Consider the following 109,621-nt stretch of genomic DNA (forward strand, 5'->3'; position numbering starts at 1 on the left):
ATTTGTCGAGTAAAAAGTTTTTAAAGAGAGCGGCATTCAGCGCCATTTTTGTTTAAAGAGAAGTGAACATTTTACAACTTTTCTGTGTACGGGAACGCTTTTTCGAGTAAAATGTGTAAAAGTCGTAAAAATTGTAAAAACTTTTTAGTTCTGGAACACAGCTAAAGAGTTCTTTCTTTATGGATATTTGGTAGTTCAGAGTTTGTATAACTTTAGCGGAACGGAGACAAACCTCCTTTTTATACCGTCCACCATAGTATGGAGGGTATATTAAATTTGTTTCCCTTTTGTAAAGCAATGAATTGATCATTAGCAACCCTATTAAATATATTTTACAGGCAGGGCAAGCTCGTAGATGACCTACATCGGTCCTTCCTTTGAATTAGTCTCCATATAACGATACCTCCCGATTTTCGGCATTTTTAGCATTTTGCTACATTTGTTGACCGAACTATCTCTAATTTGACATTTGGGATTCCCAATAGTCGAAAGGCTTTTACACCAAAAGCAGTCAATACAGGTTCATGTTTTGCTATAGCCCCCATATAACGGTACCTCCTGATTTTATGTGTTTTGAGGATTTTAGCTACAATTTTTGACCAATGTTACTGTAACATTAGGTTCCCAGTGTTCGAAAAACTTCTACATCAATAGTTGTCAGCATAGGTCCGTACTGAACTAAATTGATATTTGATGTTCCCTGTGGTCACAAAACTCCTCCCCATATAACCGTACCGCTCGATTTTAGGTATTTTCAAGTTGTTAGCTGATCGAATTAGCAAAAATTAGGAATCGGAGGTACCCAGTGGTCAACAAATTGTTCTCCACATAAAATTGTGGGCATTGGTACTTTCGTAACGTAATGGAAATTAATTATTCCATATAAGTTCAGAATATTTGATGCTAGAGGTTATAAATAGTTCGTCCCGGCCGAAGTTGAGGTTTTTGTACCTGTTTGCTCTATATGAGGATGATGTTACTACAACATGGTAGAAGTTATGGGCTTCATTCTGCCTTCTAAAAATCTCGATTTTTTCCTGTGAAAAGTTGTTACGCCATTTCACTGCTAACTATGGGTCTGACACGACAAATGCAATAACGCGTTGTGGGATATAAAGGTCAGTTTTAAACTGCAATACCTAAGACCTTAACCTTAACTCTTTTGCAATAGAATTTCTGCCAAATAGTTTTCTTCACTTATATTGGACCCTCCTGCCCCTTCTCGTATAAAACAAAATATTTTCTTACCCAATTTGTTAAATATATTTATAATCCGCTTTATTTACTTTCTTTGTTTTTATTATTTTCTTTAAAAAATATGAATTATTTGTCTTTAGTCTCAGGTTGTAATGCTTAATAAGAATAGAATTCGGATGACCCCTTGAATTGAGGGCAATATCCTTTTCTTTGTTGTTTTTAGTTTTATATTTTTGCTTTACAGCCAACCGGATATCATGCGGCCAGTTACAGTCGACTTGCCACGATCACCACCGGCAGCAGCACTACTCTGACCCACTTTAATATTTGTCTTAGGTTTCTTATCATCGGGTTTCTTGTCGTCTGGTTTCTTATCGCCCGGCTTCTTATCATCCGGTTTTTTATCATCGGGTTTCTTGTCATCGGGTTTCTTGTCATCGGCTTTCTTTTCGTCAGGCTTTTTCTCGTCGGGTTTTTTGGCATCTGCCGGTTTATCGCCAGGTCCGCCAGCGGCTTTGGTGGCAGCCCCAGCGGCTGTTTTAGCGGCATCACCTGCTGGTGGCTTAGCATTGGCATCGGGTTTACCGGGTGCAGCAGGAGCGGCAGCTTTATTTGCGGCCGCTGTACCAGCTGCTGCTCCTGCTGGTGGTGGTTTTGCAGCAGCTTCATCTTTTTTGGCAGCAGCTGCTGGCGGTTTATTGGCTTCACCGGGTTTGGCTACAGCAGGCTTGGCGGCAGCAGCAGCATCAGGTTTGGCAGCTGGTGCTGGACCACCACCGGGGGGTTTGGGTGCACCTGGTTTGCCATCGGCTGGTTTTGCTGGTGGGGCGGCTCCACCTGGTGCTGGGGGTTTATCCTCCTTGCGGGTCTGAAGGGAAATATGAAAGAAAATGAAAGTTATGTAGTTATTTCGGTAATATTATAAATAAATAGATAAATAAACAAACAAATAAATAAGTAATAGGACATCTCTGTGAAAACAATGAGTACGGTTAATTTGTAATCCCCACCTGTACTCGTTTAATGGTCTTCCTTGTATCATTACCAGCGGCTGCAGCTGCTGGTTCAGGTTCAGGTGGTGCTGTCTGTTCATCTTGCTCCATCTTCTTCTTCATGAATTTAACATAGGCTACACGTGTTGCCCTTGTGACATCACCCAACTCTGGCTTATAGGCTAATGGAGGAGGAGAACAAAAATGAACAGTGGTTAGTCGATTTTAACCACTAGCGGGGAAACAATTTGACCTACCAAGCAATTGATTCTGATTCATTCTCAAGCCCTCATTGGCATCGTCAATAATTCTGCGTCTCAAACTGCGCTGCGAATGACGTTGCAGTGATGAACGTTTGCTGCCAATGGGATTTGAACTCATAGTATTTTTGCGAGCAATTGCATTCCAATCCTTATCACTATTAATCGAAAAGGGAGAGAGCGAAGAAAGCAAATAAGTGGCTTGTGGTTATTTGTAATCGAGGAAGATTTTATCTCTTTATTCTTACCCCTTTTGTGACTTCTTTTTGCCCATAGCCTTGGCCAGTGAGGAGAATATATCGCCACCACCTTCAGCTGACAATTCTTCTTTAAGATTTTCCACAAAACCGATTTGGAAGTCCTTGAGGATACGTCTCTCCATTACTTTGCCCTTTTTGGTGCCGGCTAAAAAAGAAGAAAGAGAATTTTTAAAATCCCATCCCCCTCCTTTTCTTAATTCCTCATTTTAAATTAGAACAAGGTCACTTGTATTTGTGTGTGCATTGTGTACGTATTATATTATGTGTGTGTGTGTGTGTATGTCCCTGCATGCCTAACTTACCTGCTGCTGCTGTTTTCTTTTCAATATCCGGTACTACATAGTTGTTGTTCTGGAAAATCTCCAATAATTCAAAACGCAACGAACTAATGTCCTGACGCACTTCAATGATGTCATCCTCGGTAATACCGAAATCATCACGGCGCCTTTGTTCAGCTGTGACATAACGTCGTATCAACAGTTTCATTACCTTTTCATGCAGAGCCATTGCTTTTTCCATTGATTTACGCTAGAAAAATGTATACGGGGGAGAGAGGATAGATGAAGTGAGGTGAGAGATTAAATAGTGAATTTTGAAAAAAATCAACATTTATCAAATAATCCCCAGATATCCTGACGCTCATTCCTTTGAAGAACGTCACAAATGCAAAGTTTACATTCCCATTGGTTTGTTATCCTTACAATGACGCTTCTTGTAAGACAGGACTGAGAACACTGTTGCTTTATTACAAATAATGTTCTCAATTTATTACCGATAATCCCTTCTAATATGATTTGCAAACATTTTGTGTCGCTTCCCAACATTCAATCACAGCAGTCCTGAAATGCCATCATTTGCTGTGTGCTGTTGATGGCTGATGCACAAAGTATACCCAGAATGAAGATGGTTGAAACCGAATTGTGTCAATAATCAAGAATAAGTATAAAAGTGTTAAGTTCGGCCGGCCGGAACTTTTTAGTGTGGAAGTTTTCTGACTGCTGGGAATCCTGACTACCAATTACAGCAAATGTAGGCCGAAAATGTAGATTAAAACTTAAAAATACTTGGGACCGAAATGCAGATTAAAACTAAAAAATACTTGCGGCCTATGCAAATGTGGCTAAAATTCTCACATGTCGAAAATCGGGAGGTATCGTTATATGGGGGCCATACCACAACATGGACCTATGTTGGCAATTTTTAGTGAAGAAACATTGTGATCTCTGTGAAAACATGGACGTGGACAAGTGTTCGGACTGCTAAAAACCTCAAATGTCAAATTATAGCTAGTTCGGTTGAAAAATGTTGCTAAAATTCTCAAAATACCGAAAATCGGGAGGTAGCGTGATATGGGGGCTATACAAAAACATGGACCTATGTTGATAATTTTTGGTGGAGAGTTTTCATGGCTGCAGGGAATTTCAAATGCCAATCAAATCTAATCAATTAATTCTGTCAAAAAATGTAGCTAAAATAAAAAATGCCTAAAATCCGGAGGTACTTTTATATGGGGGTGCTATACCAAAACACAGACCTATGTGGACACGTTGTATGGCGGCTATTCCAAAAAATCAATCCTTGTCTTATAGGAATTTACACCGCTGCATCATCTCGAGCGCAGTTAAGCCAAAACTGCTCTGGGTTGTCGTGTCAGCTAACGCTCCTCAGCTGCAATAGATGTGGGATGTACTCCGAGGACCGCATTCACACGATAGTTGTTTATGGCATCTACGACTGTATCTGTGTGAATGCTATTCAAACCTGCTTGATAAGCTTGCTGATCTAGAGGTTCTCTCTTATAACGTTGGAATCCTTTCTGTAGATCATGAAGATGCTTTCCTACATGCTTGGGTGGGCGGTCCCATCCATCATATGGTGATTAGAATGGTTCTCACCCGAGTAAGTACTGCAACGAAAGCATGCCATTGTAGTGCTGTACTGGAAGAATCTTTGTCTCCTTATGTAGATTGTCCACTGTTGACAGAGGAGGCACTCTGTTGCAGTTGTCAGGGCAGCATTCTCACAGGTTTGAATATGTTTCCATCGCTTTGCACCTATCGCTGAGCACTGGTGCCGCATAGCTTTCCACAGACCGACATATGACGTTATATCAACAAGGTTTCTAGAGTTGAGGACCTTGTCCCTACTTCTCAGTCTGTCACAGATAATAGCGGATGACGTAAACATGCTGTCGCAAGTGAAATCTGTGCCTTTCTCCACAGTCCATGTGTTGAACAGAGTGGCCGTAGATTTAATCGCAGATATTTACATATTCCACTCGTGGAAAAAGGTGCTACGATCAGCCAAATAGGAGTTCAGCCATTCACAAATGACATATGCATACGTAATTATCTCAACTCCGCCTAGAGGAGGCGGAATAGAGCAGAAGTAAAGGTTAAACAGTTCGGTAGGCCTTTTCTGTAACTTTTTAACAACTTTACTCATTGTTTATTTTACAACAATTTCATTTGTTTATTTTGTAGTTGTTACAAAAACAAAAGAAATTTTAACAACTTTTCAATCGATAAAAGTTACAGAATAGGCCTACAGGAGATATCACCCTACCTTAGGGAAAGCCATGTTTCACTTTACGGAGGTTGGTGTTCTTGTTCCTGAACACCGCGTTTAACTGGCATCTACACATATTACGATCAGCCAAATAGAAGCTCAGCCATTTACAAATGACATACGCATACGTAATTACCTCGACGCCGTCTGGAGGAGGCGGAATACAGCAGAGGTAGAGGTTAAACAGTTCAGGAGATATCACCCTACCTTAGGAAAAGCCGTGTTTCACTTTACAGAGGTTGGTGTTCTTGTTCCTGAACTCCACGTTTAACAGCCATCTACACATATAATTGATTAACCAACGTTTCAAACTTGACCTGAGGGTAGTTTGCACAATCTTCAAACAGCTATCAAAGGATTTTGATAGGTTGGGCGCCACCAACACTGGCCTATCGCACGGGTTGTTCTGGTTGAGTGATGACTTTTGATGTCGTGCAACGCTGTAGTCGTGATTTACTGACGATCGGCAATTGAATAGCAATTTCTGTCGCTGGGGAGAAGTAAAACCTCAACTTCACTTGTTGCGCTTCTACTCATCGACCAACCTGTTAACTTCCAGTTTCAGCTCCCTGACTCTGGGGTCACTAGGGTTGGCACGACGAAGCTCATCACTCTCATTAACCAATTCCGCCACCTCTTCTGGGAAAATTTGGTCTCACTTCGTGTATTCGATCATCAGGTTATAGCGAGCGGCTGCAGTAGTGATGCTGTCTGGGAACGTCATTTCCGCTACCCGAACATCAGAAGGATTGGGAAAATCTCTGAAGCGGTGATTAGTGAACTCTCTGAAACTATGCCAATCTCATGATTGATTAAATTGCGGCTATACCATAGGTGATGACATTAAACAATATACTGATAGAGACAATTATGGAGAGATCGTCTGACCAAAGAAAAATTACGTGTTGCCAGGTAAAGTCATTTTTTCATACCAATTGGCACGTGATTATATCTGGCGAACTACGACACTCTCCGCTGATTCTGGTAGGAGAGTCTTCATGGACCGTAAAGCTATCTATCTGCTCAGCCAGCACTATAAACCTTTGTTCATTGCCGACGACCTAGTGTCACAACTCATGATGAGCATTAAATTCCTATATGATCAGTCGGTTATGACCTTCCAAAAGTGGGCTAGTGTTAGGCCTAATATAACCTCGAGTACAGCTATTTATCGGCAGAATGTATAGGTTAAGCAATTGTACCTCGGCAGTTAAACAGCTGACAGCTATCCCCATACATTCCGGGTCATTAGAGACTGGTGCTATAGAAAAGCTAATCCCCCACCTCCACTTCTGGTGCAGTTGTTGTTGATCTTAGTTTCCTGGTAATAAAATCTCGTATTCTGAATACGACGACTTAGTGGGGGCTATATTTATGCAGCATGCAGCTACATTTTCTCTGTTGTAGTCCATCACATGGACGAGTCCAGAGCAACCCCTGTGATGGGTGCATCTATTGCATCTCACTGTTACCTGTTGCATGCAACGTTGACATGTTTACAACCTTTGATCGATAGATATATACATCACTACCTTATACATCACTGTGTCCAGTACAAACCTATTTCACTTAGGCTTCTTTCTAGTGACCCATACATGGAGTGAAAGCAGCAGTAAAGTGTGGGACTTCCGAGGTAGATTTGCTTCATATGCACATGCCGTCGATGAATAGTTGTGTCCTGCGTTGTATGCCTGATATTAGTTTGACACTTTCGAGGGCAATATCCGTTTGGTGGTAGGGATTGCAATAATCATCATGAGCTTTGCCATTCATATCTAGGCAATGACCACGGCTCGTCGAGCAAATTTAATGCTCCACATTTTGCACGGTGAACGAAGATGCTTCTACAAGGTGGTGCTTGTCAGACATCATCATTGTGGCACCTGGTCTGATAAATGATTTGTCCTGTCAACCTATCATTTCGCTTGGCTCAGACCACCTTCTCATCATCGTCTCCTTTAACAGGCCACCCGACCTCTGAACATCGTACGAACCATGGAAAGGATGATTTTCACGGGTTCAAAGAATTTACCAATCAACGCTTCAGAGAGTTGTCCATTTCCTCGGATCCTCGGATAGCTCAGTAAATTTTACGGGACATAATCACAACTGCAGTCGCTCGTTATATACCTGTTGGCCGAATACCCAAATGAGCGTACCTGAAGGCTCAACAGTTAGAGAACTTACTCTTGATGTTAACAGAGTAGTAGGCGTTCATAAGAGGAAAAATTAGCTAAACCACCTGAAGCAATGCAGCATTGGTACAGGATTGAGTAAATTGTTGGCATAGGTTTTAATCACTCTCGAATTCGGTAAAGAAGGATCATAAAACGGCTGTTACCTTTAACGCAGTCACAGGTGACCCCGGAAGGTGCTACCGAGATTATTAAAGGACAGACACAAGGCAGGCTGGAGATCAGCCATTAAACAGCGGTCTACCTGGATACCAGAGGAAAGGAAAAAGCGAATAGCAAGAAAAAGAATGTGCATTGCAAATTATCTAGGAAAGCTCAAGAGTCGCTATTTGGGCTTCGTGGGCCTGGAATAAAGTGATTTTTAACTAACTTTCTTAGTGGAGTTAAAGAGCTGAATCTAAGAATATTTGATATTATTAAAAAATTCCCCGTTCCGCCTACGACGGCTAGAACGCAAGGACAGACAATTGAGCGATATTTCGTTCAAGAGCTGTCATGGGCCAGAACACAAGAATAAAGTGTCAGATATCTTATTTAAGAACCATCGTGGCCCGGAACACAAGAATAAAGTGATCGAAATTCCGTTACAGAGCCCTCGTGGGTCAGAACGTAGTAAGGAAGTAACCTATAACTCGTTCAAGAGTCGTCGTGTCCCGAAAAAACACTAATAAAATGATGGATATTTGGTTCAAGAACCGGAGTGATCCAGATCACTGGAATACATTTGTCGATATCTCCATGAAAAGCCTTCGTGGTTTGGAACTCAAGAATAAACTGATCGATATTTTATTCCATAACCGTCACGGACCAGAGTGGCCGCGGACCAGAACGAAGAAAGAAAGTGATCGATAACTCGTTCAAGAGCCGTAGGGGCACGAAACTCAAGAATAAATAAACTGATCGACATTCCGTTTCAGAGCTGTCGTCGGCCTGATAAGAATAAGGTTATCGATATTCTGTTCCACAGCCGTCGTTGGTCAGAACACAAGAATAACGTGATCAGCATTCCGTTCCAGAGCAGTCGTGGACGTGAACTTAGAAAGAATATGACGGACAACGCATTCCAGACCCGTCCCGTCCTGAAAAAAGAAGAATAAAGTGATCGATATTTGGTTCAAGAACCGGAGTGATCAAGATTACTGGAATACATGTATCTACGTATATCTCCTTGAAAAGCCTTCGTGGTTTGGAGCAGAAGAATAATCTGATCGATATTTCATTCCAGAGCCGTCACGGGCCAGAATGAAGGAAGAAAGTGACCGATAACTCGTTTAAGAGCCGTAGGGGCATGGAACACAAGGATAAATAAACTGATCGATATTCTGATTCAAAGCCGTCGTGGCCCTGACAAAAATAAAGTGATCAATATTCTGTTCCAGAGCTGTGGTGGATCAGAACACAAGAATAAAATGGACATCTCGTTCCAGAGCCGAAGTTGCCCGGAACACCCGAAAAACGTGATCATTATTCCGTTCCAGAGACATTGTGGACCAGAACGTAGGAAGAATGTGACCGAAAACTCATTCTAGAGCCGAACATCGCTATCTAATAGAACGCTTGTAGCCAAGAGCCGTTGTTGTTGTTTTTATTTTATGTTAATTTTTTTGCTTAACCTGGCTCTGGGTCTATTTATCTACCATATGGTGATAAGGATGACTCTCACGGTAATACCCGGGTCATTGTATTGCTATACCGGAAGATTCTTTGTCTCCTCATGCAGATGATCCACTGAAGACATAAGGGGATTTCAGGGTGATATTCTGACTGCTTTAAATATGTTTCGCGGACAACAGTGGCGCCGTATAGCTTACCACAAAGCGTACTATCGTCTTGTATGTGGTCAACAAGGATTCTCTGTCTGCATCCTTAGTGCTGCCGGCTAGGGACTTAAGAACGTTGTTCCTACATTACGGCCTGTCGTAAATAGCTGTGACGTGCACGGACGACTTGAACATGCTGTCGAATGTGACCCCTGTAATCTTGGGTCAGCCCATTGCTCACCTCCATAGTCCATTTGGTGAACAGAGTGGCCCTAGATTTAGTGACGGATATTTGCATATTCTTTGCGCGGAAAAAGGTGCTAAGTTCAGACAAATAAAAGTTCAGCTTTTTACAAATGACATCAGGGGAGGTACCCAACGCCAAGATCGTTCAATAAACTGAATACGTTACGATCTCAATGCTGTCAGGATGGGGTGGAATACAGGAAATGTAAAAGTTAGACAGTTCAGGAGATATCAACCCACATTGGCCGAAAGGTTGTCTGTTCAATGTTCTTAAAAAGCGTGGAGTGATTGACAGCATCAAAGGCTTTTGATAAGTGGAGTCCCACCAACACTGTCGCACGGCTCGTTCTAGTTGAGTCCTCGACTAACATGTGGACATGGCGTGCAGCGCTGTTGTCGTGCTTACGGAACCCAATCTGATGATCGGCAACCAGAAAGCTATATCTGATGCTGGGGAGGAGTATAGGGTCTTGGTCTGTGCGACTCAACTTTGTTGACATTTTTGCCTCTCTTCAATAGCGTGTCCACCCTGCCCATTTTTCAGATTTCGGTTACGATGTGTGTGGCCAAGAGTCGTCGTAAGTCATGACAACAGCCAGTCTCTTGGTGACGACAGCCACAACACCGAAGCAGACTTCTTACAGAAGGAACCCGCGTTCCTGAACATAGCGCAACTATAATGAGTAGTAACTAAAACCCTTTCACTCTCAGTCACTTCAAAATAAATTTTCTGTGACGAACCCTACTTGCTCGAGTCTATCCCAGCAACCTCCATCTCATTAGGTACCATGTGTGAAACCTAAATTACCAACGAACCCAATGATTTGACAGGTAATATCTGCAGTTCCTCTGCAATAATTGTTATCCCAGTGATTCCAATGTATCATGTGTTATTCTATTAATCCGAACCTAGAAGAAATGTCCATATAAAATTTTGGCATATTACAGAAGATCTCTCGGGCACCACTCCAATAATGGGCATTAACAAATTACACAAAATTGCCGCAGCACTATCAAACGGAGGAAAAGCAACATCAAAGTTATCCAAGACCCTCATAACTAGGATATAGGTTAACTCCGGTACCGTATCTAAACTATTACAAAAACTTGTTTATTTGGTTTCCGGCAACTGTAGTAATCTCAATGTTCTCCCCTTTTTCCAAAAATCTTAATGAAAAAAAACTTACCATAAAACTCTTTGAACGTTTGCGTGACACCTTGCCGAATGCCTTTTTCATCAACTTAACCGAAGGCATCATATTGAATGGTGGTGGTACAGTGCCGCCATCTTCGAAATAACTCATCCATAGCTGGGCTCGGGCAAATTTCCATTCAACATCGGCGCGTTCCGAGATGATTTGATAGGAATTGGACATCATGGCAATCAACATGTTGAGCAGGACAATAATATTGATTACGGAATATGAACCGAACATCAGCAACGCCCAAAAGCGTGTGAAACTCTTGATGCCAGCCAAATCGAATGATACCAAATCTACTAAGCCAAAGGAGGCCCAAAACAGAGACTGTGAAGTTTCAAAGAGGCTGTAATGGGAAAATAGAAAATATAATTTAAGATACAAAATCAGAGCTGTGATACGTTCGTTCCTACTTTGAAAAACGTCTCCATATGGTACAAGCCTTCTCTTGATCATCGAAATCGGCCACATCGGGATGTAAATGATAACATTTGTGTTGTTCCAATTCAGCATAGTACCACAACAATTGATTGAGACCGCAACCGAAGGCAAACAGAACCAAAGTGTAGATGAAGAAGAACTTTATGATATCGATAATCATGCGGCCCAATGACACTTGCAACGGTCCCAAATGGGGATTTATGGAGAATATGTGTACCAGTTTCAAATAGGAAAATACCATGCCCGCAGCAAAGGCACCTTCGGACAACAGCATAGGATCAAATGGATGCCAATGTTCACGTGGAAAGAAGGGATCTATATTACGATACCAAAGATCACGCTGCAAAAGATGCCGAAGCAAATTAAATCCAAAATTCTTTTTGTTCCCAAACAATTATCATCAAATCACACTTACATGCACCACAATCCAGGCTGTGGCTCGACACAGTATCCAGGTCACATAAAACATATTCGATATAAAATCCACTATGTTCCACAGATCTTGTATATACTCCAAAAGGCCATCCGAATACAGAGATTTCAATTCGCCAAATATTAAACCTAAAAATTGTGTGTTTACATTTTTCGAATGATGGAGGTATGATGGAGGTACAATGTCCTACTTACTGCTAATATACATTATAATACCCAATTCAATGGGACCAGGTAAAGAGCCACGTTCATGTTTTCGCCAATCCTCCAACATAGCCAACATCCATGGAAAACCAATTAACTCAAACATTATCTGGACGATACGTAAGGAAGCGGCGCCCAAAAGCACTGTAATTTGTACATTTTGGGAAGTCATTTTTTGTGAATATGTTCTGAATTCCTTCGAGGACTTACTCAAAAACACCATATAAGAGCACGAATGGGAAATGAATTTGATGAAAGGTTTCTTCATAAATTTGCCAGCATCAGAATCCGGACACATTAGGTAGTTCATACTGTTAATGGGAAACATGCATCCTAATTTCATTACATCCATAATTTGTTGCGATGTCTGTTTACGACGAAAACCGGGTAGACCCTCATACCAAATGGCCGCAAGCAGCTGTTGAACATTAGGATGGGCAACAAACTGTAAAGAAAGAACAAGTAAAAAAATGTTAAGTTCCAGCGGGTCAAACATTTTGTATTGGAAATGTTTCGTCAAAAAATTTATCTAAAATCCTCAAAATGCCGAAAATCGGAAGGTATCGTTATATTGTGGAGAAGTTTTGTAGTGGTCACAACAACTTCAAATGCCCTTCAGCTCGTCTATACAGGCTCTCTTCAGCTCGTCTATACAGGCTCTCTTCAGCTCGTCCCTTCTGGTCGTCAGCCCATCTATTCAGACTCCGTTCAGCTCGTCTATACAGACTCCCTTCAGATCGTCTATACAGACTCCCTTCAGCTCGTCTATACAGACTCCCTTCAGCTCGTCTATACAGACTCCCTTAAGCTCGTCTATACAGACTCCCTTCAGCTCGTCTATACAGACTCCCTTCAGCTCGTGTATACAGACTCCCTTCAGCTCGTCTATACAGACTCCCTTCAGCTCGTCTATACAGACTCCCTTCAGCTCGTCTATACAGACTCCCTTCAGCTCGTATATACAGACTCCCTTCAGCTCGTCTATACAGACACCCTTCAGCTCGACTATACAGACTCCCTTCAGTTCGTCTATACAGACTCCCTTCAGCTTGTCTATACAGACTCCCTTCAGCTTGTCTATACAGACTCCCTTCAGCTTGTCTATACATACTCCCTTCAGCTCGTATATACAGACTCCCTTCAGCTCGTCTATAGAGGCTCCCTTCAGCTCGTCTATACAGACTCCCTTCAGCTCGTCTATACAGACTCCCTTCAGTTCGTCTATACAGACTCCCTTCAGTTCGTCTATACAGACTCCCTTCAGTTCGTCTATACAGACTCCCTTCAGTTCGTCTATACAGACTCCCTTCAGTTCGTCTATACAGACTCCCTTCAGCTCGTCTATACAGACTCCCTTCAGCTCGTCTATACAGACTCCCTTCAGTTCGTCTATACAGACTCCCTTCAGTTCGTCTATACAGACTCCCTTCAGCTCGTCTATACAGACTCCCTTCAGTTCGTCTATACAGACTCCCTTCAGTTCGTCTATACAGACTCCCTTCAGTTCGTCTATACAGACTCCCTTCAGTTCGTCTATACAGACTCCCTTCAGTTCGTCTATACAGACTCCCTTCAGTTCGTCTATACAGACTCCCTTCAGTTCGTCTATACAGACTCCCTTCAGCTCGTCTATACAGACTCCCTTCAGCTCGTCTATACAGACTCCCTTCAGCTCGTCTATACAGACTCCCTTCAGCTCGTCTATACAGACTCCCTTCAGCTCGTCTATACAGACTCCCTTCAGCTCGTCTATACAGACTCCCTTCAGCTCGTCTATACAGGCTCTCTTCAGCTCGTCCCTTCTGGTCGTCAGCCCATCTATTCAGACTCCGTTCAGCTCGCCTATTAATACTCCCTTCAGCTCGTCTATACAGACTCCCTTCAGATCGTCTATACAGACTCCCTTCAGCTCGTCTATCCAGACTCCCTTCAGCTCGTCTATACAGACTCCCTTAAGCTCGTCTATACAGACTCCCTTAAGCTCGTCTATACAGACTCCCTTCAGCTCGTCTATACAGACTCCCTTCAGCTCGTCTATAAAGACTCACTTCAGCTCGTCTATAAAGACTCACTTCAGCTCGTCTATAGAGACTCCCTTCAGCTCGTCTATAAAGACTCCCTTCAGCTCGTCTATAGAGACTCCCTTCAGCTCGTCTATAGAGACTCCCTTCAGCTCGTCTATAGAGACTCCCTTCAGCTCGTCTATAGAGACTCCCTTCAGCTCGTCTATAGAGACTCCCTTCAGCTCGTCTATAGAGACTCCCTTCAGCTCGTCTATAGAGACTCCCTTCAGCTCGTCTATAGAGACTCCCTTCAGCTCGTCTATAGAGACTCCCTTCAGCTCGTCTATAGAGACTCCCTTCAGCTCGTCTATAGAGACTCCCTTCAGCTCGTCTATAAACACTCCCTTCAGCTTGTCTGTAAAGACTCCCTTCTGGTCGTCTATAAAGACTTCCTTCAGCTCATCTATAAATACTCCTTTCAGACTCCCTTCTAATCGCCTATAAAGACTCACTTCAGCTCGTCTATAGAGACTCCCTTCAGCTCGTCTATAGAGACTCCCTTCAGCTCGTTTATAGAGACTCCCTTCAGCTCGTCTATAGAGACTCCCTTCAGCTCGTCTATAGGGACTCCCTTCAGCTCGTCTATAGAGACTCCCTTCAGCTCGTCTATAGAGACTCCCTTCAGCTCGTCTATAGAGACTCCCTTCACCTCATCTATAAATACTCCCTTCACCTTATCTATAAATACTCCCTTTAGCTCGTCTGTAAAGACTCCCTTCTAGTCGTCTATAACGACTTCCTTCAGCTCATCTATAAATACTCCCTTCAGCTTGTCTATAAAGACTCTATTCGCCTACAAAGACTTCCTTCAGCTCATCTATAAAAACTCCCTTCTGTTCGTCTACAAAGTCTCCTTTCTGCTCGTCTATAAAGACTTCCATCAGCTCGTCTATAAAGGCTTCCTTCAGCTCGTCTATAAAGACTCCATTCTAGTCGCCTATAAAGACTTCATTCAGCTCGTCTATAAAGACTCCCTTCAGCTCATCTATAAAGACTCCCTTCAGCTCGTCCGTTAAGTCTCCCTTCTGGTCGTCTATAAAGATTTCTTTCAGATCATCTATGAAGTCTCCCTTCTGGTCGTCTATAAAGACTTCCTTCACCTCATATATAAATACTCCCTTCAGCTCCTCCTAAAGGACTACCTTCAGCTCATCTATAAAGACTTCCTGCAGTTACCTTCAACTCGACTATACAGTCCACTTTGATGGCCCTCTTTGCTCTCTAATGGATATCAGTAAAGTTTCCCTTCGAACGCTTTAAAAACTTACCGTTTTTTGTTTGAAACGAATAGCCAACTTTAATCTTTCCAAGGTTTGTCTTTTTCCAGGGAACCAAATATCATTGGATGGCTCATGATTAAAATTTAACATAACTTCAAGCTCCGTGGAAGTTCGTACATGATCCAAAAGTGACGTTACAAACTCTTGAACACCAGCTCGCATCTCCTGCAAGGAAATCGAAAAATGTTGGGTTAAAAATGAAAGTAATAAAGAATCGGTTGCCCTAAATTAAAACCAACGCTTCGGAAGATTTGTTGAAATCTCCAAAATACAATAATTGAGACTGTAAGTCCAGTCTTGCTTTGGAGTCTCCTGAAAACTTGTAAATATATCCCACTTACCCCATATTCTGCACGAAATTCCGATTCCATAGTTTGTAGACGTTTCAATTCCCAAGCCAATTCGAATGCTGTCAGGACCGGATCACGTGAACTCAAAGCAATTAAAGAGCTAGCTGATAAAGCACGATAAGCATTAATACGTGATTGTGAATGCCGCAAAGAATCGGATTCCTGTGAAGTGACACACTCATCACAGCCACATCTAAAATGAAGTTAAAAAAAAAAAACATTTGTTTAATAATATTTAAGATCCTAAGAAACACTTTGAAGCTAATAAATAATGCAAAATGTCCAGCGAGCGTTGGCATGAAGTAAATTGTCTCTCGCTATTCTTGGTCTGTTAATAAATCCAATTTTCCTTCGTAAGGCCATTACACTTTGGAAAGATGTGATTTTTTATTTGGAAATGTTTTTACTTAGGATAATGGCCAGCCATTACGTGGTTTAATTTTTACCATCCCTCCCACCAAGTCTTTTAGGTAGTTTTTTATTCATAATTTTTCTAGGTTAGGTTTTTTCAAAGGAAGGAAAGAATTTATCTCACCATACGTTTCAATTATTGTTATGTAATATCTTGCAAAAAAAAAAAAAAAAAAACAACACAAGTGACAACATACATGTGTATGTATGGACGAGTATGTATGGGATTTTCACAGGACGTTTTTACTGTGCAACAGATAATCCAATTTTTTTACAAATATATAATTGGTACTTATAAAAAACTGACCTACATTTTTGTTTTTGTTGATGGATGTTGTAATACTATTTTTTGAGGGGTAAATAAGGAATGTAAATAGGATCGGTGAGTAGCTACCTATATATGTATGTACATATATGCAATATGTGGACTGACCCACACGGGTTGGGGGCAATTATTTAATAGCGTAGTCAGCACTGCGTACGATGGTGCATCCCCTTACGGCACACTCGTGGATAAAGTAGAAGTCGTAGAAACAAGTAAAAAAGTATCAGTCGTCTTTGGCGACAGAGATATACCCTCAGCCTATGTGAATTGAAACTTTCATCTACGGACTGATCGAATGTATTTAGAATTTTCACAATTTTGTGGCCCTTTTTGGACATTTGAATTTGCCGACAAAAATGTGGATTAAGATTGAAGGTCAAAAGTATTGCGGAGGAGGTATTTAAAGGAATGGACCGACATAGTCCATTATGTAAGTGGATCTTATTTTGAGAGTCATATCTTTTTGATAGATATGGCGCCCGCTAGTCATTTCTGTGGGTCATCGTATAACTTTTGGATCAGTATGCCAGGAAGCATGTACTTGTCCACGGAAAACATAATATGGCTGTAAATAGGACCACAACGAACAACATTTGCAAAGGATTTTCGACACAAATGCTGAACTTCTGTGGGGGAGGTACCCTAAGGAGAGGACCGATATGGGCCATTTTAGAAATTAAACTAAATTTGGACGAAACATTGGGAGATCCAAAGTTTGTACCAAATTGGTTACCCCGTTCAAGACATATCGTGCATACCATTTTAGTGACATTTTCTAAATATAGGGGGTTGTATCGGAAGTAGTGGACCGGTATTGCTTATCTTCGAACTGAAACTAAGTTTGGAGAAAATATGACGAAGGCCACATTTTGGACCAAATCGTTTGGTGAGTTCGAGTGTTATCGTGCTCTCCAGCCACTACATATGGTGCCATAGATTGTTTTTACACCTTTCGGGCTATTTTCTCAGGAAGCATGGACTTGCCCCTGTACCGTCGTATGTGTATGTAACAAGCTGTTACAACAAAAATCAAAGCGATTCGAGAGTAGGTCCCAAACTGAACATTTCCGACATTTTGTGTGGAAGGTATCCGAAGGAGTCTAAGTCTGGTAGAAGTTTTACGATGTGCAAAGTATGGACCAAATCAGTTACTCCCTTCAAGAGTTATCGTGAGCACAAATTTTCCGAACTTTTGTGGGGCAGGTACCTGAAGGAGTGGACCGATATAACCCATCTTCGAACATAAACAAAGTTTTGGACAAAATATTACTAATGCCAAATTTTTGACCGAATCGGTTGATCTGTTCAGGAGTTGTCGTGCGCTCCAGCCAGACAGACAGACGAACGGACATATCTTAATCAACTCCAAATTGTCTGAACCGGATTTCTTCCATCATACTTGGGATCTAAAACCATTATTCCGATGAGTCACATTTTGCCCGTATGAAAGTGTATATTAGGGCTATAACCAAAAAAATACCACCACATAGCCGTGTAGAGCATGGAAAACTATTGTGAAATACGGTGTCAATTTTTCTCTATCGCGAAAAAAGTTTCCGCACCAAATGCATGGAAGTTCAGAAATGCATTTTTTAATTTTATCTGTTATAACAACATATTTGCTTTTCATTAAAATTTTTATTTTTTTGTAATCTAATTTAAAATCATTATCAAAGCGTTCTGGACCAATTTGATCTCAAATCGCGCCATTTCGGAGCATATTAAGAATTTTTGACACTATTGCAATTTTTGGTTTTTCTTTATAAACTCGTGAATTTTATGTTTATATTTTTTGTACCTATCGGACAAGAGAATTTGGGGTCATTTGCAACGAATTCGCGAAAGTTACAGGCTGTTTTTGTTGACCTTGCCTGTGAGAATTGTATTTGTTTTCTACAAAAATACAACACCAGTACCATGTGGGGAATTTTGTCCTAATAATGAAAACGCGTTTCTAAGATCGATTCGATGAAAAAAGTTTCAGCACCGACCGCAATTACTAAAACCCTTTTGGTATTTTTTCTACTTATAATTTTAAATTTGCTTTGTGTGAATAAATATTTATAGACAAAAATACATTTCTCACAGGCAAAGTCATTAAAAACGGTCTGTAACTTTCGCGAATTTGTTGCAAATGACACCATATTCTCTTGTCCGATAGGTACAAAAATATAAACATAAAATTCACGAGTTTATAAAGAAAAACCAAAAATTGCAATAGTGTCAAAAATTCCTAATATGCTCCGAAATGGCGCGATTTGAGATCAAATTGGTCCAGAACGTTTGATAATGATTTTAAATTAAATTACAAAAAAATAAAAATGTTAATGAAAAGCAAACATGTTGTTATAACAGATAAAATTCAAAAATGCATTACTGAACTTCAATGCATTTGGTGCGGAAACTTTTTTCGCGATAGAGAAAAAATTACACCTTATTTCATAATAGTTTTTCATGCTCTACACGGCTATGTGGTGGTATTTTCGATATCTGCAAAAAAGTGCAAAAAGTTATATCCCTAGTGTATATACCCTCGTTGTCATAAATGCTGAGGGTAAAAAAATTATAAAAAAAACTATTATCTTTAAAAAAAATTAATTTTTTTTTCACAAATTGTAAAATTTTTTTAAAAATAAAAAACACTCCTCAGGTTTTTATTAAAATCACACATTTTTACCCATGTAATGTAAACTTTAAAAAAGTGTTAAACGGACGGAAAAGGGCTGTTACCAAAGGTTGGTCTGAAAGAGGTCACTCTCAGGCATCTTCTGCGAATACCAAACCTTGTTCCATATTCTTCCCTAAAAGTTCTACTCCACTAAAATTGGACTTTCATGAAAATTTAGTAGCTGAGGAAAAATAAATAGCTATCTACGTGTAAACGCCACGGTAATTTATTAAAATTATTCTAAAAGGCAACAATCCTACCTAACCAAAAAAAAAACAAGAGGGTTTATTTATCTGCACCCAGAGTGCTGTTGGTTTGCGACTTGAGGACCTTGTTCCTACATTTCAGCTTTTCACAGATGGCTGTAACATGCGCTGAAAGTGAACATGCCGTATAATGTAAACCTTAGAATCTTGGGGTAGTTGTTGGTCGGAATACTCTAGATTACTTGCGCAACTCTTCGGATCAGCAAGCACAACGTTGCCAAACGTGACTGAGGTCCTATCTTCCTTCTTTCCAGGGTTTCGGGGGAAACTTAACCGTTGCCCACAATTCACTTATTTCGCACCCAATGTTGCAATGTTCCATCACCGACCAACCTGTTAACTTCCAGAGCCAGCTCCCCCTGGTTCTGTGGTCAGTGGTATCGGTAGGAAAAGGCTCAATATGCTCATTTGCTAATCTCATCGCCTCTGCTTGGAAATTTGGTCTCACTTCGGGTATTTGACCAGCAGATATACGGCGAGCAAGTTCAGCAGCATCCTTTCTACTATCCAAACATCAGAAAGGTTGGGCAGATCTTTGAAGTGAAGAATAGCGAATCTTTTGAAACTACGTCAATTAGCTTTCCCATGATTGATGCAAGTGCGACGTTCAGAGGTGATGAAATCGAGCGGAGACAATTATGGGTAGATGGTCTGATCCAAGAGAAATGACGTGTTGCCATGTGACGTCATTTGTCAGACCAGGTGACACGATGGTTCTTCTGTTATCCTTCACTCCCTGTAGAGCGTAGGGCCTGAACCATCCTTTTATATCGAACTCAGTTGTGCGATGCTTGAATGACGTAATAGTTTGATGCTTGTAGTCCTGCGTCTATCGACCTTCTCCACGTTTTAGCACGCCGCACAGTGTTGCCGCGTGGACAAAAATCAAAAAATGTGATGTTAACTTTTACATATGTTTATATTTTTATACCCTCCACCATATGGAGGGTATAATTAAATTTGTCATTCCGTTTGTAACACATCGAAATATTCGTCGGAGACCCTATAAAGTATATATATTATTGATCACCATAAAATTCTATGTCGATTTGACCATGTCCGTCTGTCCGTCCGCCTGTCTGTCTGTTGAAATCAAGATACAGCTCGCAATTTTAAAGATAGAGTGTCAAAATTTGGTGCAGAAGTTTTTATTACTTGCAGGATGGTTGGTATTGCAAATGGGATATTTCGGTCCACGTTTTGATATAGCCCCCATAGAACTGTACCTCCCGATTTTCGGTATTTTTAAGGTTTCAGCTTCTTTATCCTACCAAAATGGCTGAAATTTGGTACGTAGTCTTCTTTAGGGGTATAAAACTTTCCCCTAGAATTTTGTCGGTATCGGTCCTCACCTTCATATAGCCCCCATATAACGGTACCTCCCGATTTTCGGTATTTTGAAGGTACCTCCCGATTTTCGGTATTTTTAAGGTTTTAGCTTCATTATCCTACTAAAATAGCTGAAATTTGGTACGTAGTCTTCTTTAGTGGTACAAAACTTTCCCCCAGAATTTTGTCGGTATCGGTCCACACCTTCATATAGCCCCATATAACGGTACCTCCCGATTTTCGGTATTTTGAAGGTTTTAGCTTTATTATCCTACCAAAATGGCTGAAATTTGGTACGTAGTCTTCTTTAGGGGTATACAACTTTCCCCCAGAATTTTGTCCGTATCGGTCCACACCTTCATATAGCCCCCATAGAACGGTACCTCCCGATTTTCGGTATTTTGAAGGTTTTTACTTCATTATCGCACCGAAATGGCTGAAATTTGGTACTTAGTCTACGTTGGTGGTATACAACTTTCCCCCAGAACTTTGTCGGTATCGGTCCATGCCTTCATTTAACCCCCTTAGAACGGTACCTTCCGGTTTTCGGTATTTTTAACGTTGTGGCCTCAATATTCCACCGAAATGGCTGAAATTTGGTATTTAGACTTCGTTGGGGGTATTCAAACTTCCCCTTTAAATTTGCCGGTATAGGTCCACGCCTTCATATAGCCCCCATGGAAAAGTACCTCCCGATTTTTCGTATTTTGAAGGTTGTGTCTTCAATATTCCACCAAAATGGCTGAAATTTGGTATTTAGTCTTCAATGTGATATAAAACTGTTCGCCAGATATATGTCTGTACAGGTCCACGCTTTCATATTGCCCCATTTCTGACTAAAATTCGTCGGTATAGGTTCACGTTTCGATATAGCCCCATGGAACGGTACCTCCGGATTTTCGTAATACTTAAGATTGTGACGTCAATATCCAACCGAAATGACGGAGTATTATCAGTATAGGTCCACGTCTTCCTATATCCCCATAGAAGCGTACTTCTTGATTTTCGGTATTTTTTTAGTTTTAGCCACATTCTCTTACCGAAATATAGGAAATTTGGTACTTAGTCTTCTTTGAGCCTAAAAACTTTCCGTCAGAAATTTGTCGGTATAGATCGACGTTTTGAAATAGCCCCTATAGAATTGTGCCTCACATTGTTTTACCGAAATTGCTGAAATTTAGTACATATTAAGTCTTCTTCATACACCAAAGGAAACTAATTATTCCATTTTACTTCAATACAACTTGTGGGGGAGGGTATAACAAGTTCGGCCCGGTCGAACTTAACGCCGTTCTTACTTGTTTTTTCTTACTAGGATTCTGAAAGAATTTTGTCGATATGTGCCTCCATTATGAAGTTATAGCTCTTTAAATATGAAAAATATTTCCCAGATAATCTAAGGCGATAATCATATGAAAATTAGACGACATTTTCTGAAAAATTTGTTGATAATACTAAAAGTTTTGGATGGGGATTTGATGAGTGGGCTATAAGTATAACATTTTAGTACAAAAAGTTGACATTAACTGCACATGGGCAATGTACCGTTATCAAGAAATCAAAATTTAAATTTGATAAAATAATTCAAAATTCTTAATATTTAGTAGAGCAGATCTTTTGATTGCCGCCTAGTGCCACCTTGGCTCCTGTTTTCCGTTACATGGACATATATTCCAAATCAAAATGTGTAAAAACATTCTGCCCATCCCTGCAACCTTCTGAGATATATCGGTTCAAATGTTAAGTAGCCTTTGCTTTATTTAATCGAACGTTGATGTCTTCTTCAGCTCCACCGTTTACCGTTATTTTGCTACCAAGATAATTAAATTTGTCCATCCATTCGATGTCAACATCGTCAATGCGGATGTGTGAATTACGACATGGACTTAGTTTTTGAGATGTTGATTTCGAGCCCGACTGAAAGCGACTAATTTTTAATGGAGTTAATATTTTCCTGCAGGTGATTAGTTACATGGCTCAGTAGACATACGTCATCAGCGTATTCCAAGTCTTCCAGGTGTTTAAACGACATGAAGGTTATGTCTGGCGAACTGTGACATTCTTCGCTAATTATGGTAGGGGCGTGCTCATTGACAGTGCAAAACGTAGAGCTATCAATCTGGGGGTTACTCTGTATTGCGATGCGTTTGCGTTTGGTATTTTGTTAGCGCAAGATATTTGCGTTAACGCACGATTTTGACATATGCTTTTGTATTACAGATTGCGGCGGTGCCAGAAAGGAAAAAGGAACAAAAATACTTGCGAAAGGAGATACGAAAACGTATTAGAGACGCATTTAATTTCCTTACGCATCGCATTTTTCTTGCGCATCGCAATAGAGAGTAACCCCCCTGCTCAGTTAAAACTATATCCATCAGGTTATTATCTAGGGCCGAATGCTACAACTCATGATAAGCATTAAAGTCCCCCAAGACCAGTCGGTTATGGCCTTCCAAAAGCGGGCTAATATTGGGTCTATAACCTGGAGTACAGCTATTTATTGGCGGGATGTATACTAGGGCTATAACCAAAAAAAAAATAATACCACGCAAGTATCATGTGTGGAATATTGCCATGATAACGAAAATGAGTATTTTAATTCGATTCGGTGAAAAAATTTCTACCGACTAAGATTTCTAAAGGTCTTTTGATAATTTTCTTTTTAAATTTTAATTTTTTTAACAAACATTTACGTATGTATATACATATGATTTATTTCAGTTTAAATAAACGCCTTAATATTGCGATTTAGCGAAAATTCTGTATTAAACTTATGTGGAATTGTCCGATATTGAAAATTATATTCAATTTCAATAAGATTTCTGGCGGAAAGTTTATAGACTCAAAGAAGACTAAATACCAAATTTCCGATACTTCGGTAAAACCTTCAAAATACTGAAAATGAAGAGGCACACTTCTATGGGGATATAGGAGCCCGCGGACTTATACTGATAATACTCTTCTGGAATATTTTATAACCCCACGGATGACTAAATAACATATTTCAGTCTTGCGGTGGGATTTTGACGTTACAACCTACAGAATTACGAAAATCGGGAGGTACTGTTCTACGGGGGCTTTATCGAAACGTTGACCTATACCGATGAATTTCATTCAGAAAGGCTTTTACTCCAGCAAAGACTAAATACCAAATTTCAGCCATTTCGGTCGGTTGATGTGGCCACAACCTTCAAAATACCGAAAATCGCGAGGTACCGTTTTATGGGGACAATATGAAGTCGTGGATCTATAAGGACAAATTTCTGGGAGAAAGTTTTTTACCCCCATCGAAGACAAAGTACCAAATTTCAGCCATTTCGGTCTGATAATGAGGCTAAAACCTTCAAAATAACAAACAAGTGAGCCAAGGCTATAGTCGGGTCGGGGCCGACTATGTGATACCCTACACCACTACCCCTGTTCATAAGCTTTTGACTAATAAAATTCAAAATATTAAAATTGGGATAGCTTAGCGCCTTTGCTCTGAATGTCTTCATTAACACAGGTCAATTTTTTTGAAACGCATTTAAGTGCATCGACAGTGCAACCCAAATAAAAAATGGAAAAGTGGGATGTATGCCAACCATCAATAGGCTTCTTTCTCTGTTAAGAGCAGTACACATTGTCAGTTTTGAATGTCGATATTTCGCAGTTATCGATAACTGTCCAACCGTCCAGCAACCACAAAACATTTTGTGGTTGCATGATGAATGACAAAAATCAACGGCCACACTAACAAGCACCAACAAAACTGCCATTCAAAACTATCAATGTGTACTCAGCTTTAGACCCCCATCAACCCCCAAAATTTCGTGAGGATTCGATCAAAATTTCGTAGTGTGATTGCACAAAAATGGAAAAAGGGATGCATTACCGACTATTGCGATATCTCTGTTGTTTGACCACCTATGACAACCTACTTCACATCGTTGTAAAGGTGATATTTTTTACTTTCCTTGCCAGGTTTTGCTTTCGATATACCTCCTACAGAAGGGAGATATTAAAATTGAAATAAAACGTTGATCTTTTTTCCAAATATTTTTTTGTCACACTCCGACCCCTGAATAATATCCGACCATTATCGAAAATCAAAAGGTTTTTTCCTCTGTGGGACCCCCAATAACACCCAAAATTTCGTGACGATCCAATTGTATACCCCGTATAGAAGCTGAGATATTCGCTTTGGAAAAAAAACATTGTCTTTTTATCCACATAAGTTTTTTGCCCATTCCGACCCCTGAATATTATCCGACCATCACCAAAATCAATAGCCTTCTTCCCCTCCGGGACCCCCATCAACATCCAAAATTTCGTGACGATCCGATCAAAATTGCGACCTGTAGCGTGATTACAAGGTTTAGATGGACAGACGGACAGACGGACAGACGGACGGACGGACGGACGGACTGACGGACGGACACGACTCAGCTCGTCGAGACATTTATTTTGGTATATATAAGTATGGGTCTACGACCATTATTTCGATGCGTTACAAACTTTTTGGCCAAAACCAACTTATAATACCCTCCCCACATAGTGGTGTAGGGTATAAAAACGGGTGGTACTGTTCTGTGGCGGATACATGAAGCATTGGACCTATACTGACAGTTTTCATATGGAACATTTTATACCCAAATGAAGACCAAATACCAAATTTCAGCCTTTTCGGTGGAATATTGAGCCACAACCTTCATAATACCGAAAATAGGGAGGTACCGCTATATGGGGGCTATACTAAGGCGTGGACTTTTATCGACAAATTTCATATATATCGTTCAATACCCCAAATGAAGACTAAATACCAAATTTCAGCAATTACTGTGGAATATTGAGGCCACAACCTTTAAAACACCCAAAATCGGGAGGTACGTTTTGTGGAGGCTATATGAAGACGTGGGCCTATACCGACAAATTTCTGGGGGAAAGTTTTATACCCCCAACGAAGACTAAGTACCAAATTTTAACCATTTCGGTTTGATAATGAGGCTTACTTACTTACTTACTTAGTTGGCCCATTACAGAACATTTGTTCCATAGACCGAACTAAGAAAAGATCTCAATTCCTCTCTGTTTTTCGCTTGACTTTTTGGAATACCGCGCCTTTCCATTTCTTCATCCACTTGTGTGCTCCATCGAAGCTTAGGCCTGCCGATTCTGCGTGCACCGCCATGTGGCATGTATTCATACGCCTTTTTAGCGGGTTCATCATCGCTCATTCTCATGATATGGCCTAGCCAACGCAATCGTTGCATCTCGATACGTTTAACTATATGCATGTCTTTGTATAGCTTATATAGCTCGTGGTTCATACGACGTCGATATTCACCGTCAACGCAAATCGGCCCGTAGATCTTTCGAAGAATTTTCCTCTCAAACACACCAAGCACTGCCTTATCTGCTTGCGCAAGTACCCATGCTTCGGAGCCATACATTAGCACGGGTAGTATCAGCGTTTTGTATAGTGTTATTTTTGTTTGACGAGATGTGGCTTTGTTTTTAAATTGCTTACTTAATCCATAGTAGCATCTGTTGGCCAATACAATTCTTCTTCTTATTTCACAACTAATGTTGTTTGTTGTGTTTATGGCAGTGCCGAGGTAGACGAAGTCTTTAACTACCTCAAAATTGTAGGTACCAACTTCTATGGTTGGTCCGAGCTCTATGGACGCTTTGCGCGTCGACACCATCAATGTGGTCTTTTCGCCGTTTACCGCCAGACCCACTTTCGCAGATTCTGCTTCGACCTTCCTAAAGGTATCAGTTACTTCCTTTACTGATCGTCCCATGATATCTATGTCATCAGCATAGGCAAGTAACATGTGGCTATTGGTGTAAATTGTGCCATTTCTTTTGACATTTGCATCTCGTATTACCTTTTCCAGCAAAATGTTGAATAGGTCACAAGAAAGGCTGTCTCCTTGTCTGAAACCTCTTTTGGTACAAAATTCTTCGGAGAGGTTCTTTCCAATTTTAACTGAGGACCTAGTATCAGTTAGAGTCATCTTACAAAGCCGGATGAGCTTTGCGGGAATACCAAATTCAGACATTGCATGGAATACCTTTAATCGGAGGGGACTGTCGAATTCAGCTTTATAATCGACAAAAAGATGAAATGTGTCGATCTGCATCTCTTGGGTCTTCTCTAGGATTTGCCGCAGGGTAAATATCTGGTCAATGGTGGACTTGCCAGGTCTAAAGCCACATTGGTATGGTCCAATTATCTCGTTGACCATAGGCTTTATTCGTTCGCACAGTATCCCTGACACTATCTTATAGGCAATAGGGAGTAGACTTATGCCCCTATAGTTGGAGCATACAGTCTTATCTCCTTTTTTGTGGACGGGACATAGGATGCTCAGGTTCCAATCGTCGGGTACGCGTTCTTCCTGCCAGATGGTGCTAACTAGCTGATGCATACACCTTATCAGCGCGTCGCCTCCGGTTTTAAACAGCTCGGCTGGTAAGCCATCGGCTCCTGCTGCTTTATTATTCTTCAGCCGGTTGATTGCTGTTTTTACCTCATCTTGTCCGGGTGGTATACATTCTATACCATCTTCTGGGATTGGATCTGCGGTATCATCGTCTTCGCCACTATTGGATACCAGCAGATTGGAGAAATGTTCCTTCCATATCCTGAGCACGCTATCTGTATCTGTTACCAGATTACCTTGCTGGTCTCTACAGGAGGATGTGCCTGTACCAAAGCCATCTGTTTGATGTTTCACTCTTTGGTAGAATTTTCGGACTTCATTCTGGCTCCTGTACATCTCGATTTTTTCACACTCCCGCTTTTCCATTTCTCTCTTTTTCTTGCGGAAAAGACGTTTCTCTTCTCTCCTTTTCTCCCGATATCTCTCTCGTGCGCTACGCGTTGCTACTGATTGTAAAGTAGCTCTATATGCCGCATTTTTATCTTCGGTAGCAGCACGGCACTCCTGGTCATACCATGAATTCCTTTGTGGAGGTCTCTGGAATCCAAGTATGGATTTTGCGGCTGTTTGCATGGAGTGGGCAATATTTTGCCATTGTGTTGTTATGTTATCGGGACAAGGAGTGCTCGCGTTAAGCAATTGGGCTAGTTGAGTGGAATATGCTGTGGCTATCTGTTGTGTTTGCAGCCTATCGATGTCCAACTTCCGCGTTGTGTCTGTTCGTGCTTTATTTGCAACGTTTAGACGGGTACGTACCTTTGCTGCAACAAGATAGTGGTCCGAATCAATGTTTGCGCCTCGGAACGATCGTACATCCAACACGCTGGATGAATGTCTTCCATCTATCACAACATGATCAATTTGATTACTTGTTCTTTGATCTGGAGACAGCCAGTTGCCCTTATGAATATCGAGATGATTAAATCTGGTACTGCTAACTACCATGTTTTTTGCAGCTGCAAAGTCTATCAGCCTCATACCATTGTCAGATGTTTCACTGTGGAGACTGAATTTCCCGACTGTTGGGCTAAAGATATTCTCCTTTCCAATTTTGGCATTAAAATCGCCTAGAATGATTTTAATGTCATGGGCAGGGCAACGGTCATATGTTTCTTCTAAGCGCTCGTAAAATATATCTTTGGTCTGTTCGTCCTTTTCTTCGGTGGGAGCATGAGCACAAATAAAGCTGATGTTGAAGAATTTAGCTTTTATTCGAATTGCAGCAAGTCTTTCATTCACTGGGGTGAAGCTGGATACCAGATGTTTTAGTCTCCGACTAACTACGAATCCACAACCAAACTCATGCTTTACGTCATGGCAGCTATAATACAGTGCGTCACCTTTAGGTGTTGTTGTGACGCCTTTCCCAATCCATCGTATTTCCTGTATGGCAGTAATATCGGTCTTGTACTTTTGAAGTACGTCTGCCAATGCGAAGACTGCACCTTCTCTATAAAGAGTGCGAACATTCCAGGTGCAGATTCGCAGATCATGGTCCTTAAAACGTTTGCGGGGTTCGTCAACTTTAGAGGGGTTTGTTTTTCTTTTCTTTCGTTTTTTCATAGTAGGCTGTTTTTTCTAGGGGAGGGTTACTAACCCGACGCCCAAACCCAAGTTTTTAACGTTCTTATGGGTGAACGCGCGGCACATGTTAGCTCACTACCTTTAACGGGTGTTAAAGGCAGTTCCCCAGGTGACACCACGGGGAGGTCAGTGTCCACTTGAGATGAAAGAGGGACCAAGATAAATCCTGGGCTTTGCCATGTTAAAACCGGTCAGGACCGTTGCTTGGTATCTTCCATCCCCTACGTCTACGATTCCAAAATATGAAGCCATTTAAAATTCAATTCTAATATTCAAATAACTTGTGTTTTAATTCAAGAAGTTGATATTTCTAAAAGGAATTCCGGCAGATTTGTAAATTTTGGATGGAACCGTTTTATGCTGGCGGAAAATTCAGTGAAGATGCGATGTTTAAGGATGTACAGGAACTCAAATACTAATTCGAGAGCCGAAGAAGAAGATAATCAGGAAGAAAACTAATAATCATAGTTATTATTTTTTGTATTATTTAAAACGCCAAAAATTATTTTTATTATTTATCTGAAGAAATTTTGTATGTGTTAATAAATGTTGGCTCACATGGCCTAACCCTTAGTGTCTTTCAATATAGTTTTTTAGATTAATTCCAAAATGGCCTAAGTCACTTTAATTTTATTTAAACAGTCTTTTCTAAATTAATTAAGACATTATAATTAACCTAAAACAATTTTATTACAACTAATATTTATTTACGATTAATAAAAAATTATAAAAATATTTTAAAAACATATTTTATTTTAACTTCGTTTTTCTCAAAACCATTTTTTGGCTTAGGTCGGTAATTAACTATATTATTCGGTAAGTTAAATAATAACAAGTAAAAAAGAATGTAAAGGTACCCTAAAGAGAAGATCGATATGGACCATTTTGGAAGTTAAACTACATTTGGATAAAATATTAGGAGATACTAGGATCCCCTTTGACCAAATCGGCATGCCCGTTTTAGAGATATAGTGCGTAGCATTTTAGTGACATTTTTTAAACTTTTGAGGGGGAGGTACCCGAGGGAGTGGACCGATATGGATCACCTTTGAACTTAAACCAAGTTTGGACAAAATATTACGAAGGCCAAACTTTGGACCGAATCGGGTGATCCGTTCGAAACTTACCGTCCGCTCCAGCTACTGATGTCGTAGGGGTATTACAGCTTTCGGGTCATTTTCCCAGGAACTATAGACTTGCCCCTGAAAAAACTTGTTCCGTCGTAATGGGGACAACGAATGTAAATTGCTACAACAGAAATCAAAGGGATGCGAGAGCAGCTCTTAAACTGCACTTTTCGGAAATTTTATGTGGGAGTCACCCGAAGGAGTTGACATATATAGTCCATATTCGAACCTAATATATTTCTCGTAGAAATATTACGATGTGTATGGACCAACTCGGTTACTACCTTCGAGAGTTACCGTGCACACCATTTTAGCGAAAACCTTAGAACTTTTGTGAGGGAGGTACAGAAGAAGTTGAACTGATTTTCTCAGGAAGTATGGACTTGCCCCTGATGAAACATGTACCGTCGTATAGGGAACAGTGAATACAAGTTGTTACAACAAAAATCAAAGCGATTCGAGAGTAGGCACTAAACTGAACTTTTCCGAAATTGTGTGGGTGGTACCTAAAGGAGTGGACCGATTGAGTCCATATTGGAACCTCATTTAAGTCTGGTAGAAGTTTCACGATGTGCAAAGTGTGGACAAAATCGGTTACTTATTTCAAGAGTTATCGTGCGCACAAATTTTCCGAACAATTTCGAACTTTTGTGGGGAGGTATCGGAAGGAGTGGTCTGATATAACCCATCTTCGAACTTAAACTAAGTTTGGGCAAAATATTGCGAAAGCCAAATTTTGGACCGAATCGGTTGATCCGTTCGAGAGTTATCGTGCGCTCCAGCCAGCCAGACAGACAGACAGACGGACGGACATGGCTCAATCAACTCCAAATTGTCTGAAACACATTTCGTCCAAAAATACTTGGTGTCTAAAACCCTTATTTCGATGAGGCACATTTTGTCCGTATGAAAGTGTATATGGCGAAAACCAAAAATGTTTTACAATCGATGAATCCGAGTTTCACCCATTCAGAATTCGCGAACTGTTAACATATTCTATATATTTCTTCTTTAAAATGAAGTGTTTTAGGAGGAATCCCCTAAGGTCGACCATTAAAATTAATGTACGTGGAAGCTGTGTTGGCATCAATGTAGAAAAATGGGTAAAAATGGGTTGAAGCCAACAATTGTTTTTTATGTTCCCTTCTAATTTCTGGCTTAATCTTACATTCTAGAGACCTATGCCCAAAGAAAGAATCACAGGATACTCCATGGGCAACATGATACTAGTGTATGATTTTTCGATATATTCACTAGGGTTATGACTTTTTGACTTTATTCCTCAAAAATGATTTCCTATAGCAGGGATGAATGAACTTGTGCCTATTAATCACTATGCTATCGTTTATTCCATTGAAATATAAAAAAAGTTCACGCACAAATCGATTTTAAAAAAATAATTTTTTGAAAACATATATGAAATGAAAAAAAAAATGTTTTTTAAAAAAAAAAAAAATTATTGCACGAATGAATAAATATAAGCCTACTAATAACTATAATAACGTTTATTTCATTCAAATATAAAAAAGTCGAGAAAAAAGTCACTTTGAAAAAAATTTAAATTTTTTGTTTTTTGTTAAAAAATTATATTTTTGAATAAAAGCGTTTACGACATTTTTACGATTCTCAGAATTGAAGAAAAATAGTGAGAAATAAATTTTATGTCATATTAACTATCTCATGTGGCTCTAAAGTTTATTTTCAATTATATATCTGTTTTCAGTGACTTCAAAAAATGTCCATAATTTTGATAAATTCAAATTTTAAAATCATTTTGTGCGTGAGGTTTTTTCACCGAATCACCTTATAATTAAGATTTTATGTAATCTTATGGCAAAACTCATCACGCTTTGATACAGGGATATGAGGTTGTAAAAAAGTCATAACTCTAATATTCACTGCATCCACCTAAAATTGATGCTGACATTTTGAAGCCGGAATTTCGGGGTTTTTTTATTTTTTTTAATAATCCGGACGCGCAACAGGATAATATTCCAATCTCGTAAGGGGATTATAGAACTAGTGATTTTACGTCGTTTAATGTATATCTCATGAGTGTGCTCCTTAGAGAATCCTAGTAATTGGAGTCTAAAGGCCAAAATTTGATGCGTGAATTTTCTTAAAAAACCTATTTTTTTGCGTGTAAAATTTACTATTGTCATTCAATTTACTTTGAATCCGGCGTGAATTTAGTTTTTTTACGCGACGTATCTAATGAGCCCTTCCGCGATCGAATTCATCCACTAAAACCGCGTATATAGAAACCTTGGAAATAGGAAAACCAGCAAAAATATATTTTGACAAATCCGCGTACTAAACAGCGATTTCCTTTAAAAATTTTACATAAATGGAATCCTTTATACGCGATTATAATATTTGCGATGACGCGTGTCATAAATTACAGAGATACGCGAGTAATAGAGGGTTTTTTTACGCAAAATAGAATATATTTGGTTCTTAACGAATATATTTGAAATAGGTGTATATTGACATATTTTTTATGGGCGTTAATGAAACCGAATCAAAATCGTATGCACATTGCGAGAATTTTACTCACTTTAAGGTTTTTGGCATTGTGGGATGCAACTGACGGCACACAATGCACAGTGGTGGCACTTACATGGGAAGGTGTGACAAAAATAATTCTAGATGATATGTCGAACTGAAAATTGTATCAATTGGTCCTCGGGCGCTAAAAACAAAAAAAAAAAAAAAAAAAAAAATATCGGTTCCCTGGGTCCAAAATTTCGGGTGGTTCCCATGTAGCGAGTCATTCAGAATTGAAGTATTTTACTGTTGCCAACATATTGTTTAAGCGAATTCACTGTGATCCGGTACTAGGAGTTGTTCTTGCATAGTGAACCTCCCAGCGAGAAACTGTCAATATTGGTCCATGACTTGATGCCCCCAGATATGATTTCTATCTCGATTTAATGTATTTTACAAATATTTAACAAACTATAAAAAGATTAGGCTTTAATAGTGAACACAGAGTTTAGAACAGGATGTGACATTGGTCGACTTTTGGCCACAGTCTCCATAGGGTTACCATATATTTTTCTGTACTTTATAAGATTTAAGATTTATTTTTCAATCGCGAGTTTTCAGTGCGGCTCTAAGTTACCATGTTAAAAGAAATCACTAATAGCACAAAAACATTATATTGAACGTAAACGTAAGTAAGGATAATAAAAATAATTTATAAATTAAAAAAAATATGAATTCAGCAACTACCCAGCAAAAATTCGGATCCAGTAGTCATTACGTAACCCATTACAAAGTAATGTAAACAAACTTCTTTTCCCATTACAAGTAATCTGAAAAGTAATGGGATACTTCTTAAAAAAATTACAAGGCAAACCTACTTACTTTGCTCCTCACTAAGTAATGAGGACGGTGGCACAGTGAGTGTGTGTCCGACTATAAATCCTAGGGTTGTGTGTTCAACGCTCACTGTCGGCACGCGAGTTTTTTTTTTTTAATTAAAAAATAACAGTTCGTGGTGCACATGTGCACTGTACATATAAGTTCTTAAGCAACCCTTAATGTTCGTGTGCGTGGCATAGTATGTAGTGTCTTTGGCTAGAAATCAGAGGGTTCGTGTGTTCAACTCGCACAGCAAGCGAAATAAAATAAAGTAAAATAAAAGTAAGAAGTGTGATGAAATTAAAAAAAAAATCTCTACATCAACTGTTCTAAAAATAGAATTTTTTCAACTTACTTTTCAACTTCTAGTGGCCACAGAATAACTAGTTATTCTAGTGGTCATAAAATAACTACAAACTGAGTGCGACATGCCCTTGTAAAAACAATGGGGAAGAGAGGGGGTTTGCGAGTAGTTACGGCTGCCAAAAATCCATTACAAAACCCATGATTTTGGGAGGACTTTTTTGCTGGGTAAAAAATGGAGTTAAACTTTTGGTCATAACTCTCAAAACCGCAAATTTCCGCAAAAAGTCTAAACAGTTTTTTAATCTACAGGCGCTAGGCTTCAATTTGGTACTAGTGGTAATTCTTGCGTATTTTTGGAAAGTAACTAAAACTTTAAGGAAATCCATTCATCTATATTAAATAATTTCTTTTTACCAATATTGTAACCAAAATATTTGGCAACCTTTGCAATTTAGAGGAATTTTCATAACTAGAAAAATTAAGCTTAGGCAATTTACTAAATGATTCAACTTATGTTAAGGCGTTAAAAACAGTCCTTTGTTTCATAAATTCGCTTAGAATATAACTATTTTTTCTAATTTTTAATACTTTTTTTTCAAAATCAGTCATGTTTGTGAAGCTTTTTCTCCTTAAGAACCGCGAAAAATTTAAAAAGTAAGTTGAGTTTCGAAAAATTTGGAATGTTTTGAATCGATTTGCATCTATAATTTTTTAAATGATTTTTTTTATTTTGGGCGCATCCACTGTGCAATGGCCGCTGAGTGAAACATCGATATATGTGTACATATTAAAAGAGATTGATTCGATGTATCCAACATCGGATGCGCATCAACCGACTTTAACTAATTCGCGAATAACAAGCTTTTTAATTTTCATATTTTTTGAATGATTGTAATTTCCATATTACTCTTAATTTCCTATCCTTGTAAATTATCACAGTAAGCAGTTAGGCTTTCGCGATAGTAAACCATATTTCTTGATGAAGTTTTAGCAGAGTACACTAATTATTGTATGGGATTTTAGCGAAATAGTTGGAGAACTCCCAAATATTTTTTTCTAATATTTCTAATCGAACCAAAATATACATACATATATTTGAAATAGTATTTCAACAATAAGTTTTTTCTCTTTTGTTGTTGCTATAACATGCAATTTATATACCCAATCTCTCGTCTCGTCTCATCGTCTAAATTCTGAAAGATATTTTTAATTTATTTTTTAGAGCTTTATACGGACTCTGATGTAGTATAATCTAGATTTGCTTCCCGATTTTTTTTTAATTTTTTGATTTTCCGCTAAAATAAAAACAAACTTTAGAAATTATGGTACATCTACGGATGGATATGGATATATGTTACTGATGTTTGCATACATTTTCTCAATACAACAAATAAGAAATTTTAAAATATTGTTTCTTTGTAAGAGAATAAAAACCGCTATAACTTTTGCATCGCCCAATTTTGTGAGAGCGAGCAGATTTGAAACCGGAATTTGTTTCCTTAACCTCTATACCAAATATCGAAGATATCCTCGCAAAAATATTTTTTTAATTTTTTTTAAATGGAATTGTTTGTAAAGGAAATTTGGAAAAATTAGAGCCGGTGAACGATCGAAGGTACAACACTACGTATAAGTACTGTCGAAATGTATACGCAACCTTAGACTCTTTTCTTTATCTATAATTCACTTTGTCAAAAGTCAAACTGTGAGTTTAAGAATAGAACAGAGACGAAGAAGCTATTTCTTCCCAGGAACTGGAAAAAATTTTCAGATGTTTTTTACTTTAACTATCAAAATTTCAATAAGTTATGTCTTCCACCTAAACAGTATTCCCATAGTATCCCTTTATTTACATATATGTACATACATACATAGAACTGTAAAACGGCAACCCTTCTACGTAAATGCACTCTGGCGAACTCTGTCCAAAAATACCAAACAAGAAAAAAAAAAGAATTTTACAAATGTACGAGCATATTTGGGATAATGAGATGCCACATTTTGACTTGTCCATGTTATGTTCTACAACACAACCAACAATAGATTTACCCCAACAAGCAACCTGACATTGGAAGACATCGTTGTTTTTTTTTTTGCTTAATTTTTGTCTTCTTATTCTTCTTGTTGAAAAGGTTACAATGTTCAATTAGGTATTTTTATTTTTTGCTGAATTAAAAGTTTGCCATGAAAAACCTAAAAACTTTGTTAAAACAATAACCATGACTTTGCGTTGCAATATTATTTTAAGCAGATGAGTATTGATTTAATTAAGCAATTGTTTTATTTGCCATCACGACCCCCCGGAAAACAATGCGCAAGCGTTTCGTAAAAATGTTGCTACTGTGTATGTGTGTCTGTATGTGAGCCGCTTAACAGCAACAGGTGCTGGCATGAATGAAATGTTTTGTTGCAAAGGTTTCTTGTAATTTAATGTGTGTGTGTGTGTTGGGAACATGTTGCTTCTTTTTTGTTGCCAAAGGGTAAGTTTTGTTGTTTTACTTTTGGCTAGAAGTAGCTTTGCGAATAACGTGTTACTTTTTAATAAAGCTGGGGATAGTTCATAGTTATTGGATACCGTTTGTGTGTGATTTTAAAAAGTTGAATAACAATTGTTTTATATTGAGAAATAACGATATATTGAATTGATAAATCTATTATTTTCATAAATATTTTATTGTACATTCGGGCGTATGCTGTATCACAATACCTATGAATGTGATACATCATACGACCCAATATTTCACTATGCAACACTGAAAATGCAAACAACTTATAATGGACATTTTCTGAAAGTACATATATGGACTACAAAAACCCTACTTGGATTTCGTGTTGTTAGATCGGTGTTGGATTATATAGCCTCATCTAAATCGGGCTAAAACGACCCTTTTTCCATTGATCGGGGCCTTATCTCAGAAAGTAATACGGATTTAGCTTTGTGGTCTTCAGCAATATACGCTCAGCAATTCTTCAGAATATTCTTAAACTCTAAAATACTTATTTCATATCATACTTTCTACAAAATATATTTCAAACAATGGTCACACACACTGCTAATTTTATATTTGGGATTTCAATGCATTGTTGATATACAGTCGAACTTCTCTATAACGAACTTCCCTACAACGAATGTTTTTCTATAACAAAGAAAAATTGAAAACACAGCTTTTTTAGCCTATTTTCACCTTTTTAACCTCTCTATAACGAACTTTCCTATAACGAATATTTCTCTACAGCGAAGTTTTTTTGAGGCATAAGTTGAATTTCTCACACTAAATAATCTCTCCATAACGATTTTTTTTATCAAACGCGTTTTTAATATGCGTTTACACAATAAAAAAACAAAGTCATTCATCGCGGTCTTTTTTATTGAAGTTCACTTTATTTTTGCATTCCGGACACAATGTGTGTGTTCACAAAAAGAAACAAAACAGTGGTTTATGAGGAAAAATATCAGTTACAAATATTTTTGTGGTGATAGAATTATAGAGGTCAGCATGTTTATTAATTGTTTTTATTTAGACTCGAAGATTGGTGAATTGCCTTTACATTTGCAGTTACAGAAATAGTTTAAAATGTTAGCGATTTTTTGGAGTCTTGAAACAAAGTTCCCGGTCATATTTTTTTCTCCCATTGCTCATTTTCGGTAAGGCAAAGTGGCAAAATCAAAAACAAATGAAAATTACTTGTTATTTCAATCCTAAATAAAAATTCAATACTTGTTTATTAGTATACACACGTTTGCTTTTTTTATTACTCATGTACGTAGGTCAAATTAACCATATTACTTTGGTTTCTCTATAACGAATTTTCTCTATAACGTAGTAATTCTTCGATCCCCAAGCGCTACGTAACAGAGAAGTTCGACTGTATTTATCCAATTGTCCTTGAAAAATATGCTAGAAACAGCGTGATAGAGTCATTTTACAAGAATGGAATGTTTTGAAGACTTGTGAATTACATTCCAGTGGTTAATTTTTCCAAAGATAAGTTAACGAATAATGTAACAGTTTTAGAGATATGGTGCGAAATATATAAAATAATTCACTTTTTTGATATATCATGCATTTTGAAGCAATAAATGTAGTTTTCGAGTTGATTATTTCTCTAAATATTTTCTTCATGCTCTTATATACAAATTTGCTTCAAAGGTTTAAACAAGATTGGAATTGGTTTCCGAGATATTGTCTCGATCTGCTATAAAATGTTAATATTTAGCCATGTTTAGATGAGACAATTCCGTGTGGAGTTGTTTTTTTTTTCTTCACGTTTTTTTTTCTCCCATCGGACGCCTCCCCAGGTGGATAGGGGAACGCTCATCAGTATGGTGGGTACCGCAAAAATAAAATATGGGGGGCGAACCAAAAAAAAAAAGTGTTACGGTAGTGTCTGATCCCATATTGGGCGGCTGCAAACAGTGAGGCGGCTGAAATCTAGAAGGAAAACTATATACCCATCAGAAGGCAACCGCTGATGTATTATCCCTGGAAAATTGTACAATATGAACAGATTAATCCAATTCTGTCAAGAAAACGGATTTACTATCGCCAATACATTATTCCAATTACATCATAGAAGGCTTTATACGTGGAAATCGCCGCAGGATAACATAAATAATATAGTGCGTAATCAAATAGATTATATTATGATTAATAAAAGATATAGGACCTTCGTGACTAAATGCTCAACATATCCAGGAGCAGATGTGCCATCGGATCACAACCTTCTGATGCTGAACATTCGTACAAAACTTGCAACAATTCAAAAAAAGAAGAAACGGCTCCGAATTAATTGTGAAAAACTTAATAATCCAATTATTAAAAACCAAGTGAAGGATAACTTAAATAAGGAACTTGAGAGAATCGACTTGAACGATGTGGAAACTCTTTGGCATAATGTGAAAGGTACAAAATAACAGAAAATTCGCTTGGAAACTGTACTAGAGAAAATAATGAAGAATGGATGACGGATGCAATTTTACAGCTTCGAGCAGAACGCAGTAAATTTAAAAATGTGGATTATGAGAAATACTGGGAAGTCAACAAAGACATTCGAGCAGCAACCCGTGCTGCCAAAAATACTTTATAAATAGAAAATGTCGTGAAATTGAACATCTACAAAGTTTGCATGATGATTTTAATCTTCATAAAAAATTGAAAGAAGCGGCCGGAATTTATAGAAAATCCACCACAACCACGCTTTTAGATAATAACAACCAGCCAATTTTTGAGATGGAACAAACAAAAAACCATTGGAAAGAATACATTAAAGAATTGTTTACTGATGAAAGCAGATCGTGCAATGACAACGTTAATATGGATATTGCTGGAAATCCAATAACGGAGTCTGAAGTAAAACAAGCAATTATAACACTAAAGGACAAGAAATCGACTGGACCTGATGAAATCCCGTCCGAAATGCTGAAACTAGTAGATGACACTGGTCAATACCCACAGGACTGGTTACTATCGACCTTTGTAGCAATACCAAAGAAGTCTAATGCAAGGAAATGCAGTGAGTACAGACTCATTAGCCTTATGTGCCACATTCTAAAAATATTTCTGAGAATAATACACACAAGAATATACCCTGCATGTGAAAAAGCTATGGGAGATTCACAGTTTGGGTTCAAAGAAGGCATGGGAACGAGAGAAGCTTTGATGTCCATGCTGATACTGGTGCAGAAATACAGAGATGTCCAAAAAGATGCTTTTCTCAGCTTCATAGATTACGAAAAGTACATTGGAGTTGGGGAAAAAGAAATAAGATGCATAAAAAACTTGTATTGGAATCAGAAAGCTCGGATGGAGATAAACAGTGAACCAACAGACGAAATTGAAATATCAAGAGGAATGAGACAGGGATGCATATTGTTCCCTTTGCTGTTCAACATTTATTCCCAGAAAATATTTAAGGAAGTCATTGAAAATGAACGAATAGGAGTAAAAGTACATGGTGTAATAATCAACAACATACGCTATGCAGATGACACTGCAATAATAGCTGCATATCTGGTCTACAAAAGCTCACAGACAAAGTAACTTGTGTGAGCGAAATGTATGGCCTAAAAATAAACATTAAAAAAACCAAATACATGGTTGTGAGTAGGAAGAACGATCAATATAACACCACACTAAACATTGAAAATAATAATATTGAACGAGTCACAAATTTTACATATCTTGGGGTATTATTAAACGAAAAATGGGATTCGTCAAACGAAATTAAACGACGTATAGTGATGGCCAGAGATGCCTTTTTCAAATATAAAAAGTATTAACAAACCACGACATAAGCCTCTCAACAAAAGCCAGATTTGTGAAATGCTATATCTGGTCTGTACTACTCTACGCAGTTGAGACGTGGACCATCAAAATTACCGATGAGAAAAAGCTTGAATCCTTCGAAATATGGGTCTACCGAAGGATTTTAAAGATACCCTGGACTGACCCTGTATCAAACCAGGACGTTCTAAGAAGAATGGGATTAGGAAGACAACTGCTGCAACATGTCAAATCTCGAAAAATTGCATACCTCGGACATCTCCTGAGAAATGACAAATATAAGTTTCTGCAAACCATTATAAAAGGTAAAATAGATGGAAAAAGAGGAAGAGGCTGAAAAATATCCAAGACTGGACAGGCTACCGAGATGAAGGAAATGTGATTTCGGCTGCAAGAAATAGAGAACTGTTTATTCCTGAATAATCATTATAATATAAATATGAAATTATATTAACACATTTATAATTCTATTGTATGATCGCTTATATCCGGATAACGGATTTGCAAATAAAGAAGAAGAAGACGAGACAATAAAATTTAAACCCGATCTAACAACACAAAACCTAAATATGATTTTTGTTGATTGGGTTTCTACTTTCATAAAATCCACAGTAGAAGTTGTTTGCACACAATTACCTTGGAAATGTTGCACAGTGTTTTATTGAGAGGTTGTATAAAAATGTTTAGATCTTGGCATACTATTAGTCCGGTCAAAATAGACATGCGTATAAGGGGGAAATAGCAAAAATTCCCACAAAGCTGAATTTTGGTGGAGAGCTAGGGTTGGCCATTAGAAGCAACGTCCTAAAAGTCCCCATCGATCCCATGTGTGCAAAACAAGTTATTCGGGGTCAAAGGTCATTTTTGGAGGCATTTTTCAGTTTTTTAATTTTTCTCAAAAACGGTAAGACTAAGAAAAAGCCGACTAAAATAAAAGTTGTAGATTTAATAATTGTCTACAAGAGCGGTCTTTACGATTTTTAAAAAGGACTTACCATTTTCGAGATATCGCGATCTAAAGGTCAAATAAAAAATTAGCCGCGTAAGTACATTATGAGGGGAACCGGTTAAAGTAATGACACTATGTGTTAGATACTTTCATAAGCTTTCAAACGATATCCACTTTGCAGTAATCGGTTCAGTAGAACCGGGTCTAACCCGGTTTTTAAATTTGGCCTTTCGGGTCGAATAACCGGCGAACCGGATCCGCAACCGTTGAAAATTATACATTTCCGTAATCAGCGCAACGAACCCTACCTTCTGACAAAACTTGAAAAAAATCGGAGAGTTTTCGTTGGGGTCGTTCCCTTTGGGCTTACAATTATACATGTGGGTTAAATGGGCTATTTTTGCATAAAATGACTCTAACATTGAATCACTCTACTAAACACGCTCCGATTTTGTTGGAATTTTTTTTTTAAAGGTAGCTATAATTTCTCTCTTCAAGAAAATATATTTTTTTTGGGGGGGGGGGGGGGGGCAGACCCGGTTACTTCGCTTATTTTAGCCGGTTCGTATGAATATGTGCATATTTCCCCTATAAGTGCATAAAAATCGTGTGTTTTTTAGAACAGCTATATCTCAAGAATGGTTCCTTCTAGGAAAAAAATTATAAAGATCATACTTGTAGATAATTTTTCTGTCTACAATATTTACTTTAATCACTTTTTGATTAGATCAACCGTTTTTTAAAAATAAATTTTCAAAAAAATAAAACCATTAAAATTTGACCTTTGACCCCGAATAACTTTTTTTTGCACACATGGGATCGATGGGGACTTTTAGGACGTTGCTTCTAACGGCAAACCCTAGCTCTCCACCAAAATTCAGCCGTGTGGGAATTTTTGCTATTTCAATGTCTATTTTGACCGGACTATATAGTCATTTTATGTTTTTCCTACATTAGAGATTGTAACTGGTCATTATGACGAATACTTCCATTTATAAAGAAACAGTATTGTGAATTGTCAATTTAAAACTACACATTTTTATAGATGGGATTCTACCCGGTATTTACCCAAAACTTGGGTAAATACCAGGTAAATACCAAATAAATATCTTTTTTGGGTGTTTATTTGGGTAAATAAAATTTCATTTTGAAATCAAAATTTTGTTTTTCTGTCAGACAGAAAATCAAAAAGAATACCAGCAAAGCGGTAAAACCAAGCGGACTAAACTTTTTATACGTCAAATCGGTCGTTGCTTGTGCGAAACAGTTAGCGAAGAATGTAAAAATTATAGCTTTGTCAAGGAGGACTTAAATCTCAAGATTATCACCTGAAATCGTGGGTTAATCCATCTGATATATCATAATGTTTGGATTTAGATCCAGCATTTATGATTTTCTGCAAGAAGAACTACAACAAACTGATCTAAAAGTTGTCAAATACAAAAAACATGATTCCACAATATATGAGAGATTTACCAAACTATGGACCAAAATTTATCATATTTTAACTTGCCATGTATCCAAAAACGGTAATTTTATTCATAGTCAGTTAAAATTTGTTAAAACACTGCGTTTTCGCATCTAATTTCATGATTTTAGTTTCTGTAGTTTATACCCACAAATTGGGTAAATACCTGGGTATTTACCCATTTGTACCCAATTTACCCATTTTAATGGGTATTTACCATTTGGGTATTTACCCATTTCCCATCTCTACACATTTTATGCTACAAACTTAAGCAAATGTCAAACAAATAATTTGCATTAAATCATGCATACAGAACGATTTCGCTTTTGTCGCCCCCTAAAACGAACCGACCATCATCATGTGTCCCGTAAGCGCTTCAGCACGACAACAGCGCTGCACGCCATCTCCACACATATTAGTCGAGGACCACATGGACGGCAGAGTTAAGTACTGAGTTGAATGTCATGATCGATGACAGCAAAATTTCTTTACAAATGGCTAAATCATCGTAAGAGTTCTACATTGGAGCGGAATAAGTAAACTGTGGGCAACGGGTAAGTCATTCTAGAACCCTGTGAAGAAAAAAGGTAGGACATAAGTCACGTTTGGCGATGTTACGCCGACTGATCCAAAGAGGTGCGCAAGTTATTTGTCGGTAGTGACAGGGCGAAAAGAAGAGCACTACGTACCATTATATGTCTTCCTGCCGAGTACGAACTACCACAATTTACAACTGATGATGTTGCGAATACCAGACTTGCTGATCGAGCATTCATACAGATGCCATAAACAACTATCGTGTGAGTGTGGTCCTCGCAGTACATCCCCCATCTATCGCAGCTGAGGAGCTTCAACTGCCACGACAAACCAGTGTAGTTTTGACTCAACTACTCTGGGGATGGTGCAGCGTTGTAAATTGTAAGTAACGATTGACGAAACCGTGCAAAACATCTGGTCAGAATGCGGCACAGGCCTGCACGGCACACTGCACCTTTTCAACTGCTCTGCCAAACCTACTCAAATAACTCAAGTAGCTTTGTGGTTACAACCCATTGAAGTAGGTACATTCATAGAACTGGAGATAGATTCACCCTATTACAACAACAATAATACTTTTGTAATTGGACAATTGGTAGGTGAGTTTATAAAGAGTTCTTTCTTTATGGATATTTGGTACTTCAGAGTTTGTATAACTATAGCGGAACGGAGACTAACCTCTTTTTTATACCGTCCACCATAGTATGGAGGGTATATTAAATTTGTTTTCCCCTATTGTAAAGCAATGAAATAATCATTAGCAACCCTATAAAGTATATTTTACAGGCAGGTCAAGCTCGTAGATGACCTACATCGCACAGTGGTCGATTTGAAATATTTATGCGGCCAAAAATATTTTTGGACGTTAATGGCTTCGAAAGACAGTATTTTTAAAAAATATGTATTTATTTAACAAAATAAATAAGAAAAACATATATTTTATAATAAAAACACATTTTATTTTCATAAATCATAAATAAATTAAAAATTATAAATAAATTAAATTGTCTTATTAAACGATGTTTCTATCTCGACTTCTTCGTGCTCAATGCATGATTGTGTGTGGAGTTCGGCAGGTTCTAATAGTTCTATAACTTCACTGGAAAACATCTTGTGTGAAGTTTTCTTTAACGATCTTTCACTACTTATGAGTGGATCTCACAAGGGTAATGCTTTGGGTTAGTTGCCCTTTTTATTTCATATTGTCGTCTTGTTAGATCAGCTTCTACGAACATTTTGAGTGCTTGGAACGGGGTCAAAGGAGCAATTGTTTCATTGGTATTGGAATAAGCTTTTCTATATTTACTAGCCTTTGTTGGTGATTTTCCTATTCCTTTGAGCAATTTTGAGGTAGTTCTTTTTCCATTCGTTTGCGTTACGACTCGGCATGTATAATCATTTCATCATCAACATTTGATCGAATTTCCTCAGTTTTTCTTCTCTTGCTTCGTTCACTCGAATCCGAAAATGATTTGCTCGGACGACCTGGTTGATTAAGCGAATGCACTGGTATTTCAAAAGTGCCTTCCAGCCACTTCTGGTTGTTTTTCATAAAAACGTCTTCAAATTTATGAGCTTTTAGTCATCTCCTTTTAAATTCGTGTTTGATGTAGGAAAATTTATGCTTAAGGTTCTTTTTTCTTTCCACAGAGTCTCCACAAAACAATAGAAAGTGGTTTTCTAAAAATCAAAGAGACATTTACGGGTCACTATTTTCACCCCCCGAAACATAAAATAAAAAAATGGTTTTTTAATTTTTTTTTTAACAAAATACTTTGAACTGCTTTATTTAAGAAATAGGCGGGATTCGGCGGCTAATGTTTTCTTTATAGAAAAGCTGAATGTGTAACGTATTTAATAAACAAAATATGACCCGGACGAATCCTGATCCATAACAAAATTGCTTTTGAAATTAAAAAAATTAAATTTTTTTCTGTGAAAAAGAGGGTATGTTCAACTACCCCATATATCGGTACCTCCTGATTTTAGGTATTTTGAGGGGTTTAGCTACATTTTTGCACCGAACTACCTGCAATTTAACATTGAAGTTCCCAGTGGTTTCAAAATATCTCCACCTAAAACTGTCACCATAGGTCTATGTTTTGGTATAGCCCCCATATAACGGTACCTCCCGATTTTTGGTATTTTGAGGATTTTAGCTAAATTTTTTCACCGAACTACCTGTAATTTGACAGTTGAGGTTGTTAGTGATCACAAAACATTTCTACTAAAAACTGTCCACATGGGTCCATGTTTTTGTATAGCCCCCATATGACCGTATCTCCCGATTTTCGGAATTTTGAGGGTTTTAGCTAAAAATGTTGACCGAAGTACCTGTAATTAGACAGTTAAGATTCCAAGTGATCACAAAATATTTCCACTAAAAAGTGTCAACATATGCCCATGTTTTGGTATAGACCCCATATAACGGTACCTCTCGATTTTCGGTATTTTGAGGATTTTAGCTACAATTTTTGACCGAAGTACCTGTAATTCGACAGTTAGGATTCCAAGTGATCACAAAACATCTCTACTTAAAACTGTCCACATAGGTCCATATTTTGGTATAGTCCTCATATAACGCTACCTACCGATATTCGGTATATAGAGGATTTTAGCTATATTTGTTGACCGAACTACCTGAAATTTGAGATTCCCAGTGGTCCTAAAACTTCTCCAATAAAAATTGCCACTATTGGTCAATGTTTTGGTATGGCCCCCATATAACGGTACTTTCCGATTTTAGGTATTTTGAGGAGTTAAGCTACATTTATAGACCAAGCTATATGTAATTTGACATTTGAATCTCAGTCGTGCAAAAACTTCTCCACTAAAAATTAGGAACTTAGGTCCAAGTTTTGGTATAGCCCCCGTATAACGCTACCTCCATTTGAGATTTGAGGTTCCCAGTGATCGAAAAACGTCTACAACAAAAATTGTCAACATGGGTCAATGCTTTGGTACATTCACCATATAATGGTACCTCCCGATGTTTGATATTTTCAAGATTTTAACTACAATTTTTAACAGAACTAAACGTAATTTGCCAGTTGAGGTCGTAGCGGTCACAGCACCTTTCCACTAAAAATTGTCAATACATATCCATGTTTTGGTATAGCCCCCATATAACATTACCTGGGAATTGGAGGTTCCCTGTGGTCAACAAATTGTTCTACACCTAAAATTGTGGGCATTGGTACTTTCGTAACGTAATGAAAATTAATTATTCCATATAAGTTCAGAATATTTGATTCTGGAGGTTATAAATAGTTCGACCCGGCCGAAGTTGAGGTGTTTTTACCTGTTAGTCTCTACAGGAGGATGATGTTACTACAACATGGTAGAAGTTATGGGCTTCATTCTGCCTTCTGAAAATCTCGATTTTTTCCTGTGAAAAGTTGTTACGCCATTTCACTGCTAACTATGGGTCTGTCACGGCAAATACAATAACGCTTAGTGGGATATAAAGATAAGTTTTCATATTAAACTGCAATACCTAAACCTTAACCTTTTGCAATAGCTTTTCTGCCAAATAGTTTTCTTCACTTATATTGGAACCTCCTGCCCCTTTTCGTATGAAACAAAATATTTTCTTACCCAATTTGTTAAATATATTTATAATCCGCTTTATTTACTTTCTTTGTTTTTATTATTTTCTTTAAAAAATATGAATTATTTGTCTTTAGTCTCAGGTTGTAATGCTTAATAAGAATAGAATTCGGATGACCCCTTGAATTGAGGGCAATATCCTTTTCTTTGTTGTTTTTAGTTTTCTATTTTTGCTTTACAGCCAACCGGATATCATGCGGCCAGTTACAGTCGACTTGCCACGATCACCACCGGCAGCAGCACTACTCTGACCCACTTTAATATTTGTCTTAGGTTTCTTATCATCGGGTTTCTTGTCGTCTGGTTTCTTATCGCCCGGCTTCTTATCATCCGGTTTTTTATCATCGGGTTTCTTGTCATCGGGTTTCTTATCATCGGCTTTCTTTTCGTCAGGCTTTTTCTCGTCGGGTTTTTTGGCATCTGCCGGTTTATCGCCAGGTCCGCCAGCGGCTTTGGTGGCAGCCCCAGCGGCTGTTTTAGCGGCATCACCTGCTGGTGGTTTAGCATTGGCATCAGGTTTACCGGGTGCAGCAGGAGCGGCAGCTTTATTTGCGGCCGCTGCACCAGCCGCTCCTGCTGGTGGTGGTTTTGCAGCAGCTTCATCTTTTTTGGCAGCGGCTGCTGGCGGTTTATTGGCTTCACCGGGTTTGGCTACAGCAGGCTTGGCGGCAGCAGCAGCATCAGGTTTGGCAGCTGGTGCTGGACCACCACCGGGGGGTTTGGGTGCACCTGGTTTGCCATCGGCTGGTTTTGCTGGTGGGGCGGCTCCACCTGGTGCTGGGGATTTATCCTCTTTGCGGGACTGAAGGGAAATATGAAAGAAAATGAAAGTTATGTAGTTATGTATGTTATGTACAAACAAATAAATAAGTAATAGGACATCTCAGTGAAAACAATGAGTACGGTTAATTTGTAATCCCCACCTGTACTCGTTTAATGGTCTTCCTTGTATCATTACCAGCGGCTGCAGCTGCTGGGTCAGGTTCAGGTGGTGCTGTCTGTTCATCTTGCTCCATCTTCTTTTTCATGAATTTAACATAGGCTACACGTGTTGCCCTTGTGACATCACCCAACTCTGGCTTATAGGCTAATGGAGGAGGAGAACAAAAATGAACAGTGGTTAGTCGATTTTAACCACTAGCGGGGAAACAATTTGACCTACCAAGCAATTGATTCTGATTCATTCTCAAGCCCTCATTGGCATCGTCAATAATTCTGCGTCTCAAACTGCGCTGCGAATGACGTTGCAGTGATGAACGTTTGCTGCCAATGGGATTTGAACTCATAGTATTTTTGCGAGCAATTGCATTCCAATCCTTATCGCTATTAATCGAAAAGGGAGAGAGCGAAGAAAGCAAATAAGTGGCTTGTGGTTATTTGTAATCGAGAAGGATTTTATCTGTTTTTTCTTACCCCTTCTGTGACTTCTTTTTGCCCATAGCCTTGGCCAGTGAGGAGAATATATCGCCACCACCTTCGGCTGACAATTCTTCTTTAAGATTTTCCACAAAACCGATTTGGAAGTCCTTAAGGATACGTCTCTCCATTACTTTGCCCTTTTTGGTGCCGGCTAAAAAAGAAGAAAGAGAATTTTTAAAATCCCATCCCCCACCGTTTCTTAATTCCTCATTTTAAATTAGACCAAGGTCACTTGTCTTTGTGTCTGTATTGTGTAGATTGTAATATGAGTGTGTATGTCTCTGCCTGCACAACTAACCTGCTGCTGCTGTTTTCTTTTCAATATCCGGTACTACATAGTTGTTGTTCTGGAAAATCTCCAATAATTCAAAACGCAACGAACTAATGTCCTGACGCACTTCAATGATGTCATCCTCGGTAATACCGAAATCATCACGGCGCCTTTGTTCAGCTGTGACATAACGTCGTATCAACAGTTTCATTACCTTTTCATGCAGAGCCATTGCTTTTTCCATTGATTTACGCTAGAAAAATGTATACGGGGCGAGAGAGAATAGATGAAGTGAGGTGAGAGGTTAAATAGTGAATTTTAAAAAAATCAACATTTATCAAATAATCCCCAGATATCCTGACGCTGATGCCTTTGGAGAACGTCACAAATGCTAAATTTACATTCCCATTGGTTTGTTATCCTTACAATGACGTCCATAGCTTCTTGTAAGACAGGACACAGAATACTGTTGTTTTATTACAAATAATGTTCTCAATTTATTACCGATAATCCCTTCTAATATGATTTGCAAACATTTTGTGTCGCTTCCCAACATTCAATCACAGCAGTCCTGAAATGCCATCATTTGCTGTGTGCTGTTGATGGCTGATGCACAAAGTATACCCAGAATGAAGATGGTTGAAACCGAATTGTGTCAATAATCAAGAATAAGTATAAAAGTGTTAAGTTCGGCCGGCAGGAACTTTTTAGTGTGGAAGTTTTGTGACTGCTGGGAATCCTGACTACCAATTACAGCAAATGTAGGCCGAAAATGTAGATTAAAACTTAAAAATACTTGGGACCGAAATGCATATTAAAACTAAAAAATACTTGCGGCCTATGCAAATGTGGCTAAAATTCTCACATGTCGAAAATCGGGAGGTATCGTTATATGGGGGCCATACCACAACATGGACCTATGTTGGCAATTTTTAGTGAAGAAATATTGTGACCTCTGTGGGACTGCTAAGAACCTCAAATGTCAAATTATAGCTAGTTCGGTTGAAAAATGTTGCTAAAATTCTCAAAATACCGAAAATCGGGAGGTAGTGTGATATGGGGGCTATACCAAAACATGGACCTATGTTGATAATTTTTGGTGGAGAGTTTTCGGGGCTGCAGGGAATTTCAAATGTCAATCAAATGTAATCAATTAATTCTGTCAAAAAATGTAGCTAAAATCGACAAAATACCTAAAATCGGGAGGAACTTTTATATGGGGGTGCTATACCACAACACAGACCTATGTGGACACGTTGTAGGGCGGCTAATCCAAAAAATCAATCCTTGTCTTATAGGAATTTACATCGCTGCACCATTTCGAGCTCAGTTAAGCCAAAACTACTCTGGATTGTCGTGTCAGCTGATGCTCCTCAGCTGCAATAAATGTGGGATGTACCCCGAGGACCGCATTCACACGATAGTTGTTTATGGCATCTACGACTGTATCTGTGTAAATGCTATTTAAACCTGCTTGATAAACATGCTGATCTAGGGGTTCCCTCTTATAACGTTGGAATTCTTTTTCTAGATCATGAAGGTGCTTGCTGACATGCTTGGGTGGGGGGTCCCATCCATCATATTGTGATTAGAATGGCTCTCACCCGAGCAAGTACTGCAACGAAAGCATGCCATTGTAGTGCTGCACTGTAAGAATCTTTGTCTCCTTATGTAGATTGTCCACTGTTGACAGTGGAGGCACTCTGTTGCAGTTGTCAGGGCAGCATTCTCACAGGTTTGAATATGTTTTCATCGCTTTGCACCTATAACGGCTGAGCACACTTCCGCCGCATAGCTTTCCACAGACCTATGGTGCTATATGTATTCAACAAGGTTTCGTTGCCTACATCCCAAGTGCTGCCGGCTAGAGACTTGAGGACCTTCTCCCTACATCTCAGCCTGTCACAGATAGTAGCTGTGGCATGAGCGGATGACGTAAACGTGCTGTCGAAAGTGAAATCTGTGCCTTTCTCTGCAGTCCATGTGATGAACAGAGTGACCGTAGATTTAGTCGCGGATATTTACATATTGCACTCGTGGAAAAAGGCGCTACGATCAGCCAAATAGGAGTTCAGCCATTCACAAATGACATACACATACATAGTTATCTCAACTCCGTCTAGAGGAGGAGGAATAGAGCAGAGGTAAAGGTTAAACAGTTCAGTATGCCTATTCTGTAACTTTTTAACAACTTTACTCATTGTTTATTTTACAACAATTTCATTTGTTTGTTTTGTAGTTGTTACAAAAACAAAAGAGATTTTAACAACTCTTCAATCGATAAAAGTTACAGAATAGGCCTACAGGAGATATCACCCTACCTTAGGGAAAGCCCTGTTTTACTTTACGGAGCTTGGTGTTATTGTTCCTGAACTCCGCGTTTAACTGGCATCATCACATGCTACGATCATCCAAATAGGAGCTCAGCCATTTACAAATGACATACGCATACGTAATTACCTGAACGCCGTCTGGAGGAGGCCTAATACAGCAGAGGTAGAGATTAAACAGTTCAGGAGATATCACCCTACCTTAGGGAAAGCCCTGTTTCACTTTACAGAGGTTGGTGTTCTTGTTCCTGAACTCCACGTTTAACAGCCATCTACACATATAATTGACTAACCAACGTTTCAAACTTGACCTGAGGGTAGTTTGCACAATGTCTTCAAACAGCGTGGTGTGCTTGTCAGTATCAAAGGATTTTGATAGGTTGGGCGCCACCAACACTGGCCTATCGCACGGCTTGTTCTGGTTGAGTGATGAGTTTTGATGTCGTGCAGCGCTGTAGTCGTGGTTTACTGACGATCGGCAATTGGATAGCAATTTCGTTCGCTAGGGAGAAGTAAAACCTCAACTTCACTTGTTCCGCTTCTACTCATCGACCAACCTGTTAACTTCCAGTGTCAGCTCCCTGACTCTGGTGTCACTATGGTTGGCACGACGAAGCTCATCACTCTCATTAACCAATTCCGCCACCTATTCTGGGAAATTGGGTCTCACTTCGTGTATTCGATCATCAGGTTATAGCAAGCGGCTGCAGTAGTGATGCTGTCTCGGAACGTCTTTTCCACTGCCCGAACGTCAGAAGGATTGGTGATTAGTGAACTCTCTGAAACTAGGTCAATCTCATGATTGATGAAAGTGCGGCTATACCAGAGGTGATGAAATTAAACAATCTACTTATGGAAACAATTATGGGGAGATGGTCTGACCCAAGGAAAATGACGTGTTGCCAGGTAAAGTCATTTTTCATACCAATAGGCACCTGATTATATTTGGCGAACTATGACACTATCCGCTGATTCTGGTAGGAGAGTCTTCATGGACCGTAAAGCTATCTATCTTCTCAGCCAGCATTATAAACCTTTGTTCATTGCCGATGATCGAATGTCACAACTCATGAGGAGCATTAAATTCTTCTATGATCAGTCGGTTATGACCTTCCAAAAGTGGGCTAGTATTAGGTCTACTATAACTTCGAGTACAGCTATTTATCGGCAGAATGTATAGGTTAAGCCATTCTACCTCGGCAGTTAAACACCTGACAGCTATCCCCATACATTCTGGGTCATTAGAGCCAGGCTCAAGCAAGACAAATATGTATTGAACAGACTGGTGCAATATGAAAGCTAATCCCCCACCTTCACTTCTGTTGCAGTTGTTGTGGAGCTTAGTTTCCCGGCAATAAAATCTCGTATTAGGGGCTATATTCACGCATCATGCAGCAACATTGTCTCTGTTGTAGTCCATCACATGGACGAGTCCAGAGCAACTCCTGTGATGGGTGCATCTATTGCATCTCACCATTACCTGTTGCATGCAACGTTGTCATGTTTACGACGTTTGATCGAAGGATAGTAGCGAAGTAGTAGGATTTGTCTTCCTTATACATCACTGTGCCCAGTACAAACCTATTTCACTTGGGCTTCTTTCTAGTGACCCATACATGGAGTGAAAGCAGCAGTAAAGTGTGGGACTTAGGAGGTAGATTTGCTTCATATGCACATGCCGTCGATGAATAGTTGTGTCCTGCGTTGTATGCCTGATATTAGTTTGACACTTTGGATTGCAATAATCATTATGAGCTTTGCCATTCATACCTAGGCAATGACCACGGCTCGTCGAGCAAATTTAAAGCTCCACATTTTGCACGGTGAACGAAGATGCTTCTACAAGGTGGTGCTCGTCAGACATCACCATTGTGGCACCTGGTTTGATAAATGATGTGTCCTGGCAACCTATCATTTCGCTTGGCTCAGACCACCTTCTTATCATCGTCTTCTTCAACAGGCCAACCGACCTCTAAACGTCATACGAACCATGGAAAGGATGATTTTCACGGGTTCAAAGAATTTACCAATCAACGCTTCAGAGAGTTGTCCATTTCCTCGGATCCTCGGATAGCTCAGTAAATTTTACGGGACATAATCACAACTGCAGTCGCTCGTTATATACCTGTTGGCCGAATACCCAAAATCTGAAGAAATTTCCCAACGAAGTTGGGACGGGACTCGCAAATGAGCGTGATAAGCTCCATCGTACCTGAAGGCTCAACAGTTAGAGTATTACTCTTGATGTTGACAGACTAGTAGGCGTTCATAAGAGGAAAAATTAGCCAAACCACCTGAAGCAATGCAGGATTGGTACAGGATTGGGTAAATTGTTGACAAGGGTTTTAATCACTCTCGAATTCGGTAAAGAAGGATCATAAAACGGCTGTTACCAATAACGACATGGCAGTCGCAGATGGGAAGGGTTCCCTGGAAGTTGCTACCGAGCGTATAAAAGGGCAGACACAAGCCAGGCTGGAGAATAGTCATTAAACAGCGGTCTACCTGGATACCAGATGAAAGGAAAAAGCGAATAGCCAGAAAAAGAGTGTGCTGTGCAAATTATGTAGGAATGCTCAAGAGTCGCTGTTTGGGCTTCGTGGGCCTGGAATAAAGTGATTTTAACTAACCTTCCTAGTGAAGTTAAAGAGCAGTCATGGGCCTGGACTTAAGAATAATGCTTTTAACTAAATAAATATAGTTCAAGAACTGAATCTAAGAATATTTGATATTGTTGAACATTTCCCCGTTTCGCCCACGACGGCTAGAACGCAAGGACAGACAATTGAGCAATATTTCGTTCAAGAGCTGTCATGGGCCAGAACACAAGAATAAAGTGTCAGGTATCTTATTTAAGAACCATCGTGGCCCGGAACACAAGAATAAAGTGATCGAAATTCCGTTACAGAGCCCTCGTGGGTCAGAACGTAGTAAGGAAGTGACCTATAACTCGTTCAAGAGCCGTCGTGTCCCGAAAAACACGAATAAAATGATGGATATTTGGTTCAAGAACCGCAGTGATCCAGATCACTGGAATAGATTTATCGATATCTCCATGAAAAGCCTTCGTGGTTTGGAACACAAGAATAAACTGATCGATATTTTATTCCATAACCGTCACGGACCAGAATGGTCGCGGACCAGAACGAAGAAAGAAAGTGATCGATAACTCGTTCAAGAGCCGTAGGGGCACGAAACTCAAGAATAAATAAACTGATCGACATTCCGTTTCAGAGCTGTCGTCGGCCTGATAAGAATAAGGTTATCGATATTCTGTTCCACAGCCGTCGTTGGTCAGAACACAAGAATAACGTGATCAGCATTCCGTTCCAGAGCAGTCGTGGACGTGAACTTAGAAAGAATATGACGGACAACGCATTCTAGAGCCGTCCCGTCCTGAAAAACAAGAATAAAGTGATCGATATTTGGAGTGATACAGATTACTGGAATACATGTATCTGTGTATATCTCCTTGAAAAGCCTTCGTGGTTTGGAACAGAAAGTTTATTCTATATTTCATTCCAGAGCCGTCACGGGCCAGAACGAAGGAAGAAAGTGACCGATAACTCTTTTAAGAGCCGTAGGGCCATGGAACACAAGAATAAATAAACTGATCGATATTCCGCTTCAAAGCCGTCGTGGGCCTGACAAAAATAAAGTGATTAACACAAGAATAAAATGACCGACATCTCGTTCCAGAGCCGAAGTTGGCCGGAACACTCGAAAAACGTGATCATTATTCCGTTCCAGAGCCATCGTGGACAAGAACGTAGAAAGAATGTGACCCAAAACTCATTCTAGAGCCGAACATCGCTATCTAATAGAACGCTTATAGCCAAGAGCCGTTGTTGTTGCTTGACGGACAATGCATTCCAGAGCCGTCCCGTCCTGAAAAACAAGAATAAAGTGATCGATATTTGGAGTGATACAGATTACTGGAATACATGTATCTGTGTATATCTCCTTGAAAAGCCTTCGTGGTTTGGAACAGAAAGTTTATTCTATATTTCATTCCAGAGCCGTCACGGGCCAGAACGAAGGAAGAAAGTGACCGATAACTCTTTTAAGAGCCGTAGGGCCATGGAACACAAGAATAAATAAACTGATCGATATTCCGCTTCAAAGCCGTCGTGGGCCTGACAAAAATAAAGTGATTAACACAAGAATAAAATGACCGACATCTCGTTCCAGAGCCGAAGTTGGCCGGAACACTCGAAAAACGTGATCATTATTCCGTTCCAGAGCCATCGTGGACAAGAACGTAGGAAGAATGTGACCCAAAACTCATTCTAGAGCCGAACATCGCTATCTAATAGAACGCTTATAGCCAAGAGCCGTTGTTGTTGCTGTTGTAACAGTGTTTTTATTTTATGTTCATTTTTTTTGCTTAATCTGGCTCTGGGTCTATTTATCTATCATATGGTGATAAGGATGACTCTCACGGTAATACCCGGGTCATTGTGTTGCTATACCGGAAGATTCTTTGTCTCCTCATGCAGATGATCCACTGAAGACATAAGGAGACACGCTATTGCTGATTTCATGGTGGTATTCTGACTGCTTAAAATATGTTTCGCGGACCACAATGGCGCCGCATAGCTTATGTAGTCAACAAGGATTCTCTGTCTGCATCCTAAGTGCTGCCGGCTAGGGACTTAAGAACGTTGTTCCTACATTTCGGCCTGTCGTAAATAGCTGTGGCATGCACAAACGTGAACATGCTGTCGAATGTGACCCCTGGAATCATGGGTTAGTTAGTGGTCGGAATTCTGCTACCAATCGATCGTGATACTCAGCCCATTGCTCACCTCCATAGTCCATTTGGTGAACAGAACGCCAAGATCGTACAATAAACTGAATACGTTACGATCTCAATGCTGTCAGGATGGGGTGGAATACAGGAAATGTAAAAGTTAGACAGTTCAGGAGATATCAACCTACCTTGGCCGAAAGGTTGTCTGTTCAATGTTCTTAAAAAGCGTGGAGTGATTGACAGCATCAAAGGCTTTTGATAAGTCGAGTCCCACCAACACTGTCGCACGGCTTGTTCTAGTTGAGTCCTCGACTAATATGTGGAGATGGCTTGCAGCGCTGTTGTCGTGCTTACGGAACCCAATCTGATGATCGGCAACTGGAAAGCTATATATGATGCTGGGGAGGAGTATAACCTCAAAGGGTCTTGGTCTGTGCGATTCGCCTTTGTTGACATTTTGCCTATCTTCAATAGCGGGAGGACCACCCTGACAATGTTTCAGATTTCGGTCACGATGTGTATGGCCAAGAGTCGTCGTAAGTCTTGAGAAAAGCTAGTCCCTTGATGACGACAGCCACAACACCGAAGTAGCCTACTTAAAGAAGGAACTTGTGGTTCCTGAACATAACGCAACTAGAATAAGTAGTAACTAAAACCCTATATTTCACTCGCAGTCAACAAAACAAAAAACATTGTTCCACAACATCCTATACGGGACAAGGGAGACTTCTCTCATATCAATGAGTGCACCCCGATTCATATTTAGCACAATGATATGGGACCTACTGTTTATCGCCGAGTCCGAACGGCGTGTCTTAAGACACCACTTGTGGAGAAGTTTTTCAAGGCTGAAATACTCAAGAAATGTCGCCAACATTACTGAGGGGTATTTTGCCACAGTTGAAAATTTTTTGATGTTGCCTGGCCGGGGAATCGAACCACCGACCTTCTGCGTGCAAGGCGGGCATGCATACCATTGCACCACGGTGGCACCCAACTTCACTCGCAGTCACTTCAATATAAATTTTCTGTGACGAACCCTACTTGCTCGAGTCTATCCCAGCAACCTCCATCTCATTAGGTACCATGTGTGAAACCTAAATTACCAACGAACCCAATGATTTGACAGGTAATATCTGCAGTTCCTCTGCAATAATTGTTATCCCAATGATTCCAATGTATCATGTGTTATTCTATTAATCCGAACCTAGAAGAAATGTCCATATAAAATTTTGGCATATTACAAAAGATCTCTCGGGCATCACTCCAATAATGGGCATTAACAAATTACACAAAATTGCCGCAGCACTATCAAACGGAGGAAAAGCAACATCAAAGTTATCCAAGACCCTCATAACTAGGATATAGTTAACTCCGGTACCGTATCTAAACTATTACAAAAACTTGTTTATTTGGTTCCCGGCAACTGTAGTAATCTCAATGTTCTCCCCTGTTTCCAAAAATCTTAATGAAAAAACTTACCATAAAACTCTTTGAACGTTTGCGTGACACCTTGCCGAATGCCTTTTTCATCAACTTAACCGAAGGCATCATATTGAATGGTGGTGGTACAGTGCCGCCATCTTCGAAATAACTCATCCATAGCTGGGCTCGGGCAAATTTCCATTCAACATCGGCACGTTCCGAGATGATTTGATAGGAATTGGACATCATGGCAATCAACATGTTGAGCAGGACAATAATATTGATTACGGAATATGAACCGAACATCAGCAACGCCCAAAAGCGTGTGAAACTCTTGATGCCAGCCAAATCGAATGATACCAAATCGACTAAGCCAAAGGAGGCCCAAAACAGAGACTGCGAAGTTTCAAAGAGGCTGTAATGGGAAAATAGAAAATATAATTTAAGATACAAAATCTGAGCTGTGATACGTTCGTTCCTACTTTGAAAAACGTCTCCATATGGTACAAGCCTTCTCTTGATCATCGAAATCGGCCACATCGGGATGTAAATGATAACACTTGTGTTGTTCCAATTCAGCATAGTACCACAACAATTGATTGAGACCGCAGCCGAAGGCAAACAGAACCAAAGTGTAGATGAAGAAGAACTTTATGATATCGATAATCATGCGGCCCAATGACACTTGCAACGGTCCCAAATGGGGATTTATGGAGAATATGTGTACCAGTTTCAAATAGGAAAATACCATGCCCGCAGCAAAGGCACCTTCGGACAACAGCATAGGATCAAATGGATGCCAATGTTCACGTGGAAAGAAGGGATCTATATTACGATACCAAAGATCACGCTGCAAAAGATGTCGAAGCAAATTAAATTCAAAATGCTTTATGTGGCCATACAATTATCCAAACACACTTACATGCACCACAATCCAGGCTGTGGCTCGACACAGTATCCAGGTCACATAAAACATATTTGATATAAAATCCACTATGTTCCACAGATCTTGTATATACTCCAATAGGCCATCCGAATACAGAGATTTCAATTCGCCAAATATTAAACCTAAAAATTGTGAGTTTACATTTTCCGAATGATGGAGGTACGATGGAGGTACAATGTCATACTTACTGCTAATATACATAATAATACCCAATTCAATGGGACCGGGTAAAGAGCCACGTTCATGTTTTCGCCAATCCTCCAACATAGCCAACATCCATGGAAAGCCAATTAACTCAAACATTATCTGGACGATACGTAAGGAAGCGGCGCCCAAAAGCACTGTAATTTGTACATTTTGGGAAGTCATTTTTTGTGAATATGTTCTGAATTCCTTCGGGGACTTACTCAAAAACACCATATAAGAGCAAGAATGGGAAATGAATTTGATGAAAGGTTTCTTCATAAATTTGCCAGCATCAGAATCCGGACACATTAGGTAGTTCATACTGTTAATGGGAAACATGCATCCTAATTTCATTACATCCATAATTTGTTGCGATGTCTGTTTACGACGAAAACCGGGTAGACCCTCATACCAAATGGCCGCAAGCAGCTGTTGAACATTAGGATGGGCAACAAACTGTAATAAAAAGAACATGTAATACAATTGTTAAGTTCCTCTACTATTTCTTTCCTGTCCACAATTTTAGGTACAGAAATTTTATGACCACGGCATACAGTGGGAAAAAATACCGATCTAGCGTGCAGAAAATCAAAAAATGGACGGTTCCCACGATATGGGTGGAAGTAGGAAAATTAATGCAGTGATGCGTCTTCAAACAAACTGTTAAATACAAGTTTTTATTACTTAAAATGACAGAACGGGTTGATTTTGAACTCTTATTATCCCCACCACCATAAATTATGTATATTCAAATCAGATTTCAGCCATTTCGGTTGGATATGTGGGTGAAATTTTAAAAATACCTAAAATCGGGCGGTACAGTTCTATGGGGGCTATATCAAAAAGTGGACCTGTACCGACAAATGTCTGTCGGAATATTTTATATTCCCAATGAAGACAAAATGCTAAATTTCAGCCATTTCAGTTGGATAATGCGGCTAAAATCTAAAAATTACCGAAATCGGGCGGTACCTTCTTCCTATGGGTGTTATATCAAAAAGTGTACCTGTAACGACAATGCTCTGTCGGAATATTTTATACTATTTACGAAGACTAAATGTGGAATTTCAGCCATTTCATTTGAATAATGCGGCTAAAATCACAAAATTACATAAATCGAGAGGTACTGCCCTATGGGAGTTATACAAAAAAAAAAAAAAAAAAATATATATATATATATATATATATATATATAAAGAAAACTAAATCGACCAAATATATCAATAAATGAAGTAAAATTGTCAATCTAAAGCTATTCTTATCATAATTATGGATAAACATACAATAAAACATCGACTTTTATTTTCTGCACGCTATATCTGCATTTTTTCCCACTGTGCGACACCGTTATATGGACCCATTATCAAAGTGTGGACCAATGTCGACAATTTTTGGTAGAGAAGTTGTGTGAACGTCAAATGTCATATTACGGATAATTCGGTCAACAAATGCAGCTAAACTCCTCAAAAAACCTAAAATCGGCAGGCACACTTATATGGGGGCTATACCAAAGCGTGGACCTATGTTAAGAATTTTTGGTGGTGAAGATTTGTGACCACTGGGAACTTTAAATATCAAATTACGGATAGTTCGGCTAAAAATTGTAGCCAGTATTATCAAAATTTCGAAAATCGGGAGCCTTTGTTGAAAATTATTTGTTGAGATGTTTTATTGGGAATCTCAAATGTTATATTACGGATAGTTCGGTCAACAAATGCAGCTAAACTCCTCAATAAATCTAAAATCGGCAGTCACCCTTATATAGGGGCTATACCAAAACGTGGACCTATGTTGATTTAATTTTTGGTGGACATGTTTAGTGACTGCTGGGAACCTCAAATGTCAAATTACTGACAGTTCGGTTAAAAATTGTACCTAATATCCTCAGAATACCGAAAATCGACACGTACCCAAACAACCCGTATACCAAAACATGGACCTAAGTTGAAAAATACCGAAAATCGGGAGATACCATTATATGGGCCCCATTCCAACTCATGGACCTAGTTAACAAATTTTGGTGCTGAAGTTTTGTGACCACTGGGAACCTTAAATATCAAATTGTAACCAATATTATCAAAATTTCGAAATTCGGAAGGTACCGTTATGTGGGACTAAACCAAAACATAAACCTTTGTTGAAAAGTTCTGTTGGGTCCACTGCGAACCTCAAATGTCTTATTACGGATAGTTCGGTCAACAAATGCAGCTAAACTCCCCTTATATGAGGGCTATACTAAAATATGGACCTATGTTGACATTTTTTGTGGAGAAGTTTCGTGACCACTAGGAATCCAAAATGTAAAATTTCGGTCAAAAAGTGTAGCTAAAATCCTGAAAATACAAAGAATCGGGAGGTACCGTTATATAAGGGCAATACCAAAACATGGACGTACGTTGAAAATTTTTAGTGGATAAGTATTGTGACAATTAGGAATCTAAAATTTCAAATTACAGGTAGTTAGTTCCGTCAAAAATTGTACCGTTATAAGGGGGCTATACCAACACATGGACCAATGTTGACTATTTTTGATGGAAATGTTTTGTGACCACTGGGGACCTCAAATGTTAAATTACAGGTAGCTTGGTCCAAAAATTAGCTAAAAATAACGAATATCAGGAGGTACCGTTATATGGGGGCTATACCAAAACATGGAGCAATGTTGTCTATTTTTGGTAGAGAAGTTTTGTGGCCACTGAGAACCTCTAATGGTCAACAAATGTACCAAAAATCCTCAAAAGACCGTAAATCGGGAGGTACCGTTATATTGGGGCAATACCGAAACACGGACCTATGTTGATTATATTTAGTGCAGATATTTTGTGACCTTTGTGAACCTCAAATTACAGGTAGTTTGGTTCAAAAACGTATCGAATCGAAATGTATGTAATCGGGAGTTACCGTTATGTGGGGGCTATACTAAAATGTGGATCTATGTTTACAATTTTTTATGGAGATGTTTTGTGACCAATGGGGTCCTCAAATGTTAAATTACTGGTAGTTCAGTCCAAAAGTGTAGCTTAAATCCGCAAAATACCGAAAATCGGGCTATAGCAAAACATGGACCGATATAGCCAATCTTCGAACTTGACTTGCCAGTGGAAAGAAGAAACGCTGGTGAAAAATAAAGAGTTCTCACAATCTAGTTGTTGTTATTGTTCTTGTAACAGTATTTGATCAGTTTGTATGTTCGTTTTCGCCTTAATCTGGCTCTAGGTCTATCTCCAGTTCTAGGAATGTGGGATAGGATGTAATCACAGATCTACTGGAGTTAGTTGAGTAGGTTTGGCAGGGCAGTTGTTAAGGTGCGAATTGTCGTGCGGGCAAGATGTTTTGCACGGTGTTATCGATCCTTGCCCTATAGGAATTCAGACCATCCCAAACGGAGTTGAGCCTAAACTTACTCTGGTTTGTCGTGGCAGCTGACGCTTCTCAGCTGCGATAGATGGGGGATGTTCTCCGAGGACCGCATTCACACGATGGTTGTTGCGACTGCATCCGTGTGAACGCTATTTAAACATGCTTGATAGGCCTGTTGATCTAAGGGTTCTCTTGTAACGTTGGACCTCTCTTTTTAGATCATGAAGCTCCCTAACTACATGCCTTGGTGGGGGGTTCTATCCGCCATATGATGATTAGAATGGCTCCCACGCTAACACCCGAGCAAGTACTGCAATGGAAGCATACCATTGTGTTGCTGTACTGGAAGAATCTTTGTCGAAAACATGGTTAATCCCACGGCAGCGGGTTCTTTCGTACAGGATTGACGCGAAACCACGGAGTTTCGGCTAGAGTGCGGCATTCTCACAGGTTTGAATATTTTTCCATTGCGTTCCACTTATATGCGCCGCATACCTTACCACAGACCGACCTATCGTCTGGAGGGTTGTCTTGTCCTCAATCAGCGTGGAATGCTTGACAGTATCAAAGGCTTTTGATAAGTCGAGCGTCTCCGGTTGAGTCCTTGACTAATATGTGTGGAGATGGCGTGTAGCGCTGTTGTGGTACTGGTGATCGCCAACTGCATAGCTATTTTTGACGCTGGGGAGGACTAAAGACGTAAGGGTCTTTGCTACGGACGACTAAATCGAAATCAGTCTCAAAGACATAAAGTAATAAAGACCTGACAAAATGCATGCAACAAAAAAATGTTTACGAAACTTTGTGTAGAAACATTACCCTTAACAGATTGCAGTTAATTCAAAATCGCAACCAAGGAGGAACATTTCATGTAATGGTATCAGAAACGAAATTTATGAATTCAAGGATCTATTCAAGAATAATTCTATGTCAACTGGATAGGTAAATTCGGTTAAATACGTAAAAATGTATAAAAGAAAAAAATGTTATATCACCATATCGTGATATAACATTATGTTAAATTCAAAAGCCATTCACTGAAGAATGATAGCAAACAAAATGTCTTATCTTGTTGTATTTATGTCTTTGTCAGTCTGTACTATTCACCTTTGCTGGTATCCTCGACTGGCTTTATAGTCACTGTGGGTGACTATCGACAGGTTGTCGGCTCATCCAGCTGTTCGAGCATTAACATGGAGATCCCATCAGCGCCTAACGCTTTAGGTGATTTAGTGTTCCTGATGATATTCGCAACAACATCCATTGTAAATTGTGGTGGTTCTTCCTCGGCAGGAAGAGATTTAATGCAATGTAGTGCTCTTCTCTTCGCCCTATCACTCCAGGGGTGTTCGACAAACTGTCGATTGAAATAACTTGCGCACCTCTTTGAATAAGTCGGCGGAACTTCGTCAAACGTGACCAAGCTCCTACCTTCCTTCTTTCTAGGGTTCGAGAGCAAATTAGCCGTTTGCATACAATTTACTTACTCCAATGTTGCAACTCTTCAGATGATATAATCACTTGTTTCGCTTATGCTTACCGACCAACCTGTTAACATCTAGTGTCAGCCCCACTTACTCTGGGGTCACTGGGGTTGGCACGACGAACCTCAACACTCACATTTGCTATTTCGATCGCCTCTTTTGGGAAGTTTGGTCTCACTTCGGATATTCGACCAGCAGGTATAAGACGCGCGGCAGCAGCAGTTATGATGTCTCGGAATGTCCTTTCTGCTACCCGGGCATCAGAAGGGTTGGACAGATCTCTGAAGCGGTTATTAGTGAACTCTCTGAAATTCAGCCAATTAGCTTTCCAAAGACTGATGAAAGTGCGGCGTTCAGAGGTGATGATATCGGGCAGTCTGTGGATGGAGACAATTTTGGGGAGATGGTATGATCTAATTGAAACGACGGGTGGTCAGGTGACACGATGGTTAAGTCTGGCGAACTGTGACACTTCCGATAATTCTGGCCACAACTCATGATGAGCATTAAATTGCCCCAAGACCAGACGGATACAATCTTCCAAAGCGATCTAATGGGTTGCGTCTATAACCTCGAGTAAAGCAATTTATCGGCCGGATGTATACGTTCTGTTACTCTACCTTGGCAGTTCCACGCCTGACTGCTACCCCCATACATCACATGCACGGGTTATTAGAGCCAGGCTCAAGGGAGATAGGTTTGTATTGAACAAACTGGTGCAATAGGAAGACTAATCTCTCACCCCTTCTTCTGGTGCGATACTTCCTTAGTGCGTTGTAACCTTCACAACGCTGTAAGCTACAGTAATTGTTGAGCTTGCACCGCCACAAAAACGCCAGCCCCAAAAGACTGCCTTAAACAATAAAGATTCCTTTCAGCTCGTCTATAATCACTCCCTTCTCGTCTCGTCTATATAAAGGCTATCTTCAGCTAGTCTATACAGATTTCCTTCAGCTAGTCTATACAGACTCCATTCAGCTCGTCTAAACAGACTCCATTCAGCTCGTCTACACAGACTCTCTTCAGCTCGTCTATACAGACTCCATTCAGCTCGTCTATACAGACTCCCCTCAGCTCGTCTATACAGACTCCCTTCAGCTCGTCTTTAAAGACTTCCTTCAGCTCGTCCATAAAGACTCCCTTCTGGTTATCTTAAAGACTTCTTTCAGCTCGTCTATAAAGACTCTTTTCCGCTCGTCTATGAAGACCCCTTGTGGTCGTCTATAAAGACTCCCTTCTGGTCGTCTATAAATACTACCTTAAGCTCATTTATAAACACTCCCTTCAGCTCGTCTATAAAGATTTCTATCAGCTCGTCTATAAAGACTCCCTTCAGCTCGTCTATAAAGACTCCATTCTGCTCGTCTATGAAGACTCCCTTCTGGTCGTCTATAAAGACTGCCTTCTGTGCGTCTATAAAGACTGCCTTCTGTGCGTCTATAAAGACTGCCTTCTGTGCGTCTATAAAGACTCCCTTCTGGTCGTCTAAATAGACTCCCTTCAGCTCGTCTATAAAGACTCCCTTCAGCTCGTCTGTAAAGACTCCCTTCTGCTCGTCTATAAATACTCCCTTCAGCTCGTCTATAAAGACTCTTTTCTGCTCGTCTATAAACACTCCCTTCAGCTCGTCTGTAAAGACTCCCTTCTGGTCGTCTACAACGACGTCTTTCAGCTTGTCTATAAATACTCCCTTCAGCTCGTATATAAAGACTACCTTCGAGTCGTCTATAAAGACTTCCTTCAGCACATCTATTAAGACTCCTTCTGCTCGTCTATAAAGTCTCCCTTCTGGTCGTCTATAAAGACTTCCTTCAGCTCATCTATAAATACTCCCTTTAGCTCGTCTATAAAGACTCCCTTCTAGTCGCCCATAAAGATTTCCTTCAGTTCATCTATAAAGACTCCCTTCTAGTCGCCCATAAAGATTTCCTTCAGTTCATCTATAAATACTCCCTTCAGCTCGTTTATAAAGACTCCATTCTAGTCGCCTATAAAGACTTCCTTCAGGACATCTATAAATGCTCTCTTCTGCTCGTTTATAAAGTGTCCCTTCTGCTCGTGTATAAAGACTTCCTTCAGCTCGTGTGTAAAGACTTCCTTCAGCTCGTCTATAAAGACTTCCTTCAGCTCGTCTATAAAGACTCCCTTCAACTCGTCTGTAAAGACTCCCTTCTGGTTGTCTATAAAGATTTCCTTCAGCTCATCTATAAATACTCCCTTCATCTCGTCAATAAAGACTCCCTTCTAGTCGCATATAAAGGCCTCCTTCACCTCATCTATAAATACTGCCTCCAGCTCCTCTTAAAGGACTCCCTTCAGCTCGTCTATAAAGACTTCCTGCAGTTCCCTTCAACTCGAGTATACAATTCACTTTGATGGCCTTTTCATACTCTCTTATGGTTATCAGTAAAGATTCCCTTCGAACGTTTTAAAGACTTACCGTTTTTTGTTTGAAACGAATAGCCAACTTCAATCTTTCCAAGGTTTGTCTTTTTCCAGGGAACCAAATATCATTGGATGGCTCATGATTAAAATTTAACATAACTTCAAGCTCCGTGGAAGTTCGTACATGATCCAAAAGTGACGTTACAAACTCTTGAACACCAGCTCGCATCTCCTGCAAGAAATTCGAAAAATGTTGGGTTAAAAATGAAAGTAATAAAGAATCGGTTGCCCTAAATTAAAACCAACGCTTCGGAAGATTTGTTAAAATCTTTAAAATACATCAGTAAGTCCTGTCTTGCTTTGGAGTCTCCTAAAAACTTATAAATATATCCCACTTACCCCATATTCTGCACGAAATTCCGATTCCATAGTTTGTAGACGTTTCAATTCCCAAGCCAATTCGAATGCTGTCAGGACCGGATCACGTGAACTCAAAGCAATTAAAGAGCTAGCCGATAAAGCACGATAAGCATTAATACGTGATTGTGAATGCCGCAAAGAATCGGATTCCTGTGAAGTGACACACTCATCACAGCCACATCTAAAATAAAGTAAAAAAATATTTGTTTAATAATGTTTAAGATCCCAAGAAACACTTTGAAGCTAATAAATAATGTAAAATGTCCAGCGAGCGTTGGCATGAAGCAAATTGTCTCTCGCTATTCTTGGTCTGTTAATAAATCCAATTTTCCTTCGTAAGGCCATTACACTTTGGAAAGATGTGAATTTTTTATTTGGAAATGTTTTTACTGAGGATAATGGCCAGCCATTACGTGGTTTCATTTTTACCATCGTGGGAGGGATAGTCTTTTAGGTAGTTTTTTATTCATAATTTTTCTAGCTTAGGTTTGTTCAAAGGAAGGAAAGAATTTATCTCACCATACGTTTCAATTATTGTTATGTAATATATTGTAAAAAACAACACAAGTGATAACATACATGTGTATGTATGGACGAGTATGTATGGGATTTTTACAGGACGTTTTTACTCTGCAACAGATAATCCAATTTTTTACAAACATATAATTGGTACGTATAAAAAAACTGACCTACATTTTTGTTTTGTTAATGGATGTTGTTGTAATACTACTTTTTGGGGGGTAAATAAGGAATGTAAATAGGACCAGTAAGTAGCTAGCTATATATGTATGTATATAACTCTGCCATAAGATAAAAGATCATTACCGAAAAAATTAAATAAATATTTTTCAAATAGCTAACCAGATATCAGTGCTAAATTTCTGTACATGATCAAGCATGATATGAAGTGTTTCAGCGCTTCATAAACTCAAAAAACTTTTTTATTGACTTATGACAAACTCGTAGTAAATGAGCTGTAACTCGTTGAGTTTTAGAGATAACAACGTGAAAATTTCACTCAAGATAAAGTAGAAGTCGTAGAAACAAGTAAAAAAGTATCAGTCGTCTTTGGCGACAGAGATATACCCTCAGCCTATGTGAATTGAAACTTTCATCTACGGACTGATCGAATGTATTTAGAATTTTCACAATTTTGTGTCCCTTTTTGGACATTTGAATTTGCCGACAAAAATGTGTATTAGGATTAAAGTTCAAAAGTATTACGGAGGAGATATTTAAAGGAATGGACCGACATTGTCCATTATGGAGGTGGATCTTATTTTGAGAGTCATATCTTTTTGATAGATATGGCGCCCACTAGTCATTTCAGTGGGTCATCGTATAACTTTTGGACAAGTATGCCAGGAAGCATGGGCTTGTCCACGGAAAACATAATATGGCTGTAAATAGCACCACAACGAACAGCATTTCCAAAGGATTTTCGACACAAATGTTGAACTTCTGTGGGGGAGGTACCCTAAGGAGAGGACCGATATGGGCCATTTTAGAAATTAAACTAAATTTGGACGAAACATTAGGAGATCCAAAGTTTGTACCAAATTGGTTACCCCGTTCAAGGGATATCGTGCATACCATTTTAGTGACATTTTCTAAATATAGGGGGTTGTACCGGAAGTTGTGGACCGGTATTGCTTATCTTCGAACTGAAACTAAGTTTGGAGAAAATATGACGAAGGCCACATTTTGGACTAAATCGTTTGATCAGTTCGAGGGTTATCGTGCTCTCCAGCCACTGCATATGTTGCCATAGGTAGTTTTAAACCTTTCGGGCTGTTTTCTCAAGAAGTATGAACTTGCCCTTATGAAACTTGTACCGGCGTATGTGTATGTAACAAGTTGTTATAACAAAGATCAAAGCGATTCGACAGCAGGTCTCAAACTGAACTTTTCCAAAATTTTGTATGGGAGGTATCCGAAGAAGTCTACCGATTGAGTCCATATCAGAACCTCATCACAGTCTGGTAGAAGTTTCACGATGTGCAAAGTATGGACCAAATCAGTTGCTCCCTTCAAGAGTTATCGTGCGCACAAATTTTCCGAACATTTTCGAATTTTTGTGGGGGAGGTACCTGAAGGAGTGGACCGATATAACCCATCGTCGAACTTAAACTAAGTTTGGACAAAACATTACTAATGCCAAATTTTTGGAGCGAATCGGTTGATCTGTTCAGGAGTTGTCGTGCGCTCCAGCCAGACAGACAAACGAACGGACATATCTAAATCAACTCCAAATTTCTGAACCGGATTTCTTCCATCATACCGATGAGTCACATTTTGCCCGTATGAAAGTGTATATACCTTAGTTATCATAAATGTTGACGGTATACAAATTATAAAAAAAACAATTTTTTTTTTAAAAATTTAAAATTTTTTTCAAAAAATATAAAATTTGTTTAAAAATGAAAAAAACACTCCTCAGGTTTTTTATAAAAAGCACACATTTTTACATATGTAATTTAAATTTTAAAAAAGTGTTAAACGGACGGAAAGGGACTGTTACCAAAGATTAGTCTGAAAGAGGACACTCGCAGGCATCTTTCTGCGAATACCAAACCTTGTTCCATATTGTTTCCTAAAAGTTCTACTCCACTAAAATTGGAATTTCACGAAAATTTAGGGCCTGTTTCACAATGTCGAAAGAAAATGATTGCGAATGAAAAACATGTAAACTTTGGTTTTCATGGCAATATTGACTTTGTGTTTGCTTTAAAACAAATACAAAATTTAAAAATCATACACGTAGTGAAACAGGCTGTTTGTACCTGAGGAAAAATAATATAGCTCACTGCGTGTAAACGCTACGGTAATTTATTAAAACGATTCTTAAAGGCAACAATCCTACCTACCTAAAAAAACAATGAACGCGATATCTGTTATAGTTTCCGAGAACTAGTTATTTATTTCTATTGCCGTATTTAGGAGCACGCCACGCCCACACCTTCCAATATATTGGCCTAATTTTTTGTCTCCTAAGTTTCATTATAATTACAATCGAATTAACAATCGGTGACGATTGGTCAGGAAACCTGATTTCTGAACCATTGTGCCCCGCATAACTTACCACAGACCGACCTATTGCGTTTTATATGGTTAACAGGGTTTCTTTATCTGCACCCAGAGTGCTGTCGGCTAGGGACTTTAGGACTTTGTTCCTACATTTCAGCTATTCACAGATGGCTGTGACATGTGCGGAACGTGAACATGCTGTCAAATGTACACCCTAGAATCTTGAGGTAGTTGTTGGTCGGAATTCCGGTTCCATAGACCACGACATTCAACTCAGTTCTCAACTCTGCAGCCCATGTGGTGAACCTAGTGAGCGTAAATTTAGTGGCGGATATTTGCATATTCCTCGCGTGGAAAAGGTGTTAAGATCTGTCAAATAGGAGTTCAGCCTTTCACAAATTACATCAGGGAAGGTACCCAAGATTGTACAATAATCCGTAAATCTTACGATCTCAATGCCGCCTGGAGGGGGTGGAATACAGGAAAGGTACAAGTCAAACAGTTCCGGAATAACCACCCCACCTTGGGAAACTCGCTGCTTCACTCTACTGGGCTTGAAATTCTTGTTCCTGAATTCCACGTACGACTGGAGTTCGCACAAATAATTGAGTATCCAACGTTTCAAACTTATACGGGAGGTAGACTGTTCGATGTCCTCAAACAGCGTGGATAGCTTGACAGTATCAAAGGTTTTTGATAAGTCGGACGCCACCAACACTGCCCTATCGCACGGCGCTGTTGTCATTCTGCGTGCGAAACCCAACGTTTCAAACTTATACGGGAGGTTGACTGTTCGATGTCCTCAAACAGCGTGGATAGCTTGACAGTATCAAAGGTTTTTGATAAGTCGGACGCCACCAACACTGCCCTATCGCACGGCGCTGTTGTCATTCTGCGTGCGAAACCCATGCTGATGATCGGCAACTGGATAGCTATTTCTGACGCTGGGGAGGACTAAAGCCTCAAGGGTCTTTGCTACGGGCGACAAAAGCGAAATCCATTTGTACGATTCGCCTTCGCTGACATGACGATGTGGGTGGCTAGCGACAGGTTGAGAACTTTAGTGAGATACTCGATTCCCGGCTCACCCAGGTGTTTCAGCACTACCATGGAGATTTCATCAGGGTCCAACGCTTTCGATTTTTTAGCGTTCCCGATGACATTCACAACAACATCTATTGTAAATTGTGGTGGTTCGATTTCTGAAGGAAGAGATATAATGCGACGTGGTATTCTTCTCGTCGCCTTGTCACTCCCGGGTTGCCCGACAAACTGTAGATTACTTGCGCAGCAATCGGATCAGTCAGCGCAACGTTGCCAAACGTGACTGAGGTCCTACCTTCCTGCTTTCCAGGGTTCGAGGGTGACTTAACCGTTGCCCACAATTCACTTATTCCGGCTCCTATTTGCAATGTTCCATCACCGACCAACCTGTTAACTTCCAGAGTCAGCTCCCCCTGGTTCTGTGGTCACTGGTATCGGTAGGAAGAAGCTTATTATGCTCATTTGCTAATCCAATCGCCTCTGCTGGGAAATTTGGTCTCACTTCGGGTATTCGACCAGCTGGTATATGGCGAGCAAGTGCAGCAGCATCCTTTCTACTACCTTTCCTTTCTAATATCGGAAAGGTTGAAGTGGAGAATAGCGAATCCTTTGAAACTACGTCAATTAGCTTTCCCATGATTGATGCAAGTGCGACGTTCAGAGGTGATCAAATAGAGCGGGGACAATTATGGGTAGATGGTCTGATCCATGGCACAATTACACAGGTAGTGGTTAATCGAATATGAACAGTCAAATCCCTTTATAAAAAAATATTTATACCCTCAGCATTTATGCTAACACTTTCATACGGGCAAAATGTGCCTCATCGAAATAATGGTTTTAGACCCCAAGTATGTTTGGACCAATTTGGAGTTGATTGAGCCATGTCCGTCCGTATGTTTATCTGTCTGGCTGGCTGGAGCGCACGATAACTCTCGAACAAATCTACCGATTCGGTCCAAAATTTGGCTTTCATAATATTTTGTCCAAATTTAGTTTAAGTTCGAAGATGGGTTATATTGGTCCACTCCTTCCGGTACCTCCCCCACAAAAGTTCGAAAATTTGTGCGCCCCATAACTCTTGAAGGGAGTAACCGATTTGGTCCATACTTTGTACATCGTAAAATGTCTACCAGACTTAGATGTGGCTCCAATATGGATTCAATCGGTCCACTCCTTCGAGTACCTCCTACAGAAAATTTCGGAAAAGTTCAGTTTAGGACCTGCCATCGAATCACTTTGTTTTTTGTTATTGCAACTTGTATTCACTGCCCCCCATTCGATTGTACAAGTTTCATCAGGGGCAATTCCATACTTCCTGAGAAAATAGCCTGAAAGGTGAAAACCCCTATGACACTGGGTGTAGTGGTTGGAGAGCAAGATAACTCTTGAACGGATCTGTCGATTCGATTCCAAAATGTGGCCTTCGTAATATTTTGTGTAAACTTAGTTTAAGTTCGAAGATAAGCCATATCGGTCCACCCCTTCATGTACCTCCTCCCAAAAAGTTCAAAAATGTTCGGAAAAAGTGTGTGCACGATAACTCTTGATGGGAGTGACCGATTTGGTCCATAATTTACACATTCTAATATATCTACCAGGTCAGGTTCGAATATGGACTATATTTGTCCACTATTGTACCTCCCACACAAAATTTTGGATAAATTTATTTTAAGACTTGCCCTCGATTCACTTTGATTTTTGTTGAAGCAACTTGCATTCGCTGCCTCAATTGCGATAGTAAAAGTTTTTTCAGGGGCAAGTCCATACTTCTTTAGCAAACAGTCCGAAAGTTGCAAAAAAACCCTATGGCACCAGCTGGAGAGCTCGAACCGATTCGAAGGTGGTGCTTATAGGTCCACCCCTTCCGGTACCTCCCCCACAAAAGTTCAAATATATTCGCTAAAATTGAACGCGGGTTATTAGAGCCAGGCTCATGTTTGCACATGTCTTCTAAAGGTTAAAGTCTTTACCGTTTGAAGGCATCCTGTGGACTAAATACCTAATATAAACTCTATAAACTACTTCTACGTTTCAAAAAGCAAATGACACTTACATATGCCTACATACATACGTATTTCCATTACAATTTTGAAATTTTTTTCTTTCGTTTTGATAATGCTATCCAGATCGTAGTTAGTTGACCTTTACTATGATTCAAACGTTAATGACACCTTATTATTGAAAAGTATGTCAGAGGTTATGCAGAACTGACCCACTTAGTAGTTTAACCACGAAACGCCGATTACTGATTAATGTGTCAAGTGTTCTGCCAAAAATGACAATTTATCCAACAAAAATGACAACTCTCATTACTTTTCTATTTTCAGCTTGTATCGAAAACGAAACAATTTGGGTAAATAGAAAATTTGTTGCAATCACCCAACCCAATCACCTACCGTAGTCAATGAAAATCACGTTTTTCTACTGCTAACACAGATAACACATCATCATGGACGTGTCATTTTTCTATTGGACTAGCTAAATTACCAGCTTCAGTGTACACAAAAGTGCACACACAAAATAACACATTATGCTTGCTACATGCTTCAAGCTTACTTGACATCATGAGGCATCGGTAAAGTGGCACCACGATCCAGGAGAATTTTTAGAATTTCATAATTGTTACGGTGGGCAGCCAATATAAGGGGTGTAATGTCCGGTGTAAATGTTGATTTAGCACGATCCACAGCCTCCCAACTCTGTTGGAAAAACGAGAAACAGAAAAAATAAATATATTCCTTGTTGTGTTGGTGCTTCAACTTACATATGGTGTACCCTCCTTATGATGTTGTTCCTCCCACATCAGCAACTCTTCAACAGCTTCCACATATTCTTCCGAGATAGCATGCAACAATGCATCGCCCACTTCGATACCCTCTTCAAGCAATAATATAATTAAATCATAATTTTCATTTTCAATCGCCGATATCAGAGCCGAACGATTCATGGGATCCTTACAGTTGAGATTGAATTCTTTGGGATTGTTCTTGTTATCATGTATTATACTGTAAATAAGAGAGATAAGAGATAAGAGAATGGAAAAGAAATTGTAATAGTGATAAATAAATAAAAAAGATATACATATGTATGTAATTCCAATGTGTAATGCATACTTTTATATCCCGTTTGCACTTAACAGGATTTAATAAGCCAACTGGGTTTCAATTGTCAATTCCATAGCGCAAACATCAAATAAATCCTCTTAAAGAAGGTTAACCCGGCAAAAAGCTCTAATGCAAACGCCTTTTTAAGGAGATGTAAAAAAAGTGGATGTAACTACATATGGTTCGTTTTAGTACGAGGGGCACTAAAAAACCTTTTGGCCTAGGCAACACGCAGTGTCGCCAGGCGTCATTTGACATTTTTTGGAAGTTTGACAGTTTTTAGCCTAAACGTAATCAGTAGTGGGATTCTCTAACTCATTTTTTGAGTACCGACAAAATTCGGTAACATTAAAACGCAAAATTATGAATGGAAAGTTTAACAAAAGTTGACAACACTGTTACTATCGGTAGAACTTTACGACTATTTTTTATTTGTCGCTAACTTACCGAAAAAATCGTTAATTACCGAATTTATAAACATTTTAATTTTACCCATTTTTGTCGGTAACTCAGAAAAAATAAGCCGTGTGTGAACGGATAATTCAAGAACGCAGTGCTATATACCATGAGATAGAGTCATTCTTTTGCATTTATTCCACCAACTAACATTTTATATTGCATGAACACCTGGCCGCAAAAAATGGGTTTTCTCGTTAGATCCACAAATAGACTCTTGCGCAAAGAAATTGTGAACAAAAACAATCACGGTGCTCTAAACGACATTTATAAGATCGTCACAGACGACGAATCTTGGATCTATGCTTAGGAGCTGGAAACAAGACAGGAATTGACCGTTTGGGTCTTCGAAAGCGAGCTAAATCCAACGAAAGTAGTTCATGGAAGAAAACCTTCGAAGCAAATAGTCGCCTGTTTCTTCGCCAAACTGACCGTGTGGCGACTATACGGCTTGAAAAATATAGGAAGGTTTATTCTGAGTGTAACACTACAATTTGTTTGCCTGAAGTCTACTGAGGAATTCGAAAAGCGAACAAGAAACGACGAATCGTTCTGCATCATGACAATGCGAGCTCTCCCACATCGATTCAAACCAGCGCATGTTTGATCGGACAAAACGTGGAATTGATGGGTCAAGCGCCGTACAGCGCTGACTGAGGATCCAATGACTTCATTTGATTGCAGCACATCAAGAAAAAAAGGCGTGGTCAACGATTTTCGTAGCCAGAAGATGCTGTAAAAGCGTTCAAAAACCATGTTTTGGAATTGTCTCAATCAAGCCCATGAAAACAACCCAACAAAACAACCCAAACTTTCCAAAAATGCACACTGCGAGTTGCCTAGGCCAGAAGTATTTCTAGTGCCCCTCGTATGAACATAATCATTGGTATTTTCACAAATCAGCAGTATTGAGACATCAATGCATTGTGGACCTAACCTGCGACAAAAATCGAAAAATTGATATCAGCAATTGTTGCTGGACAATTCAGCAAATTGTCTGTAAACATATCATATTTTAATATTCCAGCGATGTTTTTTGTAATTTATAGCGGTATTTAAGAAAGCAAAAGAGAAGAAGTTGACATTTACGAATGCTTTCTTTAAGACTTTAAAAACGTCAGTAAGCTTGTGACTTGTTATAAGGCAAATAAATAAAAATTTAAAACACAATTTTTTTCGAAATGGAAATTTAGCTTAAGGTATTTCAATTACTTTTACATACAAATTTGTACGAAGTAGTCGCATTAAATGTGCTCGAAATTAAATTTTTTATACCCTCAGCATTTATGCTAACGAGGGTGTATGGTAACATGGGGCGTCTTCGCCGCGTTTTTGTTCAAACTGTTCTCATATCGACACCGTTAAAGTTTTGTCAAATACTATTTTTGGTAAAAATATGTATAAGCATATCTTGGCTATAAGTTTTAATATATAAAATATATAATATACATTATGCGAAAAAGGAACATGTTTTCTATTGAATAATCAAAAAAAAAAAAATAATAATAATAATCTAAAATTCACAAAAACTACCAGATTCTAGTACTAAATTGAAATAGGTACCTTGAATTTAGGTACACAAATCATAATATTATTAAAACAAGATACCTTTAGGATAATATTTGATTTCAACTTCACATTATAGTGTGCTATATCTATGGCATAAAGAATTTAAGTTAAACATGCCAAATTTCTAACATTAACCCACCACACCCCTATCATGGCGTAGGCGCCCCACAGTGTCACGACCGTGGCCAAAAATGGTAAAAACTAAATACTTCGTTGAACAAATTTATTGATGGGGAGTGATAGAAAACATATTAATTAAGAAGAATCTGAATTTTGGTACTGATACGTGAAGTAGTTTTTGCTATATGAGGATTTAAATCCGACAATTTTAGTTAATACGTATTTTTGTGTGTTTTTTCTAAAATTAATAAATTATATTATGCGTTAATATTTAAAATTTAAAAGTAACGGTCTCTACAAAAATGGTTCCTAATTTCTCTTGGGATGTAATAAACTTGGATACACTTTTGTTTGCATGTAAATATTAATCATATGGTGTTTACATTTACCCAAACATGTATTACTAAGTTTATTACTTTTCTGAAGCAAATGTTAAATTGAGTGGAGTGGGAAAAAAATTTTATAAAAGTGTATATCGATATTTTTTGCTGTATGAGTATTAAAGTGAGTACTTCAAATATATCAAGGTCCCAGGTGCAGAGGTTTGCAGACGAATGGGTCATTTCTCTTTTTCAGCGACCACCTCATTGAGAGGATACCCCCTTTTTTAACAAATCGTTTTGCGGTGTTGGCTATAGCGCGAAAACGAATGAACCAATCATCATATATTTTTTGGGCTTATTAAGTACCTAATAACCTTGCTTTAAAACGAGAGAAATTTCAAAAATTTCAATTTTAAAAAAAATTGTGAACAGCAAAAATCAAAATTCGATTTTTTACAAAAAATTGACCACTTCTTGACCACTAATCGGTCAAAAAAAAATTTTAAAGGAAGACAAGACAAGAGTTTGATATATCCAATATGCTCGCAAACAATATGAAGATTAACCACCAAATTTCAGTCATATCGGGTGGATATTGAGGCCACAACACTCAAAATACCGAAAATGAGGAGGCACGGTTCTATGGGGGCTATAGGAAGACGAGGACCTATACCGACATATTTCTGGTGGAAGGTTATAAGTCTCCCAACGGAGACTTAATACCAATTTTCAGCCATTTCGGTGTGATAATCAGGCTAAAACCTCCAAAATGCCGAAAATCGGGAGATACCGTCCTATGGGGGCTATATGAAGGCGTGGACCTATGCAGACAAATTTCAAGGTGAAGGTATAATGCCCCCTACGAAGACTAAATACCAAATTTCAGCAACTTCGGTGTAATAATGAGGCTAAAATCTTCAAAATACCGATAATCGGGAGGTACCGTTGTATGGGGGCTATATCAAAACGTGGACCTAAGCCCACAATTCTCTGTTGGAATGTTTGATACCTCTGCCGAAGACTAACTACAAAATTTGAATACTTTCGGTTGGTCATTGTGTCTAAAACATTCAAAATACCGAAAATCGGGAGGTACGGTTCTATGGGGGCTATATCAAAACGTGGACCGAGCAACCCAATTTTTTTGTCCTGAAGATTGTAAGTCAATAATAGGTACTTGTACCAAAATTGATGCACCTACGACAACTCCTTTTATTTTTGGCCACAGTTAGTATGAACTCGCGACATTGTGCGCCCCGCCCCTTACATATTCCATAATATTAACATATTGACATTTGTAATTACTTTTTTTCATGCGAATTATTGGGATTTATATTCTTCAGTAGTTATGTTCTAACGGTACAAAATAAGTTTTTGATATCACAAAAGGTAAAGAAGATATCGCAAAACATACCTACCATAATTATTTTGTCCAATACCCTGAAAACACAAAACAGCGTGCGTCCGCTATCATACCTATGACTCAACTGCCAACTTTTGGGAGATGATATATCTTCATTAAGCTCACAATTTTGCCTTTACCGGATTTTTTCTAGCACTTGTAGTTTGCGGGAAAATCGGCACTGATGTAGTCGCCCCAGTGGCGAAAGCGCCCCATGTTACCATATACACTTTAACGGCAAAATGTGCCTCATCGAAATAATGGTTTTAGACCCCAAGTATGTTTGGACGAAATCTGTTTCAGACAATTTGGTGTTGAATTAGCAACGTCCGTCCGTCTGTCTGTCTGTCTGGCTGATGCGCACGACAACTCTCGAAAGGATGAACTGATTTGGCCCAAAATTTGGCTTTCTTAATATTTTGTCCAAACTTAGTTTAAATTCGAAGATGGGTTATATCGGTCCACTTCTCCCGTTACCTATCCAACAAAAGTTCGAAAATGTTCGGAAAATTTGTGCGCACGATAACATTTGAAGGGAGTGACCGATTTGGTCCATTCTTTGCACATCGTAAAATTTTTACCAGACTTAGATGATGTTCCAATATGGACTCAATCGGTCCGCTCCTTCGCGTACCTCCCACACAAAATAGTTCAGTTTAGGACCTGCTCTCGAATCACTTAGATTTTTGTTATAATAACTTGTATTCACTGCCCGCATATAATAGTATAAGTTTTATCAAGCGCAAGTCTATACTTCCTGAGAAAATAGCCTGAAATGTGCATAGAACCCCTATGACACCGTGTGTAGTGGTTGGAGCGCAAGATAACTCTCGGGGTTCACAACTACCGGTACTTCACACCCCCCCCACCCTCTTATTTTTAAAAAATGTTACTAAAATGGTATAGACGACAACTCTTGAAAGGGGTAACCAATTTGGTCCAAACTTTGGATCTCCTAATATTTTGTCTACATTTAGTTTAACGTCTAAAATGGCCTAACCTCCCACACAAAAGTTTAACATTTGTGTTCAAGTGCAGTTTAGGTTCAATGAGAATACCAAATACCAAATTGCAGCCAATACTGGCCGAAAATCAGATAAAAGCTTAAAAATACCTGAAATTGGGAGGTACCGTTATATGGTGGCTATACCAAAACCTCGACTTATGTCCACAATTTTAATGTTTCTGACTACTGGGAACTCCAAATAATAAATTACAGCCAATTCGAGTCAAAAATGTAAATAAAGGCTTCAAAACACCTTTTATTAAACAAATATGTAAAAGTAATTATAATACCTATAACTAAAACCTCCATTTCGAAAAAATTAGTTTATCTTTTAAATTTTAAGTTATTTGCCTTATAAGAATTCACAAACTTTCTGACGTTTTTTTTAAAGTCTTTGAGAGAGCATTCGTAAAGGTCAACATCTTCTGTTTTGCTTTCTTAAGTACCGTTAAAAATTACAAAAACATTGCTGGAATATTCAAATATGATATGTTTAGAGATAATTTGCTGAATTTATTTATTTATTTACTAGCAGACCCCGGTCCGCGTTACTGGCCCATCGTAATGAGTTTTAATGAAAACTTTTTATGGACTTTATGCTTGACAATTCAGAAATAAGTATTTTCTATCTCACTTCGGTCCATTGTCAACCCGGGGAGGATTTAAAATTTATCAACAGATTTTGTCTGTAACCTTTCATTTCACTTACGGACTTTGTCGGATTTTTTCGCCCATTGATGTTCTTTAGTATTTATTATAGTCCATGTCTTTATCATAAAGCGATCTAATTTTAAATATTTAAAAATGGTCGAATTCTGCCTCTTATTGAGATTTATATGTTTTAGTTTTTCATGACTGATGGACCGTTGAGTCTCACCACTTAAGGAAATATGTAAGTATATCGTTTTTCTTGATCGGGGCACAAGCACCGTTGTCTCGAAAGTTAATTTGCAAGCCGATGCACTCATAAGTTTATCAAATATAGCGATTATAAAACAATAGGCCTCCGAAATTTGTCTACAAATATATAGCATTTTGGACCTGAACATTTTCTGAAAATTGCATGAAATTAGGTTCAGTAGTTTTGAAAAAATAATGTATTGAAAAGAGTGGGCGTGTTCATCAGTTTTTATGATATAACATATTTAAAAAAGTAGGCGTGTCCGGTATTTTGGCTCCAAATATGTACCTAGGGCACACACAACCCCATTGCCTCCGCAAATTTATGCTGAAACCGGTATAATCATAAGTTTGGCTTATGCATACAGCGTTTGAAAAAAAACCGTAGGGAAGGTACCCCACCTCCTCCGAAATTCATAAAATATACATAACAACGGCAAACATTGAGCTTTTGCTGCAAATTTGGTGGAAATCGGTACAGTAGTATTGGAGATATCTATATATATAAAAAAGGATGATGTTAGTTACTACGCTTATAACTCAAGAACGGCTGAACAGATTTTGACAATTCGTACCAATTCGGAATCGACTCATGGCAGAAAAAGATAAAACCTAAAAAACCGCGAAAATCTGCGAAAAATGTGCAAAAATATTTTTTGAAAAAAGTCAAATTTTCTACACTTTTTTATCGAGCTTTTGCGTTTGGAGTATACCGTGACACATTTTTGGACAGATTTTGGCGAAAATTTTACATGCACCAACAGCGAATGACATTTTTGTGTTTCTATTATGTCAATTTTTGAAAGTTCTGGATATACTTTTATTTACAATCTTTTTGAATAAATTAATTAAAAAACAATTTGCTTTCTGCTGTATCCAAACTATTCTTTATGCAAGTTAACAGCGAAAATTAAAGGTGACTTTAGTCCAAAAAGGATATTAGTTGTTTCAGCGGTGTAAACATTATCTAATCGATTTCAAAAAGCAAAGAGATTTCACTCCTTATTGTTTTGCCGTGAAATAGTTTTTAACCGTACGCAATGAAAATTAGGCAGGATCTCATGTGTTTGTAAAATTAATGTCTTGGCAGAACGCAGAGCGGGAAAGCCAGTACTCCATTGGAATGATTAAGTTATCAACGATATCGAAAAGCGTAATATTTAAAATTGGAATGAATGAAATCAAGAAACAGAAGGGGTTGGAATTCTATTCTTAGTGCAGCTTATGCGAAAAGTTTTTGTACCACAAATAAGTAACCACGAAGATTTTTATTCACATAAATATTTAACTATAATTTACTTATGTCGTTAACTTTCCTGTCGCAATCACAATGCCGGGAGTCAGAACTTCAACGTTCAAATCTACACCAAAGCTCTAGAAGAAATGCTCCAAATGGTGGTTTGAATGGAGATTTATTACGTTTGCATAACTGACTACTTACTGCTCACACTATTCTGTTTGAATTCTGCCAGTTTATTGGGACAACTACTGGATTATACAGCTTCAGTGGACAATTTAATTATGACATTTGCCTATACCAATAAAAAATAAGAGTCATAACATTCCCTATCATAGACATCAGTAGTGCGATTCTCTAACACATTTTTTGAGCTACCGACAAAAATCGTCAAAATTAAAATGCTTATAAATTCGGTAATTAACGATATTTTTCGGTAAGTTAGCGACCAAGAGAAAGTAGTGGTAAAGTTCTACCGATAGCAACAGTGTTGTCAACTTTTATTTTAACTTTTCATTCATAATTTTGCGTTTTAATTTTACCGACATTTGTCGTTAACTCAAAAAATGAGTTAGAGAATCGCACTACAGGCATAAGTTTGACTTTAAATTCTCATGTTCCATTATACAAAATCTTTGATTCTAAACGGCACTTGGGTGACATACGTCCAAAATAGAAATGACCGTAGAAGTTGCTTCATCTAAAATAGCGACCACCCATCTTGAATATTACCAATTCACTCACGCGTTATTAAAATTAAAACAAATGTGCGATATAAAATTAAATCATACAAAATCTCAGCAAATGGATTCATTAAGTTTCCGAAAAATATTCATAATTTAATCTTAACGAAAAGGGACCCATCCTTTTATTAAAAATCCCGGACCCAATAGCTACCCATATTAGCAACAACTGCTTGAGTTTGCTTTAAGCGGATAAATTAACTCTATCGAACGGGAATATTAATTTGCATCAACTGTGCAACTAATTTTAACAAATTTAAATCGTACATGCAAATAAATAGCAAGACTGTCCGTATAAATATGAGTTTCCGAATGTAGAAAATTGTCTAACCACATCTATGATGCGATAAACCTAACCAGTTACCAAAACGATCGTCTCTTAGAGACTGATGTGTGATACACATCTCTTAGCTAGATACCATTTTTTTAATAAAAACTATTTAGTTCATATGGCTCAATTAAGTACATTAATTAAAATCTGATGAATAATAACTTCGCATAATTGGGCAAAAATTAAATACAAGTCCAACGTCAAAGATTCTAAATCGTCTTTCAAACCAGCGTGATAGTAATCTTAATAATGTTTGATTTTATATCACCAATTGCATGTAGAATTCGGCAGATCGCATATAACAGGGAATTTGTACACCACAAAGTCCGGAAGAAATTTAGACGAATAATAAATGTGGTCACCACAAAACGATCGGACTTATCTCTTCAAATTGGACTTACTTTTCTGAAAAAGTTCCAAACTGAGCACTTGAATCACGGCATTACCTGCATTTAATAATCGCTCATATTCAATAATCGCTCATACCGCGTTGAAATTCAGTTAATTATTATATTATAGCATTGAAAACGCTAAAAGTTGTCACAATTTTATCTCAACGAAAAAGGATCCCATCTTCCGAACCTTTCTGAAAACCATCGATTGTGAAACGAACATGCCCGTGATGATATAACTTTGCTTCAACATTTTTAATTTATACCTGGAAATGCATTATTTACTCAAAAAATGCATCTTAACCTTAATTTACATCAGGCACCTTCCCTAGAGGTAATTGTAAGTTTACAAGAGAGAGTCGAGGAAAACGGAAACACTTTACCTCTTAATACCCTTTCCCTCCGACAGACTGACAATTCACACAAGTAAAATTGCTCAGTGTAAAGATTCTAAATCAACCTAAATTGTTCAAAACAAAAAATTATTTGCACTTGGTCTCGGATACCCTGCAACGTGATAACTGTATTATATGTCTGAACAAAAGTCATCAAGTTCAATACCTAACAGACTGCGAGACGAAGTTCGCCGGGTTCTCTAGTATATAATATAATAATAATTGTTCCACAAACATCCCAGATGGGACAAGGGAGACTTCTCTCATATCAATGAGTTCGGGGTGCACTCATTCGTATTAGCTCAATGATACTGTTACTACTGTTTATTGCCGAGTCCGAACGGCGTGTCCTAAGACACCACTTGTAGAGAAGATTTTACATGGCTGAAATACTCAGGAAATGTCGCCAACATCACTGAGGGGTATTTTGCCACCGTTGAAAATTTGATGTTGACTGGCCTGGGAATCGAACCCACGACCTTTAGCGCGCAAGGCATGTGTGCATACCATTGCACCACGGTGGCACCACGGTAGATTGTAGATTAACCCGTTAATTTTTAAACCGATACATGTGTAGTTTTTGCAAATATGGCGTTTTTTAAAAATATCGCATAGGGGAGGAACCCCGCCCCCTCTGGAATTCAATAAAATATGTAGCCTTTTTCGGGGGGCCATCCCTGTACATTCCCTGACAATTTCAGGAAAAGCGGTTCAGTAGTTTTTGCAGAAAAAAATTAAATTGAAAATAGAAAAAAGTGGCGTGGTAAAATTTTAGTTCCATAAAACCTAAGTTGGGTTATGACAGCATTTGAGTTTTATTCAGAAATATATAGCTGTTTTTTTTTTAAATATGGCAAAGGGAAGTACCCCACTTCCTTCGAAATTCAAGAAAATATTCATCCTATTATTACCCGGGACTATCTGTGGACATTCCCTGACAATTTCAGGAAAATCAGTCCAGTAGTTTTTTTAGAAAAGATTAAAATTGAAAATTTAAAAAAAACGGGCGTAAAAGTGGTCGTGGCCAAATTTTCATTTTATAAAAACCTAAGTTGGATTATGACGAACATTTCAAAAAAAGAATTATCAAAATAGGTCCAGCCGTTCTCAACCGATGTCATTGCCAACGAACGACAATTGATTTTTATTTATAAAGATATAGCATTTTTAAAGAAATAGGGTATAGGGGATGTACCCCGCCCCATCCGAAATTCAACAAAATGTGTAGCCCATTTTAACAGGGGGCCATCCTTGTACATTCCCTGACAATTGCAGAAAAATCGGTTCAGTAGTTTTTGTAGAAAGGATAAAAAGTGGATGTAAAAGTGGGCGTGGTCAAATTTTCTTTTCATTTGAGTTTTATTCATAAAGATATAGCTTTTTTTAAACATGACAAAGGGATGTACCCCACTCCCTTCAAAATTCAAAAAAATATGCATCCTATTTTCACCCGGGGCTATCTCTGTACATTCCACCGACATTACGTTTGTGGCATATAACAATCAATACTTTGGCTTATGAACAACATTTTGAAAAACAATTCTTTTTTTTTTGGTTTTTGAGATTTTTGATAAGACCAATTCAAATTTTTGGAAAATTGCTGAAGATAAAATGATTACTTAACTTACATAGCACCTATAGTTTTTTGCGAGAAAACTTAAAATTATAAAAGAAAATTACCTTTTTAAGACTTTCTAAAAAATTTTTAACAAAAATAAAACGGAATCGCGGTTTCTTTTGAATATACTGAACATTTTGAGGTTGTTTTTGAAGTAAATGCTCTCTACTCTCGCAAGCAGTTAAAAAATAGATTTTTCTAACTGCTTATGTTTCAGGCCAAATTCTTGGAATTACAAAAGCCAAATGAAACTTTTTAAGCGTGGAACGACAGATAAGAGATAATACTATAAGAGAATGCAAACAAAGCACAAAAAATTGTGAAAATAACCGAGCTTTACATACATTTTTTACCAATTCCTTATTGTTGTTAAAATTTTTACAAAAAAATATATTAACCATTTTACTTGAAAAACTGTTCCATCGCAGTCCTGTCCGTTAATATTATTTTAAACTGGTATCTTGCTACAACTTTGCTTTATTTTTAATAAGTCTCCTAGGTATAGCCGTTTATGAGTAAACCGTATTTTCTCTGCTAAAATCTCATTTGGCCTGTCTTTTGAACAAAAACAAAAGATGCGTATTGTCTCTTACGCATAGGAATTTGGGAAGACAAACGAAAAAAGGGCTGAAACAGATTATTGTGCCTCAAAACATCAAAAAAATTACATTGAGCAAATTTGTGTTCGTGGGTTTTTACTAAAAGAATTCTTTACATTGCTTAGTCGCAGGTCACACTATAGTGGTTTCATTGAAATTTTAGGTGGTCTTAAATCGTGTTTCCCACTACAGCAACTTCATCATATTACTCTAGTATGGAACTCGACCTAGGAACCCTTGGTTTCATGAAATTATTTCAAGGAAACCCTTTTGTGTGGCCAAGGACTTAAGAGTTCTTTTGTTTTCATATTTTCTATCATTCTTATAAGAATTATTTATGTACCAAATAAAATTGGAATCACTTCTTAAGACAGTCATTTCGACTGCTGAAATAGTAAATTGGCAAATGTACAGTTTTAAGTGTTTTTTGGGATAACTCGGTGTGGATGCCATAAAACTGTAAAAGTTATTTTGCTTTTGGCTTTTTACGACCAATTCATATTCCACAATTCGCATTATGTGCACAACTTCTAAAACTAGTATTTATTTTTGCTCATAAAGAATTAATTTATTATCATTTCTAGAAATAATAATAATATAAATTACAGAAAGCGCTCAATGTAGAAGATGATGACTAAGCTTTTGGATTACTGAGGTAAAAAATTTGCGGATTACAGAGCCTACAGTGTAAATATTTTTAAAAGACATCAAGACTGGTTGCCAGAATTTTGCTTGCTCCTGAACATTTTTGACAAGATGAACGATAGGAAACCAGAATTTCTCTGACAGAAGATCAACGATTGGACACCAGAATTAGTTTTTTAGTCAGCATTAGTTCTCTGTCAACAAAATTACTATTAGCCTTAGAAATTCTTTGTGATAAAATCCCCGATTGACCACCAACATTTCATTATGACTTCCAGGATTGGCCACCAAAATGACTTTATGCAAATAACTACAATTGGAAATAACAAAATATCCATGATTGTTCTCTATGAAAATAACCTGTTTGAGCCCCTGAATTGTCTGTTAAAAGAAACACGATTGGAAGTCACAATTTTTCTATTAACAGATTCACGTTTTGTCACCAGAATGTGTCTACTTAAAATACAAGATTGGAAGTCAGAAATTGTCTACTAATAACCCATGTTTTGGCACAAGAACTTTCATAATAACAGGCCCTCGTGTGGGAACCCTAATAACACTGTGTGAAATTTTTTGAGTCATGGAAATTTAGTCATTTTCTGACACCGCAGCGTTGTAAAAAAGAAGATGTCTCACCATGTTTTCCCATCACTTTTATAACTCCTAAATCCTGCCTGTCAATTAAAAAATATATATATTACATCCAAATCTGAACCGATTTCAATATGCACAAATAAATAAATTTGTCGAAGCCAAAGAACATTATTTTAAACTACATCCCACTTTAAATAAAACTTGTTGTTTCAAAATTTAAAAACAACAAAACCCGAGATTTAAGCTGAATTATTTTACAACAATTATTTTAAATATTTTAAGATATTCCTATGGTTTTATGATTACATTGTCTTTCTTAAGTTTCGGTCATTAAACTACGTTGGTCTTACCGAAGTGAATGGTACTTACATATATCATCTCGATGTGAATTACAGCCTATTCCTGAAGTTTACTGACGACGGCCTCCAATTTGATAAATTATATGCTCAAAAATATATGTGACTATTATTCAATTGAACATTCATATATTAAAACCGATTTATGATTTTGCAAAGTGTTCTAAAAACAAGAAAAAATTGGTGAATATCGTCATACATCGTCAGCAATAAAAGTCTAAAACAAGGTTTACATCATTATTATATAACAAATTTTTGGTAACATGAACTTCCAAAATGTTGGTCCGGTGGGTCCCATCCCGAAATGAAATCCTGGGTACGTCCCTGGTACATTCCCTGACAATTTCAGGAAAATCAGTTCAGTAGTTTTTTTCAGAAAAAATTAAAAATGAAAATTGAAAAAAAAAACGGGCGTAAAAGTGGACGTGGTCAAACTTTCATTTCATAAAAACCTAAGTCGGGTTATGGCGAACGTTTCACAAAAAGAGTTATCCAAATCAGTTCAGCCGTTCTCAACTGTTGCCATTACCAACGAACGACATTTAATTTTTATTTATAAAGATTTATTTTTTTATTTCATAACATGCAATTTTAAGCCGTATGGCCGATAACAATGAAATTACAAGTGTAACTACTCCAGTGTAATAATAATTATAAAAAATCGGTATTAAGATTTTTCGATTTTTGTCGCTGGTTGGGACCACAGAGCAACGATCTCATATATCGCCCATAGAACCGTACTCTTCGATTTTGGGAATGTTTAAGGTTTTAATTGCATTGTCTCACTGAAATAGTTGATATTTGACATTTAGTCTTCGCTTGGGCTATAAAACGTTGTAGGTCAACGCTTTGACATAGCCCCATAGAACGGTACGTTCCGATTTTCGGTATTTGATGGTTTAAGCCACATTATCACAAACATTTTTAGTCTCCGTTGTAGCTGTAACATATTTCTACACAAAACTCTCGGTATAAGTACACTTTTTAGTATTGCCCCTATAGAACTGTATCGCCCGATTTTCGGCTGAAACCTGGTTCCAATACAAAGCTAGGTCGACTTATTTTAGAAAACAACAGGGTTTGATTCTGAGTGATAACCAGCGTACCTAAAAATACTTTATGAAACATTTCCAATGGTTTCGTTTCGTATTTGCCATAGACGAAACGAAACATAGGCCACGTCGACCAACCTCGCTGTATGTTTTCGTTTTGTTTACATTCGTCAGTGCGAACAAAACGAATAGCGAAAAGTTCTCAATTTCACAACAACAGATAGGAAACGAAAAAGACCAAAACCCATTTGAATGATTCAAAAACATTTGGTAGTTGATAAAACATCCACGGTAGTATGTTCCAAGTATGTTGATGTTAGCACATATGGTTTTGAAGCCATCAAATGTATGTGTGTGTGTGAATGTCTCATTGATCATTTCGCACAACAAATGTTTGCTTTGTTTTGTTCGTGAACGAAATAACTAGGCACAGAAAAGCTTGTGGTTTTGTTTTTAGAACGAAATGATTAAGAGAAACTGAAAAATTTGTGACATGGTGTAATTGGCATGGGAATCGTTTTGTTTCTTTGCGTTCATTGGTGATGACTGAACCGAGCTAAGGACAGAGTAATGATTGTAACAATTCTCTCTATTTTTTGGGTTGCGGTGGCGCCGACTGAATGCTGGCCAAGTGAGTATTGTAGCAACTAAACTTACGAATTGAGTGTCCCATTGGCCGAAACTTAGCATATCGTAAAATTTCTTCCAAACGTATATCAAGGTTCAAGGAAATCTATTTTAGAAAACATCTTCGGGTACCTCTCACACAAAAGTTCAACATTTTTAGTAAAGTGCAATTTAGGGATTGTTCGAGGATCGTTTGCAAGTTTTTGACCGAAAGTACTTCTTGTGGTCCTGCGTTTTTCGTGGTCAAGACCATGCTCGGCCGGGCCGAACTTGTTATACCCTTCAAACGAGATGTATTGAAGTAAAATGGAACAATTAGTTTACTTTCGTTTATGAAGAAGACTAAGTACCAAATTTCAGGCGTGGACCTATACTGACAAATTAAGAGGAGAAAGTTAATTACCCCCAACGAAGACTAAATACCAAATTTCAGTCATTTCGATGGATTATTGCGGCCACAACCTTCAAAATACCGAAAATCGGGAGGTACTGTTCTACGGGGGCTATATAAATGCGTGGACAAACGAACCAGTACCGACAAATTTCTGTCGGTGTCTTTCTACCGAAAGTTGTACACCCCTAACGTAGACTGAGTACCAAATTTCCGTCATTTTGGAGGAATATTGAGAACACAAACTTCAAAATACCGGAAATCGGGAGGTACCGTTCTATGGGGGCTATATGAAGGCGTGGGCCTATGCCGACGGATTTCATAGGAAAGTTGTATATCCCAAATGAAAACTAAATACCAAATTTCAGCCATTTCGGTGGAATATTGAGGCCACAACCTTCAAAATACCGGAAATCGGGAGGAATCGTTCTATTTGGGCTATATGAAGGCGTTGACCAATACTGACAAATTTCTGGGAGAAAGTTTTGTGCTCCCAACATAAGCTAAGTACCAAATTTCAGCCATTTCGGTGCGATAATGAGGCTAATACTTTCAAAATACCGAAAATCTGTTGGGACCGTTCTATGGTGGCTATATCAAAACGTGGACCGATATAGCAATGCCTGATTGATTGGCATTGGTCAAAACTTTGTACATCGTAATATTTTTTTTCAAACATAGATCAGCAGCGAATATGGACGGACTATAGGTCCACTCTCTCGTGCAGTTATCCCAAAAGCTATGCGAATATGGACGGACTATATCGGTCCACTCTCTCGTGCAGTTAATGGACATGTCTAGAATGGTTTTGAAAATGTAGAAAGGCCTCGCGGCTCATTTTACGACAGTATACTTTTATCGGGTGCTTTTACCCAAAAGCTATAAGGACCCTACGGCCACCAACTAAGCTGAATCTTAAATTGAGTCATGAATTTTGTCCAAACTTTGTACCACTTGGAGAGAAGTTTTTCATTGCTGTAATACTCAGGAAATGTAAGCAGCATTATACTGATTGAACCGCAGACCTTCTGAGTGCAAGGCGGACGTGCTTACCACGGTGGCTCCCTTTTTGGTTGTTTATGTTTCATTCTCTACACGCAGAAAAACAAATCAGCAAGCATATAATGTGTTTGGAGGCAAACATAAAATATGTTTGGATCCAAACATATTATATGTTTGCAACAGTCCCTAATATAACTTATGTATGGATCCAAACATATTTTTGTTATAATATGTTTGCTGCAAAATATGTTAGAGAGGACGTTTTTTTTCCTCCGTGTAAATGTTCGTACGAACCCGCAGCGCGTATACATTATGTCAGTACTTATACGTACTCAGTGGGATATGAAATTAGAATATAAAATGTCATTACATTCATACTTAAATATTGCTCATACATAGGTTTAACTTACGTTCTAACACCAGCAAGATCACCACGTTCAGCAGCCAAAATAAACGATTTTTCGATATCCGTTAAAATATACTCCTCCGAAAATTGGATATTGTAATTTTCCTCCTTTTCTCCTTTCTCTGGGTCAGTAGCCATTTTGTTGTTGTTTCGTTTAACGCTTTCCTTTTATTACTATTTTGTCTTTCTTAATTACTTTGAAAGACTAGGCTCCTCACCTCTCTTTCGATTATAGGTTATTTTTCTTAACGATTTGCACTTTTCTTTATTTATTTTTGTTCTTTGTTTGTTTCTTAAAAGAATTACACAGATAACAGACTTGATCGGCAAAATGTAAATATCAATTTATGTAAATCTAGTAAACATTAGTTATTTCTGGGACCATTTACCGTACTTAATTTGTCCGATAGTCTCTGACCAGAATACCATTGACTTAAAATTACTGATCGTTGGTTATGAACCTAAAAGTAACTGATATCGTTCCGTACACACGAACATAGTCGTTGACCAATTGCAATTGGTCAATTGTTGGGGGTTAGGTTACCTGAAGTGCATATTTACAAATTGGCATGGGTCATCACTCACTCTCAAAAATTTTGGACCCACCCAAAAGTGACAGGTTCAACAAGCCCTACCCAAATCTTCAATGGACGATATTGTTAATGTCATCCGAAAAGCAAAGTCTATCCATCTTTCTATATTTCTTCATCGTAATTCTACCAAGTTAATCACATCTGAAATCCATGTTTTTCCCAAGGCATCTGATGTTGGTTTGGATAAAGAAATTCTGGGAAAACGATCCCCACTGAAGAAGACACTGCTGATGAAATACCTAAAGTCAGACAAAAATGTAGATGTGAATGGAACGGGACTAGTAACTGAATGGGAAAAAATTCTTCGAACCAAACCAAAAAATCCCGAAAGCAGGGAACTGAAATTGGCGGAAAAACTGTAAGGTCAATGGAAGTATTAAAACATCGGCACTATAACAAGCAAATCGTGGGCAATGTATGATGGGATCCACAATTGGTTCAGTAACACAAAATTATCCCGAGTCGGTTCAGATTGTGAGCAACTTTTGTTACACGAACCCGAGCCCTGAGAAATAAATAAAAATAAATTATAGGGATTTAGACACGTCTGATGTAATTTTGTTGACTGACCAACAAATGATTTATTAGCGAAACGCTAAGGCCTGAAACACATCCAGCATTTGGATCGTTCCACACTTTTTGTAACTCCAAACAAAACATCATAGTCTTGTATTCCGAAAGAAAGGGTGCTTCTAGAGACACTTTCTGAAAGAAAGTCCTGAATAAAAAAGGGTGATGAACGTTCTTCTATTCTAAAGACCCTTTCTGAAAGAACGGGTGCTTCTATAGACCCTTCTGAAAGTGTGCTTCTATAGACCCTTTCTGAAAGAACAGGAGCTTCTATAGAACCTTTCTGAAAAACAGGTGTTTCTATAGACCCTTAAAGAACAGGTGTTTCCATAGACCCTTTCTGAAAGAACAGGGGCTTCTATAGACCTTTCTGGAAGAACAGGTGCTTCTATAGACTCTTTCTGGAAGAACTGGTGCTTCTATAGACCCTTTCTGAAAGAATAGGTGCTTCTTAAGACCCTTTCTGAAAGAACAGGTGCTTCTATAGACCATTTCTTAAAGAGCAGGTGTTCTATAGACCCTTTCCGAAAACAGGTGATTCTATAGACCCTTTCTGAAACAACAGATGCTTCTATAGACCCTTTCTGGAAGAACAGGTGCTTCTATAGGCCCTTTCTGGAAAAAACAGGTGCTTCTATATACCCTTTCTGAAAGAACAGGTGCTTTCATTAACCCTTTCTGAAAGAACAGGTGCTTCTATAGACTTTTTCTGAAAGAACAGGTGCTTCTATAGACCCTTTCTGAAAGAACAGGTGCTTCTACAGACACTTTCTGAAAAACAGGTGCTTCTACGGACCCTTTCTGAATGAATAGGTGCTTCATTAGGCCCTTTCTAAAAGAAGAGGTGCTTCTATAGACCCTTTCTGGGAGAACAGGTGCTTCTATAGACCCTTTCTGAAAGAATAGGTGCTTCTTAAGACCCTTTCTGAAAGAAGAGGTGATTCTATAGACCCTTTCTGGGAAAACAGGTGCTTCTATAGACCCTTTCTGAAAGAATAGGTGCTTCTTAAGACCCTTTCTGAAAGAATAGGTGCTTCTTAAGACCCTTTCTGAAAGAACAGGTACTTCTATAGACCCTTTTTAAAGAACAGGTGCTTCTATAGACCCTTTCTGAAAGAACAGGTGCTTCTGCAGACACTTTCTGAAAAAACAGGTGCTTCTACAGACCCTTTCTGAATGAATAGGTGCTTCGTTAGACCCTTTCTAAAAGAACAGGTGCTTCTATAGACCCTTTCTGGAAGAACAGGTGCTTCTATAGAACCTTTCTGAAAGAATAGGTGCTTCTTAATACCCTTTCAGAAAGAACAGGTGCTTCTACAGACCATTTCTTAAGGAGCAGGTGTTCTATATATCATTTCTTAAGGAGAAAGTGTTCTATAGACACTTTCCGAAAACAGATGCTTCCATAGACCCTTTCTGAAAGAACAGGGGCTTCTATAGACCTTTCTGGAAGAACTGGTGCTTCTATAGACTCTTTCTGAAAGAACTGGTGCTTCTATAGACCCTTTCTGAAAAAACAGGTGCTTCTATATACCCTTTCGTAAAGAACAGGTGCTTCCATAGGCCCTTTCTTAAAAAGCAGGTGCTTCCATTGACCCTTTCTGAAAGAACATGGGCTTCTATAGACCCTTTCTAAAATAACAGGTGCTTCTACAGACGCGTTCTGAAAAAACAGGTGCTTCTATAGACCCTTTCTGAAAGAACAGGTGCTTCTACATACACTTTCTGAAGGAACGTGTGCTTCCATAGACCCTTTCTGAAATAACAGGTGCTTCTACACACTCTTTCTGAAAGAACAGGGGCTTCAATAGACCCATTTCTTAAGGAGCAGGTGTTCTATATACCATTTCTTAAGGAGAAAGTGTTCTATAGACACTTTCCGAAAATAGATGCTTCCATAGACCCTTTCTGAAAGAACAGGGGCTTCTATAGACCTTTCTGGAAGAACTGGTGCTTCTATAGACTCTTTCTGAAAGAACTGGTGCTTCTATAGACCCTTTCTGAAAAAACAGGTGCTTCTATATACCCTTTCGTAAAGAAAAGGTGCTTCCATAGGCCCTTTCTTAAAAAGCAGGTGCTTCCATTGACTCTTTCTGAAAGAACATGGGCTTCTATAGACCCTTTCTAAAATAACAGGTGCTTCTACAGACGCGTTCTGAAAAAACAGGTGCTTCTATAGACCCTTTCTGAAAGAACAGGTGCTTCTACATACACTTTCTGAAGGAACGTGTGCTTCCATAGACCCTTTCTGAAATAACAGGTGCTTCTACACACTCTTTCTGAAAGAACAGGGGCTTCAATAGACCCATTCTCAAAGAACAGGGGCTTCTAAAGACTCTTTCTGAAAGAACATGTGCTTCCATAGACCCTTTCTGAAGGAACAGGTACTTTCATATACCCCATCTGAAAGAACAGTTGGTTCTGTAGACCTTTTTAGAAAGAATAGGTGCTTCTATAGACCCTTTCTGAAAGAACAGGCGTTTCTATAGACCCTTTCTTAAAGAAATGGTGCTTCCACAGACCCTTTATGAAAAAACAGGTGCTTCCATAGACCCTTTCTCAAAGGAGAAGTGCTTCTATAGACCCTTTCTGAAAGAACAGATGCTTCTACAGATCCTTTCTGAAGGAACAGGTGCTTCCATAGACCCTTTCTGAATGAATAGGTGCTTCATTAGACCCTTTCTAAAAGAACAGGTGCTTCTATAGACCCTTCCTGGGAGAACAAGTGCTTCTATAGGCCCTTTCTGAAAGAATAGGTGCTTCGTAAGACCCTTTCTGAAAGAACAGGTGCTTCTATAGACCATTTCTTAAAGAGCAGGTGTTCTATAGACCCTTTCCGAAAACAGGTGATTCTATAGACCCTTTCTGAAACAACAGATGCTTCTATAGACCCTTTCTGGAAGAACAGGTGCTTCTATAGGCCCTTTCTGGAAAAAACAGGTGCTTCTATAGACCCTTTCTGAAAGAACAGGTGCTTTCATTAACCCTTTCTGAAAGAACAGGTGCTTCTATAGACTTTTTCTGAAAGAACAGGTGCTTCTATAGACCCTTTCTGAAAGAACAGGTGCTTCTACAGACACTTTCTGAAAAACAGGTGCTTCTACGGACCCTTTCTGAATGAATAGGTGCTTCATTAGGCCCTTTCTAAAAGAAGAGGTGCTTCTATAGACCCTTTCTGGGAGAACAGGTGCTTCTATAGACCCTTTCTGAAAGAATTGGTGCTTCTTAAGACCCTTTCTGAAAGAACAGGTGCTTCTATAGACCCTTTTTTAAAGAACAGGTGCTTCTATAGACCCTTTCTGAAAGAACAGGTGCTTCTGCAGACACTTTCTGAAAAAACAGGTGCTTCTACAGACCCTTTCTGAATGAATAGGTGCTTCGTTAGACCCTTTCTAAAAGAACAGGTGCTTCCATAGACCCTTTCTGGAAGAACAGGTGCTTCTATAGACCCTTTCTGAAAGAATAGGTGCTTCTTAATACCCTTTCAGAAAGAACAGGTGCTTCTACAGACCATTTCTTAAGGAGCAGGTGTTCTATATACCATTTCTTAAGGAGAAAGTGTTCTATAGACACTTTTCTGAAATAACAGGTGCTTCTACACACTCTTTCTGAAAGAACAGGGGCTTCAATAGTCCCATTTCTTAAGGAGCAGGTGTTCTATATACCATTTCTTAAGGAGAAAGTGTTCTATAGACACTTTCCGAAAATAGATGCTTCCATAGACCGTTTCTGAAAGAACAGGGGCTTCAATAGACCTTTCTGGAAGAACTGGTGCTTCTATAGACTCTTTCTGAAAGAACTGGTGCTTCTATAGACCCTTTCTGAAAAAACAGGTGCTTCTATATACCCTTTCGTAAAGAAAAGGTGCTTCCATAGGCCCTTTCTTAAAAAGCAGGTGCTTCCATTGACTCTTTCTGAAAGAACATAGATAGACCCTTTCTGGGAGAACAGGTGCTTCTATAGACCCTTTCTGAAAGAATTGGTGCTTCTTAAGACCCTTTCTGAAAGAACAGGTGCTTCTATAGACCCTTTTTTAAAGAACAGGTGCTTCTATAGACCCTTTCTTAAAGAAATGGTGCTTCCACAGACCCTTTATGAAAAAACAGGTGCTTCCATAGACCCTTTCTCAAAGGAGAAGTGCTTCTATAGACCCTTTCTGAAAGAACAGGCGCTTTTACAGACCCTTTTTGAAAGAACATGTGCTTCCATAGACCCTTTCTGAAGGAACAGGTGCTTCAATAGACCCTTTTTGAATGAACAGATGCTTCTATAGACCCTTTCTGAAAGAACTGGTGCTTCTATAGACCCTTTCTTAAAGAAAGGTTGTTTATATAAGCCCTTTCTGAAAAAATGGCGCTTCTATAGACCAGTACTGAAATAAAGCGTGCTTCTATAGATCCCTACTGAAATATAATGTGCTTCTATAGACCATTCCTGAAACAAGTTTCAAGGACTATTAACTGCATTCCAAGTTTTCCTTATACTAAAGATCCTTCACTCCCACGGCGGCGTGTACTTCGACACCAACATTACTCTCGAATCCGGAAAAGAAGGATGTTGGAAAGGCTATTACATTCAACTGTTTGATAGTGATAGATCCGAAGAGGTACGGATGTTATTTTATCCGGCAATTTATAAAGCACCCCGATGGTGATAGGGCGAAGAGAAGTGTGCTGCGCCGTATAAGAGTCCTCTCAGTCGAGTAGGTATCACAACAATTTACGATGAGCGATATTGCAGATCTCATCCGAAACGCGAAATAATGCAAAGCGTTGAGCCCACACGGAAACTCACTGGTAGAGCTTAAGCATCTGGATGAACCCGGAGCTGAGTATTTGCCATTTGAGTGAAAAGTTGGGAGGGTGGTCTTGCAACTGAAGCCAGGCAAGGACACCACCTGAGGCAAATCGTACATCAAATCTAGAAGCACTACTCCCCTCATAACCAGAATCCATTTCCCACTTGCACAACAGCATTACAAGGCATACCCACACAGATCAGCCAAGGACTGAACCAGAACTGCCCATGCGACCGAACATTTGTGGCGACTGTTGACCCATCGAAGGCCTTCGATACCATAAACCATGCCAGGCTGAAACTTTGGACAATCAACTATGTGTGTGAACACCAGCCGTTTGTGGAACTCAGAAATAAGATACCTAAGAAACGTAGAGTGAAACAGGGATTCCCCAAAGCGGGGTAAATACCCGGAACTGTTTAACCTCTGAAATTTCACAATCTCCAGGCATCATATAGATCGTATGTGTTGATTACATATATGATAGGATATGCACTGAGTGCAGTTCTTTCATCTGAGGAATATGAAAATATCCGCAGCAGAGCCAAATCGTACACCAAATCTAGAAGCACTACTCCCCCATGATGAGAATCCATTTCCCACTTGCACAACAGCATTACAAGCCATACCCACATACGTATGTATATCAGCCAAGAACTGAACCAGAAAAGGCCATGCGACCTAACAGTTGTGGCGACACTTGACCTATCGATACCAGCAACAATGCCAGGCTGAAACGTTGGATAATCAACTATGTGTGTGGACTCCAGCCGTTTGTGGAACCTAAGACCCGTAGGGTGAAACATGGATTCCCCAAGGCGGGGTAATATACCCGCAACTGTTTAACCTCTGAAATTTCACACCTTCCAGACATCATAGAGATCGCATGCATCGATTACATACATATATGATAGGATAAATATCTAAATAGCTGAGTTAGTGCAGTTCTTTCATCTGAGGAATATGAAAATATCCGCCACTACATCCACTGTCACAGTGGTCGACACCTGGACGGCTGAAATGAGGCTTCCCGTAAACATATTGGTCTAAGAAGTAGGAACAGGGTACTCAAATCGTTGAACAGCAGCACTTGGCGTGCTGACACGCTGATTCTAGTGATCTTTTAATGGAGAGACAACAATTATTCCGATACATAACCATTATAACTGGCATCTTTATTATGATGTAGTGGACCCAGCCACCCAGTCATGTCAGGAACAATATTCATAATCTTATAAAAGTGGGATACAACGTTATTAGAGTGCGCCGCTACATTAACACGCATTAAATCCCACAATGTAAATGTCGTTCATAGAGTGCATCCAACATTCATTGCAGCAGAAGAACACCATCTGTCCCCACAAATTAGTGTGGTTTTGTTTCAATGAGGTTCATGATATCGGACTTTTAGGCATATTCGTTCAGAAAAAAATGTTGTATTAATAATTTTGTTGCTCATATGTCCAAAATATATTTATAATCATGCTAAAACATGCATAAAGGGTTTCATTTCCATTTTCAATAAAACTAATTTCGGTCCAATCAAAATCTTTCAGTTTGAATTTAAAAATGTGCGGAAGAATTTGCCACAAGGAGTTCCCAGGATCTGTTGAGAAGCTGTTAAGGTTTTATTTAACAAGCAGGATCTAGTCGATGACAAAATAAAAAAACTTATAATGGAATCCAGGATAACAGCATTGTTTTTTTTTTAATTTTCACATCACACTAAAAATATTCTTCACAGTCCAAACAAAAACTTCACTAAAAGTCCTTCAAGAAGAAATATTGTCTTATGCAGTCCACAGCACTTTTATGGTTTCATCAGAAAATTTTTTCAATTGTGTAATCATTTCATTTCAGATTCTTTTGTTTTACATTTTTGTTGTTCACTTTTATTTTATTAAATTTTGGTAGACACCTTCAGGGGTGGATATCCTTGAATGTTGTATCCTCTTGGAGGGTCTACAAAGTCATTAAATTATTCTTGGACTGAAATTCCATTTTGACAAAATCCTTTTTTAATTTTCTTTTTTATTTATTTTTTTCTTTCAACTTTGGAATTGCATTTTCCACCACGATGGTTACTCTTTAAGAGTTCGCGAAGAACTATTCAATTTTTGCCACAACACCTTGGTATATGCCATTAATTACATTAGCATTAGCTATGAAATCGGTCATTGGAATATTTGAAAAAGAAGAAGAAGCAAAGGAATATTGCAAAAAATTGCAAAAAAAAAACAAAGAAAAAGAAACAAGAAAAACATGGAAAAAATGCCACTTGTATTAAATGCCGGTCACATTTTTTCTCGCCTGCCCCAGTGTTATCATCTCCAAGTGACCTCTCACTTTTAATCTATTACAATTTTTAGCATAGTATTTAAGAAGCTCTGCTGCCAATTGCCTCCAATTGGAATTCGAAAATGCCAATGCTTCTTGGTTTGTTGTTACCTTGTCGAGAGTCACACACAACACGTGAACCCATATGTCGTGCAAAGACCAATGGACTGCTGACTGACTGCTTGTCTACCAGCCTCGATAGTCTGTTTGTTAGCCAAAGATTGATTGAAACCTTAGAAGTATTTTGTGTATTTTCTATTTTGATATTTTTGCACGTTTCAGGAAATCTCCGGCACTTGCACTTTTTTAACTGAAACAAACAAAAGGAAAATGGGTGCAACGCTTGTTTTGTGACTGCTAAGCGACGAAATGTTTGTGGGTCTAATAATTGACTTGGTGTCATTTGGTTTCCATAATTGGTAGAAAATCTAATATTTAATAACATCACGTTTATTCAATTCGGAAATTTACGTAGCAAATAATAATTAGATTTGCAGGTACATAAAGAGAGGAAAGACTAGATAAAAGTCAGTTTTTTTATTTCATACGGGCAAAATGTGCCTCATCGAAATAATGGTTTTAGACCCCAAGTATGTTTGACGAAATGTGTTTCAGACAATTTGGAGTCGATTTAGCAATGTCCCTACGTCTGTCTGTCTGGCTGGCCGGTGCGCACGATAACTCTCAAACGGATAAGCCGATTTGGTCTAAAATTTGGCTATCGTAATATTTTGTCCAAACTTAGTTTAAGTTCGAAGATGGGCCATATCGGTCTACTCCTTCAGGTACCTCCCCCCCAAAAGTTCGAAAATGTTCGGAAAATTTGTGCGCACGATAACTCTTGAAGGGAGTAACCGATTCGGTCCATACTTTGCACATCGTGAAATGTGTACCAGACAAAGAAAAGGTTTCAATATGGACTCAATCGCTCCACTTCTTCGGGTACATGCCACACAAAATTTCGGAAAAGTTCAGTTTAGGACCTGCTCTCGGATCGTTTTGATTTTTGTTTTAGCAGCTTGTATTTGCTGCGCCCATTACGAAGGTACAAGTTTTATCTGGAGCAAGTCCATACTTCTTGAGAAAATAGCAAGAAAGTTGTAAAAATCTCCTGTGGCACAAGTGTGGGGGTTGGAGCGCACAATAACTCTCGAACGGATCTGCCGATTCGGTCCAAAATTTGGCCTTCGTATTATTTTGTCCAAACATAGTTTAAGATAAGCCATATCGGTCCACTCATTCAGGTACCTCCCCCACAAAAGTTCAAATTTTTCGGAAAAATTGTGCACACGATAACTCTTGAAGGGAGTGACCGATGTATTCCATACTTTGCACATCCTAATATATCTACCAGATATAGATCAGGTTCGAATGTGGACTATATTTGTCTACTCCCTCTGGTATCTCTCACACAAAATTTCGGATAAGTTCACTTTAAGACCTGCTCTCGAATCACTTTGTTTTTTGTTGAAGCGATTTGCATTCGCTACCTCCATTACTACGGCAAAATTTTTTTCAGGGGCAAGTACATATTTCTTGGGAAAACAGCCCGAAAGCTGTAAAAACCCCTATGTAATCATATGTGGCGGTCGGAGAGCACGATTACTCTCGAACTGTTCAACCGATTTGTGCCCATAATTTCTAGCCCTAGGTAACCGGGTAGGTTGCTACCTATTAGTTATCTTTACCTACGCGTTTCGTAATTTCTACGTGCCATTTACCGAGGGGGGGTAAATTTTGAAAACATGTGGTAACACTGGTGATTTTTATTCATGATTTCGTGAAAACATTGCCACATATAAGTGTTTATCAATTTTTAACACATTGGCAACCATCAACCAGGCAAAATCATTGGTGTAAGTAACACGGCCGTTTTCGACCCGGTAACGTTACCTATGGATTGAAATTATGAAATTTTGCTTACACGGGGGATATCTATGAACTCATAGATAACTACGCGTAGAAATTACGGGCATTGGTCCAATGTTTCGTCTTCGTCATATTATATCCAACCTTAGTTTCATGGGGCAATACCGGTCCACAAATTCCGGTACTTCTCCACAATATTTAAAAAATTTCGCTAAAATGCTAGGACGATATCACTTGAATGGGGCAACCATTTTGGTCCAAACTTTGGATCTCTTATATTTTGTCAAAATTTAGTTTAACTTCTAAAATGGCCCATATCGGTCCTCTCTAAGGGTACCTCCCCCACAAAAGTTCAACATTTGTGTCTTAGTGCAGTTAATTCCTAATCCACATTTTTGTCGGTAAGTTCAAATGTCCAAAAAAGGGCTACAAAATTCTGAAGAGACCTTAAATACATTCGATCTGTCCGTAAGTGAAAGTTTCACTTTACATTGGCTGAGGGTATATATCTGTCGGCAAAGCCGACTGACACTTCTTTACTTGTTTCATAGTAAGCTGCTCTTTTCTAGGAAAGGGTTACTAACCCGACGCCCAAACCCACGTTTTTAACGTTCTTATGGGTGAACGCGCGGCACATGTTAGCTCACTACCTTTAACGGGCGTTAAAGGTAGCTCACCAGGTGACACCACGGGGGTCAGTCAGTGTTCACTTGAGATGAAAGAGGGACAAAGATAGATCCTGGGCTTTGCCATGTTAAAACCGGTCAGGACCGTTCCTTGCTATCTTTCATCCCCTACGTCACCCACAAAACTTCTCCATCAAAAATTGTCAACATAGGTAATGATTTAGTACAGCCCCCATATAACGGTACCAATCGATTTTAGGTATTTTGAGAATTATAGCTATATTTTTAACCGAGCTACCTGTTATTTGCCATTTGGGGTTGCCAGTGGTCAAAAAAATTTTTATCAAAAATTGTCAATATATATTCTGGTATAGCCCCCATATATTTGTACTTCCCGAGTTCATTAATTTCTTAAGTTCTAGCTTAATTTGTTATCCGATCTACTTGTAATTTGACATTTGTGGTTACCAGAGGTCTGTGTTTTGGCATTACACTCATATGACAGTACCTTACGAATTTGAGGTTCCTAGTGATTACAAAACATCTTTACCAATACTTATTAACATAGGTCCATGTTTTTCAACATAAAATATATCCCGGAATGCCTGCTTTGGGCTCCCTTTGCCGCTGGCAGGGAGAACTTCGAACCATGAATTTATTCAGTTTGCGAGATTCGCATTCACCACATGTCAACACCGGTGAAATGTATTGTATCATCTCCGTTTGCAATTTTCTTAAACATGGCAAGGGTTCAGAGAATTTACCAATCACCGCTTCAGAGATTTTTCCCAATCCAACTGCTACCCTCGGTTAACTGAGAACATTTTCCGTAACACGATCACAAATGCAGGCGCTCGCCTGCTCAGCCGCTCCTGCTAGTCAAATACCGGAATTTGGACCAAATTGCCCAGTACAGGTGACCAGACTACCAAATGAGTGTTATGAGCTTGTCGCACGAACCCCGAAACCCCAAGAGTTACAGAATTTACTCATGAAGTGAACAGGCTAGTCAAAGAGCATAAGCGGAAAAGTTTCTAGATCACATGAAGCATTGAGTAAATTTTGGACATCGGTTAAATCACTCTCGAATCCAGAAAAGAAGGGTGATAGAACCGCTGTTACTTTCAACGGCGTGACAGTGACTGATCCGCAGAGGTGTGCGTGTTATTTAAAACGGCAATTTATAGAGAACCCTGAGAGTTATGGGGGAGGTACCACCACAATTTACGATAACGATGTTGCAAATATCTTCCGAAACGTGAAATCATCCAAATCCTTGAGTCTTCATGGATTTTCAATGGTAATGCTTAAACAACTAAATTAATGCCAAGTGTCCTCAATATATCGCTAGCCACCCATCTTGCCCACAAGCTTGGAAAGTTGGCAGGTTGGTCCAGGTAAAAATGCCAGCAGAGACGAATGGTCGAAGACCTTTGATACCGTCAAGCGTGTCAAGTTTTTCGAGGACATAGAAAAACGTCCCTCCATCCGTTTTTGAAACGATCGATAACTCTATATGTGATCGCTAGTCATTTGTGAAATTCAAAAAAATAAGGTCAAATATCCGTATAGTGAAACGGTAGTTCTTAAATTCTACCTTTCTGTAATTCCACACACTCCAGACGACATTGATGTCGTAATGTATGTATGTATGTATGTATGTGAATGATGGATCCTATCGTCAATGACATACGTGATAGATTAAGTATCTGCATAGCTGACTTGGTGCCGTTATCCCATCTGGGGAATATGAGAATATTCGCTGCTAAATACGCGGCCATTTAAAACATTGGTCGATGGTGTTTTAATTTCGATCCTTAACTATCTCTAGGTATTGGGTGCAATGTTCGATAATATTCGGGTAAGCCACAGCTATTTGCGACAATAGAAGTAGAAACAAGCAAATGGTGTGCTGACAAAGAAACCTTGTAGAGCTCTTACAAATCAATACGTCGTTCTTCGACAAAGTGGGAGAACATTTAAACCTGTCAGAATTCCACTATGACGACTGTAACAGGCTCCCCCCTCATGACACCAGTGGACCATCATGATGAGGATATGAATATTTTACCGGTGCATCAACACAACGAGATCTTATACCTGCTTGGATGTAATCGCCGTTAGCATCCTTGCCTCAACCTTGAGGAAAGGATTTTCCCACCAAGGCACATTGGGGAGATCTTCATGACCTAGAGGGAGGGCGGTCCAAACGTATGAACGAGAAACTCTAGATCAGTGAGCCTATCAGGCAGCTTTGGATATCATACACACTGATACAGATGCACATATAGTACAAAGACTCGAAGACCTCTGCATACGAATCGTACTTAAGCGCCGCAATTCCTATTGGACCCGAATTGATGGCAAGATGGAAGGAATTTTAATTTAATTTTTAGGGGGGATTTTCTATCTATAGAAGATCTCTTCGAGAGGTTTTCTATCTATAGAGGACCTCATAGAGGGTCTTCTGTCCATAGAAGCCTCTTGGAGGGTCTACCGAAGACTACCGACTACCGAAGACCTCCTCGAGGGGTCTTCTATCTATAGAAGTCTTCTTTGAGGTTTATTTTCTCTACACAGCACCACTTCTATCTTTAGAGGGCCACTTGGAGGGGGGTATTCTATCTATAAAGGACCACTTGGAGTGGGGTATTCTATCAATAGAAGACTTCGTGGAGAGGTTTTCTGTGTATAGAGTACCCCTTGGAGGGCTCTCATATCTACAGTAGACCTCTTGGAGGGTCTTCTATCTATAGAGGCCCTCTTGGAGGGGTCTTTTATCTGTAAAAGACCTTTGGGAGGCATCCTTACCTCAAGCTTTAGGAAAGGATTTCCCCACCAAGGCACATTGGGAGCGATTTTCATGATCTGGAGGGAGGGCGGTACAAACGTATAAACGAGTGAGCCTATCAGGCAGACCTGGATATCATACACACCAATACAGTTGTACATATCGACGCCTCCAAACAATAGTATGCTAAGTCGACTTAGCATGTTTTCAAGTTCTTTACATTTTTATATTTAACGTCCTTTAACATAAATTCAGTCAAATTTTGGTAATGATCGGACAATCCGCACAGAAGTTATAAACAAATATTTACTTAGCATAGTACTGAAGTCACAGAAATTTCCAAAATTTTAGAGCTTGTCCTGCAAAACTCGCTTTTCAGAATTAGCAAACTATTATTTGGAGGTGTCGAACGTCCTTTAACTTAAATTCTGTCTAATTTTGGTAATGATCGGTCAATCCGAACAGAAGTTATAAACAAATATTGACTTAGCATAGTACTGAAGTTCAAAAAAATGTCCAAACTTTGAGAGCTTCTCCTGCAAAACTCACTTTTTAGACTTAGCATACTATTATTTGGAGGTGTCGATATAGTACAAAGACTCGGAGACTTCTGCAGACGAATTCTATTTAAGATTCAGATGATGCAGCTCCTCAATTCCTATTGGACCCGAATTGATGGCAAGATGGAAAGATAATTTTCGATAGGGTCTTATGTTGAAAAATGTTAATTATAATTTAATTTTTGGGGGGGATCTTCTATCTATGGAAGTCCTCTTGGTGAGGTTTTCTATCTATACTATGTGTTAGTAAATCAGAGTTGTATTATAAGACAAATTAATTACCGATGCCTATATAGGATAAAAGAAGTTGTCTCGCAAAGCTTTTAACTGTCACGCGATCCTTAGGTAAAAAAATAACATCAAGGTGTTTTCAATTAAACATCCCACAAACATCCCAGAACGCATAACGGAAACTTCTGTAATTACAAAATAAAACTTATAAAACTTTATTTTAATTCATTAAATTACAAAATCTAATCAACATAATTTTTAAGGCATTTCAAAACTTTCGTTACTATCTTCGCCACTTTCAGGATCGGGATATAACTCAGGAATACGTGTTGAATCTTCGGGATCCAAGAAACCATAATCATTTGTTGAGTCATCGACGAACATAATGCATTCGGTGACATTGGCCACAGACTGGACAACAAATGGTACCCGATCCACAAATGTGGTACCACAATCATAGACATGCACCGCTGCCTCAGGCATCTTTTCAATGACTTCACCGATAACATGATTTGCTTGACGCAATGTCGAACCAACACTCCACAGAATCTTTTTCGTACTCAAAAGCATCGAAACAATTTTACCCATAATCGTGTTTTTGCTGGCCACCTTTTTATAGACCGAAGCCAAATCCAAGATGGTCTTCCTAACCACTTTGACGGTATCATAGGTTTCATGTTGAATCTTGACAATCATTTTGGTGGCAAAGACATAACAATCAGCACCCTCATAAACATGATGCAGCGATGCATTCAATTGTGGCACATGGGAATAGGTACAGTAGGCGGCCCTTCCTACACGACCGGCAATATTGTACATGGTGCCCAAGGCATTCAATATGGCCATAATGATTTTGGGTTTATTGATCTTCAGCAAGGTACTTTCCACTTGCAGAGCCTGTCTAACCAAGTCTTTGAGATTCTCTTGGGTCTCATCCAAGGTATCCTGGAGAATTGATTGTATATCCAAGAACTCATTCACCTGATCTTCAGTCATTTGACTAAAATCGGGAGTACCCATTATTTCTTCAACGGTTGGCAGTGATGTGTCATAGACTGTGGTGGCTTCCTCCTGCATTAGGCTGGCAAATTGTTCATGGAAATCTTTAATAGTGGCTTCATAGATTTCGGCAAACTTGGCATCAACTTTGTTGCCATCCTTTTGGGATTCTTCAATAATGAAATCATATTGGCGTTGCAGTTCTTCGAACAGTGGACGTAGGGCGTTGATTTCTTCACGTTTCAAATCGTGATTGTCATCTAACATGCCAACAATTTCCTTAAAAGCAAAGGCGGAGTGGGTAAGCTACAAAAAAAGGGGAAAAATCATAGAAATTAGTCGGAAGAGCAATATAATTCGCCGACGAAAATGTTTCCTAGATTTTTTTTTCGGAAAACTACTTACACATATTAATGTCACCAGAAGAAGAAACAGCCCTTTGCCAAATTGCATATTTTATTTTACGTTCCACCTATCTTTGGATCCGCACACCTTAAAGAATTTTAGCCAACTATTTTGGCCGATTAGATTTCAATTGGGAGCAAACTCTTCGATTTTTAATAACCTGTTGATAGACTAAAAATTTTTTTTTTATAAATTCCTTATCACGCTGCCACCACCCATTGGGAGTAATAAAACAAAAACAGAATCAATATCGCTATTATTGCTCGTTATCTTAGCTTAGATTAGCTTAATTTGGTTTAATCTGAACATTAACAGTAGTACTTGTGTGAATAATGTTATCGCTGTAGTTTTACTTTTTCCAAACACCAATATTCTCAATTGATAAGCTAATAAGTTGTTTTGTATTGCTGTTGCGGGAGTTAAAATAACACTTCCGTTACGGAAGTAAATCATATTCAACTATTGTCTTCTGCATTCAATTTTTATACCCTCAGACTTTAGGCTAAAGAGGGTATTTACACTTTGATACGACCAAAAATGTGCCTCATCGAAATAATGGTTTTACACCCCAAGTATGTTTGTACGAAATGTGTTTCAGACAATTTGGAGTTGATTTAGCAATGTTTGTCCGTCTGTCTGTCTGGCTGGCTGGCTGGTGCGCACGATAACTCTCGAACGGATCAACCGATTCGGTCCAAAATTTGGCTTTCGTAATATTTTATCCAAACTTAGTTTAAGTTCGAAGATGGGTTATATCGGTCCACTCCTTTCGGTACCTCCCCCACAAAAGTTCGGAAATGTTCGGAAAATTTGTGCGCACGATAACTCTTGGAGGAAGTAACCGATTTGGTTCATACTTTGTACATCGTAAAATTTCTACCAGACGTAGATGAGGTTCCAATATTGACTCAATCGGTTCACTCCTTCGGGTACCTCCCACACAAAATTTTGGAAAAGTTCAGATTAGAACCTGCTCTCGAATCGCTTTGATTTTTGTTGTAGCAACTTGTATTCACGTCCACCCCCATACAACGGTAAAAGTTTTATCATGGGCAAGTCCATACTTCCTGAGAAAATAGCCTGAAAGTTAAAAAAAACCGTATAACACCGGAGCGCAAGATAACTATCGAACGATCTGCATATTCGGTCTAAACTTTGGCCTTCGTAATATTTTGTTCAAATTAGTTTAAGTTCGAAGATAAGCCATATCGGTCCACTCCTACTTTACACACCCCAATATATCTACCAGATATAGATCAGGTTCAAATATGTACTATATTTGTGCACTCCTTCGGGTACCCCCCACACAAAATTTTGTATAAGTTCACTTTAAGACCAGCTCTCGAATCACTTTGATTTTTGTTGAAGCAACTTGCATTCGCTGCCTCAATTAGGCAGTAAAAGTTTTTTCAGGGGCGAGTCCATACTTCATGAGAAAACAGCTCGAAAGTTAAAAAAAAAAAAACCCTATGGCACCATATGTAGTGGCTGGAGAGCTCGAACCGAATACTGCGTTCGTCCACACTTTGGATATTGTAATATTTCTTCGAATATAAAATGAAATTCGAATGTGGTGCTTATAGGTCCACTCCTTCCGGTACCCCCCCCCCCCACAAAAGTGCGAAAATATTCGCTAAAATGGTACGGACGATTTCTCATAGACGTAGCAACCGATTTGGTCCAAACTTTGGATCTCTAAATATTGTCGAAACTTAGTTTATGTTCAAATTTGGGCCCTATCTGTCCAATCCTTGCCATTATCACCCACACAAATGTTCAACAGTTTTGTGTGGTAGGAGGATCCTTGGGACATTTTTTACCGAAGGTTTTCTTAGTGGCCCTGTTTACAGCGACATTATGTTTTTGGTAGGCTAGTGCGATAAAAAACCCTATCTATCCTTTAATCCTATCCATACTTTTGTCAGTTCATACGCCCAAAATGTTGAAAACCCCCCAAAATACATAATTTTTTTTTTGTTTTTGGGAAAAAAGTTTTTCAATCCACACAGGCTGAGGGTATATCTCTGTCGGCGAAGCCGGCTGATACTTTTTTACTCGTTCACATTTATTTCTAGACCAAATTCCATCACATATTCCAAATTTCATCAAAATTGGACATATATAGCGTGTTTCGTTCATCAAATATCTAAAGTCGGCTGATAATATTATGGGAGATATATCCAAATCTGAACCGATTTCGATATTCACATCGTTGTAAAGATGATACTGTATACTTTCCTGGCCAGGTTTTGCTACCGATATACCTCTTACAGAAGAGAGATATTCGCTTTGAAATAAAACGTCGGCCTTTTCTCCAAATACGTTTTTTTTAATATTCCGAACCCTGAATAATATCCGATCATTACTAAAATCAATAGGTTTCTTCCTCTGTGGGACACCCATTAACACCCAAAATTTCGTGACGATCCAATCAAAATTGCGACGTGTAGCGTGATTAGAAAAAAATTAAAAAAAGATTTTGAAGATTTTGATCATTTGTTGACCGATCTGTCCGTAATTTTTCATTAGAAGTTCCCAGTGGTCACAACAAAACTTCTCCACTAAAAATTGTCAACATATGTAGGTATCCACTTTGAATTGTGCTGTTCCATTCCCTGAAAATGATGTATTCCGCAATTTAAATGCAATGGCTTCCGAGATAAAGTCGAGGAAGTAATGAACTTTATGAGTCAGAAGGATATCATGGTCGCGGCGGACCTGAAAACCAAGCTCAAAAACAAGTGAGCAAAGGCTATAGTCGGGACGGGGCCGACCATGTGATACCCTACACCACTACCCCTGTGCATAAGCTTTTCACTGGTAAACATTTCTTTTAGGGAATATAAAGCGACTACCACCAAAAATAATATGCCTCTTTGTCTCTGGGACCCCCATAAGCAACCAAAATTTCGTGACCATCCGATCAAAATTACGACCTGTAGCTTGATTGCAAAAAAATGGAAGAATTGGATGCATTACCGACTATTGTGGTATCTCCCTTGTTTGACCACCTTCGCCAACCTGCTTTACACCAATATAAAGGTAATATTTTCTTCTTCCATTGACAGGCTTTGTCGTTGGAATACCCCTACTAGAAGCCAATATATTCACAAAGAATAAAACTTTGAATTTGTCTCCAAATGAGTTCTCCTCATTCCGACCCCTAAATATTATCCGGCTATAACCAAAATCAATAGGCTTCTTCCTATGTGGGACCCGCATCAACTCCGAAAAAATTCGTGACGATCCGATTAAAATTGCGACCTGTAGCGTGATTACAAACAAATCGGAAAATGGGATGCATTACCGACTATTGCGATATCTCTGTTGTTTGAGCAGCTACGACAACCTACTTTACATCGTTGTAAAGGTGATATTTTCTAGAAACAGAGATATTGGCTTTGAAATAAAACGTTGACCTTTTCTCCAAATAAGTTTTTGCCCATTCCGACCCTTGAATATTATCCGACCATCATTAAAATCAGTAGGCTTCTTCATCTGTGAGACCTCCATTAACCCTGAAATTTTCGTGACGATCCGATCAATATTGCGACCTGTAGCGTGATTTCCAAAAAAATAGAAAAATGGGATGTATTACCGACTATTGCGATATCTCCGTTATTTGGTTACCTACGCCGACCTAGTTTGCATCATTGTAAAGACGGGATCTTCTACTTTCATAATCAGGCTTTGCTTTTGGAAAATTTTCAACCAAAGCTGTGATATTTGTCAATATAATTAAAATCGCAAAAATGAAAATTGGGGTTTTATTTGCTACTATTGCGATATCTTCGTTGTTTGATCACCTACGAACACCTACTTTACATCATTAGAAAGATGATATTTTCTGCTTTCTTTGTCAGGTTTTGCTTTTGGTATACCCCATATTGAAGCTGAGATATTGGCTTTGGAAAAAACGTTGTCTTTTTATCCACCTAAGTTTTTTGCCCTTTCCGACCCCTAAGTATTATCCGACCATCACCAAAATCAATAGGCTTCTTCCCCTCCGGGACCCCCATCAACATCCAAAATTTCGTGACGATCCGATCAAAATTGCGGCCTGTAGCGTGATTACAAGGTTTAGATGGACAGACGGACAAACGGACTGACGGACGGACACACATAGCCAGATCGACTCAGCTCGTCGAGACATTCATTTTGATATATATAAGTATGGGTCTACGACCATTATTTCGATGCGTTACAAACTTTTTGGCCAAAACCAACTTATAATACCCTCCCCACATAGTGGTGTAGGGTATAATAACTACAGCTTTTAATGTACTGAGGAAGGATCGCAGCAGAAGTGGAGGTGTGGGTACCAGCTTTCCTGTTGCACCAGTTTGAGCCTGGCTCTAATAACCCGTATCGGTCCTAGGTAATGATCAGACCTCTTCGTTTTGCATGGTCAGTGAGGACACCACAGGCAAAATTACCGGAGCCTGGCTCTAATGACCAGTATATTCGGTCCTAGGTAATGATCAGACCTCTACGTTTTGCACGGCCAGTGAGGACATCACATGCAAAATTAAAATAGAGTGTCATAATTCGCCAGACACCTGGCAACACGTCGTTTCTTTTTTTATGTTAGAACATCTCCAGCAGATCGGCCAACATCATGTGCACTGAACGCCATACTTTCATCAATCATGTGAAACCTCACTGGCCTAGTTTTAGAGAGTTCACCAATCTCTTGTTCAGAGACATGCCTAACCATTCTGATGTTCGGGTAGCAGGAAAAATGTTCAGAGCTGCAGCCGCTCGCAATATATATACCTGTCGGCCGAATACCTGAAGTAAGACCACATTTCCCAGCAGTGTTGGCGGGACAAATAAGCGTGACGAGCTTCGTCGAGCCAATCCAAGCGACTCCAGAGTTAGAGAGCTGGGACTGGAAGTTAATAGGTCGGTCGCTAAGCACAAACGGAACAAGTGGCAAGATCGTCTGAATAGTTTCAACTTTGGAGGCGACAATGTTTAAGTCCGTCACGTTAGGCGACGTTATGCTTACTGATCCGAAGTGGTGCGTCCCACTGACAGGGCAACGAGAAGAGTACTACTTATTAGATCTCTTCCCACCGAGGAGGAACCGCCGCAATTTACAATGGATGATTGCAAATGCCTTTAGGAACGCTAAATCATCCGAAGTGTTAGGTTCTAACGGTATCTCATGGTAATGTTGAAACAGCTGGATAAGCTGGGAGATGAGTATCTAACCAAAGTTCCCAATCTGTCGCTAGTCGTGCACGAAGTCTGGAAAATGGTTTCCGCTATGAAGCCAGACAAAGGTGAATCGTGCAGACAGATTTCGCGTTTGTCGAACGTAGCAAATACTCTTGAGACTTTACGCCTACTCAGCATCAGAAATAGTTATGAAGTTGCCAATCATTAGCTTGGGTTCCGTAAGCCGCACA

General features: G+C 38.8%; 2 protein-coding genes across 13 annotated transcripts; both read right to left on the reverse strand.

Moving 5' to 3' along the window:
- Positions 1 to 1,252: 1,252 nt before the first annotated feature.
- Positions 1,253 to 96,543, reverse strand: trp (transient receptor potential). 12 transcript variants are annotated; one of them, XM_073959563.1, is made up of 17 exons: positions 96,308 to 96,497; positions 88,818 to 88,889; positions 88,433 to 88,720; positions 71,925 to 72,165; positions 71,717 to 71,859; positions 65,066 to 65,267; positions 64,722 to 64,898; positions 57,659 to 57,893; positions 57,440 to 57,592; positions 57,228 to 57,373; positions 56,788 to 57,155; positions 56,363 to 56,720; positions 47,825 to 48,050; positions 47,521 to 47,677; positions 47,270 to 47,430; positions 47,031 to 47,194; positions 46,100 to 46,909 (listed from the first exon to the last, which is right to left on the reverse strand). In XM_073959563.1, exons 3-17 carry the CDS (start codon positions 88,564 to 88,566, stop codon positions 46,283 to 46,285), a joined length of 3,492 nt encoding a protein of 1,163 aa, XP_073815664.1. In that variant the 5' UTR covers positions 88,567 to 88,720; positions 88,818 to 88,889; positions 96,308 to 96,497; the 3' UTR covers positions 46,100 to 46,282. The 12 variants fall into 12 exon arrangements, with proteins under 12 accessions (XP_073815656.1, XP_073815655.1, XP_073815657.1 ...); XM_073959560.1 differs by having other exon boundaries at positions 96,265 to 96,497; XM_073959565.1 differs by having other exon boundaries at positions 88,433 to 88,746; positions 96,308 to 96,482.
- A 6,451-nt stretch (positions 96,544 to 102,994) lies between these two features.
- On the reverse strand, positions 102,995 to 104,319 carry LOC141388901 (uncharacterized). The gene is made up of 2 exons (XM_073959568.1): positions 104,208 to 104,319; positions 102,995 to 104,108 (listed from the first exon to the last, which is right to left on the reverse strand). Exons 1-2 carry the CDS (start codon positions 104,253 to 104,255, stop codon positions 103,062 to 103,064), a joined length of 1,095 nt encoding a protein of 364 aa, XP_073815669.1. The 5' UTR covers positions 104,256 to 104,319; the 3' UTR covers positions 102,995 to 103,061.
- Positions 104,320 to 109,621: the final 5,302 nt, after the last annotated feature.

The sequence above is a fragment of the Musca autumnalis genome, unplaced genomic scaffold, assembly GCF_047663935.1.
Source record: "Musca autumnalis isolate F117 unplaced genomic scaffold, ASM4766393v1 scaffold_1, whole genome shotgun sequence".
Classification (NCBI taxonomy): Eukaryota; Metazoa; Arthropoda; class Insecta; order Diptera; family Muscidae; genus Musca; species Musca autumnalis.

What these genes read in the sequence shown, in the direction of transcription:
- LOC141388901 (XM_073959568.1), bottom strand. Translation starts at nt 104,255, where the DNA reads ATGCAATTTGGCAAAGGGCTGTTTCTTCTTCTGGTGACATTAATATGT. An exon ending in TTCTGGTGACATTAATATGT is followed by an intron (nt 104,109 to 104,207) that starts GTAAGTAGTTTT and finishes CTTTTTTTGTAG; the next exon opens with CTTACCCACTCCGCCTTTGC.
- trp (XM_073959555.1), bottom strand. Translation starts at nt 88,566, where the DNA reads ATGGCTACTGACCCAGAGAAAGGAGAAAAGGAGGAAAATTACAATATC. An exon ending in ATATGGAGACGTTTTTCAAA is followed by an intron (nt 56,721 to 56,787) that starts GTAGGAACGAAC and finishes TTCCCATTACAG; the next exon opens with CCTCTTTGAAACTTCGCAGT. An exon ending in GAATCAGAATCAATTGCTTG is followed by an intron (nt 2,372 to 2,446) that starts GTAGGTCAAATT and finishes CTCCTCCATTAG; the next exon opens with CCTATAAGCCAGAGTTGGGT.